Raw genomic sequence first — 144,179 nt, forward strand, 5'->3', positions numbered from 1 at the left:
TCTCCCGGGGCGCAAAGAGTTAGATTTACATCCACTGTATTTATCTGCACTTGTTGACTGAAGTGCTGATAAGTGACTCTCAGAGGCCAAAACAGTGTCTTTTATGTGTTATAGTGTCTCCTCAGATATTATTCAGTGTCTCTTGTGTACTGAGAGTAATGTCCATGTTTGTTATGGTCACTGTTCCGAAATGGGCCATTCTGGGATCACGTGCTCCTTTTTTTTTTACTGTCAGAAATAAGAACAAACTGGTGCTGCTGTGGTCGTTAATAGCAGCATAGGTAATAGGTTTACTGTGCATGCATGCAAAACAATACTTAGAAAGGAGAGCGGTGGAACAAGTATTGTTCAAATAGGGTTAATTCTTTAGGCAGAAGCAAGCAACGTCAAAAACATGACACGATGCCAGTCATCAAAATATCAAAATGTCATTTTTGTTATTAAAGCCACCAAAACATAAATTTGCTACAATTAAAATTAAGGTCAGAAACAATATCCAATTTGTTATTAATGAAAACAGTCAAAAATGATGATATTGTGCTTCAGCATGTTTCAGTTTTTTGATTCACATACAGTTAAACTGATTGGTGCACTCATCAGTATCTACACTTACAGACAATTGGTGCACAAACAGATCAAAGGCTACATTGGATCTACTTTTAGAGCTCAGTAGATTCAGGTTTTCTAAATACTGTCACGTCACTCCACTTAAATCTTTACCCTTTGTGGGCTTGTATATGTCCTTGTTATCTTAATGACCCTCAGGAGACAATTCATTAAACGTTCTTTAAAGTGGACTTTTCATACCACTAGAGTTTTGGTGAATGTCCACCTGAGGATGCTTTAAAGCAGCTGAGTCGTGCTAAATGGCCAATTTGAGCCGGGATCCCAGCAGTTGCCATGTACGTTAATCTGGTTGCCAGAATCTCGTCCTCTCACGCAACCTCCACCGACAGCTCGATGACAGAGGGAACAGAGAGACGAGAACAAAGCCGGCACAGCCGACAAGCAGGCAAACAAATGCTAACACTGCCGCTACTGCCAAAAAACGCCCATCCCCACAATTTATTGCCCTTTTCTAAGACTTATTCAGCGTTTTCATCATATACCGACCCGCCACACCCCCTGCCAAAAGACCCAGAATGTGTCTGCGTGATGAGGTGGGGGATTAAAAAACAACGAAGCAACAAGATCGGCCCTTTCTTTTTCCTAAGAAAGACTAGAAATGAAGCTTTGTGCACGTCCGCTGCTGTGGCATATTTGAAAGGTCTGGCCCGGCTGCTTTTGTGTCACCAGAATAAAGGGGATTGAGGGAAAACACAAACTGAACCACTGTGCCGTTGTGGCTCTGGCTATTAGTCAACGTGACGGCCTTTGCAGATGCTAATGGTGTATAGTGTGTCCCTGCCGGCCTCCCTCCTCCCAGAACGTGGCTATCTGATAGCACAAAGGCCTTCAGCTGGAGGTTGACTTTTCCCCCTTTCTTTTCACGGCTGCTACAAAGTCATTAGGCTTTTTTCACTCCTTTTCCCTTGTTTTTAAGAAAACAGGGGAATATAATAGCCAGACAGAAAACAGAAAGTTGACGTGAGGCAGTTATCTCCATGCGTAAAGCCTCAGGTGATGGTGTTGAGGATGAGGCTTGCCCCCCCCCCGCTACACCCATCCCTCCCCACTGTGCTGCCCTCTGAGCAATGTGGAGATGACGTTAACAACCAGGCTCTTGTGAAAGAAGAGAGGATGCCCAGGAGTGGAGGACCTCTGGACTCTGACTTATTAATCAGTCAGGCCCTCAGCTGCCTGCCTTCCTGCCTCTCCCTAGCTGCTGCCTCAGGCTGCAACATGTCTTCAGCCTGCTCTGGGTTGAGATAACAGCCTGCAGAGTTAAATACTCTGAGGGTTTGCTCAGACCTGGGGCAGAGGCCTCATCACATCAGCACACAGGTCACTGCATCCAGAAGCAACCAGCTGTAGGATAAGAGCAGCCATGTAATGGAAATACACGTATGTGCAACAACACCTCTCCAAGGATGAGTGCAACAATGCATCAAAGCTGATTACCTTCACCTGCTAGCTTTTTATTCAACTGAAATATTTCAATAACATCCATTTAGTAGTTGTTTTGGTCATGTCAATCTTTTCACATGAGCATCAGTAGACAGAGTCCAGCTCCCAAACGGACCCTTCTTCATATCATTTGAGTTTCTCATTTGCCAAAGGTTTAGGTAAATGCACATTGAGCTGCACACGTCATGAAAAAAGGTCATTTTTTATTTATGTCAATTTTATTTCCACTTTTTCTTTTAAACACAAATTTAATAAATAAAGCACATCTGATAGGGTACACCATGCAAACATTACTTTCTACAACATAAAACATTTTTTATGAACCAACTCACCGATTTTCTGTTACACTAGTGGCTCACTCTGCACACGTGCTGTACATGATGGTATCTCCACGACATCCCATTAACTTTACCTGTACAGAATGCACGGCATATTATAAATTTATACCCATACACATGAATGAATGGACAGGACTGACAGTGTCTCACCCCTCTTTCAGCCAAACACCTGGGAAGAGCAAGTGGATGTCTACATGGGTGGTGGAAAGCGTCGAATTGACGGAGGTGCAAACAGTGTGGATGTGAGATAAGTGGTTAAAGAGGACAACGAGGCAGAAGCACAGGATTGGAAGAAGTGTGGAAACATTCAGCCCTGGACAGACTTCTAGAAGAATCAGTGAATTGACGAAAGCATAAATCTTCTGTTTAAAATGACCTACCAGCATGTTTGATATTTTCCTTTTCTCTTAACTTTGAGGACAATTCCTGTTCGTTTACAAAAAGAGACATCTTTCTTTCTGTGTTCTCATCCCTGAACGCAGCAAGATCTTACCAACCATTCAAACGCAGGCAGGGAACGTGAACATGTACAAGTGCACCTGTGATGTGTACATGAACATTAACATAACTGATCTGCCAAATAGACAAAGGACAGTGCAGAGTGGAAAAACCCACCACTCATGTGTTACTGGAGCACCTGGTCCAGCTGGGAGCTACACTGGGAAAGACTAAAACCCAGGTTCACAATGGAGACGTGACAGATAGCGTCATAGCTTTTCAAAAGCAAATGAAATGTCCCTCTAAATTAGTTTATAATGTATTTCTAAACCGTTGTTATGACAACCATTTCTAACTGATGATGTAATGTGGCTATTGAGCAACGATGGATTCACGTTATCACATAATCAGTTAAAAAGCTGCAGGACTTATCTTGTGTATAAATGATCTAGAACGACCTGAATTATGTTCAGTTACATTTTCAATCTACTCTTCTTTTGGATGTCGTATTATTGTCTGTCAGTAGCAACACGGGGAGAGTACAGATGAAATGTTAATGTGCAACGATGGAAGTGCAAACATCGCACACACACTGACAAAAAGGACAGAAACAAAAGGTAAGTTGTGTACATTTGGCAGAAATATAAACATAGAATTGTTGTAAAATAAAGCCCATTAGATCAAAATAATATGAAAAAACTCTAAATGATATTGTTTCCAGCACCTTCAGAGCTGACTGTATCCTGTTGGTGAGTGGTGTTGATGGGAGGGAAGCTGCATTTTCAACCAGGTCGTTACTTCTATTCTTATAGATTTAAGGTGAGAATACATTTCAATTATGGGTACAGGTTGAGTAAATGTAGAGTACAGCTGCGGCTGGAGAGAAAACTTAACTGCTTCGGATCCTAAGTGCAACAAAAAGGAACTTTTCATCTATCAGGTAGGTATCATGGCGTATTTTAGGGGCACAAGGTGAGATGAAGGTTTGATATTCTATTTCACCCATTAGGAACAGTGCCAAGGGTGTTTCTTGGTACAGTGATCAGTGGAGACACACACTCTTATAATCACATATACACAGACACTATCAGCAGGAAAAACAAAACAAAACTGGGGAGATGAACATGTACCATCCTCATTTATTGAAAATGAGTGGTCAGATGTCTGACAACACTGTGCAAGCTTCTCATTTTCCTCCTGATCTGATGGTGTTTGGGCTCCGCAGCAGAAGTCCCAGGACAGTTTGCAAGAAAAAAAAAGAGGAACCTGGAAGAGAAAGCTTGAAAACTGTTCCTCCATCTTATCCTGTTAAGGTCAGTCTTTCCATCAGCATCAAAGGGGGACAGGAAGCCAAGCGGTGTGTATTAAAATCAGATGAGTGGTGGAGCAGGGCCAGGGTGATGACGGTCATTTACAGATTTAGTTGTCTTTGTTCAGTGCATTTCTCTGCTGTGATCCATAAATTTACTTTCAATAGTTCTGTAAAGAAAAGGGAAGAAGGAACAGCAGATCAGATATACTGATATATGCTGATTTAGGATCTTGTTAGGACATTTTTCATATTCATGATTATTTAACGATTGCTCAGTTCATAATCCAACAATATCTGCAGGTGAATGTGTCAGTGTTTCTATACAGTCCAAAGAGAAATACCTGTTTCTCTTATTTTTCCTTGTGGAGAGCTTCTATGAAGGCTTCAAGTTTCTCCTGGATCTCACGAACTTTCTCTGCAGAAAGCACAAAGTCGGTCTGTTAGACAAACCCTGGATAAATACACATAATACTGACACGAGGCAAACACAAAAATACTGAAAACAATGTCAATTAATTGACAAGTCGACACACAGGAAATTGGCAACAATTTTGATAATTAATTAAATGTTAAAGTCATTTAGAAAAAAAAGATTTCAGCTTTTATAAAGTAAGATTTGCTGCTTTTCTCCAATGACCGTTAGCTGTAGAGCTGAAACAATTAAGTGATCGACTGAATACTAATCAGCAATTACTTTAGTAATTGAGTCATTGTTTAAGTCATTTATCCAAATAGAAAAGCCAAACATGTTCTGGTTCCAGATTCTCAAATATGAGGATTTGTTGCTTTTCTGTGTTTTAAATCACAGGGAAGGTGAACATCATTGGGTTTTGGGCTGCTGGTGAAACAAAGCACGATATCTGAAGACAACAAATTGGGCTGATGAAAACACTCTTCTCACACGATGGAGAGCAAAAGATTCATCGAACATCAGGAAAATAACTGTCAGGTTCATGTAGCTGTCATATACAGTAACTGTTAGCTGTAGCTGTAAACATTTCCAATGATTTTTAAGCATGAATGTTTTTTGTTTGCTGCTTTTCTGGTTGAGCAAGTTGCTAAAACATAATAAGTGCTAAATAAAGCAACAGCAGGATGGATAGCAGGTCATAAATCTGCTCTTTAAGCAGAGAAACAATTAAACAATATTCCCATCTCTACCGTATATTTGTGCAGGTGGAAATTCCCTCACATTTTTCACCAAAACACCAGATGGTCCCCTCTGACAGTGACAGCCAAACCTCAAGGCAGACCTCCTTCACACATCTGATGGTGGAGGCTTGTGTACCCTTTCCCAGTTAGCACAGACCACATCAAAGCCCTCACCCGCCCCTTTTCATGGGGTGTACCTCACGGGCACATTGCTAATGGACAGAAGGAGATACCATAACAACATTTCACATGAAAGGGGGGAATCTACTGGAAAAACAGTCAGTCACCTCTTTTCATGATTGCACTCCTATTGTCCAGAGACTGCATAAAACGAGCAATCCTTCCACCCAACATGTACTGTCACACGAGATGAGCGAGCCATCTAAAGCAGTCTTAATCGCTGATTAAACAGTGGCTGAAGGAAGTCTGTGGGCCAACACAGAGAAAAGGAAGCTGTGGCTCCCAATGCCAGCTGCACCTCCAGGCCTGGCGGGCTCTGCAGCTTCCCTGTCACCCTCACTAATCTGTCTGGATCTCCCCCAAGCACAAACTCAAACACCGGCTCTGGTGGACAAACTAGCACTGCTCCATCTTGATCAATCAGCCACACGAGATCCATAGGCGACCTATTGTCGATTGTTTTCCTACGAGGGGGCCCAATGAAAACACAGTTTTAAAAAGACTTGTACGTTTTCAGGGATATAAATCATTGTGGTTTTGGACCACAGAGCATTGGTGTCCCAAGTGTCCATTTCAGGTCGGCACAAAGGTGATAACTGTGTGCGTGCTTTGGAGTGAAACTAAATATCGTACTCAGGGGCTTGTGTGCAGCCCCCTTTTGATGGGAGCACGGCTGCTGAGGTATCCTTTTCCTCAAGGATGAAAAGCACACAGTCAGGAGAGGTGCAGGCACACCCCAACACACGTCTTGAAACACTAGCAAAGCTGAGACGTGCTGGATGACACACACACACACACACACACACACACACACACACACACACACACACACACACACACACACACACACACACACACACACAGACATAGACACTGACACACACACACAGAACTGAGAAAATTAAGTGACAGCCAGAAAAGCTTTGCCCTGAACGACACACAGACCCAACCACCTTAATGTCTTGAAAACCAGCAAGAGCTGTACAGTCATGCCACCTCCACCTCTTTTCACCTTCCTACACACTCACTGCTGGCAGGTGGGGAGAAAAAAAAAAGGCCTTTGATACTCTGTTAACACACTCAAAATGCCAGGGCGTTAGGTGGAGATTACAACACCTAATGGAGGCATTAAGGGGGCCTGTCGAGGGGCATGCTGACAAGTCACTGCAGCAGGTGTGGGGCTGAATGAAACATAACCCTGCGGTACGCCACTCCGACACACAGCCCACCGCAGGGCAACTGACAGAGTTCAGCCGCGTGGGCTGTGTACCCTGACCACAGGACAACATTACTCAATCCAAGCCAATCAGAGCAGGATTACCGACATCTGTCTGACCTGAAGAAAAAAAGATGTGAGGTACGAGGGGGTGGAGGTTTGGTTGGCGTGAGGAAAGGAGGACACTGACTGTCAGATCATCAAAACATGGGAAATCCCCTGGCTCACGCTTCAAAGCTTCTAACTGGGTTTAGATGTGGCTGATGATAAGGTGCCTCTGTGTTTCAGATCCAGACCGGGTCAACCATTAAGGATCCTGCCAACTGTCGGGCAGAAACAACAGGCTCTGCTAAATCACTAGGGGCTGCGGCGGTCTAGCGGTTAGATTAGAGGGCGTGTGATAAGAAAAGACACAAGTTTGATTCCACAGATTGGAGGGCAAAGCTTATAGTTGGAGGCTGAAAATCACTTCTCTTTAACACCTGCTGCTGAGGCAACTGAAACTCATCATTGATCCAGAGCTTCAGTGGAAGACGGTAAAGAAAATAAATGTGGTCGTACTGAGCTCTTGCAAGTCAAGTAGAAATTATTCTACAGCCCAAAATCACACACACACACACACACACACACAAAGTCACACATATGCCACACAACATCACACTCTCTTCATCCGTGGGCCACATTCAGGCTGACTTCAGCACTGCATGAAAAAACACTTCTCTCTTCATCTGAATGAGGCCAGTCCGACGGCCACATGGAGGGCTCCTCTTTGCTCGTCAAGAAAAACAGACACAAATACAAAAAGTCACCTGGCAAGATCAAATATGAGTCAACGCACATTTCTGGTAGATTACTTTGTAATGTGAATGCCATATTTCCACTGTTTACCTGGGAAATGTCACATTGAAAAATAAACTTTTCAGAGTTGAAAAAACTGAACAAATACTACAGTACTAAATACTGAACAGTGTTTTGCTGTCTGATAAGCCTTCAATCTTACAGACCTGTTACCGAGACTGGACTTCCTGGATCACATTTCATCATCTCAGAGACCTGGAGCGACAGGCCGCCAACAACACAACCCCTTGCATTTTTTCAACACAGGGCGACTCCATTGAAGTTAGAGAAAAGATTTAAGGAAAAAACCCTCAAGAAGAAAATGACAGTCAAGTGTAACATTACAGCATGTGTAATGAGTTTAAGAATGTGGGTCAAAGATGCCCAGCAATGCACAGGCACCGGCAGGTCGTGGACCACAAAACCTCATGTGTCCTCTGTCTGAACAGCCACCTATACATTTGACTTTTACCTGTGCATGGCCACCTACGTTCCACCATGAGCTCCACCATGACATTTTGGAGCGAAGATGGCAAACGCATCAACCGGTCTCTTACAGGGAGACGCTTAATGACTTATAAATGAGCCCTCGTCAGCTTTTCGGAGCCCAGGGGGCCACCAGTGAATGTGAATGGCGCCTTTCAGAAAAGCCAATATTCTGTGGATAAAAACTGTGAGAAACAGATATCTCTTTCCCCCAGCACAATCTGTTTGCCACCAAAAGACAGCAGTAAGAGGAAGAAAAGGCCACAACAAGCCTTTCTTTTCACTGTCCTGTGGAAATGCAACACAAAAAACAGTGGACAGAGTCACCATTGCCGGTTCCTCACGGAGCAGCAGTGGGAGTAGCGATCTAAAACTCCATTTAGGCCCCTGTTTACCTAAGAGATGAGCCCCAAAACACAGTCATTCAACCGCTCACCCCTTTATCTGGTCATGAATATTCCCATAATCCTCTGGCCTCTATCCCAGAGGCCCCTTCTTTAAAATGCTGGGTGTTGTGTGGGTTGGCGAGGGTGGAGGGACTCTCGCCCATTAAAAAACAGAGAGAGACAGAGAGGGAGGGAGGGAGGGCGAGAGGGGAGCCTTTTCCCCACCAATCCCCTCTTTCAAGGCCTTCTCTCGGCTGATCTCCACATGAAATGATATCTCATTCACTCTCACTCTGCAGAGTCCCCTAAGCCTGCTATGGCCGAAGCACTGGCAGAAGGAGGGCTGAGCCACAAAGCCTTTAATTGACCTGTAATTAGACTGTGAAACTGCGTGGCCCTGCTGGACAAGTAGCCAACACAGAAGAGAGGGAGAACGGAGAGGAGAAAAAGATGAGAGGGAAAGGACAGAGAGGACAGGGAGGCCTGCAAGTAATCCTCTTACTATAGGAGATGGCCTCTGTAAAGGAAGGGTGACTGTTATGAAAAAGTGGCAACAGAAAGATTTCAGCAGATGAGGTTTGGTGCCAAGGCTGAGGCTACTTTAGCATGCAGTTCTTAAAACGTTCTACTGACAGCAGTTCACTAGAGAGAGTGGGGTGGAGGGTTTGGTTCCTGTCCCAACCTGTCATCATTCATGAGGAAACTTTTTATATCTCCTGACTGCCAGGGTCACAGAGTAGGTGGGGACACTGCGCGTTTAAAGGCTCTGCTGTTTCCGTCTTTGAAAGCCGATCTCTTAATGTAACAAACAGAAAAGCAGTTTCCCTCAGCATGCGGCTTGATTTGTCGCTAAATCTGGATTGTCACGCTATAAAAACTGGACCATGGGAGACATGGGCTGAGGGAGAGCGGGGATGTCAGCGGCCCAAACGCCATGTCTGTGACAGCGCAATGAATCAGCCCTCAGCTCACAGCTCTTATCTAGAAAACAGATGCCTGGGGAGAGCAGTCCAACCTGAGGAAAGACACACGTAGGTCTGAACAGGTCAATGCTCGGGGTCAGCCAGAGGGCAGACTCAAGAAAAACAGCAAAGGGCAGGGAAAAATCCTTTGAAAGAGCCAGGTGACCACTCTTGTTGGGTTATGTGGTGCAGCTTTTATTGACGAGCACTGCTTATGCCTTTGAAGGCGCAGACATTTCAGAGGATTTTAGTGCGGGGGGTTATAAAGATGAGGATTGGATGTGGACTTTGTGGATCTCGGCCTGAGGGGTTTAACTGAGGGAAGCGCCATGACTGTAATTGTAAATGATGCTGAGTACATAGTAGTAAACAGTCACCTCCCATATTCATTCTTAAAAATGAACAGGTTCTGGGACACGAAGTCTACTTATGACATGGTGTAAATCACAGAAAGTCAGGGGTTTGAACTTTTCCAAAACTCACCTTTTGCAGGCACATGGAGGCTGTGCTGAGGCTAAGTGGCAATCAATCTTGAGTAGCCACATGGGCCTGGGGATGTAAGGCTGACAAGTCTGGTTTAAACTATGTTCCTGTCATAATCCCTCAGAGAAACTCCCCTCTGCTGAATCAGCTGCAGGTGTGTGGACCGAGTTAACACATTTGAGTTTGAAAATCCACGCATTCATTCAGCCCTGTTGATACCTGGTCCTAAACGGAAAGGATCGTTTTTTAATCACCTTCTCTCAGTCCATTCTTGACACGCCACTGACCTCAAACCAGCCGCTCAAACAAGACGACAGAGAGAGATAAAAAAGGCCAGCTCTCCTCTTCCCTCTACTGCCCTCAGGTAAATACATGTTTCCAGCTGCTCTGGACCCCACACACCATCACGTCCATGTAGCACGAAAGAGAAGGCAAACACACCTGGAATTCCTTTGAATTCCTCGAGGAACAGCCCACAGGCTGGAGTCACTGGACAGCAGGTGTTTACTTGCAAAGGCGGACAAAGTAAAAAAAAAAAAAAAAAAAACAGAGTGCCAAAGTATGTGATTAAGGTAACATTACTACATAGAGATTTCAAGAACCAGTTTGTCGTTTTCTCAACAGTCAAGAATGGCAAACATAAATTAAATTCACGCACTACATTAACCAGCATCATCTTTTCAAAGAGATTTTGGGCACTTGACAATTTGATATGTGCTTGTTTAGTTTGGACAATTTTGATAGAAGAATTCTTCTATTGACTAGACAACAATAAATCAACAAGAGGGTTACACTAACGTCCAAGGGCTGTATGGTCATGACATGAGAAAATTTCAAACTAAAGTTCACATTTTTTTTTTACCTTTAAGAGAGAGGGAGTATATGGTTTTCCTATTACCTCATCCTAACCAGCATCTCATGTCAGGTCTTTGTGTGTGTGTGCATGTGTGTGAGTGACAGGAGGATCAGTGGGAATGGGTCCCTGGTGGCCACACTGTGCTGGAAACATGTGAACAGAAGCCTCACTCAAGTTCCCCTCCCATCACACACCTCCTTCTCTTTCCCATTTTCCCACACTTTCTCTCGCTCGCTCCCAGAGGAGAATGAAACATGGCTTCACAATCTCTTTCATAGTTTTATTTCTTTATCACCACTTCCATTATTGCCTCTTGATCGGTTGTCGTCACAAACACACAGTTTTTTTTCCTTGTTTCCTTAGTCCACTGGATTTATTTCCAGAGTTTGTATTAAGGGAGGATATTCAGAAGCAGCCACATCACCTGCAGACGGTTCATCATCCAACTAAACCTTAGTGCTACAGCAACACTGCTAACATCCAGCAATGAGAAGTGTCAAAATGTTATCCACAGCTTTAAGGTTAGCCATTTGGTAGATGTTTAAACGCTGAGTACAAACACTGTGCACCAGACTTTAGTTTAAGCACTGTACCAAGCTTTTTTAAAATAGCTACTAAACAAAGATACTTCAGTGCTTTATATGAGCCTGTTTCAACAAGTGGTCACGCTAGCCAGTCATCAACAGCTGTGTTATCAAGAGCTTGTCAATCTGAGGCTGGAAAGCCGCGTACAATACGTGTCTGCGCCAAACGTCTTAGAGAGACATTCCTGGTTGAAGACATGAGAGGAAGGATGGATGTACGGGAATGAAGGGGAGGACGCAAAAAAAGAGAGACGGGGAGGGAATAAGGTGGAAGAGATGGATGATGGGAAAGTGGAAAGCAGGAAAGCAGGTTGTGACTTTGGTAAATGGGGGCAGGTGGCTGGTTGGAGCTTTGATGTAGCGAAGTGAAGGAGGAAGAGGAAGCAGAGGTGAAAGAGACTCCTCGTGTTTTACAGCTGTTTAAAAAATATTGACAGCGTCTCGCAGAGTATAACAGACAGAAGACAGACGTAAAGAGGAAGTGAATGCAGAAGAGGAACAACCAGAGAGAGGTACCACATGCTTAACATCAGTCTTGCTTCTTAAGATCTGTCTTGTGAGGAGAAAGGGATAAAGTTAGACAAGAGATAGTGAGGCACAAGTAAGAGAGAGAAACAAGCAGACAACTAGAGCAATACAGGGCTGGTTAATCGGTGTAGATTTAATGTAGGACCACTTCAAACCTATATTAATAAAGAAAACATGAAATTTCTGGAACTATGTATGTGTAGTTTCAAAACACGGCAAGACGAAAGAATATGTAAAATACTGGACAGAGTGCAAAGAAATCTGTCATAAGATGAGGAAAAAGACGCAAGGTTTTAGGGTGCCTTGTATTAACTCCAGAAGTGGCTTCCACACAGCATTAACAGGACAAGATTAGATAAAATGCAGGAGGTGCAGCTTCATCTGTGCCAGTGTTATGACAACTGTGGATCTACTGTTTGTGTACTTGATGCTCCCGGGGAGAAAATGGATCATTTGGCAGCAACTCTGCAGCCTGAGGTTTCCTCCACCGTGGGAAAAAAAAATCTATCACCGCTAAGCCTCCTTAGTTTACAGAGCAACACTGCTGACTAACTGGAGCCTCTTCTATTCAGAGACAAAACAAGTTTGGGGCAGCAGGAGTGGAAACGAGAACAAGGCAGGTGGAGAAAAAGAGGGGGCAAAAGAAAAAGAAAGGAGGCAAGAAAAGAAAGACAAAGCGGTAAGGCAGTGCGTTAGAGGGAGTGATGTGGGGAAAAGCAACAACAGAAAGACTCGTTGATGGAGAAACAAATCAACAGAGGAAGCAATTCAAATTCATAAAGGTCATATTGAAGTAAGAGTGCATGTAAGGGCAATAGTCCCCAACGTGCCAAAGAGCAGACAGTCTGCCCACTATCTCACTGCATAAAACCACCCCCGCATGCCAAAATGCAGATCAGTTGACTCAGGCAGTGTCTACAATGATGTGGATAAATGTGAATGTCTTTTTTTTCTCGTTTTGGCTTTTCATCCATGATAAGGTTGGATTTTCAACCCCTTAAAAAGAGACTTTTCGAAAGACATTGTCCTCAGTGAAAGGTGATTATGAGGACACTGGACTGTGGTGTAGTGGATGGTGAAAACTCAACCTTCAGACACACAAACACGATCGGGTTTGAACATCTAGAAGCATCTAGCAAACTTCCTGTATTTACTTCCTGTATGTCAATACAGCCACAACCCTGACATGTACTACAGCTTCATTGGTAACAGGTGATAGCATCATGGTTGGGTATGAAAGAGAGACCCTGTGCGACACAAGAAGAGCGTTTAACATTTTTTGCCAAAAACAACCCCCAGAGGTGCTCAGGCCTACTTCTAGCTTTATGGTAACTGAATACAGGAGAACACATTTTTAACATCTGGGTTCAAAACGCGTGAACGCATTGGTTGTATTTCCTGTGCGAGGTGTTTCACAGCTTACAGTTAATAAACGGTTGTCAAAAACATCAAAATAATCTAGCAGCAGAAGCATTAATACCTAGGAATGCAACTTATCCTTTTAAAGTCACACAGAAGACATGAATCAGCTGTACGGTTTGTGTAAGAGCAACAACACAGTGCTCTTCCCCCAAGAGCTGGAACATGTGCACACAACACCTAAGGATGATACGTCACTCCTTACAGAAGAGCACTTCTCACTGAGCCCTCACTAATCACTCTGGAGGAAGCTTCTCAAAGGACGGGGGGGATATGAAAGGAAACGAAGTGAGCGTGAGGCTGAGAGGGCATTCCGGTGTGCAAGCCCAGACAACCAGAGCTTTATTGTATTCTGCTTCCACGTAAGAAAGGAAAAGGAGAAAGTGACTGCATGTGCAAACATGCAAACACTTCACACATTATCACTGTTCTTGAGAGCACCTTCTGTTGACACCTTTAATTCCTTAACCCTCAAACAGCCTTGACACAAAAGCTGAAATCCATAATTTTCTGCACATTGTCGGTATTCATCTGCGGCAACAAGCCTACAGCGAAGAGGGTGAGCAAATCCCCCCCCCCCGGGATAAATTAAGTTTTATCTTATCTTATCGTACTGTAAAAGGCTGCGTGGTGGCCAGATTGAATCAGCCCTTCCAAAAACGTGCCAGCAATCAGCAAAGTGTGATACTAATTGACTTGATTTTGGTGTCTGTAATGTGTAATCGAGGCACTGTACTGTCCAGGATGTTTCTCTGCCAACAAAAATAAAACAGAAAACTCATTAACTCACCACTTATCATCAACCCGCACTCTAAATATATATTCACGTCTTTAAGAGGACGAAAGAATTCATGTTTGTGATTCTGTTCAATTAGTCATATAGATACACTTCCCTGAAAGATATAGATAACAGTAACACAACAATCACAATCTCCACCGAGACCAAATTTATTACTGGAGGGATCCCAGAGTATAATTACCTTGGCATCTGGTTCTGTATAAAAAAAAGTCATTGAATTATTATTATTATATTTACTACTAGCTCAAGAGTTAATGGAATAATCTGAAAACACCAAAATAATTTACCAAGGCTTTTTTGACCTCGTTCTGCCACACTGGCACCGCTCTGCAAAAATGTCCTGTTGTGGAAGTTGTTGTGTTAGAATCTTTATATGCTTTCATGCAGTGTAATGCCTTGAAATATAATCTAAGAGTGATTGTTGGGTAACATAGGTGATTAACATTCAAGGTTATTAGTTATGTTTCTTCTGTGCCTGTGAAGTAACACCACATGACTACTGTCACCAGGATAAAGAGGCTGGAGGAGGAGTGTGAGCAGACATCATCCATGAGGACTATGCTTAAGACAAAGACAACAACTGTATTTAATATATCATATGGTATAAGACATACAAAGCAGAGCTTGTTCCTCTTTCAGACAAGTGGGGAATTGATAGGGAGGAGGAGAAACCTGTGATTTATTTGTGACTTCTTCTGTCCGGTATAATTATAATGTAAAGTGACTGTTTAGTTAGTAGAGAAAAAGTTAGCAGAGACAAAAGAAATATGGGGTGTTTAAGTATTTCACTACCATCATCTCACCACCACTAGACAGCATCAGGTTTTCTGACGACCGTCCTCACTTGCATGGTCGAAAGAAATGTGCTATTATATATCCATATAGACTCACATACATGTGCACACCCATAAATACTGTGTATACTCCATCATGGTCTCTCGCATAACCTCTTTCCCATGACTACGGTTTTGAAGTCAACAACTGACCTCAAATGTCCAATGAAGAAAAGAGCAGATGTAATAATGGATCAATAATAGTCAATTAATAGTGTGTGTGTGTGTGTGTGGTGCCCATGCCAGTGCACTGTGCACAGGCTCTTCCTTAATCTGACAAGGCACATAAAAAGTCACCAAGAGGGGAGCGACAGCTGGGAACCACCTCTTGCACTGCATGGATGGCCTACTCATGTGACAGAGGAGTTGGAGCAGACGAACGGAAAAGAACTACTGTTTTACTACAACTTAAAGAGCAATTTGCCAACACTCTAAGCAAAGTGAAAAGGTCGCTGGTGGACAGAGAAATGAATGAAGAGTATGCATACACAGCCAAGGTAATAAGGACTTAACTCAAACTGATACTGGAGGAATACAAAAATGGTTAAAATATACCATAAGCCTTCAAGTTAACCATTAAAAAGGGGATCCATCCGTTATAAATAACAAATGTCACATATGACCATAATTTGCTGATAAACCTTTAGTGAAATGGTGCAGTCATGATTTATGTTAATAATTGTAAAGTGTCTTGAAGTCCACAATATTAAATATGATATCCAACACATCATAAGAGAGTAGTACGTCTGGAAACGCTACAGAAGGAGCCAAGTGACATCCCAGTGGTCTCCTGAGAGGCCTGAGCTTGAACATTAGGCCTGGGCTTTGCTCCAGAGACGGCACTGTGCCATCCAGCTGGTCTGGCACAGGCAGACAAACACACACACCTCTTTGCAATGTACATTGTGCCACTCATTAACAGTGCTTTCATGCTTTCACTCACTGACGCACACACCTGACCTGTATTTGTAACCTGAGCAATTCTGCGAGTAGAGGCAAATAGAGCTTAAAAACAGGCTGCCCCTGGGAGCACATTTCTGCCTTTTTTGAGTGTGTTTTCCTTTTCCTATAGTAGAGGTTATCAGGTAAAGGTGGGGTCTCTCTCTCTTTCTTTCTCTTTTTTTACTTCCCATCTGTCAATGAGGAGTAAAGGGAGAAAGGGACAGGGTCAGGTGGACGGAATTCGACAGAGGCAGCGAAACAGTGACAGAGATCCAGCGAGAGGTGGAAAAGAAAGCTAGCTGGATCAAGTAGCCTGTGGTATTAGCTGGATGACCCGTGGGGTCAGGCCATAGTTTGGGCCTGAGGCGATCTGAGCTGCTGTCTTTTAAAAGGCTGAAAAAGGAACAGCAACAGCTCTGAGGAAAGATGATTGCATAATGCATCAAGTGAGGTTGCTTTAGAAACACACATAAACAAAATCCCCTTTCATTTGGAACTTTGCATGGCTGGACAGAGGTGTGTGCGGCTCCCACTAAATTTTGAATCACTACCCCAAATATTACACTAACAGACTGGTGTTGAAGTTGCAAAGACAGTCCTTTGACTGTCAAGCCACAGGTTCATTGCCTGCCAACAGCTGAAATATGTTTCAGTATAACACACTGACTGAGTGATGGATTTGTTCCTATATGTGACTTAATTTTTACTGAATCGAAGTTTCTGCGCACACAACTTTTTGGTATGAACTTTGTGGTTCAAAAGACTTTTGAACCCTCAGAAGCTCGCTCACTTTGTGCTTTGAGGCGTGTCAGCGAGTCAGCCCATCAGCCATGCAGTTCAGTCTAGACTGATGGACCCACATACCCACGCCCACACACACACAGGTCTAGGCTGCATTACACAGAAAGGCCTGTGCAAAGTGTCAGAAAGCTAATGACCCAGATCCTCCACTCACCCACTAACTCAAACTGACAGACTGACAAAGCGAAAACTCTGAAACATACATTTTCTGGGTAGGAGGAAAAGAAAAATCTGACATCACCATAAAATCAGGGCTAAGTGATTTAGGTATGCTGAAAGGTATATTTGAAGAATAATGCAATACTTCAGTTAAAAGTTACAAAAAACAAAAAGTGTTTTCTAAATATTTTTCAGGACATTTAGATAGACTGCAGAAAGGGACAGGAAATGAGGGCATAGAGAGACAGGGGTAATAAAAAGACACAAAGGTCCAAAGCCATAATGTGACAGTTCATGATCAGCGCCTTAAACCCATACGGCACCTGGGCACTCAGAGTGGCGCAAGGTTTATCACTGCTAATTAATCTACATCTTTTCTTTAGCTCTTGTCTTGTTGACTTATAATAACACTTTTACATTACACAACAATAACTACATTTCTAGACTTCAAAAACCTGGGCATTGTGTCTCTGTGGCATGAATAATGGAATGAGTAAAAACACAAACAAACACAGGACAGAACATCTGAGCTTCAGGGACCACTGCACCACCAACTGCACTACCTAGCAGTTAAGTGAAAATGACTGAATAACTGAGATTTACTAGAGATTAAAGTTGACATGTTCCAACGCTGGACCCCATTAGCCTGTGAGAGGATATAGTATGCATGTACAGGTGTGTTTCTACCCTATAGATCCCATGACATATTCCAACTACATTCCGACATCCATCTGCTTGAGCAGAGTCTTTGGCGCTGGAAGTGGGAATGTTATGCCTGTTTGGGAAAGTTTGGGATCGCCTTGCCTTATAGGACTTGTAAGGCCAGGCAGGTCTGGGCATTCCTGACAGTGTGTGGAATGGAGAGAGGACTGTGTGTGTGTGTGTGTTCCCTTCTCTCCCCTAGGCTGGTGTCACAGAAAACCTGACTCCACTGCAGAGAAAGTGAAAACAGTCCTCTGCAAAACAGACTGTGTGTGTCTTCTCTATGTGTCTCCATGTTTGCCTGAGCCTGGCATGCTTGCTGAAATTTGTATGTGGGCATGTATGACTGTGAATATATAGTACCATGTTTGTCTACCTACTTGTACTATATATGTATACTATCTGGGTAAATGTGTGTATTTACACTGCTAGTAAGAGAGGGGAAAAAGTCATTGAAGGAGTGTGTATGTTTGTGTGTGCGTGTGTGTGTGTGTGTGTCTGTGTTTTCTCAGGGCAGTAGCTGAGTCTTGGTCAATCAAACCAAACACACACACAGATAGAACAACAACTCAAAGTACTGCATCAGACGTTTGTCAGACCTTACAATATGAGTCCCCTATCTGCAGTCAGGAAGCCCACATAAAGAGGGGAAACAATGGGGGTTGTGCACACTTGTTAGAGTTTAAATAAATGTAGAACACTCCTGCAGGGTTAATGTTTGAATGTCTGAGCCCCCAGCAACACCCATCAGTTAGATTCTGTATATAAAAGCCAAGAATATCTGGCAGCAGGAAGTATACAGCAGGATGAGATTTCTCAGGGCCAGAGGGCAAAACACTGCCAATTGAATCCTGTCACTACATGGCCAAAGTCTGAAATATATGTAATGTATGCATCATAAGGTCAAGGGATCTGTCAGTTAGGTCAGGTCTGTCAGTTGCAAAAACACTTTTTAAGATCCTTAAATTTCATGCTGCATTGGATTTTGGATAAATTCAAAAATCAAGTGACAATTACTGATTGAGAATAACAAATACAAACTTTTATGTACAAGTACATAATATAGTATATTTTTAATATAAAGAAAACATTCCGTCTTGAATGAGGTCAATCAGTATAGTATTTCTACAAAGATCATAATAAACTGCCAACTGTAGCTAATTCCAATACAGACAGACTTGTGTGAAGAGTTTCCTCGAATCAATGCCTTATATGACAGCACAGAGTTGCATTTTTTGTCTTGTTTGATGAAAATTATACTCATTGATGTAAAATTATTTAAAACAAAGAAACAATGGAACACTTTCTTCTTAAAATAAGTCTTGTAGATGCAGTTGAGACTGATTTGTTAAAGTTAATGTTTTTTGTAGGCAAAGAATATTTTTTTAAAAAAGGCACATGAATCATGTTTTTAATGACCTCAGTGTACTGAAGGCAATTTGATGTTCTTTAATCCCTAAAATTGAAATCATGGAAGCATTTGCAGGAGCTGTAAGGATTTGTTGGTGTATATGAGAGAATAGTGTTGTGCGCAACTTAAAACTTTGAGGTAGGTGTGTGTAAACTATGGTTGCCAGTATGTGTGCCTTTATGATGACAGGAACTATGATTATGTGTATGTGTGTGTGTGTCATACAGAGAGTTCTAAAATGGCAGCAAGCTGTGAATACAGACTTTGCCTAACAGATTTTTGCTGAGTAAGGCCAAAGCTGGAGACGACTTAGCCCTCATTGTACTAGCTGTTAATAGGAGCCTTCAGCAAGCAGACAGGTAAAAATTAGCGTGTGCATGGGGCCCGCCCCCAATGAAAGTCTTTCAAAACTTACTGACAGTGTAGATACAGTACATGTGCACAGTGTCATTGCACAAACACTACACACATCCAATATAAATGGGGCAAACAGCTGAGCATTTACTGATTCTGAATCTATTAGGCAAATTTTAACATGGACAATAGCACAAGTACACACTAATTTCCCGCAGATCATGGTTGGGGGAAAGGATGAGATTGGTAACCTGCCATAATAGTGTCTCCAGCAGGGAAAAATTAGGCAAGAAATTCTCACGTATAACACTCCCAACTACTGCTGTCACAGGGCGCCAACCAGCAGTCTTTGCATCTCAATCTACTCCTAGTATATAAATCACAATTTAGATATCCATGGAAACACCAGACAATATGTACAGGTCTGGTCATGCCACTGGTGGCACAGTCCAAGAAATGAATAATAGGCTGCAACTAGAGGGGTAGTCTATGGTGTGTGTGTGTGTGCCAGAAACAAAGAAATCTTCTCCATCCTTCTCTGGTTACCATTAACACTGGGCTCAAACTAAGACCAGAGCCATACTGGTGGTCTGACTCATAGAAGCCTCATCCCACCCATACACACAACAAATGTGCACGCCAGGCATATGTGATATTGTGTGCTTGGTCTGGTTCATGACCTTTGAAAACACAGGGATTTTCCAAACTATGATTCATTTATTTCAAACAAGTGTGCACTGATATTTTCCTAAAAAGTCTGAAAAATAAACAAATAATTCCACAAGTCTTTTTGAAAGTAGGTGTTGATCATTCTAAGTGGTGGATATTTGATTTTGGAACCAGATATTTTCACAAGTTAGCAGTAACACCTTCAGGCTTATAGCGCATTTTAGATGCCGTATTCCAATTTGAAGAAACTAAAAACATTTTAACAAGTTCAGAAACATGCCATTTGGTAAATGCCAATGGCAGTGGGTGTCATTCTAATGTATGCATTGTCACTGAATAAGTAACTCTGATGCTCGGATGTGTGTGTGTGTAAGTGTTTGTGATGGATGGATGGATGGATAGATCGATAGAGAGAGAGAGCAAGTCTGGGCTTGTCTTTTAGGCATGTGGGCACTCTGCAAATAGCACTGTGTTCAATCCATTGTCTCAAACAAAAAAAAGACTCCAAATATATAGTAAAAGCGCTTATTTGCATATATGAGGGATGTCATCAGGAACAGCTCTATCAAGTAGACACAGTGTGTAGTGATTATTCTCATGGGGTCAGCCATACATACAAAGTATACACACATGGGGAATAGTTTAGGCTTGTATGCAGGGGGGCCATATGACGACAAATGTCAAATTTTTAAACGTCGATCCAGCACCTTGTGAGACTAGTGCAAACCAGTGCATATCCCATTTACAATGTGGCAGCATTACTGATTATTGTATGAAGACTTGCTACCAAGTGTCTGAGAGAAAAGCGATTATGAATCCGCCTCAGAAAGAAACTTAAAAGGCAATCTGCCAGTTGACATCCAGGTTATTTAATCAGTTTGATGGTTTAACTGAATAAATGCTGCTATATCAGACTGGTCAATACCATTTCCTTTAGCACTACTGCCACCTACTGACAACTTCCAACACCTCCCATGAAAGAACCATTTCCTAAATACAACATACCATAAGTTGAGGTGTTGAAGCCATAAAAATCACAACCAATGGGACAAGCTAATAACTGCCTCCTTTCTCATTTTCACGTTTCAGGTGTACGCTTCTGTTTTTATTATTTACTTATTAATAGTCAGATTTTTCTGTGAAAAGTTTGTAGGTCTTACTGAGATCCTCGGCCAGCTGGACTCGACGACCAGTGATGAGCTGGGTCTTCTTTTCCATGTCTTCTCCGAAGTCATCCAGCACCTCCTTCACATTTTTCTCCAACCGGCGCACTTAGAAGACAAATGCAGGAAGAAACACACACACAAAGCAAAACAATCAATATTCAAGCCAACAACAATGCATCTAATTTTTCTCTTGATGTTTCCATTGAATGACATGATCATTCATCATTGCCCCAGCTATCCCGGTCAAACAGACGTGGACCACTTTGAACTATATGATTTAATCTGGTTGCTCGTCACTTTTTGGAAAAGCTGTCCATTTAACTCAGTGTCCAATCTTCCTCCTAAATGTCAGAAAGTACTGATACAGATATATAATACAGAAAAAGCAAAATGCATGACGTAAAAATGTCATTGATGACATGTCAGTATTACAGAACAGCTCACAAGTACCCAAATGAAGCAGTAAAACACAACTAAATGACAATTAGACAATTTATCAAAACTTAAGAAACAATGCAGGGCCTACTTAATAGGGGTGCGTAGGTAAAAATCAAAATGTGATTTTCAAAAGAGTACATATTCGCCGTTTTTCTTTAAATTAAGGATACCTTATTTTGGAATTCAGTCTTCCAAGTCCTCAATCCTTACCCTCAGTGTTGGTGAGCTGCTGTCGAAGAGTGTTGGCTGTGATGACCAGCATCCTCTGGATCCTCCAGAACAGTACCACATCATTGCACTCCAACTGGAGAAAACATGTAGGTACACAGTTTAGCTTTTCACAAACTGACCTTAAATATAGCTGAGAATAGGGTGGAAATGAAGAACAATGCAGGACTACTCATCCTCTCTCTTTACCTCAGAGTCAACAAAGTGTCTCTGGTAGTAGTAGAAACCTCTCTTGCAGAGGTTACAGTGGGACAGCGCGTTCTGCAAGAAGTGTCGGCGATACAGCTGGTGCCACGTGTCCTTGATCTGACCAGATAAGGAAGTCAGTAATTAAGCAGTTAATGGATGGTAAGTCATAATGAAAAAGGGCACGCACACACTGAATGTATGATACAGCTGTTATGATTTTTACTGAAATATATGACGCTTGTGTTTAAAATGAGCAAAGATGTTGCAAAACTTGCAAACTAAACAAGACAGAAAATTGACTGTCAGTGCAACATTAACATATTTGCCCAATCTCTTGTTTAAAAGCTCAACAGGTGCTTTGGTCTCACCAGCACAGGGTCGACTTCAACCCCTCGTCCCTCCAGATTCTTCCTGACTGTGGTGACCTCGTCATTGGCCAAGTAGGCCGTGTGGTCATCGTGTAGCTTCAGCAAACGTTCCAGCTCATTTTTCGTTTCATTACGAATGTGCTAAAAGGTCAAAGAAAATGAGGTGAGCACTATTCTCATGGTGGAAAATGCGTGTTTACATGTAGATGATTATTTAATGCACTGTGTGCTCAGCAAGTTCTCAGACTTAAGTTACTGTGCATGGGGATGTGCACAAATGTAGTGTGCACTAATGTGGTACAAAGCGTATCACCGAAATGTAACTGCCTTATAAACCTTCCACTTTTAAGTCTCTGTGGTGCCTCAAAAAAACAGCACAGTTGTATCCAAACCTGATCTGGTGTGCGATTCTTCCAGTGCAGCCACCTCTGCTTCCAGTCTGGACCCACCATATCGCTGATTACTGACTCAGCTATAAGAGAGAAGAGAAAAAGACACAAAAGACAATAAAATATGTAGTATGTTGTAAGTATGTCAGTTACGGTAGTAGCCGCTTCTATCCACAGTGTTTCACACATGAGATCATACGTCATGAGCATCTGTGGTGGAGAAAATGGGGGGAAAAAATGCCAGAGAGAACACACAAATGCTGGTGGAAAAGGCGCCAAACACTGATGCCAACCATTCTGCCCATGTGCAATCTTTGTTTTTAACATCTTAACATGACAATAAATTACCTTGAGCTGTGTTATCTACAGATCTACAGCAGGCTTAAAAGCATTTAAAAAAAGTACATTATCACATGGTTAGTTAGCTAAGTGACACTGCATGTGCCCATCATAGCTAACGTACTGTCTTTGAGGCGAGACTGCAGGGTTTCTTCCATGAACTGTATGGCTGCATCCCACTGGGGCTTGTCTGTGATGGAACGGTCTTCTAGGGCATTGTGCTGGATCACCCTCTGAGACACACATAAAGGGGGAAAGAATAAAATCACATCACTGAAATCGCGTAAAGTTTTTTCTATATAATGCTGTCTTAGTTGAAATTCTATTCAACACTAAAGGTTCAGCAGGTTTCTGTACCAGATGTGCCAGCTGTTAGAATCAATGGGTACTTGCCTCAATGTGAGCAAGACCAGTTTCTTTATATTCATCGCACATGATCATGAAATTGTGTCTGCTTCGGGAAGTGTCAAATCAAATAGTGTGTACGCTCCCTGCATCCCTCCAGGGTGAGTGGATTTACTGTGTGTTTACCAGGCTGTCCATGGCCCTCTCATTCCATTTGTGCCTCTTGATGCTCTCGTCCTTCACGGCCTCCTTCAGCTTGTCAAAAATGTCGTCCTGGTCTTTGCCTTTGTATTCAGCCATGAAGCGGGCAAACTCTTCTTGCAGTGTCTCCCAGGCAACCTAAAGGGAGACAAAGTATAGTGGGGAAAGAGAAGACCAAGTAATAAAAAACAATGTGCACATTATAATGCGAAATTATGGAATTTGAATGTTGGTAAAATATCATTACCAAAAAGTCATTCAGTTATTACTCATTTTTGGAATATCATGATCTCTTACTGAAAGAAATACAACCACAGTCATAAACAGATTTATACTTAGATATGTCCTCATGTCAGCAGCAGTGCAGTGGATCTTATTTAAATTTGAGGTGATGTCATGTAATAGTGAACCTCACTCTTTAAACAAGCTGAATTACATAATAATAAGTTGCATAAAGGCAGACAATCTGCATTACCTCCAGTGCTTTGTGTGGAAGCTGCTTGTCGGTCCACTGCTTGAGCTTGATGTCCACAGTGGTGTTAAAGGTACCGGAGTCCATTGTTTGGGCAGCAGGCAGGTAGATGTTCTCAATCACGTGGGTGGAAACACGTTCCCACAGCTTCTTCTGCAAAATGGACTCCCTGGGAGAGTAAAAGGTGAGTCCAATAACTGGAGTGAAGAAGATAACTTTTCATTTTGCCTGTAGATATTGTGAGTTTGGTTCACTGTGTTCTGACTTTAGTACTGTAACATATATATGTGTGTGTGTGTGTGTATATATATATATATAGTTAGTTGTGGGTGTGTAGGTGTGTGATATTTTTTAATTTTTAGGTTTAGAATGCAATCACTGTTTGTAACACTATTGCTTTCAAATGTTCATCTTAGTGACCTGGTCGAGTAAGAAAACAATGAGTGAAGAGGGATCGTTCTTTGCTGGGCTGCTTCCACTTGTATGGTCAATTGTGCAATTGCACTTGACTGTAGATTCCAATACAGCTCGAGTCTGACCCTGTTAGCAGCCTCTACACTCTCACTCCATCGCTCCACGACTGTGTGGCAACAGAACAAAACCCTCCCCAAGTCCCGTTAGACCAGACCAGTGTTGTGCCTCTCTCATTTATCATAAACACACGCTCATATTTCATTAGGCTCCCCTTTTGTTCAGGCTAGCACTCCTCACTGTCAATAAGTGCTATCTCCAATAGTGCTGGCTGGCCGTTGGCTGGCTAACAGGGCCACCCCTGTTCCCGTCCATGGGCCATTCATCAGATTATTGATCTGGGAGAACTGATGGCACGCACACTGGGGACGGTCACAACACCATGCATACACAGGGTTCCCATTCGTATCTAGAGATTATTTTCCAAGACTTTTTCAGTGATGATCTAGCTGGTATGACAGACAGGGTGTGTGCCATACACTAATATATACCTCTTCCAAGCTGAGTTTTAATATTGTTATTACATGCATTTTTTTATAGCATTTCGTCATTTATTTTGTTTCTTTTGAAAAGCTGTTTGCGTTCTATGCTTGTGAAGTGCTATGTAAATAAAGCTGATCATTGCCATCATTATTAATGTATAACCTGATACCCTTTTTTCTTATGAATTACATTACATTAAAGATCCCCCCAGACATGTTTACAAAGTTAAATGTTCCTGTTAAAATTCTTAAAATTACATTTTCTTCTCCCTCACGAAAAAATCCTGAATCTATGATGCGCAAATATGTGTCATTTCAAAAGTTTAACTACTTCATCTGGAATGTCACCTACTTTAATGAAAAGTCCATCCTCAGAGTTTGGAGGCCCACACTTGTGTAAGTATACTGGACCAGGATTGGCTTCCAAACTATTTGTAATGTCACAAATTACCCTTGTAAGCCAGCCTCTTAAAACTGGATTTTCAATGAGCACTGATAAACTTGTTGAGCTCAGTTAGGTCCAACAACAGGAGGAATCGTGTCGCCACTCACAAAAACAAACAAAAACATCTTGCACTTGCATTCCTAATAAGTAAAGAAAAGGGTTAAAGTACAGTTTACAATGATTGTGATGTTAATGGTATTCAAATACATGTATATATTCCATATAAACAATATTGGACCTACATTTCTATATTATTAAAGATACTGCTACCTGTATTTTGTGTATTCAAAATTAACACTGATAACAGCTTTGATGTTTTTATGACAGCAACTAAAAACAGTGAGCCCTAAATATTAGCTCATTATTAACTTACCAGTGTTGTGGGGTCACTTGGCTCAAACTGATGACTTCATCCAAGATTTCATTTTTGGCCTTTTCAAAGAGTTCATTCTGAGACAAAGACAAAATGACATCTGTAACAATTCTTGTGGTGTTTTTCTATAAATAACATTTATGACAACAGAGCCCCCAATGAGGTACCAACTTATTTTTCACTTTATACTTTGGTTTTTGTATAGCCTCAAATAAAGAGCAATGTAAAAGTTTGTGTTTCTCACCCTGTCCAGTTCTCTCAGACGAGGGTAGTTGTTCTTCCACTCTGTCTCCAGGTTGAAGCGAGATGCTGGGGTGAGGAGGGATAGTGAAAATGAATATCTGATTTCAACAAACCTGTGCAGCATCAATATGAACAATTTCTAACTCTACATTTTACATAAGTCAAATCATAACTGAATATCAAAGGATACGTATTGAAGCCTTGAACCTATTCTCTTTAAATTTCTAAATAAATCTAATTTGATATGTCATTTGGCAAGGGCTCATTCTAATGCTTGAACAAAAATAATCTCCTGCATGTGTCCATTGCTTTTACACCTTTGATGTTACGCTCCATCCAATAGTAATTCTCTACAATCAACAGGCATTGACCATACATGGACATTGCCGGCTTTGTTTTAACTTGGTATGATATAAAGGCAGCTTTCAGACTGCTAATGGTGCATATCCTTTAATAAAAGTTGGTGAGGACACACTCGCTGTCTTAACTGGTCCCTCAGGAGGAGACGGGAAGGGGCCAAACACACTCTCTTTATCAAAAGTCAGAGTTTTAGCTCTCATATATGCACACACAAACACACACATGCACACATAACAAGCCTGCTGTCCCTTTGCACAGATCCCTATCCACAGAGGAGATTAGGCTAATTGCTGGTTTGTGGGGCCACGGTGGCGCCAAGCACGGAGGATGGAGGCCGGCTGTGTGTGATTTGATGGGATATGGATCGATACACCAGACAATAGGCCTGTGGGAACTGCAGTCTCACAGCCATAAATCTCCTGTGCTGTTAGCAATAGGCTTGTGATTGTCTAGACTAATTGCAGTTGGAAGGCAGGACTGTGGAAAGGTGTAGCAGGGTGGGCTGTGTAAATACAGGGAGGTGGGAGAAGAAGAGGAGTAGCACCTGTTCCCTGTACAGTCAATGGATAAAATCCTGTCCATTCACACTACTACAACATGCCGGGGACTGTGAAAGGAGTTGCATATAAACAGTGTATAGTCATACCTTTGAAGACATCAGCCTGCTGCTCAACAGACTCCCTAACCATCTTCCAGAAGCAGTCAGAGACGGCTAAACTCAAGTTCTTTGTGGTCACCTGGTGGGCCTTCAGCATGCCGTCCCTTGTTGCATACAGTACATACATTCACTGTTAACTTTAAATCTATTAATTTGATGAAGCATTAATGTTTGGGGAATAAGGTGTAACGTGCCTCAGTAATCTGGAGTTCTGGAAGAAGTCTTCCTCGTAGTCTTTAATGGAATCTATGCTTTCACCGCTGCTCCCTGCACATAAGACAACAGAGCAAGGTGTGAGTCCATGACAATTCACTTACTGCCTGATTTACAATAAGTTGGAAAAACCAAGAAGAATCTCCAAATAGATCCCTGGTTACCACAAGACGTGTCATGAATGGATGAATAAAGACATGATCACAACCTGAAAGTCCTCATTACCATAACCACGCGCAATTTTTGTTTCAATCCCTGTGCAATCTTTCAATATTTCTCAAGTACTTTCCATTGGAAATATATTTTCTCTAGTCTTTGTATAATATGTACATATATAAAGCTTCCTATATAACTTCCTACTTCCTATTTTGTATGATTTATTTTCCATTGCCTTTACTATTTTGCTATTTTTATTGATGCTGTCTGTAACACCAAATTTCCCCAGCTGGGGATTAATAAAGTTGATCTTGTCTTATCTTATTAGAAAACTTGAAAGTTACATGTAGTGAAAAAGATGGCTTAGCAGTACTTGTTACCTTTTCCTGTGACTACAGCAAAGTAACCCAGAGCCTTCATGGGAAACAGCTTGCCCTCCACTATTTGTTGGATCTGAAAGAGAAAATGAAAAAACAAAAGGACTTAGATTCTCATGCCACTACACTTTGTAGTACAAGCTTCCTAAACACTGGCTCATTGAAAAAAACATCAAGTTAAAATGCAAGTCCTGAGCTCCCTCTTGTGGAGCAGCTGCATATAGCTTCACTCAGAGACTCTAACACTTCAACCACAGGTTCGAAAAAATCTGCAAATGCAGCTGTTTTACTAGTTATATCCCACAATAAGCTAAGCCTTTTTGATGATCATCAAGAGGCACATCTATGCTTTCATCACAATACCTGATGAAATAAGTGACAAGGCATGAACATTCAGTCTAAAGTCAGCATAATTGTTTACATAAAAAAGCAACATCTTTGTTGTACTGGATTTTTGGGGACAGTAAAGCTGTCTTACTCTGCTCGGGCTGGCCAGGTTCTTTTCAGCCAAGTCCACCTTTGTCAGGACAAAGATGGTCCTCTTACCCTGGGGGTCCATCTGGCTAACCAAATCTGTTACAATGCTCCGCTCTGCATCCACACTGCCATCTGGAGGGAGACAAGGAAGGTCACAGGATGTATGATAATGGTGTACGTACTGTATCATCACAGTGAGGATGGTAAGGAGTACAAAAATACTGAGATTTGGTGTTTTGCTTAAGAACACAACAGGAAGTGAGAGATCTCCCCCACTCACTGACAAATGCTGCCTTTATATGGGATTGTTATAACTGCTAATAGCAAACTCACAGCTCACCCTGAATACAAAGAATGATTGCATTGGGGTTCTGCATGTAGGCCTTGCTGATGCTGAAGATGGTTTCCTTAGTATCTGATGCCATGCCTGCGGTCACCGTCTTAAAGAGACATAACAAAAAAGTTTGGTCTACTGGCTTTTATATGAGAGAAAACTCAAAATGAAATCAGGATAATAAATCACACAAACATCCACCTTGTGTTATTAACTCTACACGTGGAGCCATTAACTCAAACAGTAGAAGAAAAATGATCTAAAACAGACGTTCTGTTAGGAATATAAAACTCAAAGCAATGATGAAAGAGCAAAATAAAACAGCATTTGCTTATAAAGTATAGAAAGTATCCAGTATACAGTCAAAAACATTCCCATCCTTGGTTAAATAAAGAATGCATACTCACACTTATGACCCCTGGTAAGTCAACAAGTACCATCCTCTGGATGCCGGGGCCTTTCACACTCAGGGATATTGTCTGACATGCAAAAAATACACCATTATTCTATGAAGCATTACAGAAGTAAATCAGAAATTTGAATGGAAACACCATGTCCAACCTCAGAGCTGACTGTTTGTCCCTCCTTCACACTCTTCCTCATCCTCAGCTCAATCTCGTGCCTCAAGGCAGCAAGCTGCGGGACAGAAGCAGAGATGCCAGATATAATGGCGTATACAGTAAAAACGTTACTGCTAAAATTCATATTAGGAGGACTGAGTGAATGACTTTGTAACTTACATCCTCCTCCTTGGTAAGGTCAAACTCTCGGCCACTGTCCTTAAACATGGCAACATGGTGGGGGCCTTCGCTTAGCGTTACCTGCAGAAAAAGATGAGTATTGTCAAGGGCTCAAATACAGAAATCCATCAAAGCTGGGTTCCTGCAAATTTTCCACTCCCAAAATACCTTAATTATTTTCAATTATGGCTGGCAATGATTGTAATTGCTATGTTGTACGAATAAATATGTATGTCCTTTTAAGTGAAAGATTACAAAAGCATCAGCCAGTCTGGTCCATCATACCTTAACAGGAGAGCGGGTCATCATCTCTCCTGAGCCCCTGGGGAAGATCCTGGCCTGGGCTATCATCTCCAGCACACTGGTCTTCCCAGCACTCTGATCCCCAACAACAACCACCTGAAACAGAAGAGGAGGAAATGTATGAGGGGTTGGACAAAAGACAGATGAATGTACAGAGGAAGAGAAAAGGAGGACAGCTAAAGTCAGTGGTGTAAGGACAAAGTGGAGAAGGAAACAGGACGTAAGACAGTGTCTTAGCATCTAGATTTTGGTGTTGAGGTGATTCATTTGAATTAAGATACCAATTCTACCACAAAAAGTAAACAACAATTGGATATTAGCAATTTACTCTCGCCCCATCTGTATCAGAAACAAAAAAACATTTAACAAAATAAATCCTTCTAACACAGTGTGAACAGAGAGCCAAAAGACAAATAAAGAAATCCATTTCCCATGAACAGCAGAACTACAGTTGATTGCGCCTTACCCTGGGTAAGTGGTCCTGTGTGTTGTAGTTGGCATCGTAGTCAGACAAGATGTCCAGAACTTCGGAATACAAGTCAATAAGGGATTTCTACAGGAGAGGACACAAAAGCAAAAATATTAGTGATATCTATCTTCACATTGCAATTAGTTTGCCACTCTTACCCACAGTCACAATGGCAGCAAGTAGTAACTAAGAGGACACATCTGTAAAATGATCATGTTTGATAAAGCAATCTCAAGCTGGGCAAAACCCAAGCCCTGAGGGAAAACCGTTAAATGACATTTCAGTGTGTACATATATGCAACCCACCTTCACTTTCCTTTGGTGAATGCCCTTATCATCTTTTTGCAGCACCACTTTCCTTAACTCTTTATTCTCCTTCTCCAGTCTCTCCAGCATGCGCTGATATTTTAGCTAAAGGATGAACAGCAGAATTCCATCAGTGATCAGCATCAGCACCAATTCACATGTTAAAGAACGTTTTTGCTGAAAACTGTTGCCGATATCTGATCTAGTGATGCAAAGATCTTAATCGACTTTTAGGCCATTTTCATGACCTCTAAGGGCAATTTCATTTCACTGTGAAACACAACTTACAGTGTTGTAAAACACTGGACAAGAAAATAAAAAATCTGGATAACTTGCATGACATAACAGTTCTCTGCTGAGAGAAATTCAGTTTAGATTTTATGAATGGTACCACACAAGCTACTGTACTGTACCTGCGTACGGAGCAGCTCCTCTTGAAGCTGGTCTACCTTTTCTTTGTCTGATGACTAGAGGTTGAAGTGAAACAACAGAAAAAGAAAACAGCAACATACTGAGTTAATGCCTCCTTTCAGTTTTGAAGGGCTTCCCGTTACTCTCACTGTGCAACTTCACAAGCATGAATTCCCACCAGCACAACGAAGACTTACATGCACACTGTATTATAGAGAAAACCATTGTTGAGAGTCAAGTTATTGCATACAGAGAGGAACAGAAATCAGATTTCAAGCAGACACTGCTCATTCTGGTATTACTCAGTTTCGATTACCAACCTATTGATTCACAAACAGGCACAAATCACAGAGCGAGCCCCGAAAAATACGGCTGAATACAATCACAAAATCATTTAGTCATTATAGCTTGATTTTTTTCACAATTGGGCAAAACTCATTTGACTGTATCTCTTATGCACTTGCAACATGATTGTCAGGATGAGAGACAGGACAGAAAGCAGGACACACAGCATACATGAACAAATGGGACTGGCAGGAGAAGAAAGGGAATTTGACAGACAAACACACCAAATTACGTTATTAAAAACTATTTCTGCACTACACAACACAACAGGGACAAAAAGTGTGCAGTAAATTACCTTCTAGCAATATGTGCCAACATTGTATTACATATTTTGAAATTCCTTAATAAAGAGACTTCTCTAGGCCTTACAAAACTGCTCAGAAACTTGAGGCTTCTATCTTGCTGCTGACAACACGGTTGACTCTCAAATGTCTATATAGCTGGGTACATTCATGGTAGTAATTCAAAGTGCAGCTCACACCATGCAGCGGGTTGCCACTCCACTCCATGCAGTGTCTCTGTACATGAATGGAGTGCTGCCGATGATTATCCATCCATTTGCATGAGAGAGTGAGACTGAGCTACAGTACGTCACTGTGCTTCTGGGACCAGGCAGTGAAGGTCCATGCATGCCTTCTCCCCGCAGCTGACCGGTAAAGCACATCTTAACAAAGCCTGACAGACTATGGGGTGATACATGGAGGCTACTGTCAGGTAGTGTTGGGGACAGACTGAAGTTTGGAAGGCCAACACATCTGCACTACAAATATAAAATGAGGTCAAATCATTTAACAACACTAAGGCCATGACTTCAAGTAGAGGCCTAGACACAAACACCTGTAAAATGAAATGCAGTCCACTCCTCAGCAATGCAGAGAGGAGTTTAATTCATCTGTGCTGCATTGCATTCTATTTTAAGATGTTGCTGTCTATGTGGTGGGCAAAATAAACATTCAATTTTAAGAGAAATGGAACATTGCCGGCATAACAAACATTACATTCATTGTATGGCCACAGCACCTGGGATGTGTCACATTGTTAATGAGTAATTTTGCAGCTGTTCATGTTGTTGTGTGGTCCGTCCACTGTATATTAAGGAGTAACAGACTGCCACTAACATTTGGATCATCAATTCTTGTATAAAATACTTGAGTATTGAAATTGCCAGCGTTATAATTACAAATTAAGTTAGTTAAAAAAGGAACTTAACATCAGCTGAAAATCCAGTGGTTTAACTTCTCAACATGCTGCAGTTGTAGTGTTGAAGTTTGTCAGTCCACTGCAACACAACTGTTGGGCGTGCTTACAGGTGTGACAGGGCACATCCAATCACACCCATCACTGACGCCGGGTGTGCTCACAGGTGCAGCAGACTTGAAACTTTTTATCAGCGAGGGAAGTGAAACACTGCTTTTCAGCCTGGTGTTAAATTACTCTGTCATTTTGTCAGGCAGACAATCCGATTGTCCTAGAATATATATTCTGTTTGCTTTCTGCAGCTGTGATCTTTTAGGAGACGTTGGTAGGACAGGGCGGAGCTAAGTGGGTTGGGACCTTCACCTTGCGTTTCTGTTGAGGGGGGCTGGGGTTCGGAGGCGGACTGGGAGCAGGCTCTGGCGGTGGGGGACGCGCATTATGGGCTGCTGCGGCCCGCCGGACCTCCTCCTCGTGCCGCTGGATCTGCTGCTGAATAAGAATGAGCTCGCCAAGCAGACCCTGCTGGGGTACGTCATAGTGAGAGACAGGTAGGAGCAGCAAGACAGACAACAACCAGCCACTGCGCTGGTCAGCCATACAGGCAAATGCTGCACCCAAACACAGAAGGGAAACCTGGTCTGTGTCTCAGTCACTTGCATTGCTGCTGGAGAATCAGGATACAGTCAAAGCTAAAGTTAAACAGAATCAAGGTCTTTGGATTTGATAATCTTGCCACCGTCATCAGTGAGACCCAACAAAGTCAGTCTCTCTCAGACACAAAGGGGAGATGCCAAACTTTGCCAGACTGAAGGCAGAGGAGATGACTAATACCACAACCAGCACCTCTCAGCAAGTGGCAACAACAGTGACTCTGTTCCCTTTCCTCACCATCATGCACCACTGTGGATTAATGACTGCACGTTCACCATGATTCAGATGACACTATAAGTGATTTTCATACTTAAACTTAGCAGAGTAGCATACAGTAAGAGAGTGGAAATTCTAGTTTTACTGTAATGGTAAAATAATAACCAAGTTCAGACCAAACATTTGGCCTGATGAAGCTGAAGATGATGATTAAATAAGCGGAGCCAGCAATGGGAGATTTCTCCACTAGGGGTGAAGCACAAAGCATACTGTGTAGCAGGTGATATTTGCTTCAGTTCAGGGGTCCCCAACATGAGACCATCATTTAACTTTGTGCTATTTTTTGTTTCTTTCTGCTCTGTGAAATGCACATAAATATAGCTGCTAAATTGATTTTGAGGTAAAACATTAACTTATAAGAGTTGTGTTGTGTTCTATTGTATGTGCTCATGTTGGAGACCATGACTGCAGACTAAAAAGCAGGGCACAGAAGAGGAAAGATGTCATCTGTTTTTCTTTCTTATTAAAATTACTGGTCAAACCATAACACCATATTTTCAGTCTTTGAACTTGAACTCTTAAAAACACACAAAAACCAAAAAATAGCACAGAGGGACACTGAAACTGGTCACTTTGTGGAAAAGAGCAAAACACAAAATGAACAAAGCAGAGAGGACAACAGAAATGAAACACATGTGCATACAAAATGTTCTGCCAGAGACTTGTGTCTAATATAATGTTAGAAAAAGGATGACAGTTTGATTAAAAAAAAACAGTTGAGAAGAAGGATAAGTAGTAGAGGCTGTTTAGAAGCGATGATCAGCGTGCATAAAGTCAGGTTACACTCAGTCAGAATGAGTGCCATACAGTTTGCACATGCTGATGGTCAAATGTTATAAATGTAGGTAATACCAAACTGAAGAACTAGCTGCTCTGAAGTGAGACTTGCACTTAAATGTGGACAACTAACCATATTTTTAGTCATATTGTCACTATATGAAGGTCAAATGTGATGTGAACCATTTTTTTTTACTATAACACTGCCACATGGCCTCAAAAGCTTATCCTGATTATACTGTAGGCTGGCAGCCAGTCTGAAACTCACAAATCATATTCAGTAGAGCTGGCTGATTCAAAACACACAATAAGACATTAAATTTCTGAATATTACAAAACACACGCCATTTAGTGCTTTGTGAGTGCATATTTTATATAATTAGGACCTTTTTAAGCACAACTTATGTGAGGCAACATGAGGTGCCGTCCTTGCTTTTGTGCCTTTAACCAAACACACTCGGATCTATGTTTCTTGAGTAGATTTTCATTCAATCCACTGCAGTTCTCGCCACTGATGTGAAAGGTAGCCAGGCTGCAGACAGGAGCTGAGTGAGACTGGTGGTGGTGTCAGAAGTGTCAGCAGGTTTTATTAACTTGCCTTTTTGTACTGCTTGTCGCTGCCATCTTGCGTGGCTGCAGCAGAGGAATCTGTGGCTTTTAGTGGCGGATCGCCTGAGGTTTCTACCAGAGGAGACACAACAACACAGAATGGGGTTACTTATGAAAACGCATCTTTGACTAATGAGTGCTGAATATAAAGAAGCTTAGGGAAACAATAATACCCATAGCAAAAAGATAGCCATCATTGAAAGCATGCCTAGGTATGATTGGAAAAATAAAGACCAGAATGATTAAATTTCAAATGTTTGGAAAATCCTGCACTGATATAAGTTGTACACATATATACATACGCATATATAAAATATACTGTGTAAAGTAAATCTGACAGTTTTTAATTTTACATCTACCTTAATTGACCAACATTTTAAAACTACCAAACTCAACTTTCTTTTTGACAGTAAGAATAAAGCAGTCCAATCAAGGTTTTGGTTTTGTGATTATTGAATTATCGACCGAGGTAACTGACTTATTTGCAGTGACTCGATGCCACTAATGCCTGGTCCTTTAAAATAGTGCAGGCCAAAGCAAAAAATAAGATTGTTTAAAGAATGCATTGCCAGTTCTTATGGTATTCTTCCAGTAAGAGTGGAAAAGTATCTTAAAAAACATTTTAAAGGTTCCATTTAAACAAACTGTTGGACACTGAAACTGTGATTGGTGGCATCGTGGCCATAAAAGCAGTTACAGCAGGATGAAATAAAACAACCCTGACAATGAAATGAAGCACAAAGAAAACTATCACTCAATGCTCAAAAATACTTCAATTAAAAAGTCTTTTAAGTAATTTAAAAGACGCTACTGAATTCAACGATCCAACTTGCCAAAAGGGACCACGTTGTAATGCCGTCTGCTCTGGCAAATGTAACATCTAAGCATTAGCAAAAGTTCAGTTGAAAAGTATTTTCCTGAAGTTATGAAAGGGTTTGAAGTTGAACAGAGAAGAATTAGGAACACTCCTTTGCTTATTTTATGACTCACAGCAGAGGTGTGGTCCTGTCAGGGATGGCAAGTGACTTTGGAAGATGAGGTCTTTCCTTATATCACTATACATGATCTCAATGCATCTTAGGACTAAATGGTTATTGAAAGTATTAATATTGTTATTTTATGTATTACTTTACCACTGTTTAACATTATTTAAATAAACAAACATTTAGCAGCTTGATATATTGTTGTATGTTGTGCATATCTTCCAAACATTTGAGAGGAAATAACTAAAGGCAGAATGAGATCGCCCCAAAGATTAGTGAAAGTTAGCGTGATTAAAGAAAACAGCCCGTACAGGCCAGGGGAGAGAGAGGGTGGAAGTCAAAGGAGGCAAAAACCACACAGATAGGACAAAGTACAGCCAAGGACAGCCAGGTTAAAGAAAGTCAAAAGGGAAGAGGGGACATACTAAAGGTGAACACGCTGGATCTGTATTTAAAGCTTTTCAGTCAAGGAATACTAAAAATCAAAACTCAACATAATTCAGAAAGAGGGAGAGAAACTTTAAGAGTGAGGCTTTTAATTATTCCAGTAAACATATGTCAGCCACAGGGTAAAACTGGAAGTCTGCATCAATAAACATACTCCTCTGAATACCCCGAGTCCAAGATGAGACCTTTTCACCATCCTAGTGACAGGTCATACATTTCACTGAATACAGAACCAGCGTTAACCATGAACACTGCCATCGACAGCAGCACTGGTCTGCAACCTGGAAACCAACGTCCTGGGAAGATGCACTGCTACCACCTTCAGAACCGAACCATGGCAAGCAGGGACCCACAACCATACCAATATCGTGGCAAGATGGTGGACAAACAGCGGCAGAGAGAAAAGAGGGGAGTGGGCAGCGCTACTGAGTGCGGGGTTTACACACCTAACAACAGATGCAGACCAGAAGCTCCTTTGACTTCACTACCCAAACTCACACCTGTGAAGAATGTTGAGGAGGACAGGAGGGCAGGGGAGGGGGAGAAAGGAAGAACAGCACAAGGTAAAAAATCATAAAAGACAGAAGCAGAGGGATGGTGGTCAAAGCAGGGACACAACTATGTAAATGACGTGTATTAACACAAAGCCATTGCTGTGCCAGAGCTTCGAATCAAGTAGCCACTTCATAAGAAACTGTTAAAAGAGACAAGCACACTCCAAAGTGGGTCTGATCCTCAAGGAGCCCAAAATTTAAAATTGTGTCAATACCAGCCAATCGAGAGGTTGCTCTACTTTACTGGCTAGAGACATGCAGGCAGAATTCTTTGTTTATGTTTCATTATAACATAAAATATTATCTCTTCTTTTACCTCATGACTTGTATAATAAATCATGATATAGGGCAATTTCATGGTTTGACGTCTTTTTTTTTTAACTCTTAACAACCAGACTGCTGAGCTGGAAAAGTAGAAACAGAAACCTGTTGCTGTTTGCTGAATAATCTCAAGGAATTTCAGATGGCATAATAGTGAGTGGATAACATTATTCTAGGGTGAGATGTCCCTTTTGTCAAACAGGCTTCCATACAGATGTAATATGTGCACCATGGTGTGCCATTAGCAAATGAAATCAAAACCCTTGATGCAGGAATGATATGAGTGGTTTGAGGACGTTTGAGTTTCACCTTAATTGTTGCTAACCCCATATACTTTACTATCAGGGATTTGTGCTATTATACTATACAAAACATCTTCAGCATTTAACACACTGATTTTCAAAAGATGGTGTGTGGGGAGCATTTCAAGTATCGAGAGCTTTAATCTTACTAGACAACCAAATGTAGCAAAATGAGGTTTTAAAGCAATACAAAGGAGTTTTTTGTGTGTTGTTAGGTATAGTTTTTAAAGCAACTACAAGGAACAAGCATTTGTTTTTTTAAGCAAGTGAAAGAAAGATGAAGTAATGTATATTTGTGGCTAAATAAGATTAATAACTGTAATATGACGGTGGTGAAACTTTGTTTTAGTGCCGTTCATGCACCTAGATAAGAGGCCTAAAACAGATTTGGGTGCTCTGTAATAATCATTTTGATGAGAGAGCTAAATTTACGAACATTCCTTAGTAATGTTACATAAGATTATATTATATAATTTAGGATTGGTTTTGAATCCTTTCAAATCTCACAACTGTCTCCATCTGTTGAATTACTGACCAAGGTTGACTCATGTTTTTGCCCATGCTCGATCACTGTCCCTTCACACTTTTTTTGTTCTTCTGTAATTTTTCTGTTTCTCCTTGCAGATCCTGCCCTAGTATCATAACCACGTATCATCACATCAAAAAGAAAGTTCTTGTATGTAAAGATCTCATCCTGCTTCCTTTTAATGGGCTAATGTACTACTTACAGATACTTTGCCTGGGAAAATGTAAACGTAGGCTCTTCCCATCTGCATGCTGTAAAATGTTTCATCCTATTTTGCAGGGAATCGGATCCGGTGAGAGTAATAAATATATTGCAGTGAACAAAGAAATTAACAGCCAACCCAGGGACCAGGTGCCCGCCAATGTGCACCTGGTCCCATTTAAATAAATGGGTGTACGCAACATCATAGTCCAAGACATGTATATTAGCATTGCCTACAATACTACTGACCCAGAATACATTGGTTATTGGTTATATGATGTAAAAGAGAGCTCATTTGGCAATCACAAATATAAAAAGGGGTGTTGCAGAAAAAGCAGTTATTTAGAGCATGAAGCAGGCCATTTCCTCACATTATTTCATAACTCTGCATTGTTATCTTGTTCTGCAAAGGTTACTCTGACGTAGGATAAACCACAGATAACATACTTTAAGCATGATATAGGGCACCCATGTGGATTGTTAGATATTACCTATAAAAGCAGAGACTAACGCAGGCTTGCTTGGGCACAATTACAGTTACTGTTATGAAACCTGGATATTGGACTAGACACTGTGATGCCTGTAAATATTTTGATAATGATGATAGTTGTATTTTTGTTACGATGCAGTAAATTTATTGAGACATAGTTGAGGTTCTGTTCACTCACCAGAGGACAAGAGGCTTTTGAGGAAAGTGAAGTTTTCGCCTATCTTGTCCAGGTCAGGTAGTAGTTTGGCTATCTCCTCCATCTCTGGCAGGGCTTTGGCCAGTTTATCTGTTGGTACAGTAGATGTCAAGTGGAGAAGATGGAAAGTTTGGCAGTCTTGTCTCATGATTCTTAATTATAACACAAAGAACAACTGTCTCTGTTTAAATGAAATCAGGAATTCTTTAGTAAGGCCAGGTATAAGCACATTCAGTGAATAATCACCTTAAAAATGAAAACACTTACCAAGATCAATTTGTTCACTCAGTTCCCAGACAAAATCAGGAATGACCCAGTTGTATTCACTAAAATCAGGCAGCATGTCCTTCCATTCTTCATAGGTCTGAGATAAAATGGCTTATGTTAGCTTCACATGAATGAATGTTTTCCCTTTACTGTTTTCAATAATATGACACGTCAGAAAGAAAAGGCAGGGGACAGCTCTTTAAAGCACCCAGGGAAAGATCTTGTAAATTCTGAAATTGTTTCGTTAATCGAACAGCTTTGGCTTACAACTCTCTAACTCTGCGCTGGTGTGATAACCGAACAATAAAAAAATGGTTCATAAGCGAGAAAAGGTAGAGAATAGTTAAGAAATCATGATTTGGAAACACTAAGTATTGACCTTTTTGGCGGTGTATCCTCCTCCCACCGCCGAGCCTAGCAGAATGTATCGGAGCCTCAGCAACCGGGCAGCGAGGCGGGCAACCCAGAAGTTGCGGTGCTGCTGGTAGCTACGGCCCCCTAATCCTGGGGGAGGCTTGGGAGGCCGCATGGGCAACCGTGACATGGAGGTGTAATAGCGGGCTGCCGTGCGATGAGGGGCTCGCTGAGGGTTGGTGTTCCCCGAGTAGCGGTGATGGATGGCACGGGACAGTGGGTGCAGCTTCTGCAGCGGTACCCGAAATCTCACCCCCATGTTAGTGGAAACCAGGTTCCTGCAGGCCATGCTGAGATGACAAGGAAATTTGACACTAAACTATACAAGCTCACCTTCCTCCTGTGCCTATAAACACCATAATTGCTGAATATACGTAATCTCAGTGGAAGCTTCTACCGAACCCCTCAACGCTGCCCCTAATGATGCAAGTACTGACCAATGAACAACATAAATCAATGCAACATGTACAAAATCCATAAAGTTTGCTGTCTATTATTATATAATTAGCTAAGCAAACAGCATTGGAGAAAAAACGTATGTAAACTCAAGTCACAATAGCCTGAAAATAATTTGTTGGCAAATAACGTGAACTCAGACTGTTAGCTAAACCATTCCCTGGTAAACGTTAGCTAGCTAACTTAGCTGGCTAGAGTAACGTCAAAATACACAACAGATGCACAAGCCGGTTTGCAATCTACCAAATGCCAGTGACTGTGTGGAGAGTGGTTCTGCATCTATTTAGCTCTGAAATATTTTTTAATACGAGTCCCTTTACTTGGACGACTGATATTTACATGAAGCAGGTAGCTAGCTTCGCTGTCCTCAGCTGTCAAAATGACCAGCTGTATGTGCTTTCCTCATACCACAGCTAACACAACTAGCTTCTGTTACCGTTACCTTTATTAAATGGTAACTTACCATGTAGCTTTAACGTTACTCCCGACACGCAACATGGTGCTGTAATCAACAGCAGGTAAACGCAAATTTCTTTCTAATTCACTCTTTAGGCACGGTTCAATCCATCTTTCCAAATGGTACACATTTGCTTGCCTGTTATGGCAGCTAACTAGCTCGTTAGCTAACAAGGACACAGTCAGAATGACAGTCCATTTCCGGTAAAAGGGACTACCTTCAAATCAGCCCTGACGGAAAATGCACCAGTGAATTACTTCCCATGCATCCAAAACAGAGTGCACTCAATAACTGAACCCTCGGTCCTCATCTTAAATGTGTAGGGGCTCTGAATTCTGTTTATATGGGACAGCACTTGGGTAAATAAATTACCTTGGCCGATTTGTAATGTCATCAAATGATAATAAAGTAATCATGCTGACATTTTCATACAACAAAGACACACTGGACATTGTGCTTGCTACAATGTACACATAAAGTCAAAATGACTTTCCCTGTCTAAAGTTTCTATCATACTACATGGGGGTTAAAAGCAGACACCATCCTGAGTGCCACCTGTCAGCTGGGACATTTATTACATTTGATAACATGATGATAAAGAGGTCATTTGAATAAACAGGTGCATCTCAGACTACAGTTTAGAACAAAGTATGATTGAGATCAAATTGATGACTAACAGACAGTTTCCCAGCTACATTACAAAAACAAGTTAAAGAAGTGTCTGCAGTTAGTTGAGTGATCTTACCTGAAGGCTTTCCATGCAGATGGAATTATCTGTTGCACAGGAAAGATTTTTGCATATCACACAGGAGGCACCAGAAGTTAGCTCATTAGGTTAGCAGGTGCCAAACTGTCTCTCTAGTGTTTACTTTTTAGAAGAATTACAGGGGACCCAATGTTTGTAAATGTTCATCTGCTTCCTGATATATACAGGATCTTATGAAAGATAAAGCTACATACAGAGGAGGAGCAGCATAAGACTGAAGCTGCACTGTATACATCCCAACTCAGGACCTGAATCCTCCAAAATGAATTTGGACGGCACTGCAAACTTTTCTGTTGGTAAACTCCATAAACACTGCATTAATCATCTTTGGATATATTGGCAACTTGAGGTCTGCTCTACATATAACTACATACTTTCTTAAAGCTTCTGCAGCATTATGATAATTCATGCCCAATGCATACAAATTACTCAGAGACAAGCAGCTGAGTGTTTTGAGAACATTTATTGAAAAGAAAGAAATCAAGATAAATCTGAAATACAATCCTCAGGGAAAAAGAAATGAAAATAAATAAAAAATAAATTATAAAGTACAAAAATTTCCAAAAAATGTACATCTCTGCCAATAAAAACAATGCATATACCCCAGATGAGCCTCTTGCTGAGGTGTGGGACCTGCAAATAAAAAGCACACCTGAAGGAGCTGACATACAGATGGACTGTAATAAAATGTTTTACCAACAGTATATTTTCATTCAGTTTGGGTATCAACTTTTATTATTTTCTCTATTGATTACAAATAGACACATTTCCCTGAGGAAACAACATCCACATGAGGGTTCATGTACTCAGTGGCTGACTCAATCTAAATGCCATTCGATGGTTTGCTTAAAATACATGATGTGAACAAGAGGCCAGTGCTAACTGTCAGTCGGCATATGTTGTACCTGTATAAGAGCATAGAGGTTTCAGCATAAAATCCATTGCTTTGACATAGCAGTGTCAGAATAAAAGGCAAAACTGTAGCGCAGAAGAAAAGCAATTGTAGTATTTACACTCTGCACGTCATGAAATGGATGAATTTTCTGTATCAAGGTACACAGCTACGACACAGGTGAGACTGAATCGTTTTGCCCCTAGCAGCAATATAATCACCTCTACAACAGACCGCTGATATCGAGCAGCAATACACATTCTTTTGCCAATTACATTTTAATTTTACATGGATGCAAAATCTTTTTAAAAAGTTCTAGACATAAGTAAAATATGCACATTTAATGATCAGACAGAAAAGTAAAAAGATTGTCAGATGTTGCTCAAATTCTGAATTCGCTAACAGGAGGCGCCAAATACACTAAATCAGTCAAATTCCCTTCTTGTGTCAGATCCTTGGTTTCATACAAAGCATTGAGACAAACGAGAAGCAAAAGAAAAGCTGAGAAGTAAAACCTGCAGAGACAAATCTTTCCCCTCCGAATAGTTTAAATTCAACTTTCTTGAAACTTTACAGTAGACATGTGCTGCATTATGTTTACCCAAGACAGAACAAATATTGATCCAAGTGCCCGATCATACTTCACAATGACGGATTCAAATTGTGAAATAAATGCCCACGATTCATGCCCTAATAAGGAAGATCCAATCTAATGCAACTCCATAACAAAAAGTACAAAATAAATCCAAGACAGTACAAATCAAAAGTAGACAACTGATTGTAACACAGTACCAAAATAGTAGAAAAAGACACACCAGCCCTTTGATAATCCAAAAACCATACATTTTTATAACTAAATCTTTTGACTTTTATGCACACACTAGAAATGTACATCTCATATATACAGACAGAATCCATCTTCTAATATTATCATCCACTTCTGCTGAGTCAAATCAGATTTGCCAGAACTGAACACAGGTTACAATCAAACTTTTCTTCTTTTTTTTCAAATAACCAATTCAAACATGATGAAAAGTCTTTGGAAATAGAATCAATAGCCATAGTATTGCATTCAATTTTGTTCTTTACACAACATTCAATCTTAGCCTCAGTAGGTATCTAGGACAGAGAAATTAAACCCTGACAGCAAATATAAAAAAGAAAAAAAAAAACACTGAATTTTCAGAGGCATAGAAACTCGTGTGGCCCATGTTTGGGCACATCAATCAATGAAATCAAAAATCAGTAATTTTGACTTTTTTTGTTGGTCTTTTTTACAACATGAGAATCTTCCTGAAAATTGGCACAAGAATGTCAATTTTAGCCATGTTATAAATTTCAAACCAGTTTCATGTACTATATATATATATATCCTTCTCACACTGAAAATGTACCCACAAAGTACTACAATAAAATACTATGAACTTTCCTCATCAATTAAATAATGTATCCATTACTATGGTCACATACCACATTTGCGCTTGTCATAAAAACAGTATGGATCCCAAGTTTCATATGCATCTGTAATATTATTACAAGTATCTCAATAGACAATGGCTTTTAGGAACTGAGCATCTTCAGACTCTTCAGATATTAACAAAATGTGTTGTGATTTTGTTTCTACGTGAACAAAATTATTAATAATCAATGGACAAGCTACAAGTGGTGTCATGTGTTCTACACAATAACGTGTCAGATAACACAGTGCTGTTACCAGATGTCTCAGATATAACTTGCTTCATTTGGATGCGTAACATTACATTTAGTTTGACATTCTTTTGACATGGTGTCTCCTAACGGCTGATCAGCAGTCTGAAAATACTTTGAGACACACACTGCTTGAAATCATTAATATTGAACCACGCTATTCATTAAAGGCTGCTATGCAGAGTACACTTATACTGACAGTGTGTTGGTGTCTTTGCTTTAAAGTGACACTCCACACTAATTCTGCCTTTTGGTCATCAAACGCTAAGGTTGCTTTAAAGGTGGCTGTAAATAAGATTTCTGTTTTCTCTTGACAGCGACTGTGGCCAGGCTGAAATAAATCTGTTATAATATTTTCCAGTGGTACCAATTTTCATGGCAGCTTACACTAGTGCAGTGTAATAGCTTCTCCGCCATCCATCTGTTAGTATGCCATTATTTGAATCGATCTCGGCAGACTGAATTTAACAGTCAAGTTTTTATCAAGAAAGAAGCTACAAAGGTTTATAGCCACCTTCAAAGTTCACAGGGAGCGAGTGAGTATCTGACACTGTGAGACCAGACTCTGGGGAGTATCACTCTAAACGTCAAAGAAAGAGCATTGAACATTAAATATAGCCCTTAACTCTCTATGCAGGTAGCCTATGTGTAAGACATGAATACAAGTGTATATGGTAACCAGCATCCATCTTCTGTAGTGTGTTGTTGTTGCATGGGTGTTCTGAATGTGCCAAGAACAGTGAGCTGATGGGATGCACAATGCCTTGCCTTGATTTACGATTACATCAGTCTTCCATAGGAAGAAATTTTGTTTATTAAAAAAAAAAAAAAAAAGACAAGTTGTACTACTGGCTTTCTGGAGCCAACCCCTGACATGAGTTTGTAAATGTAAAACCCTTTGATTTATATGGTCTCATGCATGTGATTAAGTGTCCGCGATAACCAGCCAGATTCATGCTGTTTCTTGTGCAGATTGTTTTTTTGTTGTTTTTTTTTTTTTCAAAACACAGAGATGTGAATGGAAATGTTTCTTAATTCTACATTTATGCTGTATTCATAGTAATATTTCTAGTATTGCAACCATCAGAACATGACGATAGGGAGCTGGCTTCATGCAAGTCTTGCTATGCTTTCAGTCTCCTGTCTGATGCCATTAGATGCTGACAGGACATGGCTCATAGATGCAAAAACATAAGACCAAAGGTTTAGAGCCACACTGGCAGCCAATGAGAGGGTAATGCTCATTGCACATAAGCAAGCAAAATTTTTTGACTGATGAAGAGCAGAGACAAGATTGCTGTTGGTGCAACTTTACCACTAGTGGGGCAAAAAGTTTGGCCTGAGGGGAGTGCCAGAGGAAAGGCCATGTTGTTCCCTGTCATACTTGTTAGCATGGTATGTTAACACTTATCATGCGAGTGTGACATGTTAACATTTAGTGTGCTAGCATTAATATGCAAGTACGGCAGGAGTTGATGAGATTTCAGAGATTAGTTTTAGAGGTATCCTGTTAAGAACTGAAGAGTTGTTGGTGTCATGTTAACATATTTTCATCAGGACCAAAATACTAACAAATGCACTGCATTAGCACGCCTAAAAAGTTGAGATGAAATTAGACTTTTTGTTTTTGCTAGTCTTCTTTTACGCAACAACATCTTTGTTTAAAAAACCCTACACTTAAACTCTGACAAACACAACAGAGATCCTGCCACAGGTCCCAGCCTGTGGTTGTGAGAGGACAAGCACATGTCTGCTTCACTGTTCTCTTAAAGGTCTTTTACTTTTATACATGTCATAATGTTTTGAATGTGCATGAATGTTGTGGCCAAATTATGAGAAAGACGCAACCACATATACAGTTTTGTGGTTTCAATCATCAATCTGTGATCTCTAATGTACTGTGTTTTCTGCCTGGGGTGTGCAATTGAGCAAGCTGATTGCAGCCATTTCAAGATTCCCAATCTTTAAAACTCAGTGTGCTTGATTTGAATACTGGTCTCAAAAGAGCAATTTCTTTCATCCCTGGGGGTCTGTGGTAAGCTTTAAACCATTTCCTTTTGGTTATGATTCTATGCTTGCCATGTAGTGATGCGAGCTCATTAAAATGACCCTCTCTCTCTCTCTTTCTTTCTCTCTCTCTCTATATATATGTGTGCATTATCTGTTTAACACCACTACATAGTAGCAATCAGAGCCTGCACCGCTCACAACAGATTAGACTTGTGAAACAAGTGACTCACTGTGTGAACGTCCTAAAAGTGAGGTGGTGGCTGCCCAACACTACAAACATGGAGTGGATTTGCAGCTGATTTTAAAAACTATGATCAGACCATACACAGTTGCTCAGTACAACCACCGACTGCTATCTGTCCTTTACGCCACGCACATTTAAACCTACATATCTCCATCTTAAAGTGAAAGCTCTTTCTCCCACCCTGTTCTTCAAACTCTTTCAGACTCTCTTTATCAAGCAATGCTCTCACCTGTCCTTTCAGTCAGAGTGGGTTGCAATATTCTAGGGCCAAAGCACAACCCTTCTTCTAGGCTAGCATCTGCATCATGCTATCCTGTACTTTTCCAGTGATAGTTCTGAAAGGCTCAGACATGAAAGTAGGCCATTTTACTCTTTACTACTGTACTGTAGTAGCTCATGAAATCTGAAGACCTTTATCTTAACAATGGTATAAAAGCAATTATTTTCAAAAACATTACTGACAGCACATGTATGTCAGAAGCTAGCACTGAAGTGGAGTGGGACTTGGGCTCTTTTTCTACCCCTTTCATACAGGCAAACTGAAGTCAATTTGAAGAGGTCAACTTGCAAATTCGACCTAGTTAATCCATCCTCCTCCACGCCTGGGTTTGAATGCTGCTCAGCAGAACGGGAATTACATTTAATGTTACTGATGTTTAAATGACATTTAGAGACAAGCAAGAGATACCTGAGAGCGCGCGAGCGGGTGAGCCAGAGAGATGGTACTGAAAAACTGAAACTTTATTTGGTACTTATGTTAGATGCAAGTCTCTGAATGGTGACAGCAGTTATCCTGTGACACTTCTGCCTGAATAGGTTGAATGTGTGTTCACTGAACACGTGTCAAATGCATGTCTGCTGTATGAAAGGGGTACATTAGCTGTGGGGTGCTAGGAGTTGATCATGAATTGATAGGTGGAACCGTTTTCTGGGCGGGGCTTGGCTTCAGTGGTGGTGGCTGGCTTTGGAGGCCAGTCAGGGTCCACGCTGAGCTCCTGGGCCAGATGCATGTATCGAGCCTTGGGTGTCATCTTGCGTGGGCAGCACGGCCAGGACAGACACTTGAACACCCGCCGGTCAATGCCCTCCTGAAAATACCACAGCCCCAGCAATAAACGAATCAACAAGTGAAAGAAAAATAACAGAGAACGGAGGAAATGGGAGGAATGAATGGCTCCATGGATTTGTGTCATATTTTGTTCTGGTTTTCTAAAACGCTTTCACTAAATGCATATCAGCACAGCGGCATGCTAATAAAACTTATACATGCAAAATATAAAACTGGAGAGGAGCCATTTGCATGATCGATAGGCACACTTTACACTGTATATTTTCACTGTATAAGTCTGCATGCATGCAAGTCATTCAAAACAAAACTTAGCATGGTAATAGTTTGAAGGAGCTGGCAGTAGATACCTTAAAGAGTGAGACCCACTCCTTAAAAACAAGCTCATGGAGTCAAAGATCAAACAAACAAAAGGACTTCACAGCAGATCTTTACAGAGTCAAAAAAAATAAATGAATTAAAATTTCTCATTAACCTTAAAAAAAAAAAAGAAAAGGCCAGCCTGTTTTTATTCTAAATATACTGTACTTGTTAGGAACCACTGACAGTGTTGACTGACATAGCTATCTAAGACAAAGGGAAACTAAGAGATAAGTGCAGCAAGTAGAGCTTAGCAGAAACTGAAACTGGAGGTGCAGTAAGCGGAGGGAGAGGAGATGGCAATCATCACTTCTACATAAAAAGCAATGGGAGGTATCCAAGGCTTGGAAACTGTTTGAGCAATGATAATAATTATGCCATGTTTATATATAAATATGTGCTTTAAAATAATTGTGGTTGATGTTTTCCACAACGTGTCTGGCACATATCACTCTGCTCTACTATGCTTTTCAGTCATCATATTGCATTGTAATGTATGTCACCACCTTAAGAGCCCATTTCACAGATTGAAGGTTGAAGCTGCTTTAAATACTATCATGTCTCATAAATTTAACATACTGACAGCTGAGCGTGGTTATGTGGTGGTTTCAAAAGGAGATGAGGGCATTACTTATTCAGTTGATCATTAAGCTTCAAATGAAAGCAATTACTTCCCAGTCATAAACTCACTTATCTCAAAGTAAATGTGTTTAACAGTGACCACCAGTAGCTCTCAATCCAAACATACAGCAGCTTTCATCTTCAGCAATACTGTTATTAAAAAAAATACTTGCTCGTAAGAGCAGTTATGAAGCTAAAATGGAGCCGCAGAACAGAGTAAAACTGTTAAACCCCTGAACAAAAGGCCCATCGGGGAATACCAGAGGAAGAGGACAGATCAGAATGAGACTCACGTCTCGCACATGCATGTCTTGGTTAGAGGTTAGAATAGAAAGGTGCGGTCTGTAGCATTAGAGGAAGAAGTGGGAAAAGAGAGAGGGAACACCACACAAGAGGAAAATGAAAGGGCTTAAGAAGAAGGTGTCAGATATTCCCAACCTGTGGTGTCGGGGCGGCAGGAGTGACGCCAAAGTTGCCCTGTTTGTCTCGGCTGAACACAAGCTTCCATAAGACGATGTCAAGGATGAAGGTCTATGGAATAGCGCAGTGGGCAGGGGAAAGAATTACAGAGAGGCTAATTTGATTTCACATAGCGTCTGCTATTGTTTCTTGCAGAGCCACAGTGTGTCAAAGCTTCAAGTTTGCTTCCATTAAGCTGTGTGTTAATACATGTGAGGTTAAAATTTAACTAAACAAATTAGTAAGAAAAGAGCACATGGATACTATTGTCTCATAAATACTGGAAACTCTGCTGGAATTCTGGATTATGTGCACAATCATCTTGGTTGATTTTATTTTTTTTTATTCACTTAAAAGGTGACGGGGATTTGGACCGGTAGTTTAGGAAACAGCATCATCTAGGGTGTCTGCTAAGCAGTGCATGTATACAAGGGCAGCAATCTAAAAAGGAAGGCAGAGGCATAGTGATACTGCTCCACCAAATGTGGCAGGCCAGCATAAACTATCCATTGTAGCTGTACTGTACATAGTACATTATTTTCTGAAAGAGCAGCCGTCTGTCCAAAAATTAGACAAGACAAACGTATGCTGCTTTGAGCCCCACAAATGCATACATTTCACCAAAGACAGTCACATACTTAAAGTGCTGACTATTGCAGTTTGTCTCATTAAAAGACGAGGACATTTTCACTTTACAACATAGTTTCTTCTCACAACACAAGACTGATCCTGCTGTCCAGCTAAATGAGACAAAGATGAGCACACTGCATGAACAAACAAAAACTGAACATGAGAAAAACGTCTACTGCTACCATGTGTTGAAGTGTGCGTCTTACCTCCACCAAAACAGACACAGCCGCATTAATGACGATGATGAGGAAGAGTTTTAACCTCCACTCAAATGGGATACAAACAATCTGTTCAGACAGAGGGAGAGAGAGAGACTCCATAGCTGATCACCTGTGATTCTTTCCTCAACAGCCTCATTTTAAGGCTTTACTAACTCTTCAGTTATCAGTTAATAAAATGACAGACTGGGCTTTTATATCATATCAAAATATTAAAAGTATAAAGCTTGGCAAGCTAAGGTCCTCAGAGCTGAGTAAAACGTGTAGAATTCTTGAGTGTGATGTCTTACCTCCAGAAACTTGTCAATGCTTTCGACAGGGTGGAACATGATGAACAGCAGGAAAACATACAAACTGAAGGCAGACAGCACAAACGGCCCTGGGGAGAGGACATGCAAGCACAATGCACACAAATATGTAACATATACAAAACTATTTTAGGTAAAATTTATTCATATTAAGAAGCAAGTTTCTTACAATTCTTGTGGCTAGGCTGCCTGAAAGGTTTGCCCTTTGAGAAAACTATGGCAACAATGAGATACTGGAAGCAGGAGACATAGAAGACGCTGGTATTCTCGAAGTTTTGGATGTTATGATCGTCCACCTCTGTGTCATTGTGGTCAGACACGTTAATGTGTGATGACCGGTTGCAGACACTGAGTGAGAAGAGAGTTTGATTCAAGAACAATCAAGAAACATTTTCAGTCTGGGGTCAAAATACACAAATATGAGTGTGCACACAACATAATTCAAAACATATATTATGAAATGATTCAAAAATCCTCTCACTGCAATGTTATTTTTGTTTGGTTGAGGGACATCTGCAATGATCACAAGTACTCACTCTGTAAGTGGTGTCCAAACTGTGTACCAGGGCTGCTGTCGGACCCACAGGAATGTAACGGTCTGGAAGCCCAAGCAGATGAGGATCTGGGTCAGCACAGAGAACAGCAGGGGCCCTGAGATCAGACCTGATGGGGGACGACGTGACACCAGTTCTTTCCACGCAGGGTTCAGACTCACTGAAGAGGAGCAGGGGAAATTATAAGGAAGAAAAATATGGCAAAACGTGGTTAAAAAAACCCCCAAAACATTACCTTATCATTGTTACATTTCTTATACTTACTGGTAAAGACAATAAGGAGGATGATGGCAATGTCAATGAAGAGGAACTGGAAGTCTCCGAGGTTACTGAGGATCTAAAAAACAAAAACAACAGACAGCACAGATCAGAGACTTCCTCATTCATTCCTCAGCTACTATTGATTGAGGGACCAGCATTACGTACAGAGTAGAGGAGAGTGACACTGATGTACTGGATGATGCTGTAGAGGGCCATGAACTTGAACACACAGAAGGAAGTAATGAGAGCAGCACGCCCCTCCCTGTAGAAGCAAGGGAGACTGTTATCTCACTATCCTCACAAGCAAGATTAAGTAGCTATAAAAAACACAGCTTGACAGAAAAAGCCTTTTATGACACTATGAATTCAAACTAAAATGGGCAAATTGTAAAGGCATGGGGTGGTTTTGTTGATTTAAATGTGTGAGAATTTAATCCATTTGCACCATTCATATTTTCTCTATTATTTATTTGTCTATTACGTGACACACAAACAAGAAAACACAAACCTGATGAGACTGGGGACACAGGAGATGTTGGGGGTCCTGGAGGTGAAGGGAGAGGCTACCGAGGCCTCGAGCTCCGACAAAGAGATGCCTCCATGAGCCCTCTTGAGAGCCTGGGTGAGGAATTTAAGAATTATAAGGTATGTGTGTCCAGACTGCTATCAAGTCATGCTCATTTAAACCATTTTAAAGTGGCTGTACATACCCCACAGTCGTTTGCTCCGTCTCCGCACATCCCCACAAAGTAGCTGCGAGCAAACGGCAAAGAGCAGTGACTCTGTGCTCACTGTTACCACAAGAACCTTGACAAATTCCATAAAATCAACTTTTTATTTACAATTCTGACTGACTGACTGATTCTACTGCTGCTCGCAAGCAACATATTTAGTGGATGTAATACGAAGTAACTTCGAACAACTTATCAAAATAACTTTTTACAGCTACAATGTGTGTTTTAACTAAAATACTCACTCTACGCCCTGCAATGCCTCAATGAGCTGAGTTTTCTGGTCTGGGGCCATTCTGGCAAACACTGTCCCATGCAGCACCAACTACGAGGCAGAACACAGCATCATAACAGAAATATTAAGTAACATGGCGATAACTATATGCCAGGAACAGCAAGCAGTTACTGAAAAGGTTGGAGCGATGTCCACTCTCATTCAAGAGACCTCATACCTTTTGAAGCATGTCAGGGAAATGCTCCTCGATGACAGCAAACGATTTTCCATTCATAGCAAAGTGGTACAGTTCTTGTGTTTTGTGCTCATCTACATGACACACATCCTCCAGACTGATGCTCACTTCCTGCGTAAGTAAAGAAAGAATGGATTAGAGCCAACACATTTTATGATGCCAGTTTAAGTTAGCCTCAATAATTACTGTGGAACTGAACCATCTTCTTGGACTTTAACAACAACAATTAAGAATTTGTGTTGAGCAAAGTTTTATTATTCAGCTTTTGTAATAGATTGTATGTTCAATTTTGCTCAGCTCTTACTTTAAGGGGCAATAGCAGGGGAACGGTGTCCTCTCTGACTAATAAGGTGGCGTCAGACACTTGAGAGCAGTCAACTCACTTAAAAAAATGTACTTTTCGGTTTCGGAGACAGTTTTAAGGCCTGGACACGGTGCCAGAAATAACTTTTCATTCTAGACATTGGCTCAAATTTGTCTTTCCATCACGTAGTGTAGTGTGTACGCCTGCATGCAGCCTTTTACTGTGTGTGTGTCTGATTATGCAAGCTTTTTCATCAGTTCCCCCTTTTCTAAATGTGTGCTTCGTGCTTGAGCAAGTAACCATGTTAGCATTAGTCCCATCGCATCACCTCCAGGCGAGATGTCTTGCTCGGCTTGTCAGCGTATCTCCAGGTGATTTTGGCGGCTTGTCCATTATGGGGAGGGAGGGCATCAGCAATGATGACTGTGTCTTGGGGCGGGATCATTCCACAGTCCCGGGCCACAGAGATGGCTGTCAGCATGTTGTCACCTGGAATGAAAATACAGCAGACATGTCTCATTTAGATTTTTTCCTTATGCAGATTTTCCCAAGTTGTCTTAATATGAAAACCACAAACAACGCAGTAAAAAGCTAAAATCTAAAACCTCTAAAATACCTAAAAGAAGCAATCCTGTTATAGATTAGCAGGGATGTGTAACAGTGTCTAGCTGAGACACAAATTTATTTTCTTACTCCGAATTGTTTTATGTCACTCTCAAATACACATGCAGTACGACCATGATTTTCTCTGGTCCAGTCCTTGACAACCCGTATTGATATTTAAATCAGTATGGGGCAGAGGGTGGGACTGATGGGGACATATGCAGTCAGAGGAGGATGTTTGGTTCTAAAATGGTGCCGAATACTGTATATGTGGATCATAAATGACTTATGAGTTACTAAATACATTTTCAGCCTCAAAGTGAGACATTGTCTGACAGACTGTCTTCCCTTTTAAGGTCTGTGTAGTAACCTTCAGAAGACAGATGACAAGGTTAAAGCCAAGCAAGGAGGTAAAATCCTCTGGTGGATATTGGAGTTAGTGTGTGCCAGTTACACTGAGCAGCCTGGAGAATGTTATTAGTTGAGACAACAGGCACAGGCTGAGTAAATACAGAAGGATTAAATCGTTTGAGTGCCAATACACAGATTACTAAACTCATTATGCTGCCTGTGTCACAGCAATGCAAGAACTACAGGCAGACAGAAACACAAAAGGAAGACTGTGTGTTATGTACACTGTATATTTTTATTTATATATCTGTGTGTGTTTGCTCTCTTCTGTGACTACATTGATGCCATTGCTGGCTCAGTTAAGACCTGTGTGAATTTGTGTGTGTTTGTCTGTGTACGCGTGTACAAGGTCTTACCAGTAACCATAACAGTACGGATGTGTGCTCTGTGGAGGTCCTGCAACACAGCTGGGGTTTCTGCCTTCAGCTTGTTCTGCATGATGATTAGACCCAGGAACTCCATGTTTGCCTCTATGTGTTCCCTAATTCAAAGGAAGACGTATACAGCTGCATTTGTGTGCCAAGAACAAAATACCTAAAATAACGTGGGGGACATTTGCTCCCACTCACAGACTTGAGGAGTGCAGGCGTGACAGTGCAACGTCAGCAGCGTGAAGTAATATAGTGGAAAAGCAGCAGCAATCAGTAGCAACAATAAGCAGTACACTACCTGTTAACGTTCTGGACTTTGTGCCAGGTGAGTTTGGATTCAAGTCGACGATGAGCTAGAGCTATGACCCTGAAACCCTGTTTGGTGTAGCCCTCTAAAACCTCAGCGAAGCTTTCCGGCACTGCAAAAACACACAGACATTAAAGAAAAGAGTAAAGTTAGGTGGGGGGGGGGTAGATTACATTACATCCAAATATATTGTGTAACAGGGTTAGATTCAATTTTTTTTAACAAATGCTAGGTTCTGAGATATAACCAAAACTTTCTGGTACTCTGAATTACTTTGGTGTGCTTAACTCCTACAGATTTGGCAGGTCAGTGGGTTGTGGCTGATACCGATAAAATAACTAATATTTATCTTACAAAGTGAAAAAATGTGAAGAGGATTGATATATTATTTTTCTAATAAGCAGACTAATTGAGAGAGCAGGCCTCATCTCCTTATTGACAAGCATTTAGTGTACTGGGTATAAAAAACATTTAAATAACTTACTGTAATTAATGGTCATCTAAATCTCTAAACACCACTGTTTAGAAGGCTGCAAGCCTTTTAAAATAAACTGGCAATCAGCCATGTGGCATCATTCATCCTCTGCTGCTGATGTGAGGAGACTCACTGCTGACAAGTACTGCTGGGTAGATGGAGGAGGGGCTGTTAAGGCTCGGCCTCAGTCTACAAGGATTCAATTATTTTCACATGTATAGCTAACAAGTCTAAACCATTTCCTGCAATTAGCGTTCGGTTTTAGCTCGTTCATAACAAATCGCTATTCATGACAGCTTGTCTGTAATGTCTCCTGTTTTTGCACTTATGGATAATGAGCATTGTTGTCATTGTCTCCAATAAAAACATATCCTGTAGACCATTTCATTCACTCCACTGTGGGCTCTGCTCTAAAGTTACACTGTGTGTGAAGGAGCTCACCTCATCTACAGCCATGCTCTGTATTTATCAATTATCAGTTGATAATTGATATAAGATATAACAAGAACAAGATATCTATCATCCTAGTGCATGTCAAGTAATATTTCCAGTGCTGTTCATCACCATAGCAGTTACAGACACCTTTGACATCTCACCTGTCTCTTTCTTGCAGAGACTGGCCACCACCTCTGGCGCCCCCTTCATGTAAGCATCCATACGTTTCTCCCCCAGCCGACGAGCCACCACACTCATCCTCTGGAGCGCTGAGGAAAAAGGAAACTGGCGCACGATACCTATCTCATACGCTGACTACACACGCACACCCACACAGACACAAGCAAAAACAAATAACAGTCTCTATCATTTATGTCAAGGAGAAGATGAAAATGAAACATGGTTAATGCTAATAATTACAATGCTACTACTAACTTAAATAATCGGTTGACAAAATCATGACACCTATCTTCAGTAGGTCTGTGTATTAGATCCTTATATTTTTTTCTACTGAATAACAAATTAATTTACAATTTTATACATTTCAATGAACTTTTGAAGAAACTGTCAAAAAGCCTGACCATAAAATTAAATGTACATTATCAATTATTTCTATTTCCACTTAATTATACAGCTCTTTAAAATCTGAACTGTCCATTCGAAGGGAAAAAGGGGAAAAAGATGAGTACATTTTCACAAAGGAACCAGGCTACTTACCGAGAGCTCATAAAGTTCCTAGAATGAGAAAAAGAGTCCATGAGAAAGCAGTCATTCAGTGTTATGCGTTGTTGTTGTTATGCTGTGATGGCAGTATCTATTGATGTTATACTGAAGCTGGTTGTAATTGCAGCCAATATTCTATGAATTTAGGTAACTTAGCCAACTTCTTATTATTATTAGGCTGACTATAAAAAAAAATTACGGAAAGAACAATGCAATGCCCAAGATCACACCCCAGCTCTCATGTTTCATTAATACTGTTCGATTGATAGATCTGTTTATTCTGTATTTCAGTTTGAGTGTTTGTATTGACATGATATATGTACATGTTGTTGTTCATACCATGTCCTGCTCTGGTGAAGCTGCAGGCTCTGGGGGCAACAGCTGTTTTGGGGGTCGAACCACAGTGGGCATGATACGGTTGTGAAGAGATGTTTCTTCCTCAGTGGCCTCCTCCAGGATCTGTGCAGACAAAGATTTGGAGAAAAACAGGGATCAGGAAAAATGTTGATGCAACAACAGCAAGCGATATCAACATATCTGACATAATAAATATCTTATAGATTCCCTCTTACTGTCACACACTGGTGGCCTGCACATACCGTACAGTAAAATGGATTCCATGAGGCTTCTCCATGCACCTATTTAAAGGTGGCCTGACCAATCACATTCCCACTGTTCCCACTGTGCTCTCGTGAACAAAATTATGCTTTTGTATTGATACAGAACGACTCACCCAGCCTGTAGCCTCAAACATTTTGAGGTCCAGTGGGTCTCCGGACAGCTGGCCCTCTATTTTGGTCAGAGAGTGGCAGGTGGCCATACAAGCCACAAACTGGGACTTGACAAGATTTTCCTTGTAGGCATTTTCCTCTGACAGGTGGAAACTGGAGAGGCAGGAGAAATGGGATGAGGACAAGGAAAGAAGACACACTTTACTCATGATGTCATTAAAATGCATCCAGAAGCAATGCATTTTACTGACAAATCAATGCAATGAGAAACTAGTATAGTAACAGTGCATGATTGCTAAATTTAGGGAAATCATATCACTTAGTATTCCAGCACATAACAATATCTGTAAACTAGGGTTGTATATCTCCACCACTGAGGCCGATTCGATATGCATCTCGATGCGCTGACACCGATACGATACAGTTACGATACACTGAAGCTCCCGTCGATACAATGCGATACGATTCACTCCTGCTCACGATACGATGCGATTCAAAAATGATTTGATAACGATATGACTTAACTATAAAAGGATGTTTCGATATGATGTGATCATTCAATACAGTTAGTTGCAGTATGAGAGAGTAATAGTAACATCAGGTTTTTTACCTCAATAGCACAATTCTGCTTTATCTCTGTATCGATTTGAGGGATGTATTTAATATTTGTTTTTTTATGGAGTAACCAATAAATCATATTTTAAAAAAGACATATTTCAGTAGACAGAGCATTCAATTGTATTTATAATTAGCACTCCTAACTCCCAATTATGTTCTCTGTCTCTATAATTATACAAAATGTATAAAACTTCACAGTTAAACTGTTTCAGAAAGCACAGTATGAACAATGTGAATAGTGCAAATAACATGACCAGCAACACATACTACTGTCTGCCAGAATGATGTGCTTGTTTCAGTAAGTTGACTGATTTCTTAAAAAGAATGAAAATCAAATAACAATGTTTTACAGAATCAAGTGTAAAAAAATAAAACTATAACTGGCAGCCAGTAACAGCTGCTGTAAACAATACTCTCACCAAGGGGCTCAAATAGAGGTATTTCTTTCCAAAGTGCAATGTCCATAGTGCTCCTGTGTATTAGGAGGAAAACGTATTGGTGTAATTTCTATAAGAAATTGAACATGTAAATAAATAACAAGTCTTTCTTAACTGCTCACAATGTAAGCAAAAACATCAACTACTGGCAATCAAACAATGCCATTTACTGCAAACACCTCACTGATTTACCTCATATGGCTTAGTTTCAGGTTTTTCTTTAGAAATATTAACTGGTCTACATGTTCTGGGAATAGCGCTGAGCAGTCACTATGTTTTTTTTTTATTCTGCTTGTATTTATCTTGTGTTATTTATGTTTTACCCGCAATGTAAAGTGTCCTTGAGTGTTCTGAAAGGCGCTCCAAATAAAATGTATTATTATTATTATTATTATTATTACTACTATGTCACCAGCGGTACTGAACACTCGTTCAGAGGGAACGCTTGTTGCGTCGTGCTGCCGACGTACTTGATAGCCGCACGGCATTGTTTGCAAATTGCGTGCGTCTTGTCTCGCTGACCCCCTCGCTTAAAAAAACCCAAAGTATTGACACACGTTTGATTAATGTGTCTTTTTTGGTGCATTAAATATCTCGTCGCGGCTATCGTCTTTCTCGTTTGCCTCGTTTGTCTGTTGTGTACAACACCTGCTTGCGTCACTGCCTGGGGACGCGATGGTGCATTCAGGTTGCCTTGAAAATACTAGAACATAGATAGAAATAGTCGATTTAACAATGGGATTTGCCGGTATAGACAGGCTAGAAGAGATGCACCGCGAATTCACCCGTAAATTATATCCGATGCACGTTCATTCTACCGGTGCAGTCGCATCGCAAACGTTTATATCGGACCACCGATACGAATCGGTGAATCTCCACATCCCTACTGTAAACAACTGTAATAATTACTGGGCAACCCGACAGAATAACACATTTTCTGTGTGGATACTGGTTGGCTAATTTTGTTGATATCTTCTGGTACCTAAACAGCTTCCTTTGAGCTGTTTAAGCACAGGGATTTGAGCACTTACTGAGATTTGAAATTAAGCAAATTAGACCTTCAGAAAAAGATATTCCTGTATATTTCAAATCCTTTACTCCAGAAAGCAGTCAGCAAAAGCAAATACCAGGTCAGCAATGGCTAAACTATGACAATGCCTTGAGATCAAAGACATCTTTTGGATGCAATCACAATGCATTATAACAGATGTAGTTTCATGTTCAATAAATTAAGAGTACAGACCATCTTACCTGCCATTCTCAACCCTCTGCACTCCCCATAGGTCTAATCCATCTTCTGTCAGAGTGCCAGTCTGTACATAAACAGAAAGCAGAGTTTGATTGAATCAAATCAAACTGAATAAAATACATCTTTACTGCCACAACACTAGAGGCAGTCATGCAAAGACAAGTACGCACCTTGTCAAAGCAGACCAGATTTATTTGTCCACAGATATTGATCCTCTGTGGGCTTATGCAGAAAATGCCAATGTGTTTGAGGCGTCGCTGGGCGTACACAATGCCGGCTGTCATGGCGGCTGGCAACGCTGGTGGCACAGTGATGGTGATGATGTCCAGGGACTCAATAATGATGGTCTTAGCTGGCACCTGAGGCAGGTAGAAAGAAAAAAAGAAACTTTTGCATTTTTTGATGATCTCTTGTCTTTGATTAGCACCTCTCCAGCTATTAATCAGCATTCCTAAAACTGGTAGGTATTCACAGTTCACCCACGCGCAATTGTTAAAGGGGCTGCTAAAATCCAGGTTTATGAGTTAAATATGCAGCATTTCAGTGGTACAGCAAAGCTCCAGGCTTTCTCATTTGATTATTCATGTTAATAACAAATTCAAAGCAAGGATCCAAAATGGCTGATCCTCTAAGTCTGATGCTAATCCCACAAGAAGCCTATAATCACACAAGCGTTACAGAAACAGAAAAACTAAATTTCATATTCTGCAGCACACAGTGATTTAAAATGTATCAACATGATGTGTGTTGTTGGAACACTGTTTGCACAATGTTGCACCAAGGGAATGGCTAAAATGGCTAAAACAGGACTCATTTGGGTCATAAATAAGTCAAGTCATAAAAAAGACATTGATAACCTGATGGGGCATCTGTTACTGAGCATTAGTTTTGGAGTCATTCTGCCACCTAGTGGACAAAAATCACTTAAATTGCATTTCAAGCTTCAGCCACTGAGAGCTAGTCAACAGTCGCAAGAAAACTGCAGTTGTACTGGGCAGCTCTTGGGTGTAACTAAAAAATGTTTGCATTGCCATCTGTGCAGTCCTTGCACATATTATGCATTTTTTTATGATTGTAAACTAACAGAAAGACAGAGCGAGTGAATGCTCAAAAATTGGATTTTCTTCCAGTTCCAGTTGCACACTCATTGTCATGCCCTTCTGCATGCACTTCTGAAACTCCGAACCCATGTAACTCAAAATCAGAGTTTAATCTGCTTGTCACCTCCTAGATTACCTTGTTGATGATGCTGAGGACAATGGAGTAGACAAAGCCAATTCCAGCCACAGCCACCAGACACAACAGGAAGAGGTAGGCATCGCGGTACAGCTTGAAGTCGGTGGGTTTTGGGTAAAGGATGGAGCGCACCAGCTGGCCTTTGGCTGTGCTGAAACCTGGACCAAGAAATTGTTGTGACAAGTTTTGGGTGAGAAGGTTTTCAATATTTGATGAAACACTCACATCTGAGACTTAAATTCACATTGGACGGCTCCAATGTGAATTTAATATTTAGTGGAGTACATAATGTGGTGGCTTCCTGAATGAAAGGGATATTTTTGACCTCTGAACTGCTGCAATTCTCATAAACTGAGTGGTGTCTCAGCAAAAAATAAATATATATAATCATATTTGAATCTCTCACTGTTTCAGCACCAAAGTTTCTTCACAAAGCAAGTCAAGTATTAAGTTTTCCCCGACACACACACATACCTGTGCGTACCACCACAGCCTTGACCAGCTCGCCGGAGTAGAAGCGGGTTTGGATGACGTGGGTGCCACAGAAGAGTGTGTGTCTTTTATGCTCCTCTGTGTTGTAGGCACTGTCAGTCTCCTCCTCTCGCTCCCCTGGCACTGGGTTTGGGAGGTTGGTCTTTGTAACGGGAACGCTCTCACCTGATGGCAGGGTAGACTGATATTATTAATGGAGATTTACAGGAAGAGTATTATGCTGTCTGGAGTCTCCTGCAGTCAGTTGTTGAGATTACAGATATCAAATATTCCAACAGTCTCTCTCCCTTGTTAGAGTTATCACACTTCGGCTCTAACCTGTGAGCATGCTTTCATTGACGATGCAGGTGCCGCTGACCAGCACGGCGTCACATGGCATGATGGTCCCATTGCTGGGGATGACCATCACATCACCGGGCACCAGATCAGTAGACAAAATCTCTTCGATTTCTGCCAGGAAGGGGGGGTGCAATGGAGGAGTGAAGATGGTAAATGTGTGCATTAATTACAGACAGGTGGAGAGCAGTGGTGGTAACAAAACAAAAAAAAAATCAAAAGTGGGGATAGGTGAAAGGTGAAAAGTGTGTAAATGAGCCAACGGTAGCAGATGGTGGAGAGGGCGGGGGTGAGAAAGGAGATATTTTGTGTGTCAGAGCCCCAGAGTCTTGCTCAGCACATCTCTCATTACTCACGCCTCTCTAGCTAGCAGGAAAAAAAAAGCTGAGGCATCACAAGTAGGGGCCAGTGCAGTAGATGAATGCATAAACAAAAATATAAGAGGTGCGCCATCTTCCACAACAATGCTTCTAACTGATTCTGAACAGGAGTTTCATTTTGTCCTTTGTTGCTAATTCAATTGGCTACAGCTAATAACACACCTGATGAGACTGTCAATGCTGTTGCATCACCTCTTCTGACACAATCACCCACTTAAAAAGTGTGTAAACATAAAAAAAAGAATGTGCCGAAGCAATAAAGAGTGCATTTAAATGTATATACACATGTTACACCCACTGTCTACCATACACACACACACTCTCTCTGAAAGTCTGCATTGTCCCACCCTAGCAGCCATCTGGAGGACAGCCAAAGCAGGGTGACTGTGTAATTGTGTCTGGCCCAGCACAGAAGCAGAAAAATGTCTACCACCACATTGGGTTAGGAAACCACTATTGAGAAAAGCAGGAAACAGAATAGAACAACACATGCAGTGTACAACTATCAAAGTGACTTTACTGAGGCCATCAGCAAAAATAAATAAAAAAGAACGACACAAGAAAAAAAAAATTGACAAACCATTGTTGGCTCGGCATACAGACACACGGACAATACTGTGAGCTGCCACCATATCGTGAAGCATGACGTATTGCTGGAAAAAAGGAACAAAGAAAACAGATGGAAAAACTTCAGAGAGCTTCTCGATTCCTATGTGCACCTGTGTGACTGTGAGGGTGATTTTGTCAGAGTTCGTTAATTTTGAAGTCAGGGGCAGCAGACCGTGGTCAGATGAGCCTTTATGCTATCCTGAAAACCCTGGATTAGACATGAGCGGGGTGGTGACTGTGTGCTGTTTCAAAAAATGTTCCTGCGATTCTTTTTTGTACTGTTTAGTACATGTTGTACAGTTTCATATGGCAGAATCACACGTTTGTCAAAACCGATCTGAGATTAAAAACAACACAATAACATATGTGAGACATATATGACATATAAGATGTATAAATGATCTGTTAAGATAAGCCCATTTCGCTCTGAGTGGTGACCCCCGGCTAATTTTAGAACCAGGACAAATTTCTGCCAGATCGGTTGTCGTCTGTCTTGCAGTGTGAGCAGTTCCTTGGTTCGATTTCCTACATGGCTGCTATCAAAAGAGCTGTTATAAACTGTAGTGAGCTTGTCGGACTATTACTGGAATAATAATTAACTTGTTGTGGTTAGTTATGGTCTTGACTGAGACTGCTGTGATATAACACTGAACTTCACTGCAGAAAAACAGATGGACCAGGTTGTCTGCAACTTCCAGTCATCTGCAGCTCCTTATTTTTCTCCATCCATAGAAGAATTACACCATGTAATACTGCCTTAAATTACAGCTACATTAAACATAACCCAGTCACAAAGTGTAAGATATGAGGGACTAATTGCTGTCTGTGTGTGAACATGTGGCTGGATAACTGGCTGATAAAGACCATTTTGTGGAGCTCACCTTTTTGATGGTGTACAGAGAGGTAGCTATGGATATGACCGACATGAAAACAATGGCCACAGCATAGTAGTAATACTCATCGGCACTCCACAGGATCACACTGAAGAGCTGGAAGATGTAGAAAGGGTTGAGGACCTGCAGGAGGAGGCACAAAAAGTAGTGTGGCATATGCATGAGAGCATGAACTACAATAATTTAAAAACAGACATCTACTTGAGGACAAAACCAAGATTTTACCAGTTACCAATTTTCTTAACATAAATGATCAAGTTCCTGTATGTCAGCATAATTCCTATTTATATGACGTATACTTATTTATGTATCTTGAGATATACTGTTGTTAACGTTTGTACAGGTGCTTTAGCGTTGTTTAAGGTGTACTGGAAAGAGATATTACATGTGATTAAGTGTTAAGTGAAATTCTAAAATGAAGCAGGATGGGATTGGATACACATGCCAATTGGGTAATGTCACCAAAATTGTTTGAATGTGATTTGTGACTAACATTACTATGTTGGTCTGCAGGGGGCATTACCCTCTAACAGCACTCGTCTTGTAGAAATATAGTAAGAAGATGTACACATGTATGCACACAAATGAAAAGGTCTCGATCTATGAGCTGAGAAAAAGTCAAAATTAGGATGACATTTATCAAATAAATATGGGTCTGTCTGGAAGCATTTCTACAGGACATGCAGCATTCGTTTGAGATGTCTGCTTTTGCAGGAACTGAATAACTTTACAAGTATGTACATATCTCGACACAGGCACCCTGTTTCTTGGAAAGAGGGCTGCAACTTACATTTTCAATGTGTTTTAATGTAAACATTTTCTCTAAAATATCATAAAACTGTGAAAATCTTATTTGAGAAGCTCAAACCTAAACTAGGAGGTAGTGTTTTTTTTGGCTTTGTTATTTAAAAACGAAAAACAATTGTTTGATTATCAAGATTATTGCAGATACTTTTGCTCGACTAACTGAGTAATTAACTAATTATTTCAGTGCTACTTCTGTGAAACATAAAATTAGCAACCACTTTCTGGAAAGTCAGTTAAATAATTAAACAAAGGCAAAGTACAGTTATATTATATCCTTCACAAAAAATCAATATTTCTCCCAAGGCTACTGCAAATTAATAGCATACGGTCAGAGATCTTCTAATTATTAACAGTTGAACAGTTCTGTCACAAACTGAATCCAGGCTTTAGATTAATGTTCTCATAATATAACCATTAATATCTGGCACAGGAAACTGCTAATTGTGCAAATATCCCTGCAAAACAGTTGACAAGGTGTCTTTTATTAAACAAAAATTCAGATTCTGAGTTAAAGAAAATGCTGTGTGTGTTAATGCAAACTGGGCCCTACCTCTTTGATAAGCAGCTTGAAAACAGAAGGCACTTTCACTGCAATTTCATTCACTCCGAAGAACAGTCTCCTGACAAAAGGTGAAAGGGACTTTTATGAGTGTTGTGAATATCTAAACACACACACACACAAACACATGCACACAGTATATAGCAGAGATACACAACAATGTACCCTTAAAAGGTCAACAGGAAGATGGTTTTAAATTATCTGTGCTCTGTAGATTACAGACTATCATTTTCAAATGTCCACAGTGACTTCCTCTGGCCACTTCACAGAAATCCCTGCAGACACTTGACCTGACAAAACCAAAGACGATGGATAAATCTTGTCAGGGCAATGTGCTTAAAGGCCTGCAGCTACTGTAACTCACACAGCAGAATAATCTGGCTAACCGGCCTGAGTGCCATCCTCCTGTCTGGCTGTCTAGACTTGTAGGTTGTGCGACCTATCCCTCAGACAGGTAAGATGTTACCTGTACTCCTGCTGGTTCCTGGTCAGGCCTGCACTGTGCTCCGTGTGGAGGGCGGAGCAGCTGACCCGCAGATCCTCCACGCCGCTGTGGGGGTAAAATAGGTCAAACCACAAAGCAGGGGACAAAGTCGACACTTTAATGAGCAATGTGAGTCAAATATTTACTAAAGCTGTAAATGCAAAGGCTCATTTTGCTCATTTTACTTTATACCTCTTTATGAGTCCAAAAACAAGGGAAAGAACAAACTGATTTAAAAATAGCCCAGAAAATATCTGTAGATAATCAAAGAATGCTTACGTTAAAACTTCAAAGTTCTGCAACTCGTCGTTCCAATAATACTTTGTGCTATGGAAGGTAAAATAACGAATCTAAAGGAAATAGAATGCAGAGGGGCACAGGGAAGAAGCAAAGTTGGTTAAGATTTTTGACACATCACAAATCATGTATTGAATGTGGTCACTGGAGAATAGTCACAAGGAGATCAAGGCGAGTGAGTCCATGTGTCTGAGGCAGAGAAAGAGACGGGCTGGGAAGGGTGGATTTTTAGCAGTTTGTGATGTATCAGGATCATAAATATGGAGTATAATTACGCTTGATTAAAACATGGCAGCCGTTCCATCAAATGCACTGACAGGTGGTTGCCATTCTCGCAGCCGGTTTATGGTTTCCATCACTGGTGTGTCCAGAGTGTGCAAGTACAGTGTACTGGGCAGACGTGCACCTACCTGTGTGGGCTGGTAGTCGGCAAATCTTCTGATGAGCTCCTGAGCGGGGCTGCCATCGGAGGGGTGGGGGGTATGTCCGTTGGCCAGAGGGGGGGAGGCAGGGGAGGAGAAAGGGCAGGAGGGAGGTGGGGAGGAGGAGGAGGGGGGGGAGGTGGTCTGGGTGTCCAGGCTGTGGAAGGGGTTGCTCCCCGGGGCCAGCATCACTCGCACCCTGGCCAGGAACCAGCGCCGGAACTCATCCTGGTTAAACAAATACACACGAAGTTGTAGTGCTGGACTGCTACAACTAGGGATGCACGATAACTGTTTTTTAAAACCGATACCGATAACCGATAATTTTCAGCTCCTAAAGGCCGATACCGATAACACACACATATACCTAACATCATGACATCAATACCACGAACAAAACCAAAAACAGTTTTGACTCTTTAAATGAAAAGATATTTATTTTTCCAATGAAAAACTATTGGTAAGCCTCTCAAACACGTTCTTAAAGCTATCAAACAAACCTATTTGATATCTCACATCAATTTAAATAAGGTGCATTACTTACTGATATAAAAAATAAAGGCCCCTTGAAATGATGCAAATACATGCATCAGGATTACAAACTGAAAAAGTGCATTCCAGAAGTTTACAAAAAATAAATATACATAGAAAATTAATGCACTGGCACAAGTTAGATTCAAACATTTCTATTTAAACAAACTGAAAAAGTGCATTCCTCAATGACAACAAAAATAATGCACAGTGCATATTTTACTGACAGAAGTTAGAAAACGGCACTCTTAAATACTCAATTCTGATTGGTCAATCGCGAAAATTCAGCGGTGTTCCTAACAGTCAGACTAAAGGGGCAATCCCTTAATGTACCAAGCTCAATTACAAATCGCCAGCTGATATGAGAGGCAAAATATGGAGCATTTTCCGTGCATTATTTTTAATTTGTTTGGAGAGGACCAAACACTTGGCTGGAGAATGATGTCCCCAGCAAAAAAGATGAGAAAAGTAAAGAACAACGCAGGAGGAGCGATATTAAGACACAAAAGACTTGAGGACGCAGCGATTGACTAGACTGAAGCCGACAAACACGAAAAAAACACCAAGAGAAACACAGCATGGACGACTGCTGAGTGGAGACAAAACTGGAGACAGATTTTTTTAATGTCTGACGCTGAAAGCAGAAATCAGCTGATGCAGGACTTTTATCCATCAGTCCGAAAAAATAGCGGTAAACCAAACTCTGTCTCCAGCTACGTCTCTCTCAGGTCTGGGATATCCCATCACTTCTCCACATTTGACATGATTTCACTGAATATCTGTAAAGAAATAAGTTTTCCTGCTTGCCGGCCTGCGCACAGTGAGAGGCGGTTGCTACGCAACGTACGTGTTTACTTTCAGAGCCGCTGCGCAGTGAGAGCGGTGACAGGCGAGAGTAGGCTCATTTTAAATCAATAAAATATGTTTTAATCACTATTTTGTGTCACACTGTTGAATGCTTTAGTAGTAAGCCGTGTTCTAAGCGGGATAATGTACAGTGAGCAGTTTCCTACGGAGAAGTGTCGCGTCGGGCTTCTATGTCATCCTGAAGGAAGATACATGATCCCTTACTTAGACTTATCTAGGTAAACAAACTGAAGAAGGGCAGTCCATAGTAAGTCAAGCACCATCATGTCCATGGATAAATCTTCAATAACCTTAGCCTGACATCACACTGAAAGCCTCGCCGTCGCGTAAGTCCCGGTGGCTTCTTTGCGGCTGCCTTGCTAACGTTAGCGTCTTTAGCAGGCCGGCCGTCCTCATACGCTTTCCAAACTCCGTCAAAGCGGTGGTTATGTTTCAGGTGACTGATCAGGTATTAAAGCTCGTGCAATTTCTCGCTCCTAGTGGAACTCGCTTAGATCATTTGTTACGAATAACCAGCGAACAATCTTCTTCGGAAACTTTGAAGAAGTCTGAACTCTGATTTCATAAGCACGCTGTGCCGCATGCTGCATTCAAGGTGTAACGTACATTCCCCCGTTCCCTTGTTTGCCAGTCGTTCTTTTGGCCTATTTAAGTTCATGTTTCTATGTTTTGTGTGTAACATGTGAAAAAATACTGCGAATATTAATTCAAGTCAGCAACTAGCAAAATTATGACCGAGTTAACGAGTTGTTTTCTGGCATGAGGGGGTATTCTTGATTTTTCCCAGTGAGAAAGAGTCTTTCTGATTATGCCAACGTCACTTGAACGCAGCATTCACTGCAGACCATTCGGGTCTCATAGTGGGAGCGAGGCACTGCCGTGCTGACAAAACAGTTATGTTATCGGGGCTATTCGTGATGATATCGGACTTATCGGAATGACGTCATAATTTCTTGTTATCGGCCCGATAATTATCATGCATCCCCACAAAAGATGATTTTAATATCTCAGAATGATATAATTAGAAATGACCATCACACATGTCACACACATGTCACTGTGATGTCACACTGTGTGACGTCACAGTGACATCAGAGATAACACAGTGACATCTCACAGTGACATCACACTGACATCACCATATGTCAGTGACATCACATGGTGATGTCAGTGATGTCACACTGTGACATGACACGCTGTGACATGACACACTGACATCACACGCTGACATCACACGCTGACATCACATCACACGGTGACATCACACGGTGACATCACACACACGTCACACACACTGACATCACACACTGACATCTCACACTGACATCATACTGTGACAGCTGGCCAAAACAACAACAAACGGCTGCGCGTCCACGAGTAAACGGCAACTGATGGTGTTCTTGTGGACAATGTTCATCGATGACAACAGAGGAGGGATGCCTTTGTTGCTCAGAGTGGAACTTGCGGCCAGGAGATACGCGTTTGTTGTTGTTTGGCCAGCTGTTCCTCTCTCTGCCTCCGCATCCTCCTTTCAACGAGCTCCTCGTCCGTGTACTCCGGCTCAAAACGGTAAGGACGTCCATCGTAAACAAAGTCATCGTCCACCACCTCAGAGTCGGAAAAATATTCATCCATTTTGTGAAAAATAACAGTCGCGAACTACAGCTAAACTAGCCGACCACCGCAGAGTTACGTGTTTACTTTCAGAGCCGCTGCGCAGCGAGAGCGGTGACAGGCAAGATTAGACTTATTTTAAATCAATAAAATATGTTTTAATCACTATTTTGTGTCACACTATTGAATGTTTTAGTAATAAGCCGTGTTCTAAGCGGGATAATGTATAGTGAGCAGTTTCTCTTCTTCGGAAACTTTGAAGAAGTCTGAACTCTGTTTTCAGAAGCACGCTGTGCCGCATGCTGCATTCAAGGTGTAACGTACATTCCCCCGTTCCCTCGTTTGCCAGTCGTTCTTTCGGCCTATTTAAGTTCATGTTTCTATTTTTTGTGTGTAACATGTGAAAAAATACTGCGAATGTATCAGCCCGATAACTATCGGCCCAATAATTATCGCGCATCCCTAGCTACAACCGCTGTTCATTACTAACTATGTGTGTGTGTGTGTGTGTGTGTGTGTATATATGTATATCATGTGCCCTCATGTATCCACCTTTTCTGAACAAGCCTCTTTAAGAAGGGAGCAGACGCAAATTCTCTGCATGTGAAGGTTGTTCCTAATACTGAAACTCTCATGACAGCATTTAAATTCAACTGACACCCACAATCACACATTTGGATTCATACGCAGGGATGTATGCAAACACTTGCACACAAGCCTGAGACCAACACAGAGACTAAGGAATGTATATGAACACACACGTGCGCACGCGTGACTGTTATGGACACACTGTTGGACACACGGTAAATTATCTCTCGCTGTAGGAATTAGTCAGCCTCAATGTATTTACTGTGCTCCTACAATACATCTGTTGTATTCACACACAGCTTTAAAAAGCACATGAGCTTAAGGTCTATATCTTCTTCCCTTACCCATATGCAAAGCATTTAGACTTAACTCTCCTGTGTTTAACTGGTTTGGGAAAAAAAAAAAAAAAAAGAACCCTGGAAGTGCTCTATCAGTTATGCTTGCTACATGCCTAAAACCATAATTGTTAGATTACTGAAACAGGCCCACAAATTAAGTTATATAAAATAATTGCAACTTAAACTGGTTAACCTTTTGGTCTTTTCAACTGCGCGCAATGGATGGTTAATCTCCTTAATTCATCACCTGTGTTCGCTACTTTACCAACTTTTCAAACTACAACCCTGAGTTCAAAAAAGTTGGGACTATGTAAAAGATAAATAAAAACATCTAATCTATATTAATCTAACAATTATTTATTTGATGAATTGTTTAGTCTACAAAATGTTTAAAACCATTTACAATTTCTTCAAGCCCATGGTGATGTTTTCAATTTACCAAGCAACACTCCAAAACCTTAAGATATTCAATTTACTGTAATGTAACATTGCAGCTCTACTTGCAACCTACCGTGGAGCGCAGCAATACCACTTCGGCATCACGGGCTGTGGTACGAGTGCAGGTGGATTTGACGCACCACTCTGGCATCCAGTAGAGCAGCAGGAGGAGGAAGCCCCCTGTACACAGCACCCCGAGGCCCACTAGGGCCAGACGCCAACGACACAGACGGTAGCCCTGCAGCTCCTAAAGGGTGGAAGGAGAAAAGTGGGCATAGTCTGATAAGCCGGAAAGCATGAATTGTCACTGATGTAAAATGAAAATAGGCATACCATCTCCTCCTCTTCCCCTTTGTTGAGGACTTTCAGGTCTTCCTTCTCCATGCTGCAGAACAGTTTGCCAATCCCCTCCCTTAGACACTGCAAACAGACAAAATGTCAGGGTGAACAAGGTGGAAAAACATGTCTTCACTTGTCCTTTTCTGTCCCTTTTCTTTGTCTGCCAACAAGTGAAACCATGATTTTCTTTCACTGAAGGGCACGGCACTTTAACTGTGTACACCGTGCATGCCATGCATGTACTCCAGCCTTTGCCACCTTTGTCTTCAAATAAATCCAGGGAAAACCCTGATAGACTACATAACTTCATAGTCGGGGTTTAGAAACTGAAATGATTGGGAACCATTACTGTGCAGCCAATTACTATATATAGTAATATCGGATAATCGGATTAGCTAGCCTTGCTCCTACTCCAAATGCACCACTGATTATTTAACTCAGACAAACACACTGAAATTATCTAAAATGCAAGACTGCATTATTTCAAGTAACAAAAGCAACTTGACAGAAGTGGAAAGTGCTCAGACTGCCTTCCCCCTGCAAGAGGAGGGGGAGTGCAATTACATTGTGTATCTCAGTTGTCCTTCTAGATTTACTATAGGCTACTTGTTGCATTGCTCCTTGGGAGTTCCTTGCACTGCTCTGTTGATTTCACAGACTAAAAGCATGACAGAACAAAACTTGATATTGTACAATCTGGGGCTGTCAAAATTGGCCAGAATATTTTCACATCTAACTTTGACTTTACATCAGACATTATACATGGATATAGATTTAAAAATGTCGGACTTAAACAGATTTTCCCGGTTGAAAAATGATATTTACTCGATAACAGAAACTCTGCTGCTTTTTTCACAATCAAATCGAACGTCTGGATTTTTTTTTGCAATTCAATTACATATGACAATTGTGAATATTCGTTGACAGCACTCGTACAGTCACAAAGCATTTTCAGCCTAGGTTATTCTGCCACCTGGTGGAGAGCCCAATACACTACGAAGTTGTTAAACTGACCTCTAGTGCTATAGAAGCGCTATAGCAAAAAAAAAATTTAAAAAGATTGGTATTAGCCGATATGGCTCACAGTCGATTTGCAATCGGTATCGGCACACAAAAACGTGATCGGGGTGTCCCTAGCACACAGTATATATCACAAATCACAGGCAAGGTTTTATAGTACAGTGACAACGAGATGTGGCACTCAACATCCAGAGTGATGCATTGCTTAACTGAATTTTGTCTAGTGATACGAGAGTATCCTGTTTAAAAGACCAAGTTTCAGTGAGGAACAGGATGAGCAGGGCTCAAAATGTTTGTCTTAAAAACCTATTTAACCCAATGTGAAGTCTCTCACTGTCAATACCAAACAAGCTGTAACGAAATAACACAAGACTATAACAGAGTTAGTAGCTCATTGGAGGGCATGGGACATGCTTCAACTACAAGAATGCATAGCACTTCCCAGACAGCTGCTTGACCTCTCCACACCTGAGACTGTGTCTTAACAGTGTCACACACCCACAAACAGATCAGCTGAGTCATCAGATATGTGTGTTACCCAATATCAAGCTCATCCCCATTTCCTCCTCTCATTTGGACTAGCCACCTGCCAAAGAAAGGCACGCTGTCACTTTGTGTGAGTGTGTGTGTGAATTCTGCATTGATACTGACAGAGAGGGGCATCTAGGCCAAAAGATGATGAGGCCCTTGAAAACCCCAGTTAGGTTGCAGACAATCTATCTATGTGGCTAAAAGCACAAGCAAGCTCCCGCAGATTACCTTACTATTTTGTTGCCAATGTATTGTATTACAGAGAAACAGTGAAGCTGAATGTGTACAGAGTCAAACTGACTAAGTAGTACGACACAAGGCTACTGGCTTCAAAGTCAGAACTGGTAATCAGCTAATCACTCAGGTACACCCAAGATTTCACTGCGGCCTCTGGTGGAACTGGTAACCGACATGCCTTCGGCAGAGCATGACTTACATCAAATGGGACACAAATCAGAAACAGCACACACACAAACAGAAAAAAACATAAAAACCACATGAAGTGACACAATCGCAGGGACAGTAAGAACACTCTGACCCTAAGTATAACTGAGGGGCGCTTGCATGATGTGTCAGGGTGCCCATATGGTCATCCTGCTTCTGCCCCCACCACCTTCAAATGCTCACTGGTCCTGTATCTGCTCCCCACACGCAGATTTTATCTGCCAGCTGCACCCGGGTGGACTTTTTCTCTGGCATACAGCGGGATATTATGCTTTGGACCAAGCCCTTCCTAGTATTTTACAATAGCAGCCCCCTGGCCGCCGCTAGGCAGTGGGTGCAGTGGAACAAGAACATTCCCTCCTAAATCTGTGCTATGACTAGAAATGCCGACACCAGTGCATCATGGATACACTCTTTAACAAGACTGCTGTCCTCTCATGCTGACTCAGATAACACAACAATGAAAGCAGCGCCCAAAAAGGATTTGAAAAGTATCAAGCTCATGCGGTTTCTGTAACCGAAGATTGTTACGTAGTCTGTCATGTTGGAATCATCTGTTCAGATACCAGAGGGTTATAACCTCAGAAAACATACAGGGCTCCATAATTATAGGATCCGAACAGACAACAGGCCAAAGTTAAAACGTGGTGGTTGGGAAGCCAGAAACGTTAACCCTGTTTATGGCTGAAGTATCAATACATTACATGTTAACTCAGGCTGGAGACAGATTAGGTTATACTTTCATTGAGGTGAACTTGCAAGAGCAGAGATGGGCAACTATCGCAAAAATCAAGGCATATTATTTTTATACAGAGGTAAACACTGTGAACATAGTGTATATCAGAGGCAGAATAAATGGCAACAAACTGATCACAAAATAATACACAGTAAGCCCCGACCCTTGTTTTGCTAATAGCTTCTAGTTGCTGCCAAAGTTACTTTGCATAGTTAGTCAATATATTTGGATTTCAATCAGCTCCAGGGTATTGCCAACATGTCTGGCCTTTGAAGGTAGATGGTGTGGCTCAAGATGGTGATCTGGCTATGTACGACTACAAAAAGTGGCAGATCACTGCAATGTCCACGAACATATTTGACGGGAAAAAAATTAATTAGCGCAAGCTCAGTTTCTAGTTGATTGGTATGCTCCTACCTTGAGAGCCAGGGACAAGTTGCCCCAGGCGGTCCTCCTCCCCGCAATTAGCTTGCTCTCTCACCACACCAACCTGGAACCCTGGGTGGAAATTTTTTTTTTTTTTTAAAGTCATAAAAAAAGCAGATTACAAACACATCTTTCCAGAACTTCAGGTCTTTCCACTAAATTGACTTATACTTACAAAATAATGTAAACGTGCTTTAGACAAGACCAATGACTACAAACTGTTGGAAAATTAGTTCAATTTAATCTAGATAGCCCCTGGCAACCAAATTTGGGACCACTGACGATCATTTAATTTGGTCAGGTTGTCCCTCCTGGCAACAACTTCTTGAACTATCTAAAAAGTTGAGACATTAAATGGAAATGGGTGACCTGTCTGAAGTTCAGTTTGAAGTAAGCAAGTCCAACAGTAAAGTGTCAGCATCACGGACTACCATGGACCATGTCTACACTAATGCAGATTTTAGGACAACATATCTTGGACAAAATATCTTGGACATTGTACGGTGAGTAAAATGTTTTCCCGTCATCTCAAGTTCAGATTTACATCTTCCTATTCCCACCAGCTCCTGTGGTCTTCTACTAATCGCAGCTATTCATGTCACATGCCAACCCTGTTCATTTTCCGCTTCATTTCCAGTAATTATTTCTCACAGTGACTAAAGAACCTGGGTGCTGTAGGTGTCAACATCATAAGTGATGCCTTGAGCAATTAATCATGACCTCATGCCAAAATGACTGCAGTATATGAAAGACCAGTGACTCCTCCTGACCCGGCTTGGTGTACCAGTCCCATCCCCATGCCAATGACAATGCCACAATATAATAACGCTGCAATCCGTTTTTCCCACAAGAAACCGTAGCAAAAAAAGACAACAACAGAGTTATGTCTTCTTTTTGCTGTGAATACGAGGATGACAGGAGAAATCAGTGTTTTTACTGAAGAATAGAGGACCCTGGTAGGGCCTCCAAGAGTCAGCGTGACTTCAGAGTTATTTATAGACTCTTACAGCCCAGCCTAAAGTCACATTGTTGTCTCTCATTTGATTAGTCTGCTATTGTACTAATAAGAAACGCTTTCTTGGGAAAGAAACAAATGAGGCAGCTGTTGATCCTTTTTCATAATTAAATATGACAATTTTGCCTGAAAAGTTACAAATGATTAACAGATTATTATATAGTCACGGATTCATTTTCTGTTGATCGATAAAACAACTTTTATTGTTCTCTATGTGTAATTACATTCAGATTGTCATGTTATGGCTTTAGTATGTCAACAGTAGTATAACCCACAGTCAGGCTTCAAGTCCAAGAGATGCATGTGCATGCATACATTTGCTAATGACCATTTGTGCAGATCACTTTGGAGTGGGGCTGACCCTTTGGAAGCAGCTCAGACACTTATATATCTTAGCAGAACATGAACACAAGCAATGCAAAAGCATACAAATAAATAACTCCAGGATAGCTAAGACTAGACATGCTCCAGACAGAGTCTCCTTTCCCTTTCTGTCCTGTTCTTCAACACACAGACAAAAAGGGAAAAAGTGAACAATAAGCCATGACCTAATGACAGAAGTTCATAATTCATGGAAGCATTTAGAGGAAAAAGTGTTTTGTTGCCATCATGCTCTGCGCTCAATGTGCTTTCTTTATCACTTCCCCTCCTACTCATGGGGTATTATAGCCAAACTTTGTTCCCCATCATGGGCCAATCAAGCTGTATCACTGTGGCCACTGGCCTTAGCACTAAATAACTATGACCAGCTGCCTATCCTCTGCTGTCTGAACAGCTAAAAACTCCTCCTCTGCCAGTTTTACGAGCCCACCAAAACAGATAACACATTTACCCATTTTATAGCATTTCATATTATAATCATGCATACAGAGCGGTTGTAGCAAAGAAACAAGCACAGGAAAAGCTAACAGGGCAGATGCTCAAATGTAAGTTGTTACTTAAATAAACTAAGTTTGCTTCTCAAACTTTTTTATTTAAATGTGAATTTCCCAGTCAAACTCATCTATCAATACAGCAAATAGCCACACCTTTAATACAGAGAATTGGCCACAAAATACATTATAACCAAGTTAAGAATTGATGATACTACAGGCTACTATGGCTGATGCAGAGGGAAAGGGGAGTCAACATGGATGACATCAGGGAGTGGAGGAGGATAAAATAAAGATCTACAAGGACTGTATGTGAGTCTGTCTAAGCTCCAATCCTGTGAAAAATCTATGACAAGAAAAATGGAGAGAAAAGGCTGGGAAAAAACAGTAATCCTACAGATCAAAAGTGTGCTGAGGTTTAAGTCAGACCACATGCTCTTGGATTAACAGTGCCATTGCTTGACAGTCTGTGAAAAACTGCCACTCTGCAAGAGATCAAGACACATTTTTACTTCACTGAGCAGATTATTGGTACATAATGACCCTGGGTGAGAAATAATATTTCTATATGGATGCATCAGATTATTGAATTATTCAATGTTTCCTTTCTTGAGCTAAATTAAATTGTAAATGTCATCTCTGTATTAGGGCAAACCAAGATGAAAGACGTAAAGCAGTTGAAATTCATTATATGCATGTATATGAGAAATAGGGAGATAAGCATAATTCAAAGTATGTCCTCTCAACCAAACATGCCCCTGAGATAGTTTATGTTCCCATAATGCCCCACAGAGTTGAGATGCAGTCAGACAGGGATTACAGTATCTTTGGACTGCTAATGCCTGGTGAATGGTAGGATACTAAGATATGATGCTAGATGGTAGCCTTCTGAGTTATTTTCAGCAAAAGCATGCTTCTGATTATTTTTCTATTCATCAGTTTCATATTTAGAGAGAATAACTCTAAACTCAGCAGTTTCAGCAGTTGCTTCTTGCTACACAGCATCTCTCAATGGCAAAACGAGCCCCTGTAGGTCACTGCAACAAGTGTGTGGCTGCATAACTGCTGTAATGCCAGATGGATTAGTGGTGTCAACAGCAACTATGGTATTGTCATCTGTTTTGCATTTTTACCAGGTGTGTAAGAGGGATGAATGGCTGCATTAAAACCATCTAATCTCTTGAGCTACTCCATCATCATCATCATGAGTAGCATTTTAAGGAGGGGACCTATCCAGAGCGCTATCCACAGCTTTCTGTCACAGACTGCAATTTAAGATGCTGAATCATCCAAATAGCTGCTGATAAGAGCAAGTTAGAGCCAACAGCGTGGGTCGCGCCACAAAAACTACAAGTTATGTCCTTAGAGATGCAGACAAGACATGTTTGCAGGACTTGAGATAAACGGTGTCCTGACGTCCCACAGACAACAGAAAATATGTTTGGGACAAAAATCTTTGTTGGGACAAAGGGGATAATGTATGTATGTACAGAGCTATGATGTGGTTTAATATAACAGTAAATACAGTACTGAAGTGTTTCAGCTGAGTACAATTTGGAGGTAATTTGAATGCCAATACTTCTAATTAACAGCTACAGACAATAACAACAATGTCAAGAAACAACATTTTGACCATGGTGAAAAAAGTAAGTATGAAGCCCTGCATTCCTGCACTAGGACTGCAGACTGTATGCAGATTTGTAAGGTTAGGCAGGGCAAATTGTAATTTATGTAACACAATTCATTCATGTGAAAAAGCATAGAAAAGAAATAGAAATAATACAGTTAAAAGAACAGGTGAAAATAAAAGACTAAAATAGGAAGAGTGCAATCTTAAAATAATAAAATAAATCAGAACTCAGTCCATCTGTGATGTATTCATCTAATTGTACAACTCCGGCCTCAGGTTTGCATTACTGTGTAAAATTTCACAGTTGTTTCAATTTTCATTTGAAGTGTTTAATTTCACTTCGACTGATGTGGGCCGCTGGTTTGTCCTAGTCTTGTTGGAGGCAAACCGCTAGCCCGGCACTAGAAAGATCTGTTTCTCTATCACACTGCTCTGGGGCTCCCACACCAAACAGTGCTGGGCTGCTGGGAGAACTTTTAACATGTAAGGATATTTCTCATCTCCACTCTGAATCAACACTGGCAGGCCTTCCATCACAGGCTGCTGTCTTAAAGCTCACCTGTGAAAAGTCTTGAGGCACTGGCCCAAAAGCCAGTGGAATATTGGCGCCTTACTTCTTAAACTGGGACTAAACTGCTTCCAAATCCAGTTTGGACAAGACCACAAGATCTCTCACAGAGAGGAAGAAAGTTCAAAGTTGAAAAGGGCAGGTTCAATTCATTGACTTCAGGAAACCAGATGATTATGGATATGTAACATGGGCCACGCAAGTTAAACTTGCCCCTCCCAGTTGCCCACCAAAAATCAAGATTTCTGACCTAGTCCATAAACAAGTATAATGCAAAACGCAAACATAAATACAGACAGCATGTCCATGGTAGCTGGTCCTGGGACAGACCTTACTGAACAAAGTAACTGTGATAAAAAGCACATGGACAGATCTTAAAGCAGTCCAGCTTATCTCTTATTAGTAGACTTAATTCCAAGAGACGAAGGAGCCACTCAAACTAAGTGGTACAGCTGCAATGATTAGCCGATTATTCTATTAGTTAACAGACAAAAAAAAATAATCAGCAACTATTTTGGTAATTGTTTATGCAGAAGTACCAAATACTGTCTTGTTCCAGCTCCTCATTTGTGAGGAATTTTTTTTTTTTTTAAATCATTCTGAATTCAATATTCCAAGATCGTACCTTAGACTCTGTGAAACTTGGATTGATCACTCTTATCTGACATTTAAGATTAAACTATTCTTTGAGAAATAACTGCAAGATTAATCGATGATGAAAGTAAACATTAGTTTTAGCCCTACTAAGCAGCATATTTATCTCCCTACTTATGTACTGCTCTACAATCGAGGCAGTCTAACCATTGCAACAGAAAGCAGTTAATTTAAAAAAAAAAAAAAACTGACTACATTATTAACTATATCATGTCCTTTTTCTAGAAACGTGTCAATTGTCTCAGACCGAGTAGAGATCACAAACTCTACATGTTTTTCATTTGCATGCCTAATGAGACCCAATCCCAAACGGCACACATTCAAATGACATGAAATATCCTAATTCAAAGTCCTAAATGACTCTTGTTTTTTCTCCAAATCGCCAATGAATCCTGTGTGGTCAAAGGCTACACAGGTTTATGCATGCGAGTAGAAAACTTATAATGCAGCCAAACACTGTGTGTTTTGGCTGCATTATAGGCCTCTAAACTCGAATGTCACACATTAAACCACACAGACTAATTATATGCTGAGCCTCTCTGTAGTAGACACAGTCAGCCAAATGTCTCGTTTAATGTATAAACAGAAAAGTGAAAATACATTTGTCCTGAGCTGCTCTGTATGACTTGCATTTGTGCTACACAGATAAACTTGAAATTGATTAGGACATTTTGAAATTGATCTGTGATGGCTAAATAAAGCCCTGTCCCTTTCTGATCCTTTGTTTACTGAAGCCTTTTGTGGCCCAGGTATGCTAGCCATGGCGTGGCACAAAAAACGGTAAATAAATAGCAGTCTAAATTAATTACATCCACACTGACAGCATGCAGCCAAAAGCAATGCAGGCACAGCTACTCCACATGACGAAGACAAAACAAGATATCATTCCAAACAATTTGCTGACAAGGTAACTGTACGATACCAACTAACAGAAGAAAACAAAAAAAGGCAATGAATGTGCAATGAAGTACACAAAGACCAATGACAACCAAATGGAAAACGGCACAACGACCCTCAAAAATTCTGTGTCGGTGTAAGAAGGCCACCAAGAGGCCTAGGGCACCTCTGAAGGAGGGAAGGAGCTACTGTGAAGGATCAGAGACACTTTTTCCCTGGTGTTTCACCAGTTGCAGCTTTAGGGTATATTGTCAAAGATAAGCTCAAAATAGCTCACATGATATCTTGGCTACTGTTTGCCAGAAGGCCTGTGGGAGATTCTGAAATAAAGTGTAGTGGGAAAGTCAGTCCAGATCTCAATCAAACTGAGAATTTATGGCAGGACTCGAAATTTACTGCTTTCTCACAGTCCCCATGCAATCTGACATTGATGTGTTTGAGAGCAGATGAGCAAAACTAGGACCTGTACACAAGTCAAAAGTTGGCTCTACTAAATACTGAACCATTCAATCAGTTAGTTTAAATTTGTGTTAACTATATTTAGACAATATATATGTGTATATATATGTGAAGGTTTGTTTTCAAAATAAAATTTGTGCTATCAATTATTAACTACAAATTACAAAATTTGGTTCCCTAAAATTACTATTTCTTATCCTCAGTTAATGTAGTTAATTACAGCAAATCAATGCATTTAATTCTTTAATTAAATAAATTACTTCATTTAATTACTTTATTGTGACAAGACCTGTCAGTCAGGCGCAACCTGACTGAATTAGCCACAACAACACTCTCTTACAGTACAGTTTTGATGCTACACATTGTTTCACCAATTCTTACTTTAGTATCTTTACTCTTTGCTGGCTGGGTTTGACTTCTACATACATTCATGCAGCCGCGTAAATGCAGCACATAATAAAGAGCGAAAGTCATGCACAATCTAAATAGATCGCTTGGATTTCATACAGTTTTACTTCAATTATGGAGCGAGCCTCATCATAATACTTGGGGGTTTGGCTATTTTCTCTTTAAAGTCCCTTTAAAGTATGCCACAGGATAACAATAAAGTACAGTGTTTCAATCAGTAGACAGTAAAAACAGCTAATGACCACTGTGATTTAATGCAGTAAAATAAACAAGGGCATAGCATTCATTCCTAAAGGAGCTTTTTGTTTTGTGTGATGATAAAATGATAAAATTCATACTTTGTCAGGCTAATGGTGATTCCTTTATGTCTGGCTAGCTTGACTTGTGCAACTTGACTTGAGACCCGACCTGCGAGACAGGTGCTGAAGAGGAATGAAGCCAAGCAAAAAGAAAGGAGGTGTGTTCGCCAAAACGGTTTACAGTTTCACTTGTGGTCTCATTGTAATGAAATTATAGCATACAATAACTTAAAAGTAACTCAAATAATAGATAGCAACCACATAAAAATAAAGAAAGCTAGTCAAGTCTAAAGCCAATTAAAAAAACACCCATATCACATTGAGTATTTGTCATGTGTGATCGCCCTAAGTCTACATAGTAACATGATACAGGTTTTCGTTGGTTTAAGCTACATATATCTTTCACTGGTTGGTGGTTAACAACATCCCTAATGACATTCGCTAGAGATAAATGCCTAATTACTGACCATGAATCATGGCTACATGTCTCTGGCAGGCAGGGAAGCGCTTTATCGGGAAGACGAGAGGACGTCGCTGGATGTTGGCTAGCCGGCTAATGTTAGCAAAGCTTCATTGTTGGACAGCTAATTGGTGGGTAGCTCAGTAACAACGTCCATGTGTCTCCCGCTGGTGATCTTGATTTCGTTTTCGGGCACTGTTCAGGACAAACGGCTTTTCAGTCGCAACCCTGACCAGTTTTCCGCACACGCATCTGCTAGCTAACGTTAGCATTAGCCCCGCTAGGTAGCAACTGACACATGGGTGATGATGACAGCGATACAGGCAAACCGCAAACATATTTAAGAATAACACACTCACCCAGAACCACCTGGACACTCTGACGATCACCTTCGAGTCATTGTGAGACGAGAGTAGCTGTTATCTGAAGGAAAACGTCGTTGAAGGGATAAATGGACTAAGTTTAATAGAAAAATGTTGCCGCAACAGACGGGCAGAGTGGCTGGTTGCTGTATGTTGACAGCTCCGTGGGACTGACTGAGTACTACAGCAGTAGTGAACTGGCCTGAACTGGCTGTCTGACGGCAGGAAGTGACATGCCGTGACATCACGGGAGGACTACGCAAGGTGAACTGCGCGCCCCTCACCCTTCAGTAAATATTATTACAGCTATAAAAGGCTCATTCACTCTCATGTGTCGCAGCGTTGAATGGCCACAGCATGGCACATGATGGTGCGGTAATAATTAAGTAACGACTGATTATTTGTAATAGCTCAGTGCCATGCAGGGACAAATATAGTTCATAAAGAGCAAGTACCGTTTTTGTTGGTTCATTACAAATTTGCACCTGATTCAGACCTATGCCTCCTATTGTGTTTTTTCCTTGTTTGTTCCTGGCCAAATTTGGCCACTCTGTTTAAACTGTTCATAAATCAAACATAAAGCATGAATTGCCACCACCTGGCCTGCTGAGGGATCCACAGATTGGTATCTGTTTAGCCAGGATACTGTTACCATACAGGTGCCATAGTCCCATTTGCTGCCTGCCACAATCAACGTCTGTTTCACAAACTTGACCTTGCCTTTGTGATTTTATTTAGAAGATTTTATTCAGGACAGCTTCTTTCTGAATTAACATTTATCCAATAAAAAAACAGAGTTGCAACATAAAAACAGATCGCGCAGAGCTGGCATTTCTTGATTTTACCCCCTCTTTACTTAACTAACGTTGTATTGTTTTGTCTGGAAGTTGCTGTTCCCCTGGCATGATGAGGCGGGAGGGGCTGCTCAAGACTGAAAGGAGGTCAAGTCTGGGTCAGAATTACAGCTAAAGCTTTGCAGGTGTGTTTGTGTGTGAGAACAAAGGCAAAAGGCAAAATCTGAATAAAACCACTAAAAATCAATGAACAGTCATTGCTGCTTTTATATGTTCAGATGCCTTGTGTAGAGGAATACATGAAGCCTTTGGCCAGTCAGATGAACTGTACCATATTTATAACAGAGGAAAGTTGTAATCATCATTAGTATGGCTGGATTACCAAGTAGGCAAAGCAGGCAGCAGCTCTGGGCTCCCAGACTTCTAGTAGCCCCAAAAGCCCAGGTTCACTCATTAGTTTTTGGTAATTCTTTTAACTGACAATTTTTCACATATTCGCATCACTAAAGCACAATATTAACTTCTCCTGCATTGGTGATTATGTGGTCCTGTCTTGTACAGGGACCCTGTGGTGCCCTGGTATCTTACCTGGTGCAAAGTGTAGCATGCATCAAAGCTGAGGTTGAGGTGGGGGGCCTTTTGCTGCATGTCATCCCCTCTCAATTACAAGACAGCATACAACCGTTTTCTCATACAGTTGCTACCTGTGATAAATCAGTGTCAAATCAGTGTAACCCGCCTTTCACAAAGATCTCAAGCAACTCACTATTATATAATCTTTTATTCAGTAACAACTAGGTATTCATTCTTCAGCATTCAGTTTCTGATTCATTTCTCACTCATTTATTGCAGCTATTCAAGATTTTACATAACTCCTGAACAATTTAACTTCTCCCTCTTCCCCTTCTGGCCGGTATATGAGGTGAACAAAATGTCCTGCAGGCTCAAATCATCAAGCGTCTTCCATGTCCTCTGCAGTGGAGCGATCACTGACGTATGGGCCAAGAAAAACAGAAAGGCCCGTTCCCCACTGCTGCTTCAGATGTACTAATCCGTGCTCTTTATCACCTCTGCAAACAGAATTCCACCTTTTTATATGGGACACACAGTTTGTTTTCCTTTGGCCCAGTCTCAGAAGGGACAGAGATGAGGCCCAGAGATGGAGCAATGCTAGCTCAGCATTCATCATGACATCAGAGGGCATTAATGGAGTAAACACATCTTTTTTCCTTGTGTTAAACAAATAGTTTCATCAACCACAAGACGGTTCACAGCTGAAGTTCTCAGCTGGTTTACAACGACCAGACAGATAAACCTATTACAATAACAAAGTCCCCTATAAAGGTGAAGACATATTTTGCAATATGAGCTCCTGCGACTGTGTGTGATGTTTGATCTTATTCAGCATCTCAGATTTCAAGCCTCTTTACCAAGTCACACACATGGGATACATTCCTATCCATCAACAACATTAGATTGGCTTAAGCAGCAGGACACACTGAATGGCTTTTCATCTTGGGTTTATTAGTCCCATCTCAAAAGACAAAACAGTTGAAGAAATAAATATGTATGAAGGATTGACTCAGTTAAAGATGTAAAAAGTATTTCCACCACCAGTAGGACTGAACAATATTATCTCTAAATAGAGATGATCACAATATTAATAATGATTTTATGACATGCCAAATAATGCAAAATTGCACATAAAATAACACTGAAAGCAATTAATTTCTTTAGTGTTATGGAGACATGGGACCCAATTCTTCATTAGTGTGAAAAAAGAAAATTTCAGCTTGCACAATATTGTTCATTTAATCATTAATCATTACAGAAATAGGCAGAACAATAACATAAAGTCATCTTTTTACGATGTTGGTGATATTCCATAAACAATATTAAATCATCTTGTTTACAGGCTGAACAAGATGTTAAGTTTATTAATTTCTACTGCTGATACCAGAAATTGCTTAGTTCCACTTCATTAGTTGTTTCCCAGTGATTTGTCTCAGACAGACATCTCATTTGAGGAAATGTAACAGGGAGGAGCAAAATGTGCTTCATAATTTTTCCCTAATCTGTGTATTGTTCCGTTATCAGGTTCTAGGAAGTCCCTTCAGTTAAAAATGCCCTGGTGTGTTGCCCCAGCATAATCGTCTAAACCACGGAGCAAGCAGATGGACAGAGGTCAGAGGGATGATGGAGAGGACGGTGGAGCCCTGGCCTTCTAGTTTGGGGCTTATCTTCTCCACCGGGCTTTTTCCCAGTCCAGCCCTGATAACCCAGGTCGACTAACAAAATACAGGATATGACCCAATAACCTTGCAAGGCAGCAGGGGCGCAATATTGTTTTATTAGGGGAGGTCTTTTCTGTAAACCTTGGCTTGATGAATGCGGTCAGGAGTTTTAACAGTACCTGTAGTTGTTCTGTGCACTGACAAACAGCCATGTTACAGACAAACGGACTGCACCATCCAACATTACCCTCCAAAAGCTGCAGTTTTCACCATTTTACCAACACTGGTCAATTGGGGTGAAAAGGGAGAGATGCAGTATTATTAGACACATTATCTAAACTGTAAAACAGTGCAGTAAAACAACACAGATGCCAGGTCAGTGTTAACACATTTTTTATTCCCCCTCAAATGAACGCACCAGATGTGTATCACAACATTTCTTTTTCATTTTGCTGAGCTCGCTGAAGAGACACTCTCACCCTCTTCTGTACCAGACCGAGTATTCTGGGAGAGTCCAGACGTGGCATAGGTGCAGATGTTAAAGGGTTTGGGGTTTGTTGGCCACTCTTGTGGTGGAAACTGTTGTTTTGCTGTTGGTTCACTCCACTGGGCATTTGCCTCTTCAAAATCCCACTGAAAAATATCGAAGGTCAAGATATTATAATGGAGAATTACAGGAGGAATATAATATGTAATAGTCTATATTTCTGGAGCAAAGGAATGTTTGTTATTACTTTTCCCAAGACCCTGATCCTCATGTCGTTTAAGACTGGCTATTTGAAATGTTATCCTGAGAGGTTTAGACTTGTTCAGTCCTGGCCAGCAGTCATCACACAAGAGGCCATAAACATCTCCCAAAATAGCAGAGGGTAACACTGGCCCCCTATAGACAAGGCAACCCCTTTTGCACTACTTCCTAGGCAGACAGACCCAACCCTGTTCTGGTCTTTAATCAAAGATCCTTTACAGCAGAACAATTGGGCCACAAGGCAAATCTCAAACAATTCCACCCCTCACTGTACCCCTCACCTCCCCCCACCCCTCACCTCCACCTCAGTCTCACCCCAGCAGAGAACCGGCACTCAGCAGAAATGCGCAAGCAGCACACAGCACAATAGACGATTCAAGCTGCTGGCTGCAGTGAACTCTCACTGCTCAGTTTACACAGGCAGCACACTCCAAAATATTATGTGGTTTTATCATGATCAGCGATTATGGTTATGTCATGTAAAGCAGGCAAAATTCATGTATAAATATATCTAAAATTGTTCACCAGCACTATGATCTTTTCTTTTCTGTGTTCAGCTTGCTTTGAAACGTTTTACAGTTGGGTGACCTCTGGGTTTGATGTACTGGAAGAGTTTTGCAACCAAATACAAAGTGGCAGTTTTAAATGAGCAGTCTTAAAGTGATCTGGAGTTCTGTGTACTGGAGATTAAACATTAGACACCGTGGCAACTTGTATGGAAAGCATCCTTCCATTAAATCACCAAGTAAACAGCTTCTGTTAATTCTAACTAGCAAGTGGAAAAAGTGCCAGAGATGGAGGAATTTGTCTACCTGCTGTTGTCTTTGTTTGGAAGGGCTGCCGAATGGAGATTTGTCGAGCACTGAGCAGCAAAGATTAGCTGTTATTATCAGGAGTTTAGAGATTTGGTTTTACAGAATCGCAGACTAATCTGAGCTGCCCCCAAAACACTGAACATTTGGAAGCTTGTGTAGTGTTCGGGGCTCCACCGGCCAGTGAGAGTCGAGACTGAATGATTTGAAGAGGGGGAGTTTTCACACGACCAAATAAAGTTGTATGCTTAACCACATGCAGCATGAACACACAGCACATGTTTAATACTTTGTTAAAGCCTTCTGACTCCTCCAACACACACCGACTGTGCTCAGGGTGTTCACGTCATTTGCTTTTTCCTGTTTGGTGAGCAGTATCAAGCTGCAATTGTTTGTGCGCACACCATTTGCCTTTGTTTGTGATTAAATGACATCCTCCACAGCTTGGCGTTCTACGGCAGCACAGTAAGGGAGTTTTCCTTGTGGCTGTGAGCGTCAGGGCCTGAAAAGGAAAAAGCTTGTAATTTCATTCTCCCTGCAAAGTCAAACTGTTATTTTAAACGTGAAATGTCCTCTAAAACGAGAGTAGTCTTTGCTCTGTAGCCAATATTTAATTGTAGGCACAATTGTACGCTGCTGAGTGAAGCCACATTCCACTTCTACTTATAATTAAACCCTGCTTCTCACACTTCCATATACGTTTACCCACAACCCTGCATGAACACACAGGGGTCTCAGTCCTTCCAGAACATGCTGACTGTTTTCTTCTCACAAGATCCTCTGACAGCTGTCTGACTTACTTCCCTCAGAATCACATGTGAAAAGCACAAAACTATGTTTATAGTAACTCACTGTCCTTAGTGCTACTTCTTCTTATGGGTTACTCTGAGCACACTTAATCTCATCTAACCTTAGAGGCAGCCATACATGCAATACAGAGGTACAAGGCAAATTCCAAAACAGACAGGATAATCCTTTTTTGGCATGCACTCAACTGAAAACCATTCAAAATCAATATATTTAATGTTTTACCTCATCAGCTTCATTGATTTTTGTAAATATCTGCTTATTCTGAATTTGATGCAGCAACATGTTTCAAACAAGTTGGGACGGGAGCGACAAAAGACTGGGAAAGTTGTGGAACGCTTCAAAAACACCTGTTTGGAACATTCCACAGGTAAACAGGTTGACTGGTAGCAGGTGATAGTATCATGATTGGGTATGAATCATCCTCAAAAGGCCCAGCGTCACAAGTGAGGATGGAACGAGTTTCACTGCTTTGTGAACACATGATTGTATAAAGGATGGGCTAAGGAACGCTTTGTAAAACTGTTGTTGGAAAACACAGAGCATTGCTTCTGTTCTTATGTATGTTTTATACAGTGCCCCAACTTTTTAGGAATTTGGGTTGGATATATTTCTAGAGATACTTGTGGTAGGTTTGGCTCAAAGATGGACAGAAGAACAAATAGTCCTGTTTCAGCCATTTAAGTAGGGATGGTGATTCATTCAAACTAAAACTACATTGTAACTTAAACTAAAGTCTGTGGACATGTCCAAAACAATGATTTCAACTAAACTTAGTTAACCATTAAGGTACATAATCACATCTGGCTCTGTGAGACTGCAGGGTAACTCAGGCCAGCCCACACTCAGGGAAACACAGTAATATACTAAAAGCAACAAATCCCATCAGTTAGTCAAACATTCATCAGACACTATCCGCCTCGACTTTAACCCCTTCATGAACTTCAGTGCTGTGTTGTGTATGGGACAACCAGTTGCAAAGGCCAAAGGCAAAAAGGCAAGGACGAGCTGATGCAACACAGGTTAACAGCATTTCAACACATATTCATTCACTGCAGTGCTCTGCCTGCAGACCCATTGTGTCAACATGCCATCACCACCTAGTGGCACATTATGAGAAGTACACTTCACAGCTCACATTGAGTCTGATCAAAAACCTTTTCTTTCTCTGCAAAAAGGCAAAGCTATTATTGACAATATAGTAAAAGTTGTAGAATAAATGCCTTTGTAACAGTGTAAAGATTACTGAAATGATTTAACTGAAGTGGTCCAACCCACCTCCAGATCTGAACTCATGAGTGAAGAGTCATAGGATGTATCTGAGGAACAGAAACTGCCGACTCTGATCACTCGCACCTTCCCGTTAAGTAGCTGTGCCTCCACTTCCTCCCCGAACATCACCTCCTGATGGCATGTCTGAGAAAAATATAAATAAATAAAAGCCATACATATTCCACAGCAAGACGTCCACCGATTGATTTCAGATCAAGAGTGCACCGCTGTTGTTCGAACAGATTCCTCACTTACTTTTCTTACAGGTTGGACACTGACATCCATATAACGGCCCACCTCAGTCATCTTCTGGGCATTTTTTGTCTTCAAAGAAAAGGTGGAATAGCATAATGTTCAAACGAAGACATCAGTGAAAAAAAGCGTTATTTGCATTCATTTTATAGAAACCACTGAAATCTTGCAGAGGAAAATTACTTAATAAGAAGTTGCACGGTGACTAAAATTTCTACATTGTCAGTGTTAAACAAAGCAGTTAGTACTTTATATACTGAAGGAGACTCACTGAGATCTCGATCTCATTAACACGAAGAAATGCAAGCAGATAGATATAGCAAAAAATATGATTCCTTGAGTTTAAACATAGAGCAAGAGAACTTGCTTTTGTTTGTGCTGATGACTGAACTTGTTGTTTTCTCTGGCTCTTCGCGACAGCTTCATCCTCAGTGCAACCCAGAAGGTTCTCTGTGTCAGGAGAACATCTGGTAAGCTGCTGTCTGGTTCCTCTCTTACACCAATGGGTGACGAGAATCTGACGATGTTGGACTAAAGATCAACACCTGAATTAAAGTCTGTTCAATCCCCATGCGTTCAACGCATCATTTAAGTCTAAGTGTACTGCACGCTATTTCCCAGAAAACAAACATCTCGGTCAGAATTGAAATCTGTTTTTTTTTTTTAATTGTTGTTCTCTTTTTCTGTTCATTTGTGGGATCTATGGCCGGTGCTGCTTCTAGTTTGTTATCAATGGTATTTAATTCTACCATATTAGTGTTATTAAAAAATATTTTATAGTTTATATCAAGTTTCATGTCTGTCAGGACATAATTTGTCAAATTTCAACAAGGCATTTGTTGGTTACATGTTCGAAAAAAAAAGCTTCATTCCACAAAAATAATAATAATAAGAGTGTTGTATCAAACAATGTGATACTGTGAAACTAGTCTACTTGAAACGCTTGTCACAACATGAAAACTGTTGCAACCTTACTCCAGAGAATGTTTTTCAGGAAAAAGCTACCAGAGAAGAGTTTAAATCATGAAGAAGCTTTCATAGGTGGAATCAATACAGTGTTACAGATGCTACCAGGCACCATCTCCAGTTCTGCAGACAATGCCCTGGTGAAGGGCTTAAAGTCCTCAGCCTGAAGGAGTGAGTAAGATGTGGTCACACTGCACTATATAAGGATACAAGGAGGTCCAGGGTGACACAGCATATTGCTGACAGCAGCCACGGCATGACTCTTAGAAGGAACCCAAACTGAGTGTCGTAGAGGAGCATGGCAGCTGAATAGAGGACACCAGCCAGTGAGCACAGCAGTCCAGACAACATGCAGGCCCGGGTCAACATCTGTCCCCTGTACTGAAGGACAAAATTAAAAGCTATAAGAAGCCATTATGACACCCAAACACTCACGTACTGTTTGTCACTTACTGCTCCGCGGAGTGCAGGGAACCTGGAGGTAAAGGCCATGACAAACGACAGTAGGCCGAGTATGTAACCCAGGATTTCAGTGTTGTCCTGTTAAAAGTTCACAGTTTTAAGCCTGTTATAGTCAGATACAGTCAAGTCAGATACAATACAAAGTAAGAACATTCAGTATAAACAGATGGGACCGAAAAACTTGAATATCAACCCACTCTGCAGGTATTGATTTAAATATATAAAGAGCACAGGTCAATATTGTTCAGTATGAGCAAAGTATTGATGATTCAAATTGAACACACTGGCAGATTATTTCAGTAAACCTATCAATACCCACAAAATATAAATGTATTGATCTATGGACCCCACTCAGTTGTATCATTACAACTACAACTCCAAAAGCAGATTGGGAGCCAAAACTACAACTAGCCACAGCAGTGGTGTGTGCTTACACGGAGGGTGACGTGCAGCAGTCTCCTCCCGCTGAGAGGCCTGTCTGCTGGGTGGCGGGTGACCCTGGAATTCAGAAAACCTCCCGCGACCACCATCAGTACACACACTGCAAGGAAGTGCTGCCTCCTTCGCCTCCTCATCATCCTCCCCCTCCTCTCTGAGGAACACACACACACACACACACACACACACACACACACACACATACAGATTTTTGCATTTGGAAGCAGTTGGAACACATCCCCTGCTCATTTGTGTGGTTATCTGAGGAGTGTCCCTGATACGCCTCCTAACTGTTTTGCCTGTTGAGTGCCATCACTAAAACACCTGTGCTTACCTTTACCTTGTCTGAGAATGATGTGCTTTGCATTATTAAGATACGGCATCTTTCTAAACTTACCTGCCTTTGAGTTCCAGCACAGGAGCACAGGGAAGCAGGAAGATATGAAATGAACAGCATCCACAGCAGCAGCAACAGCACCCATGAAAATCTGCAGAGGAGGGCGCAGAAATAAGTTACTGCTGGCTGCTGAAAAGATGAAAAGCTCCATGATTGAAGTGAATCACCTGAATATGTAGCTGTCTGGACAGAACGGCTCCAACGGTGCTGCACATGTTACCGAGGAGGCTGTACAACAAAGTCAGGGCTTCTCCCGGATTCTCTCTCAGACATCCGCACCTCTGACCCACGAGCCTTGAACAGTTAACAAGGGTTTAGCGCCAGAACCTTTTCAGTAAATCACTGGATCAAATGCTGGGATCCAAAACCACTTACAGAAAGCATGAGATCAGTAAAAGCAGCGCGGAGAGAGTGCTGAGACCGATGGAGGCGCAAAGTTTGCCTGCGTCGCGGGAGGAACAGGTAGAAACTGAATCCACGCAAAATTCCACCAGACTGGAGAGAAAAGAGTTGGGATTTTCTCTCCCCGCCATATTAACCGCACATGTGTCTGCATTTACAGACGAGAAACGAACCCTTGCAGCCGACGCGCGAACCCACGCGTCAAACGCTCAGCAGTGCTCTGCAAGGGCGTGCACACTTCAGGGAGGAGCTCACCTGTGATGGGCTACACCTGAGGAAATGCTGCATGCTGTGGGAAATAATAAATGGAAGTAACAAATGCACGGACTATTTTTTCTGCATCGTTTGAGACAGGAAGTGCCTGATTTTTGCAACGTTACATTGGTTAAAAAAAAAAAGGAAGTCCTTCACATTTGTTTTATGTAGGAGTTAACGGACATATCCTGAACAAAGATAACTCCCAGATTCTTTACAATGGTGCTGGAGGCAAGTGCAATGCCATCCATAGTTGGGATAACTTCAGATCAGTTTTCGAAGGTGCCTATGGCCAAATACTATAACTTCAGTTTTGTCCAAATTTAGAAGCAAAAAGTTGCAGGTCATCCAGGTCTTTATGTCCTCAAGACACACTTGGAGTTTAGTTAACTGATTGGTTTCTTCTGGCTTCATTGGTAAATATAGCTGGGTATCATCTGCACAGCAATGAAAATTTATGGAATGTTTCCTGATAATGTTTCCTAAAGGAAGAACATATTGGGTGACTAGAAGCACAAGCACAGAACCCTGCAGAACTCCGTGACTGGCTTTAGCGTGCATAGAGGAATCATCATTAACTCGTACAAATTGAAATCAATCTGAAAAGTAGGATTTAAACCAATGCAAATGAACTGTTCCAGTCTCTGTAATAGGATACCATCTTCAACAATGTTGAATGCAGCACTAAGATCTAACAAGACTATCAGAGAGACAAGTGCTTTGTCTGATGCATTTAGAATGTCATTTGGGACTTTAACCATTGCTGTCTCTGTGCTATGATGCACTCTAGATCCTGACTGGAAATCCTCAAATAAACTATTATTATGTAGAACGTCACACAACTGATTAGCAACTGCTTTCTCAAAGATTTTACAGAGAAATGGGAGGTTAGATACAGGCCAATAGTTGGCTAGAACGCATGGATAAAGAATAGGCTTTTTAAGAAGAGCTTTATTACAGCCACTTTAAAGGACTATGGTATATAGCTTGTTTATTAAGACAGACTGATCATATCTAATAAAGAAGAGCCAGTTAAGGGTAAAAGTGAAGGTTGACAGGATAAAACTGCACTAAACTATTACAGGTTTCATAGCTATTTCTGTGGTTTCAGTGTCAATAAATCAGTACCTACTGAGGGCAGGAGGTCATGAATTTTGTCTCTAAAAGTAAAAATGGTATCATTAAAGAAGCTCATGTAGTCATTACTACTGAGAGCTAAAGGAAAAGATGGTTAATTGCAGTTATGGCTGTTTGTCAGCCTGTTTGCTGATGCTGATAGGAGCTACACAACGATGGGCGCCTGGCTAACGACACCGGATGAGTTCCATGGTGCGTGGCCGTGTGTCGAATTCACTAAGCCTCACCTCCATTGCAAAGAAACTACACTGTACTACACACTACACAGATATAGACTTATGAGAACTTGAGCAGAACTAATAATAATAGTGGGAAACAACTGCTGTAACAAAAGACAGAGCAATTTTAAGTTGGACAAGCAAGAGCAGCAGAAGCCCACCGCTATGAAAGCAACAACCGGAAACAGGAAATCTGCTTCAGACGTTGTCGTCTGTCCAGTCCAGTCGTCCTTAGAAAAGCAAAATAGCAAAATATCAATTTCCTCCCTTTCACATTGTCCCCGCAGTCTAATATATATTATTAACGTTGTCCTCCACCCACCCTATTTTCCAAAACTGTGTCATTATTCCTTGTCGGTCAGGTATACATTTTCTGCATGATATAAGTATATGCTCAACTGTCTCCGCCTCATGACCCTGATCGCAAAGGCCTGTTGAGACGATTTGCTTCCCTCAGCACGTCAATAAAAAAATGTAATTGCCATCTGTATCTGTACTCAACATTGTGCTGAATCTAATGTTGTCACATATCAGATTTTCTGAGGATGTTTCCCTGATACATATCAGTCATGATATCTGTCATGCGCTTTTCTGTGTGCACTGTTGTAGAACTTGAAGGTGACCTGGTACACACACACACACACGTTGGTTAAATATGGGCCTGATCCATGCTCACCCACCACGTTCATCTGAAAGAACAATGAAATCTGGCAGGAATAAACTTGTGGAGATTTAATATTATGCTTTAATAAACAGGGAAATCTGATAAAATCAACAGTTATGATCAAAATGAAATAGAATACATTTTGATTGCCTCTGTCAGGCCATACTGAGTCATACTGAAATGTATGACAAGATCTCAATTTAATATCGTTTAAAAAGACACAACATGTCCATTTTACAGTTGACAAAACTCTCGTTTCCTTGATGTGTTTTCACGTTTGATTATGTTGTACTATCAAGAACACGGAAAAAATTATATCAGATTTCCTGTCACCACTGTTGCTGTTCTAGTTGCAATTGCGCGCCCTAGCTACAAGCTTTATCAAGAAGGAAATTTTAAGCCTACTCTTAAATGTAGAGAGGGTGTCTGCCTCCCGGACAAAGACTAGAAGATGGTTCCACAGCTTGATAGCTAAAGGCTTTTGCTCCCATTCTGCTTTTGGAGACTTTAAGATCCAGATGTAAGCCTCCATTCTGGGAACGCAGTGTTCTAGTGGGGTAATAGGCTACTATGAGCTCTTTAAGATAAGATGCTGTCTGATCAATTTAGGGCTTTGTATGTAAGAGGGATTTGAAATTCTATTCTGGATTTTACAGGGAGCCAGTGCAGAGCGGCTAATATCTGAGAATTATGATCTCTTTTCCTGGTTTTTATCACAACACATGCTGCAGCCTTCTGGATCAGCTGGAGAGTATTTCGCAATGAATACATACATCAATTCTTGCACAGTTAAAACAAAGGTCCTGTTTTAACATCTGTTTAGAGATCAATCTGTCACACTTGCATCCAATGTTCAGACGCGCGGCGCAGCACACCTACGATGAGCTGTGTCTAACTTCAGGTGCTGAAGCCTCGAAGGGATGAGGCCTTCAGGGGTGGTGCTGATGATGGAGGGATGCTCTGTTGTAGTGTTCACATGTCGTGGATGAGAGAGAGAGAGAGAGACTCCTTGCTCTCGGGTCTTTAGAGGGGAGCTTGCAGTTAGTGGTTACTTACGTCGGTGGGGGTGGGTTCTATGGACATCCACTGATTTATTGTGGCCTTTTAAATACTTGACCCCAGTTCTTTCTTTTGACAGGAAGCTGTGGTGAAGTGTCAGCTACTTCATTAAATGCTGAGGTTAAAATACTGATTAATGTATGTTTTTATACTCCTAGAACTCTGCAGCAAATCGAACTTTTAAAGAAATGAACCCCTACATGAATGCATATCTCCTCGTAGATTCATAATTATTTGATGTGATTTAAATTTTCGAAACGTTTGCAAATACACAAACATAGAAATCTGCCATTGCACTGTGGATAATAAACCAATGGAGATGGAGTAAAAAAGTGAAATATCAACATGAAAACAATCAATTTATTTCATAATCTTAGTTACAATAATCACAGCTGTATATGGATACAAGCAGTATCCAACATTCAGCCATGTATTTGGTAAAGATAGTCCTTTGTGTTTTTTGAAACAGCTTCAAAATAGAAATTGAAAATGTCCTTTTAAATGTCTTATAAAATTCATACCCTCTGGACGTCGAGTCCGTTTCCGATCACTGTGGTGAGACCTGGTGTACAACTGGTGATCCAGTTGATGGAATGCATTACACCATTATGGTCTAAACAGAGCAGTGCAGGACAGATTATGCACCTCATTTGTTAATATGAAGACAGCCTGATGGCTCCACACTCAAGGGGATTAAGGGGCCTGAATCTACCTACAGATACTGCTCAGCATTAAATCCTTTGGAATCACATGTGAACCGTACGTCAGGGTTTTTTCATTTCTGCTGAAATGATCTGTGATTAAAAGTGCTTTGATTTTCAATCATCCTCAGGCATCCAGATGTTTGTTAAGACGCCGCACTTTCTCCTTCTTGTTCCTGTTGCCGTGTTTTTTCCAGGGTTTTCCCTCCACCACCTCTGATCCAGCTTTTCCCGGGCCGACGGGTCCACTGCCTGGTTTGTAGCCCATGACGGACTGAACCCCCTTGGAGAATGCCCGCACATTTTCCTGAAGACAGAGAGCCCATCAACACTCACATTATTTCACAATAAACCACCACATTTTGGATTTTCTGACAACTATTCAGCCATTTGCTACTACAGTTGGGACTGGTTGGGACTGGCTTTACAAAGTGTTCCTGAGTCCATGTAGTAATATCCTTTATACAACCATGTTTCACAAAGTGGTGAACCTCGCTCCATCCTCGCTTGTGAATGACTGAGTCTTTTCAGGATACTATCACTTGTTACCAATCAACCTGTTAACCTGTGGAATGATCCAAACAGGTGTTTTTGGAGCGTTCCACAACTTTCTCAGACTTTTGTTGCTCCGGTCCCATCTTGTTTGAAACATGTTGCTGGCATCACATTCAGAATAAGCAGATATTTACAGAAATCAATGAAGCTGGCAGGTAAAACAATAAGTATATTGTCTTTATACTGTTTTCCACTGAGTATATGTCAAAAAAGTTTAGCACACAGCGTCTCAACCTTTTTGGAAACGTGGCTGTTATAAGAACAGTGTAGGTGTATCATACCTGGTGGAAGAAGTTCTTGTCGACCACATTTTCAATTCTCTTGATTTTCTGTTTGTTTGTTGCTGCAGAGAGGTCACAGCAGTCTGAGTCTCTATTCAGGAACTTTTTGTGCTGCGGCTGGAAGTCTTCAGCATTAATATGTGGAGGAGGATGGCAGTACAGAAGCTTGCCCTGTAAGGAGCCAACATCATTAGTGTGTGGTGAGTGTGTTAGGGAGAGGATGTTCTCTTTAGGATGCATTTAATTTAAGTTAACATATGGATGGTATAGCAACAACTGGCCAAATAAATACTTGGTCAACGATTGTTTAATACAAAACAATTGGCCAAAGGTCCCAACTGTCCTTTTCAATATAAAACCGAAGAACAGCAGATTAACAATTATTGTAGTTAATGCTGCAGGTGAATTTATACGCACAGTATATATAATTTCTGCCACTAGGGGTCTCTCAGTCAAAACAATAAGTTGTGAGGTAGCATGGGATCATGAGAGTTGTTGTCTTCATTGGTAAACAACCCCCATTACAAAGGAAAATGTATAATTGTGCTCCATCACAAGTGAGCAACACAAACATTTGTAAACAGTGACTTTCTTCCTCCCTCAGACACTGATGCATTATCTGGTGTTTCCAGTGTTTCCCCAGAAGTTATAACACTTACTGGGGGGAAAGGGCATATGACATAATTGACAGGCAAACAAAAGACAGGTTACCTTGAAAAAAAATCATGGATTACTCTTGGTTTGAACATTGTTAGGACACAACTTGACAAAATATGCAACATATGTGTAGTTGTTTTTAGACATTTTGAGGCAGAAATGTTACATATTACACCTTGAACAGACTTGTGGCAACTAGTAGATTAAAATAACTTATTTTGTTTGCACTCACGTTGACATAATCCTTCAGGATGTACCGAGCTGATCTGGATTGATCAGGCTGGCCATGAGACGTCATAAAGCCTCTCATGTCTAAAACAAAGGGAGACACAATAATAAACACTGTACGGCTCCCATCTAAATGCACAGGCACAATACACAGTTCTTTAAAACGCAACTATTCTTTGTAGAAACACTCTTATTGTCAGGTAGTCTCACATCCATAAGCCATCAGCATCTCCTCAGAGGTGGGGTGCCTGTCTGGGTCTTCGTCTTCTCGGGGTCGGATGATGTTGATGCCGTAGGTGCCTTCTAACACATGCCGAGGGATCGTCTGACATATGTAAAGAATCTGTTAAGGACTGAACTAAAATCAGGATCGAGGAAAAGTCTTAAAGCTGGAGGTGCTGTCAGCCTCATGATGCTCAAATTCAAGATTCTCGGGAATGTATTTTTTGTCAGAAGAACATTACTTGTGTGTAATTTAATGTGTACTTTTAAGGATTAGGTCCACATTTCCCATAAACCCCCTTGGTTCCAGCTATGGAAGATTTCTGGTTCTGCAACTCCTGTTGAAGAAGATACTGCTAATGTCTTTTCCACAGGCCTTTAACTTCCTACATCCCACTGTAAGAAATTCTACTTTCACCTTCTCAAAAAACATGTCATCATGACTTTGTAATGTCACACCCCTTCACATAGCACCTTAAGCTGCTGCTGGATTCTGCATGTGCTGTGACAAAAAGCAAACAAAGGATATCAGGGAGACTGCAGGTACGTGATCTCTCATCTGATCTATGGGCAGAATCCCAGAGCAGATCATCTCAGCTTTGGTGGAAACAAAGGAGGGCATGACCAGACCCGGACAGTCACAGAGGCACATGCCTGGCTCCACATACAGAGTCTGTGATGCATGTGAAGAAAAGACAACAAAAAGCATCACATCCTTAGGGTTTCTGCTGATGGTACAAATGACTTCATATTGAAAGGTTAAAAGAGTAACGCTGTACCTGAAAGTGCTTAGTGTGTCCAGGAGTGGCTGAAACAGACACCTTCTTGTTCCTCAGAATAGTGTTGATGGTGGAACTCTTTCCCACATTAGGATACCCAACCTGTTGAGTTTACAGGCGATAAAAAATGGAATTGCTTTACAATCAACCAAAACACTTGATAGCCCCACTTAAGTCATGTGTTTTCTAGCATTGTAACTTTCAAGACATTTGAAAATAGGAAGCAGAGTTCATTTTCATGCAAAATTCAAATGCAAAAAAACTCCCTGGACAAGCATGCAATGAATTACAATGTTCTTACTCTGCACAGTGTATGCCAAATGCATCTGAGCAAGTAAATCACAAAATTCTTTTTTGTGATAGATTACATAGTGGTAACTTTCAACCCACCAGTCCCACTGTCAGCTGCCCATCTTTACACCTGGGCCCGTTGTGAACAGCCTTGAACATGTCCAGCAGCTCATCCTTGTGTAGTAGACGGCTAGAGTTGTGGAAGGAGGAATCACTGGATGAACCAGCAATCCCTTCCTCTTCTTCGCCCTCATCTTCTGAGCAAGAGTACCATTCTTCCTCTTCTACATGTATCTTTTTCTGATGGTCTTCCTCTGCACCGCTCTCCTCATCCTCCTCCCCTTCTGCTTTCACCTCCTCCTCTCCCTCTGCCCCCTTTTGGGCCAAGACTTCATTGTCTGGCTGCCCTTCCTCTTCTGGGTCACTCTCGTCACACTCTGGATCGTCCACTTCCATGCCCTGTGTGAAGAAAGGTGTTACACTTCGATGCTTCGTTTAAAGGCAGCAGCGAGTCTAAATATAGTGAAGACTGTTCACAAGCATTTCACCAAAATAATCATAAATTACAAACTGATAATACCCAAATACCCACCATGGGGCAATCTGGATCTAGGTGGTTCCCAGGAAATGTTAATAATGTACTAACACATCCAATATATTAAAGTTCACAGGTGACATTCAGAGTACAAGTCCTCAAAGTGCCACCTCCTCACCTTATCCTCTGCATCCAGTCTGTTGCTCTCGGCCAGGGCAGACCAGAAAACTGCCCTGAGCCCTTCTTTCTGGAAGTGCCTGGCCCAGGCTCGCCGCTGCTCCCGGGTCAGCAGGTCTGCCTTATTCACCAACAGCATGTTCACCTTATGCTCTGACACTTCCTTTACGTACGACTCCTGGCAGCACACAAGAGAAAAATCGCACAGAATTATCTATACAATACAGTATCTCTCCTGGTTTTAGACAGTTTCATTAATTTTTTTTTTTAAGTTTGATTATTTTACTTTAAAATTAGCTAAAGTAAGTACAAATGTTAGAGAAAAGGAAACAAAATCATAACTCTGCCTATGTACTTACCAAGTCAGGACACCTGAACAGCAAAGGATTTCTGGCATCAACAATTTGAACGATGACATCACTACGGAAAAACATGAAAACAGTTTTGCCTTAAGCATTACATAAGGAGGACATGGTATGAGCTGACAGCTTTGTACAGCTTCGGTTTTTACCTCCTCTCGATCACTCTCCACAGTTGTCTCCAGAACTCCAGGTTCCTCTCAAATGGGGTGAGAATCAACTTCTGTTCTTCCTCTAGCCTTTAGAGGTAATGCTTGCAGTTAGATTGGCAACATCGATAAACCTACACTGATTTAACCACATATTACAAATGCTGTTCTTGATTTTGCACAATGCACGTGCCACAATGACACAAACGTGACTGAGTTTACAGAATATAACATACTGTGCAAGGTCTCGTCTCCACACCAAGAAACTGTCTTTCTCTGCTTGCTGAAGTGCATCTGGACTGGTGCTTTCATCCCAGTGGGGGCTTAAAATTGAGAGAGAAGTCACAAAAATTAAAACTGTAAACACAAAGTACAGCAAATTCATAAAACTAACTAGATCTGTTCTACTTACCGTCGAGGAATTCTGAGGAAATGCTTGTTGTCTTCATGCAGCTTCACCAGCCTGGTTCTCTCTTCAGCCGTTATTAAGCCTGCTCTAGCTTCCGCTGGCACAAACCTGATGTTGAGTTTCTCTAAGACAACAAAGCATGAAACAGTCAGAGAGAGCAGTGTAATCAAATCTCAAGTAAAAAACATTGACAATTTATGGCCACAACATGCATGTAAAACATGAAATTCAAGCAGTAAACACAAGTTAAGTGAGGTATTACTTACCTGCAACAAACTCTGTTCCTGCCAATTCAGCAGTGGCCAGAAAATCATCCATGGAACTCTGTTCTGTCACTGACTGAAGGTTCAGCCGTCCCCAGTCATAGCCATCATTCAGCTCACTGGTGTGGAGCTGAAAATATAAAACATGACTCAAACAAGGCCTATATCAATAATAGACTATACAGAAAAAATGTGCATCTAAAATACAAACTGACTGCCATGAGGACATACAATAACTCTGATGGTAGTTAGTTTTCCCATAATTGTCTGAGATGAAAATATACCGTGGGTAATAGTAGCAGGGCTCATGAACCAGTCCTAATAATCTTGAGACTGCACGGCAAAAGCAATGCTCCTGTATAATTTACCTCGATGCCGAATTTTCCACAGTGATCTCTTTATTGGGAACAGTTATTAATTTATTTACGTCGCGTTTCCGATACGCAAAGAAGCGATAAAATCACATTTTCTTAACGGAGTTTGGCGCAAGCAACAAATCATACTCAGAACTACTGACAGTGTGTAATACTGACATCTGTGTAGCGAGGGAGTTGAGAAGAAGATCGAACAGGGCCAAGAGTGACCTTGAACTTGATAATATATCAGGAACAGTCAGTTAAATATCTTATATTCTAAGTATAAGGATGTTTAATATAAGCTACTTGTTAGCTATGTCTTACCCATGAGTCGCCCCTCTTGTTTCCTCGGCCTGCCTGGAGTCTCTCTTTTATCAGAGCTCTGCCCAGTCCGCCTCCTCCGCCTGCCTTCTTCTTACCCATACTAAGTTCTGATGTTGTCACTTCACACAAACCACTGTAATATAATATATCGAAAAGGTTTTAAAAACGATAAATGTCACTAGGTGTTGTGACCCATGTGCACTACGTTGTTGCCGTAAGAACCGGAAGTGGGACAAACCAATGGAGTTTCATATCCTGATGAATCGATCTAAAATATTTGGAGATATTCAATAATATATTTGATTTAAATAGTTACGATACAATATCATATTGGAATAGTTAATTACATTACAAAACTCGAGTTAATGCTTACTTTATTGTAAGAAGTGAGAACAGTTTATAGTGACACAGTTATGGTATGGTCGACTTTTCTGTCCAGCTATCAAAAATGATCTGAAGAAAATGGAACAGTACCAACATTAGTTCCTCGTGCCAGCATATAGTCCGCTTGACTAGCAAATAAATATGAATCGAGTCTTCATACATATAGTTCTAAAATATACAAAAAATCACCAATCAAAACTTAGAATGTAATGAATGAATCTAGAATGACATGAACAACAACAAGTAACTCTTTGTCAACCGACACATAAACACAACAAACGCACTTCTGATGTGAACCAAAAGATGGCAGCACAAAGCAACGGTATTTTATATCAGGATGGCTCTCCTATCTTACATCCACATATTCAAACATGACTAAGGGACAGTAAATATTTACCTACTTTATATTGAATTTCTAGATTTCTCAATTTCATGTAAGGCAAGTCTGCTTCCTTCCAACCAATTTATGTTTTTATTATTAAAATTGCAAGTGCGATGCAAATCATTATAATGATTATATGATGATTGTGTTGGTTTCAACTCAGAAGTAGAAACACACTTCAAATTCCAGGTTCATTTTTCAAATAAATAAATCAAATGTAAAATAACTTATTTAAGTATAACTTGGAAAAAAAACGTAAGAGACAATGGCAACACATTACAAACAAACCTTCTTGAATCTTGAATCTTGAAACAAACCTTAATTTTGGTGGAGTGGAAATGTGGTAGCCTAATCATGGGGATACTAAAGACATTAGAATTACACGGACTACTACAAATTATATACATATCATGAATATGATATCACAATATACATAAAATATGCATATAAATAGAACAAGGTTATGCTGCTAAATGTTATAGTGTAATTGTTGCATTCAACTAATAAATGAATATTATCATTTACATATTATTAGTTATGCCATACTTTCAAATTATTGATATTAACTCTATACAAAATTATGCTGCAGCCATTTGGCAATGGCAGGCAAACGTGAGAGTTTGTATCAATGAACAGTCGACACAAACCACTACAGATCTCTTCTTATTTGGTTCAGTCCCCCCTACAGTCACACTCAAATGGTTTCTCCCTGCATATAAACAGTGACGCTCGTCTCGTTACAGTAGACCTTATTCTGCCCTACATTCGGAAGAGACCGGGGACACCACAATGGACCAGAGGACTTTAGGGGATGAACAGATGAAGTACGTTATCTTTGCGTTCAGTTCTCATAGAGTAGCTCATAAATGACCTGCCAGGGCAATAAACACTTCTAGTACTTAGTAGTAATACAACGTTTATTTTTTTCTTTCTCTCTCAGTAGACTTTGTTGCTGTTGACTGGAAACAGCAAGAAAATGCTGCCTTGGAAGAAGAATAAGTTCGACCTGATAGAGGAAGACAAGCAGTCCAAGCAGAAGGGCTATGCGGTGAGCCTCAACTACTCTGCGCTCACCTCCTTCGCCAAGTCCTGCCCAGAGAGCGCACTCAACAGGGTGGGCAGCATGTTCAAGTCCAAGAGGAAAAAGGTGAAGATCACCAGCGAGGACCCCACATACACGGTGCTCTACCTGGGAAATGCCACCACCATCCAGTCCAAAGGGGACGGCTGCACGGACGTGGCGGTGAGCAAGATCTGGGGCAAAAGCGAAATGGGCAAGAACGGCACCAAGATGAGGCTGACCATCAGCTCGCAGGGCATCCGGATGGTCCATGTGGACGACAAGGCCAGGAGGCCGGGACACTTGTACCTGCTGCACCGGATAACCTACTGCGTCGCGGACCCGAGGCTACCCAAGATTTTCGCCTGGATTTACAGGCACGAAATGAAGCACAAGGCCGTGATGCTGCGCTGTCACGCAGTGCTGGTGTCCAAGCCGGAGAAGGCAAAGGCCATGGCGCTGCTGCTGTACCAGACCTCGGCCACGGCCTTGGCTGAGTTCAAAAGACTGAAGCGGAGGGACGATGCCAGGCACCAGCAGCAGCAGCTCATAGGGGAACAAACCATACCGTTGGTCCCCCTCAGGAAGCTTCTGAACGGACAGTGTTACTACAAACCCCCGGTGGAGCGCAGCCGGAGCGCGCCCAAGCTGGGCTCAATCACAGAGGACTTGGTCGGGGAGGAGGAGGAGGAGAAAGCGATGCACTTTGAGTGTGAGGACATTTTGGACACGGACGATGATTGTGTTGCCAACGGTAAACCGGAGTTGACTCAGATTATTAATGACTTGGGAGAGATGAGCATAGGAAACGACGTGCAGACACTGAAAGCTGATCTCAGGGTCACCAGACTCCTCTCAGGGGAGAGCACGGGGAGTGAGTCCTCCATAGAGAGCAACCAGGACCCCCCTCCGCTCACTAATGGCTTTGAGGAGGTAAAGGTGCAGGAAATTGCCTGAATAATTTTAGGTATTTCTGGGCACCTCTGACGCATTGTTTTGTTGTCTCCACAAGAAACATTTCCTCTGTCGTCAACCTTGTTGTTGGAGATTGTTTGTCTAACCTGTGCCTCCACGACTGATTGAGATGATCCAGAGTGGATCCTCTGAAGTTCTGGGACGGTTGCCGCACATGAACGCAAAATTAGGCTCCTGAATGATATTTTACGATCGCATAAACACAGAAAGCGCATAGGAAAAACAAGTGCATGCCCATTTGATAGGCGACTGGTTGAACCGACGAAATCCCAGTGCGCCTTAGGACGCACGGCATTAATTCCATCTCTTTTATTTAAGAGGATTTTGTTGTAGCCTCTGGCTTGTTTACCTTAAGTTTCTGTCCTCTCTCGAAAGTGGCATTTTTCTGTTGAAAATCAAGATCCAAAAAAAGCATTGCGTTTTTAAAGCACGTTATTTTCCCCTGTAAGTGGTTCAGTCGGTGTAAACAGGCACCCTTAATTTTCCTGTCAGGGCGCTTTTGTAACAGCCTGTTCATTTATTTTATTTTGCACTGTTGTACTCAAGTATTATGTTGACTACATGTACATAATGTTTGTCGGTATGTTGTCTGAAACATAAATGTCATATCTTTGCTGTGCAAAAGAAAAAAAAACACTGTTATGTATTAAGATGTAAAGTAAGATGTTTTAAGTATAAATCTGGTATTTTTTAAAGAATAAAAAATGTGGTTTGTTATGTGAACCTCATAGAATTATCAATAAAAAAAGAAAATGATATAAAGTTGTTGAAGTTTATGTGTGTGTTTGTGCTGGAAAACAAGGCTGTGCTTTCCTTTAGTGCTCTTTAATATGAGCGAGGATTTACCTTGAGAGTCCTAAATTTAGGTCAGATTTGCAGCACAGCCTTACAGTCACACAGAGACGGGAAACACAGAAAGACATGTCTCACCTCATATAGTCCACCAGAGTATCTGTATGGCCTTTTCTGGATCGTTCTTCTTTTTGGTGGGATTGCTTTCAGGGAACAGGCTGTCGAGGTTATTGAGCTTAGGTACTGAGGGCCCATTCATTCTGACTGGCCTCAGGGAAGCTAGGCCACACAGGAGGACAACACCACAAGCACATGCAGTTAGAACATCACATGGGTCCTATAATGACAAGGCAGCAGAAGCACCCAAAGCCTTTTAACACCAGGGCTGTTCTTTATTTGCTATTAAGTCTGTCCGCCTTTGCTGAGACACTTCAAACTGTAATATTGTGTGTTCCATGTGTCAACAGATACATTTCATTCACATTTGCAATCACTGAAATCAGAATAGTTGCATTAATAGTGTTATGCAGTCCAAAATATCAGTTAATAAACAGAAATGACGCAGCTGCAAGACTAGATTACTTCCCTCTCTTAAATGCCAGTGCATTTGCACAGTAATATCTGACACCCAGAGACAGAATCACCTCCAATGACAGCACATGTGACCTGCGGCCAGAGATGGATGTGACTTAGCAGCAGTGACACCACTTCTCTTGCTGCTCTAAATGTGGAAGGCCTGTCACTGTCACTTCCTTTCCATGCGCAGCAACAGGCCCACGCACATGCCGCACAGTTCTCGCCAGTCATTTGGGTGAGACAGATGTAACATTATCGACTGGAACGCACACGTACTGATGTATTGATGTACGTAAGCCATTAGTGCTGTGCGTCTGTCTGCCGGGGCCGCACCCCGGAGCCCACACAGCGTGCAGGGATGCTGCTCCAGAGCCAGGCGTATTCTCACTAACACCAGCAGCACAGATGCTGCACACTAACACGGCTGAATAAGACATGCAGGAGGGAGAAAACAGGTCTGCTGCTGACCAGAGGAGGTGGATGTGGGGATTGTTATCTGGATAGGCAGTGTCTCACCAGCTGGCACAATCCCATTGGCCATGCTGCGGTATTCAATGAAAACAAAAGCACTCCCACCATGGATTTAAACATCCAGAGACACAGGGTTAATGTATTTCAGCCAGTGGTTGGTGACTCCTATTTATAGCTTCACAGTGGCACATTATGAATTGATGTGCTTTCAGGAGGCACACACACACACACACACGCACACACATACACACGCACACGCTCTAAATCGAGACTGTTGCTGTATTTGTGGCTTGTCAAATTGCAACCATGCATGTGAGTTGAAATAGACAGAAAAATATAAATTCAGCTTTTTACAGCTGCATTTACAGTCAGATATTTCTTCCTGACCTACATTTTCCTACGGCCTTTTCTTGTGTCCCGCCTCTGCAAAAGCAACCACGGTCTCGCAATTTCCCAAGGTTAACTGGATATCAGCCGCACGTGCAGCAAGTCCCCCCACACAATAAAGGTTTCAAAGTGTTTGCTGACAACAAGTGGCTGGAGAACACGTTTCAAGCTGCCAAGCGAGAGAGCGGAGTTCCTCTCTGATAAGAGAGAACAAGAAAAAGATGCTTTTTGATATTCACGTCATGTTCACGTCTGCTTTGAACAAATGCTCAGGTGTTTGCTTTACCGTCTGGCATGTGTGAGTCACGCAGAAAAAGGCTGCACATTGAACACAGAAATCGTCTGTCAGTCACAGCGGCAAAGTGTGATGCAGTTGGTTTTAATGCTTCCTCTTCTTTCGCGTGTTGTTAAATGTGCTATCCAGAAGAGGAATTCGTATTTTTCAGCGACAGGTGATTACGCAATATTTGCATAATCACAAAAAGATTTTGTGTCTTTTAAGAGTTTCAAGCCTTTAAAGGTAATCTAATATGATAGCCATCTGAATTAACTTTTTGAAAACTATATCTATCTATATATATTCTTCTTTATATAAAACTACAAATTATTATTTTCATATTGAGGAATCTGCTGATTCTTCTTCTCATTAATTGGTCTATAAAATAATAGAATATAGTAAAAAATGGTGACCACAATTTCCTAAAGCCTAAGTGATGTCTTTAATTTGCTTGTTTTGTCTTAACAACAGCCTCAAAGATCTTCAGTTATTCAGTTAGTAAAACCCTTGTGACAATGTGGACACTATGCAACTATTTCACAAACTGTTTGGAAGCTTAATCTATAAAAATATATCACATTTTCAGATCATCATTTGTTTTATATGTAAAATTTAACTTGCAACTGTAGCCGTAAACAACATGTGAGTAAGTAAAAAATATTTTCTTTGAACTGTGGAGAAGTAGTAAGTAGCATAAACTCGGAAAAACTCAAGTAACTTAAAAGTGTACCATACTTGAGTATGCACTTGAGTAAATGTGCTTCCTGCCGCTGTATAAACAAAAGTATCCTGCAGGGTTCAATGAGCATGAACTAGTCTCTGGGTACTTGCCACTTGCTGCTCTCTGCAATGATGCCCTGAAAAGTCCTCAAAATTAATCACACTATTATTCATGAGAGAATTGCTCTGATTACAAATTGAAGTGCACTTAGTCATCCACAAACAAACATTAAATGACTGTGGCGGTCACTGCCTGGTCTGACACAGAAGCAGGAGAGTTTCCTAATTATCTGCCAGTGGAACGCCGCCGTGGGCCATCGCTGTACCAGATCATCTCCAGCGCCGGGCAGACACACAGCTTCACTTTGAAAATGTGCTTGTCGATAATGCATGAGGATGGCTGGGAAAGCACCCGCGCTGTTAGTTACTGCGCCTGGATCTGATTACACCGGCAGCTCTAAGAGGGGTTGAATCAGAGCTCAGAAGGCTGGTGACCTTCTCTCTCTCTGTGGCAACATATAAGCGACTCACCTAGGAATAGTAGCAGAGAACAACATGTCCCAGCATGCCCTAACATCATAATTAGATGCTTTACAGAGACAGTACTTCAGGACTTTGGGCAGGTGAGGAGGAGGTGGCTGCGACACTGCTATTTGTAGCACGAAGGTGTGTAATTAACATACTCTTCCACAAAAGAAACCACTGTTGAGGGTCATTTCATTCGCAACATGGAATTAGAGGTGCAGCAGACCTTATAGGCAAAGTTGTGGTGAACTTTGTTGGCCTTTTTTTCTTTGGAAAGGAAGATGTATTTTGACCCTTCACAGGCAGACAGTGTCAGACAGTGTCAGTCCACCTTTGACTTTACCGGGATGCCGTGAATGTGAGAGAGAGACAGACGGACAGCGAGAGACAAAAAAAGAGAAAAAAAATCCATTCTGGCAGCAGCCTCAACTCTCATTAGTTTGAATCTGACAGCTGTCCTTCAGGAGTTCTGTATATTTGTGTGTCTATGCATGCAAGTGCACTATGTGGGTAGGTACAGGTCATTTTCATGCTCAGCTATTCTATGAAGCATTTCATGTGCTGCGTCCTCAGGTGCAGCTCCAGCTGAAGTGGAGGACAGATACCTCAATGGCGAAGACACACGTGTTTTAATTAACTATTAAGAAGGTGCGTCCATTAAAAGCAGCCGAGTCTGTGAAAAATTCAGATAGATGTCAGTGTTTTAATGCTAAATGCTAGTATCAGCATGCTCATATGCTCACAGAGACAGTGCTAACATGTTGATGTTAAGCAGGCAAACCATGTTAACCAACTTGGTTTAGTGTGGTTGCATGCTAATATTTGCAAGTACAGCGGAGGCTGATGGGGATGTCTTAATGGGGATGAACTTAATGGGAATCTGTGCGATAGTCGTTAAGATATTTCACTGAAAAACACATGTGAAGCTTGTGGCGGGACTAGAGGAAAAATCAGGGGATCAGTTCAAGAATTCATCCTCTAGATGTGCCAAATTTTGTGCCAACTCATTTAGTAGTTGTTGAGATATTTTACAGGATAAGTGAAAACTTTGATCTCCTAGTGGCAATAAATAGAAAGTCAGGTGATCACCAACGCCATTAGGATACATCCTCTGGACACTGCACAGAATTTAACGGCAATCCATCCAAAAGTTGTTGCGATAGTTTAGCCTGGACCAAAGTGCAGGACCGAGCGACCTTGTCCTCCATAGAGCCACACAGCGAGCGTGGCTAAAAATCCGGCAGGAAGCAACAATGAAAACAGCGTGGCTTCAGTGTTCGCTTCCTTCAGCTTGGATCATAACCTCTCCTCCCTCAGTTCACCACATACACAGTTGCGGGTACTTACAGAATATTTCATCACTGTGCACTCAGCCATCATTCAGCTTCAGACAAGAGTCCAGCCTACAATTTTCCCCGTGAATCATACATGCTGAGCGTCTCACACGACACTTTTCAGCTGGTCTCCGTACAGTCTGCTCATGTAATGAGCCGTGTCTGTGTCTATGGGCAGAGCCCCGTGAGGCCGTGAAACTCTAGATCTCGCAGTGTCCCATTCAGCCACTGCTGCTCTTGTTTTCCACTTGTTCCAACACAAAAGCTTTGCCCCTGGAGAGCCATAGATTTCAGCAGGGTTATTTCGGTCTTTCCGTTCACGGGGAGGAAATGGAATAATAACAGAGGGGAGAGAGAAAATCACGGCGTGACCCTCGGACAGACTTGCCATCTGAGCAGAATGCAGAATCCAAAATGGGATTTGTGAAGCCTTTTAGTGTTTTTAACGAGATACCTGTCAGCACATTGTGCAGGGCGAGACTTGAGATACGTGTCCCCAAAACACTCACTTCTCTTTGCTTTTATTGTTCAGTGGCAGGAGAAAAGTGAGAGCGGGTTCTGAGCACCTTTGTATATGAGATACTGTGGCCTACTTTTTCAGATTTGTCCAAATATGAGGAAACCATGGCGAAATCCACATGTGTAATTTTCCTGTTTCAAATACAGGCAGGAAACAGATGCAATGCCCAACACCTCAGGTCTCAGGCTTGTCCCATAGGATGCACATATTTCTTTGTGTGTGTGTGGGTGGGTGAGTGAGTGTTTGTAGGTGCTTTTAGCTGATGACAGGAAAGTTTGGGACACCAGTATATATATCCCGATTCTCAGAAAACCTTAAGCCAAAAATGGTAAAGGATGAAGCTACTATAAAATTCCTTAGTTGTATTTATCTGCTTTGCATTTAGCTGTGGTTTAATGAATGTCTGCTCCCTACAGATGACATTTTATTACCAAAGCTATGCAGGCTGCACTTTGTGGTATGGCTTTGAGACTAATATAGATTATTCTTAAATGTCATTACCTTACACATCAGTGAAGGTCCTCCAGTTTTAAGCACAGTGACTTAATCACTGAGAGACTCCGAGAGCTCAGGGGCGCTGATTAGATGAATCAACTTTCGATTTTCCATTGGCGGCATGACCTGTAACAGACAAACCCAGTCTGATAGACACGTCCCGACCACTGTATGTAGATCAATTCTGTGCGGGGCCTTTGTGTACAAGCATGCTGCCGCCTGGTATCGACGGGCTGTTGGAAGGGTTGTCAAAGGGATCAGGGTCTCCGCTGTTGTAGCTTTGTAATAGCAGGTCAGTTAAGAGTGAATAGGTGTCCTGTTGACAGCCCGGCTGAAAGGTAACCAACAGGTGGCACAGTCAGCTGGGTGCAGTCTAGTTTGAACTCACAGAAAATATAGTTTTTCCAACTATTTACACATGTTAGCGCTTTGGTCTCATGAAATGTTTAGAGTGGACTGGATGACAAGATAATGTGTCATAAAAGGAATGACACGGTGTTATTTCAGTGCTGCCGTGATTCATAATCAACATACTTTCATGTATATATAAAACACTGAACAGTATGGTGGTCCATGTTAGGTGAAATCTCAGAGTGTCAACATTTCAAGCACCTTAGAGTGTAAGCACCAGATCATGTAATCTTTCCCTAAAAACACAAAAAACAAAAAAGGCTGACCCCATGCAGCTCAGTACTGACCCATAATGGGTCAGAGGTAGAAGGACAATTTCTATATTTCTATATTCAGTGTCTCCACTGAATATAGAAAATTAAGGGACTTAATGTGTGCACTAATGACTCAAAGGATGCACAAAAGCTTGGACTGGCAGCTGCTCTGGATTTCCATGTGTGTAAAGCTTGTTGCTCTTCCTTAGACACTATTAAACCAAGATATGTCCTGCGCTGAGCTCGCTTAGCACAAATATGATTTTACAATTACCTGCACAGAACACCAAAATGAGTGGTATTTACCACTTCAGGACTTTTCACTGTCTCGGGTAGGCAAGTTGTTGTTGTTATTTATTATATATGTCCTGCAATAAATCATGGAGATAATAATGTCTGCTTTTAGTTGAAACTGTTTTAATTCAGCTTTAAGGTCATTGTGGAGGCTGTAGTTTGCACTGCTGTATTGCTTTATACTGAGAGGTGTTTTTATTATTTTGTCCACCTCAATTTACATCAATGACGTTTGGCAAAATATTTGAAAAACCTCCACTCATTTGGCATCATGTAGGATACATTGATCCACAAAATACATTTTAGGTCTGGTTCTGTGTAGGTGAATCACTCCTTGTGTATGAGACCGTTTTTTTTTACATTTTCCTCCAAAAACCTAAAATTATTCAAACTATGTTATTCTGACAGTTTGAGAGAAGCTTTGCTCTTTGTTTGCAGCACTCTGTCAAGTCGTTTTAGCATCTTACCAACGCTCAACTTCCAGTGGTCAACAGTGCTTCTCTACTGGTGCTTTGCTCATGGGCACTTTCCAGATGGCTGCCGTTTCCCACGCAGTTTGATGTCAGCTGCAGAACCGAACACCAGAAGAAACGGCGCGACGAGAGCAAAGCAGCATCCAGTGCTGAGCATCTCTGCTGCAGTCAGACAATCCAAACCATGCGTTTCTCTGTGAGGGAAATGTAAACAAAACAGAGTCTTTTGTTCACAGAAATCCCAGCAATGTTTATCAGTTGTTACTTTGTCTGAGAGCCACTCCTTAGAATCACACCGAGAAGAACGTGTAAAAACTCGCTGTAGATGCATGAATCTAAGCTGATGCTGTTTACACTGTACTTTACTGTATTGTAGCCTCTGATGTTGGTGTTAAAGACTGACGTCGGACTGTCCCATCCCTGCTCTGACTTAAAAAGATATCAATGAACCTCAGTGTGTCAAAGGAGGAGGTGAATAGTGGTACTGTACATAAATATATACACATTCAAAACACACAAGGGCTGCATTTTTCACAGCTGACACAGATTAAAGAGCTGCGGGAAGATGAAAAAGGGTGTTTGTGAACTGTGTCGGCCGTTGACAGACCTGAGCAGACTGGTAGAGTGAAGGCTACGTGCCAGTTTGTTCCTTCCCCGCAGGTTCTTGACACAGATGTGGTGTGTGAAACTGTAAACACCCACAATCAAAACCAAATCACTGCCAAGGCACATTAAACCGATGATGCAGCATTTCCAGTGAACTGCTCCTGCTTATTATTTTCTCATGTCCAATAATTGATATGTACTAATCTATGAAGGAAAGAAAAGTGAAAACTCTTACATTGGATAACAAATTTAGAATTTCAGATTATTGCTGTTGCTTGAATTGTGATTGGCAGATAGTGGGGCTGCACAGCAACATCAGTCAGACATAAATAATACTCTAGTGGTGATGAGACTGAAGTTATTTCCTTAATCAGGATCCCTCGCTGTAAGTTATTTTATACCTTACAGTATAAATAAAAACTATTTGGAATGTGCAAGTGTAAATCAAACAAAAAGAAGCTATTCGAGAAAAGTAACATTTTATTTGCAAATCAGACATATTTAAGGTTACAATCTTTCTTGCAGCATCCTTGGTTTCTCAGGTAAGAGAAGCAGCCCCGGTGCTGCATCATCACACCACATCAGCGTTGTCAACATTTTCTCAAACATGTGTGCCTGGCTCGTCGGGATTTAGCCAGATGGCAGTTCATCTCTTCAAGCCTCTTAAAGCCTCTTAAGACACAGGCCATGAGCTTCAGGAAACTACAGAGCAACCTTGCTGGACTTCCACTGCCAGACAGTAATCCCTCGCACACCCTCCGTCCAGCCCAACACACACACACACACACACACACACACACACACACACACACACACACACAATGCTGTCTCCATGGAATTAGCATGCTATCAGGTCTCATGAGCCACACACACCGTCTAGGAAATGCTCAGTGCCCTTGGCTGTTGCTATGCCCACTTGGTCGCCTGGCTCACTATGAGATCAACCTTAAAGTGGCAGTGTCCGAGTGTGATCTTTGATTTGTGTTGATATGTCTTTTTTTCTTTGCTGCAGATTGTGTGTCTCTTGACTGAAGTTTGAGTTCGGCCTGGTTTGTTGTTGCACGTCATGCCAGCTACAAAGTTTTTCTTCATTTTATCCCCCTGTTGCAGCTGCCAAGAACATAAAACACATCACTTCCTGTTCATCAGGGGATTTTTCCTGTCAGCTACCTTAGACTGTGTGCTTACACCAGCAGGTTTTCATGAAAAGGGCGGACTTTGTGTTATATTAACTGGCAGATTTCTCTTTATAAAAACATTACTGATTAAGACACTTATGTTGGTATATGAAAAAGCAAACTCAGCAATTATCATTGGGAATCTCTCTCTCATAGTGTACCACTTTCTGTGTGCGGGCTCAATCACAATGCCTTCAGTTGCCTTTAGTGAATCCGTCTTGGCTTCTTATTTGGTGCCAAATATTCAAGTGTCACTAAATGTACTGCTGTTATGCCACAGAATGTACCTGATTTGTGTCACACCCAGGTGATTAAAAGCATACTTATGTGATGACTCAAGGGCACTGAAAAGCAAAGATGCACACAGTACAAGCAAGTGTACACAGAGCAAACATGACAACAACCACAGACATGAACACACACACACGCACACACAGTCGTGTCTCCACCACTTTTTGGGACATTACATAGACTTGCATTCATTTCCTGGAGACTTACCTTTACCATGACAATAACCATTACTTGCCTAACCCCCAACCCTAACCCTAACCTTTACCCAAGCCTTCACCCTAAAGTTTTATTATTTACATTATGGGGACTTGTTTTTTGTCCCCATAAGGCAGGCGAGTCCCTACAATTTGACTGTTTTAACACATTTATGTGCCCACAACATCTGTAATTATTCTTGTACTTCTGTGCTTGTGAGGATCCTCATTGACATAATGCACCCCTGGCCCCGCAACCTAACCTTAACCACCACAACTGCATGCCTAACCTTAACCCTGACCCAAACCTAATTCCAACCTCACCCTTCAAACCTTCAAATAACCCTGCGAAGTTGTGCAGACTGGCCAAAATGTCTTCTTCTTCCAAAAAGATCCCCATTCTGTCAGTTAAAAACTTGTCACTACATAGCAAGTACAAGTACACACACACGTACTTCCCCCCAAACCCACTTCCGAACTAAAACACCTCTGTGTCAAATATGAGATGCTCATAAAAACATGGGGGGGGCATTGTTTTTCTCCATTAGAGGAATGAAGAAAACTCATTCTGGAGGCTTTTGTTCACAGAACAAACTAAATCAAAACAACATTGTTGGACTGAAAGATGAGATTGTTCCAAAAAAACACAAATTTTCTCGGAACATCAAAAGTGTGTGTGTGTGTGTGTGTGTCCACTCACACATACACTGCACATTTGTGTGAAAATATGTGATAACAAACATGCCAATGACATTCTTGCAATGACCTTTGACCTTCCTTTGACGGCCCTCTCTTGTTTTTGTGTCGGCCTCTGCTGATGAATCATGTTAGCCCCTGAGCACCTGAATGTTGAGGTCGAACAGAAAGATGCTCAGATCAGTGTAGCTTCTTTCTGTGATTTTACATTTTACTTTATAGTGCTGTTGATCTGGCTGGGTAAAACAAACAGTAGGAAATGTCTCCCAGGTCCTGTTTGAGCCGGGCCTGTCGTGTTGTGGCGGCGACAGAGCTGTTTGTGACGCCACCCGACTCTTGCTGCCCTGTGGGTTATCAGAGTGGAAGAACTGGCTTCCTACCCTGCCTCTCTCTCAAGCTGATGTGCATAAATGCTTTATTTGGCCACTGCTCAGCCGACAAATGTGCAATAATCAGTTCAAAGTCTCTCTCAAGAGCTTAATTTCACAAAGAGATGACGGGCATTTGAAAAATGGGATGCTGACTTTGACAAAACGAGCACTGAGTGAAAGGAAAGTTGCTGAAGTTATCAGCTGTTTGAGAATTCTGATTAGTATAAGTCTTGTGGATTCAAAGTAAGACTGGTTGGTATATATAAAATATTTTGTCCCTTCTTTGTCTTTTTCATTCTATCTTTCCTTGTTTCTCTATGACTTTTATCTTCCTTGTCTCTCTGTCCTCTTTCTCTCGCTCTATTCTCCAAGTTCAGTGTTTTCCATCCTGTGTCTCAGATCCTGTGTACCAGAGTTTTCATCACAGTCACAACAACAACAGGTTATGTGTGTGTGTGTGTGTGTGTGTGCGTGTGTGTGTGTGTGTCCGTGTCCAAGTTTCCACACAGACGACAAAGGGAGAGTGGCAGTTTTGAGAGAGCAAGCGTTCGTCATTTCCTTCCCGTTTCCTTCACTCCATTCTCTGGTCCACTGTTGCAGACTGCCCCCTCTTTCCTCCACCTGGAAACACACACACACACACACACACACACACACACACACATACACACAAAGAATCTGAGACATCGAACAAACAAGCTGACAAAATCCTTTCATGCACATACTTTTGGACAAAAGCGAGCAAATACCATGCAGGTGCATCTACAGGATTTTCACAAAAACAAAGCAACAGTATTCCAGCCCTGCAGCAAACATCCTCTCATAAACACAGCTTACACCTATTCATATGCATGAATATATTTCCACATGCAAATACTGCACATGTCTGGCTGGCGCGTGTGCTGGAATGGATGCATGGATCAAGTATTCAGTGAGTTTGTGTACACTTGTGTCCATGTTTGTATATATGTAAGCACTTTTACAGCGCATATACAACTGCTACACGTTGTGCTCATTTGTGTGTTATCAATCATTTCTCAGGTGCAATCATTGGGTTTATTACACTTAATTAGCATATAGTTTGGAATTTCACAGCAATGTAGACTTTCAGGTGCAGCAGGTTATCAAACTGGGAGTCGGCAGGTCTGAACAGAGACCCCTCCGTAATACTATAGCAATAACATCTGAGAGGGTGCTCTTTAACATGAATAATAGCACCATGGTGACATGGTGACATACAGTTGATTGGGGTGTGTATAGTTGATCATAGGTAGTCATAATGTGTTATAAGTCCCATCAGTCAACCTCTAGTTTCTAACTAGTCAAGAGCAACCATAAGTCACTTGAAACTGTAATTCATTATAAGTCGGATCTATAATGTTCTATGACTTTTGATATAGTGCATCAGAAAGCATTATGTGTGTATTATTAATGTTGTCGTAAAATAATATGAATGCATTATGATTTACTATGAACGCCACCACATAGGTATGGTCTTCACAGTTGCCAAACCCTCCTCTGTGGTTTTACTCGAACGTCATATGCATATCATCGTGCGATATGAGTAGGGAAAGAGTTTACAAAGCAGCCAATAAAACGTGTCCAGCTCTGCTTGTTGGGAAAGATCCGCAGGGCTTGAATCCATCTGATTCATCGTCAGTTTGCCAAACTCACTTACAACATGGTGCCTATCGGACGTGGGAAAGCAGAGGAATTGCAGTGCGCTGGACTGGATACAGAGGATAAGCACATCGCTCTGTAATCTTTCAGCTTATGAAAATGAAATTGACAGATACCATTGTTTGCTCTAATAAGCAAATTGTACCAACTCTGTGCGACAGGAATGCTCCCAGTCAGGATTCTTGTGATTAAATGGGATTGTACTTTGTGTGCTGTGTGTGTGCATACTTCACAACCCAAGGGTGAAAGGGATTTTGTGTGTGTGTGTGTGTGTGTGTGTGTGTGTGTGTGTGTTTCTGATCTTGCTTTGTCAAAATAACCTAGCAAAAAAACAAAAAACAAACATTGCTGTTGCAGGAGAGTTCTGATTTTTGAGAGATTTTACTTTTTTTCCTACAAATTCGAAAGCTCAAATCCTCAAAAACAAAACAACCTAAAACATGGAGATTTATCATATGTGTCAACCCAGTCTCCCTGAAAATGATGTTTATGTGCAGTTATTTTGTAGCTGCAGATGAAGTAAATAAATAAATAAATAAATTCCCTAATTTCCCCAGCAGGGGATTCATTAAGTTAACTTATCTTATCTTATCTTAAATGTAACACCCTTATTTTTTCGGTTGGCGTAACTGCGAAAAGTTTGTATTGAACGTATGTGCAAAGTGTGTTAACATATTTCAAAAGTTACCATGTTTTCACTGTGATGTTAAGATACCTCAAAGCACTTGGTTAAGGTTAGAGAAGTACTGTCGATTTGGTAAAACATTTTTTAAAATAACACTCACTAACTAAACAACACTGGACATGTCTCTCACCATTTTTCTCTTCTAATATTTCAAAGTGATGTGTTGTCAAAAACGCACAGGCTTAGGGGTCAAGATGACAACCATGAACCACAATGTCACAAAAGTGAGTGCGGCGGACTTATAACACATTTTTCTATCTCTCATTTCTTGTCATCTTTCTAATCTGCATTATAAAGGCTTAAAAGGCCCTGCAGTGGAAATGCTCAGGACATCGCAACACGGCTAAATTGGGCTGCGACCAGGTACTAAGGGAGCATAAAAAACTGAGAGCATGAGAGAGCAGTGAGATGAGGTGAGGCTCGGGGTGGAGGGAATGGGGTCGGAGGTGGATTCCTCTCGGTCTTGTTCCCATCTGTCACCAGAAGAATCACGTGCCTCTGTCCACCTTTCCAACTAGACACGGCGGAGCAGACAGGAATGCGATGCCGCTCATATCTGGCCTCTGAAGACTTTGGCATTCCTCCAATAGCTTGAGAGAAAAGGAGATGAAAGAAGAAAAAAATGAGAAAAAAGCTCAAAGAGAGGGAGCAGAGAGGGAGCACGATAGAGACTGGAGGAGGCTGACGCAGAGAAATGCAAGTTTAAAGATCAGACAACCTCGTCTTTTCTCTAGTGTGTGTCTGTTTAGTTACTTTTCTCATTCTGTTGTACAGTAAATTCCCCAAATTTCGCTTCATCGGCTTATATTACAGAAATCCATACAGATAGTTTCCTAGAGGGAGCTATGAAACACTGCTTACAGATCCTTTCATCCATACACTCATCAGGCTGCAGTGTTGGTGAGTGACAGAAGGTGCACCCTTCATCATTCCCAGGGTTCAAACAGCTAAAGCTGACAGGTCACAAATGGAAATCCTTCAAAATGAACAGACAAGAGCAAGAGCCACAGAATCATGTAGAACATCTAAATCAATGCATATTGCATATAACATACTGGTGAAGTTCATACAGCGTATAGTTTATGAAGACTAAAGTGCAATATATTTGCAAAGCTGTGAGGTTAAAGCTGCAACATCCTGCATGTTGTCACCCTGCCAGCAGTGGCAGGTCGAAAGCAAACACTGAGAAAAGTTGTGTAAAATGCAGAATATATGAATTCACCGTTGGCAAACTTGGGCGTGCAGCAGCTCACAAAGTGTGATGGTAGTGGGCTTTGTGCTTGATTTCAACACGTTACAAAGATAAACGTAACGTGAAATGTGCCACTTTCTCTGACCTGCCTTTGTATGAACTGGTTTTGTCGGCATGGAAGCATGTGACCCAAAAAAGCTATGGACAATACCGCCACCCACACACAGTACGTCTACATATACACACAGTATGTATAATCTTGGCCAGTAACGCACCTTCTGATAAATCCCTGTTCGTTGTATCCTGCCAGCCTGACGCTCCCGCTTTGCTGTGACCTCTGACCTTTCTGTGGAGCAGAGCAGGAGAAAAGTGAAATATCCCTTCAGTTATAGTGGGACTCTCTCAGCGTGGAACACGTGAGGCTGTCGAACGTGCCGTGGTTGCAAGTTGCAGTCAGACAGTCGTTGCCTTTGTTACGCACACACCAGATAGATGGTGGACAAGAGGCTTTAAATCAAACTGATCAAATGAATGAAATGGGTTTGTATAATCCTCTGCCTATGTAATCTGTACGTTGCAGAGCAAAGAGGATTCCATGGGAAATCATTATTGTCCTTTCTTCTTGAGCCATTTCCAGTGATGTGGCTGATAATTATAATTAACGGGCAAATTGGGAGGAAAAAAAAAGATGCACCAGCATGTGAGCTGGGAAGTAAAGTTTGAAGACATTCTGCATGACAAACTACATTAGCAGCAGTGGCATTTAGTTGAAAAGGCCTGTGGTGCATCAAACAATGGAAGCAGATTGTAGTGTGGATATTCCCCATGGAATCCCCACCGCCATGGTGCTGTGCTGTTGTGACTTTTTCAAATGAGAACATTTCCAGTGGTTTGGCAAATTAGATCACAAGCTATCAGGAGACAGCGTGACTTTGATGAAGTTTTCAAGGAATGTCCTTAATCATTAGTCACGGTTTTAGTCGCTTTGCCAAATTCCTCACATTGTGCTGTCGCCGCTCGTCTCCCACAAGCTAACGTGAAAGAGAGAGAGAGGCAGACGAAGGAGAGTCAGAGATGAATGAAATGAGAAAATACCGAAGGTGAAAGTAGGTCAGAAAACTCTTCCCGTGTCAAGTATTGCATATGCATTAAGACAATTACAAACAGCTGCGGCAACAATAACAACAACAACCCGGTGGTGGGATGGCGCTCAGCTCAGCTACGAGGGCGTCCTCCCCTGAGAACGAAAGTTGTCGCTGCTGTCGCTGGTTTGGTGTCACTTATGGCACCTTTCATCAACACTTTTGGGCCTGAGGAGTGAAGCGGCAAAGAGACGGCGTGCTCGTGTGCAAGCATGAGTGTGTGTGTTTTCCTGTACGTGTGTGTTATTCACACTTGTGTGCTAGCCTATACTTTGATTACACTCACGTAATGGGTTCCTAAACTGTTTGTTTGTGTTGTTGAACAAATCCAGTAATTATTATCATTAAAGAAGGTTGTGTACGAGTAAAATTGAGATGATTTTCCACCCTGATGTCCTTGGTCAAGGTCTTTTTTCCGCATGGTCGAATATAAACATACTTGATATCAGCAGCTTTGGTCTAAAAATAATAACTGAAGCCTTGCATGCACATTGCTAGGAGTGTTCATTTGTTTATGTGTGTGTGTGTGTGAGTAGGAGAGAACAACAGATGTACACATGCACACACACACACGTTTAGAGAGAGAGAGAGAGAAAGAATGTGTGTGAGAATGTGTGTGTTTGCTTTGCATGTGTCTGAACTGTGTGTGTCTTCAGCCGGGCCTCATTGTTGTTGTGCAGAGGCTGCCTGTCTGCCCAAACAACACAAGCTCTCTTATCTCTGCGGGCTGCATGGGAAACACGGGTTTACAGCATTTGTGTTGCGAAAGCCGGAGCTCAGCGCTAAGAAACACGCGAAGCCGACTCTGCCCGATACACAAGCGTGCGGTTAAAAATAGATACCCAGCACAGGATATCTGAAGCGGGCTGTCGCTGAGCTTCTGCCTTTTCGGCTGTGTGGGAAAAGAAAGTGGGGGTGGGGGTTGCGGTTGGAGGAGCTTAATACAGATTGCGTGGGTGTGAGGGTGATCCCCTTGGTGTTTTCTCACTGTCTCCACTTTCTCTCCAAAACACCAACACGGGGGAAACATTGACCCAGGTCTTTCACTGCTTAACCGCAAGAGCATAATATACAAATATATACCGCTAAGAAGAACAGTCAACAGTTGCAAACATATAGCTGAGATGGAGAGCCATGGGAGCCACTGACAACTGAGAACAACTTGAGGTTCGGCGTCTTGCTCAAGGGCAGGGATTCCAACCGCCAGCAATCGATAGAGAACTCATTCTGCCTCCTGAGCAACAGCCCCAAGAGGTTGCTGCAATGTTTACAAAAGGGATTTGCAAGGGCAGACAGCTGTAGGGTGAAGTAGAGTGCAAGTCTATAGAATGACTTTTCTTTCTTTGATGACATTATGATGTAGAAAGAACCACCTGCAAATATTCACATGTATTTTAGATTGAAATGCTAGGATGTATGGTTGAGAGGGCTACAACAGTATAAGGCTGCAGCAATCCCATAATAACTCTTTAGTAAATATGTCGTAATCCAGTTTTCAGTGTATAGAAATGCATAATCTCCCTTTCATAGCAACACTGAGCTCCTGTGGTTTGAGGAATGAGCTTTAACACTCTGACCCTCAATGTCAGCATTCACATGAACATGAATCTGGTTAATTCTGCACCTGGAAAGTTTATATATTTATTTATTTTGGATAAAAATGTTGCTTTTATTGGGCTGTTAAATGTTAATACAGACAGGGAGTGAGCAAAGGGTCATATATGTAATAATAATAAGAAGCCAAAAATGCAAATTGTTGCAAAGCAGCTGGCTGATTCTGGTTCACTATGCTGTGCAAAGATGCTCTGTCCATTGTATATTGTATAATATCTGGATGAAACAAGACTACGTGTTCTGTGAAAGCTGGATGGAGCTGAGAGATCTGTCACTCAAAATTATGCTGAGGTTGCGTACCACCTGGACTCTTGCAAACCTGAATCACTTTAATGGAAGTTGCGTGTGTTTTGTGACAGATTCAGAATCAGCATCAGACTGCAACAGAGAAGAATAAAAAACTGTAACAGGAAATGCTCATGTTAGCTATTGTATGTGTGTTTATCTTTATGAATCTAGTGTAAACATATATTTGATACTAAAGGTAAAAGCAGCTCAAATATCAGAGTATAAGGAAACACAACAATCATACAGTGTGTACAATGTGTACAGTGATGCATTTATATATATGCATGCCTGGTTTTGTATTCAGCTGGTAGCTGGTAGCAGGTTATGGGGTTTGTTCTTTAAATGTACAACTGTGACTTAATGTGACTTAATGTGACTGTGTGTGTGTGTGTGTGTGTGTGTGTACAAGTGTGTGTGCTTGTGTTTCTCATCCCTGCGTGTTTGTCCTCTCTGTTCTTCTCTTTATGCAAGAGAAATGTTCGCACACTGCAGCCTCCCAGGTCTGAACTGACACTTTCACAAAGCTGTGATTTATCATTTGGAATGGATGTGTGTGTGCTGTGTGTGTGCGTGCGCTGTGTGTGTGTGTGTGTGTGTGTGTGTGTGTGTGTGTGTGTGTGTGTGCGACAAACAGGGACATGAATACAGATGCAGAAGAGGAGACAGACACAGAAAAATGTGCTCACAAACACATAAAGATTTAGATGAAAATGGTCAAACATGCACAAACACACTGACAAACGCACGCACGCACACATACGGACACAGCATACACATACAGGAAGTGTGATAGATTAACAGGCGTCATGGCGGAAGGCAGTGGGGCCAGAACAGACTGTTGCACTGAAATGTTTTGCTTGATTCAGTGACCTGCGCTCTTCATACCTCCCACATCACCTTTGACCCACCTCCAAATATAGTCTGAGGACGTTTTCCTTTCTTCTGTCTCAAGATCTGTCGCAAAAAAAAAGGAGGGGAAAAACTGTTAGCCAAATCCCTGCATGAAGGCTCCGTAGCTTTTCCATTCTTTAAAATGTCCTCAGTTGTTGCAGTGGAGTAGAGCATTAGCATCAGATATAACCTGTAAGACAGAACCAGCTAATATTGTTTTTTTACTGCGCTGTGGGTGCTGCAATTGTACAAAATAATTCCGTGAGGAATCATGTAATTTGGTTGTAATTTTAGAGAAAATGGAGGCCATATGAGACAGTGAGTGTTCATATGAATTTTTAGAATTGTATACATTGTTGTGTTCAGGTTGTATAGAAATTGGTTGCTGAAGTCCCTGAAGTAACTGCTAAAGTCTAGGAAAAATAACAGGGATCCGTTTAAAGGATTTTTTTCATAATTCTGGGACATATTATTGACTTTCTTGGCACATGAGAAGATCGATACCACTTTCATATCTGTATGATACATATGAAGCTAAAGCTAGCAGTTGGCTAGCTTAGCTTAGCACAAAGACTGGAAAGAGGAGTAGCAACGAGCCTAGCAGCCCTAAGACAGAGCAGAGACCTTGGACGGAGCCAGGCTAGCTCTTTCCTCCTGATTCCAGTCTTTATGCTAAGCTAGGCTAAGATACATGGGTGCTGGCTGTAGGTTCGTATTTGCCAGACAGACATGACAGTGTTATCAATCTACTCATCTCTCTTATGCAAGAAGGCAAATACGTGTATTTTCCAAAATGATGAACGAGTCCCAAGCAAATTGTTTATTGTTGGAAAGTTTTCTCCATATCGGTTGAATGGGAGAAAAAAAATATATTTTTGCATGTTAAACTGTTTTGCTGAGTTCCTTTGCTTGAAATTATTAGGAAACTGCGAGAACCATCAAATGTAAAAGTGTTACCATTATTGTTCAAAACAAACTGTTTGAGATGAATAAACTGCAATGATAGGACAGAGGGGACGAATTTGAGGACACAGACTGTCTTTAGCTGACAAACAGGAAATGGATGAGAAATGACTGTTTGTTTCTGAAGTGTGTTGTCAGTCTAAATGGCAGCTCTCTTCACTTCACTATCCCGGGCTCTATTGTTAAAGCTGAAGGCCTCACTTCTACAGCTAGAGGACAAAAATAGCTATCACAATGCTGTAAACAGGAAACAAGACATGTTGCCTATGTGTGGTTTTCAGCGCGTGTGTGTGTTTAACTTCCTTTGCCCTGTCATCTGCCACCTCTGTCTTTCTTTGTCACTTTCAGTCAGGCTCAGTTCATTTCATCATGTCTCACACACTCGCTGCACTCACTCAGTGTCCACAAAGAATCCCCATCGGACTGTGTCTGAGACAGTGTGTATGAGTGTGTGTGTTTGACCTCCCGTTCTCATCTTGATCAGCTGACCTCACGCACACTCAGGACTGCAGCGTCAGCTGGATGTGGTGCCGTACTCTTCGGAAATTTAAAAAGTGAGCTTCCGCTCACACATTGTGCATGGTACAGTCAACAAGACGAGACAATGGCTCTGGGGAGATAATTAACTGATTTTCAGGAATATTACAAGGAACACCTCTGAAAATATTTACTCAAATGCAAAAATAGAGTTGAGAATTCCGGAGAGCAGCCAGTAGGGAAACGTGAGGGAGAGCGAAGGATTCCCCTGTTTACTTTAAATCACTTAGCTGACAGTCTTATCCACAGTGAGTGCTGCAGTGGAGAACACTCCAGTTCTGTTATCATATCTGACGTGCAGACAAACAAATGCACGGATGATGCAGCGCGACCTACGAGCTAGCTTGGGCTAATCGGTGGAAGGCTGAAATGCCACAATCCATCAAATTTAGCCCAAATCTGAGTGTTCTCTGAGACGTGAACTAAAAGGAACAAAGTGAGGAACCCTGAGCAGCAAAAAAGGCCCTACATTCCCTCAAACCTCATAGACTTTTTATCTGAAAGGTGCCCTGTGGAGTTTTCTTGTAAACAAACAAAAGTTTAATTTACATTCAGTGTTACTCACCAACTGTGTGTATCTAACTAGCATGTGAAACTGATTTCCTTTGTAATAAAACATCTGCACGAAATATATTAATTGCACCCCTGTGCCTGTGCTGGCACATTGCTGTGCTTCTTGGGGCATCACTTCCACCTGAACATCAGTGAAAGGAATGTGTGGAGCGTCACCGGCGTGCACATGCATGTGCCTCTTTATGCAGGAGCCAAATAAAACAGGCACCCACTCATAGCACTCTCTTATTGTGAGTCTTTCGCAATCTGCTAAAAATGGTCCTGAGATTAAAAATCTGTTGCTTTTGTGTCTGTGTGAAATTATTCACCGTCAACCTTTGTTCTATGTTGCTATGAGTGCTTATGTTTACAACGAGCCTTGAAAAGCAGATGTGTGTTTGGATTAGACCATTGACTTGCAAGAAATTCATCAATATGAACAAATCTCTCCTGACATCAGACACCAGAGAACCAAGACAAAAGCGCGTGATGACTCGGGGAAGTGTTGATTGAGGTGTCACAGAACCTGATGTTGTTGCGAGTATTTCAGCTCGGCCAAAACTACACTTCAAAATACAGAGCACACGGCTCCGTCATCTGGCGAAAGGAGACCTACAATTAGTTTCACATTTAAAAGGAGTTACCAGTAATGAGCTCTGCACTATAACTGGCTGTAGATACGTGATGTGTTCGTGTGTTCAAAAGCTTTTGGATGAATTTAGCCAGTGGCTGCAGGTGTTAAAATAGGAAGTGAAACTTAAGTGAACTTCAATAAAATAATCTCTCGCTCCCCTTTCTTCCACAATCTGTTTGATTGCTTTGCTTAAGGAAATGTTTGTGAATACGTATGGGTGGGGAAACACGCAGTCACGTCTAATGTGAACACGTATTTGAATTAATGAGCATCAGAGCAGAAGTACATGTAGGTGTTAGTAATTTTTGTGGGTTTCTATGAGGTTGAGATGAGTGACTGAGCCTGAGTCAGTTTATTCTGGCTCCAATGTGCTGTGATTACTTTCAGTGTGAGTGCAGCCTGGATTTAAGTGGACAGATATTAAGGTGGCTTTTTCTGCAGCGACTAAGGCAGTGGTGAAAGAAGTATTTTGGTCCTTAAGTTGAGTAAAAGTACCAATGTAAAAATACTCTGTAATAAGTAAAAGCCCTGCATTAAATATCTGCTAAAGTAAAAGTACTATTATCAGTTAATTGCACAGAAAAAAAAGAACCCTGCAAAAGTTCTGCTACAAACAGTTGTAATCCATTTTTTCTTTTTTCTAATCTGTGCTGTTTTTGTGAAATATGGGATAATTTGTGTGTCGGACAATTATTTAAATGAAATCATGTGAGAAGTTTAGAGGGGCAGTCACTCTTTGGTTGAACTACAAACAACTCATACACATTTGAAACATGTGACAAGAGGCGCCAGCTAGACACTGCTTTTTTGTACTGAGTCACAAACCAAAAGGGTTGGGAATCATTGGTTTAACCTTTAAAAATACACTGCATTTTATTATATGGTTTTCAGCAAAGTAACAGCTGTGAAATAAATGTACTGCAGTGAAAAGCACATTTCCATATGAAATGGAGTAAGATTATAAGTAGCAGAGCATGGCAATACTCAGTAAAAGTACAAGTACCTCAAAACTGTACTTGACTACAGTAGTTGAGAAAATGTAAATTACTTTCCACCAGTGGATTAAGGTGAAAGTCGAGAGAATCGAAGCTGAAATGTGCCACTCCCTCGTCTCCAGTGTACATGTGTTACTCATGCACATTTGCCTGCAGGTAAGCATGCATGCACACCCAGATATGCACCCACGTTCTTACACACACACACAGACACACAGACACACACACACGCACACACTCCTGACGCCTGCCCCACCCAGCAGAGCCTGATCTGCGTCTGGCTCGTGTCCTGCATCTTCCTCTGTCTCTGCTGATTAGCGGCATGGCCGAGGAAGTCTTACAGGAGACGACACCAGCAGCACTCTGCTCCGACTTGGCCTGCATGCCGGGGCTATTTCCAGCCACCGCCTGGCCTCAGGATGCAGCCCAGAGCAAGAAGAAAGAAAGCAGAGGGCCCCGACTCCCATCTACTCCTGGCTCTGGCTCGTGTCCTCAGTGACTCCGGAAAAGGCCCTCCAGAGGTGTTTAGATCAGTGCGGCCTCTGAAGACAACAACCTGGTCGTGAACCCCAGAGCTTTGTCTGAACTGGGACAAATAAGGGATCGCTCTTTTTGATCAGATTCAACACAAAGGGCCATTGATGTTTCAGGATACTGGGCATTGTGACGCTGCTCGCAGCACAGCTGGCTCAGCATCTTTTATGCTGGATTTATATGAAAAGTTTGCAGCTGTGATGAGATCTGTTTAACCTCTTGTTACCTGTATTTTGCCATTTTATTTGAATGTGTGCTTACCTTGAATTAATATCTTTTGTAAATCTGCTCTGTTTAGCACTCACACACTTAGTCACTGTCACACAGGGTCACAAAGACAATTCAGCAAGTGTTGTCCTGAGAGAGGAGCATTTCATCCTGACCATGCCCACCCATATATTCTCTAAAGAACCAAACCGGCAACCTCTCATTCACCCTCGATTACATCATGTCTGTGTCATTCAGACATCTTTCTGCTGCTGTCATTAGTGGTGCCATTCACAGTAACTAACATGTTTACCAGAACCTGCTCTTATGCCAAGGAAATGTGTGCCTGTGGTGAGTGAGGGGTGTGTCTCTAAGTAGCGTGTATGGCGTTTGCACATGGTATTTTTACCAGCAGCCAGGTTTAAGTAGAGGACTAAGAGTGAAAGATAATCACAGGGGTCCTGACTTTACTTATTCTAAACCACAGATCCAGGAATAAACCTTTAGAGATGTTAGAAGCAGTCAAGCCCCGGAAGACAGTGACCTGATTTAAACCTCGGTGCAGTCCCTGCATTTTCAAAAAAACAGCCTGGATGTTTTCTGATGCTTTGAAACATGACATCTGTCAGACTGAAACTGCCACCTAAAAAAGAGATCATCTCTATTCTACTTCACTATTTTACTAACATAGTTCAGGGACTGATGCTGTTATCAGCCAAACCACGGGTGAGCGAGCAGGTGGGCGTTGGCTGGCTGTTTCCGGGGTAAAACCTGAACATAGTGTCTCACTGGTCACCCCTCTACTCACTAAGGATATAAGATGGGTGGAGATAAGAGCCTATCTACCTCTTGCATAACACTGTGTCACTTAATGGCTGACTTGACAGAACTTTTCATGTGAATTTATACTCACAGTATTCAAGTTTTTGTGAGTGAAGCTCTGTTCTTTGTCTGCCCCTGTTCATGCAAACTTACCATCTATTTAAGAAACATGAAAAACAGAAAATTGTTTGCACCTGGGAGAGAAGTACAGCACCAGACACAGTGTTATTGTCTGAGATGAGCAAATTCAACACTTTCCTCAACTGCGTGCAGGCTGCATCAGTATTGCGTTACATAAATATATATTTCATAACTTAAAAATGTTTTTTTACCTTTTATTCTTAGTCTTCTGAGGTGTGAAACAGTTTAAAATGTGTAGTTAACAGCGCAGCAAAAAACAAATGAATACAGTACAATGTATACATATATTCACATGCAGTACTGTATACAGTATATACAGTACAATGGTGCTGTGAAATTCATTTGTGCTCTTGTGTGCCTGCTGTCACATGTACATACTGTGCTGAATGCAGAGAATGCAGAATGAATGACTCTGTAAATATCACCTATAGAGCCTGTTGTTTGTGTTAACATGGCTGGATTAACCTTCTTGGTTGCCCCTGGGTGGAAAGAATAAGCCTCTGTGTCCCTGTTAACCCCCCCTGGGCAATGCAGTTTTTAACAGACACTACTCAAGCAGAAACACTAGTGAGTATTTACAGCTGCAGGACAGTTGATGTTGGAGTGATTCAAAATAAACTACAGTGTTCATGTTCATAATGAGTGCAGCAGGGCGGCTCATTGATTGTTTTTAACAGGTTTTTGTACAACAGTGGTGGTCTATGGCACAGAGGAATAGATTATGTGAGGTTTCGGTGACAGAGCACCTTGTTAGCATTGTTTTTTTAGTCTTTTCATGGGGTTTATCAACCATAAACAAAATATCAAATATCAGCCTCAGATCGTTATTACCAAATTCCAGCTCATGTGGCAGCTTGCTGAGTGAAAAATACTAACACTATGCTCTCCCTGCTGCTGTGAGAGCTCCACGAATAAGAATTTCTGGCACAAATGAATAAATGTGTTAGTTTTCAGTGTTCGCCTCCCGCTGGGAACCAGGATGTTGTGCTGACTGTAAGAAAACCTGTGGAATCTGTAATCAGTGCGACCAGCTTGATAGTGTGCCAGCTGACTCGCGGGGTGCCGCGTGTTTGCTGCCCAGCACCCCACTGGTGGCAGCACAATGACGGCGGAAGCTGCACGCATTCCTCGCAACGCACGCTCATCCCTAGTTTTTGAGCGCGTGGCCCCAGTGAAATGGATTACACATAGACTGACACACACACTGTACAAGAGAAGTGAGTGAGTGTGTGTTTGTGTGTGTCCCACTGATTTCTCAGATTGATAGTGACATCTTTTTTTTTTTCTCAGTTCTGTGTAAATCCATGAGTCACTGTCTTGTGATAGTAGGCAGATCCACTCTGCAAATTCCTCTGTACTAGAAAACATGCTGTGATATTCAGCTGAAATTAATGTGCAATGTCTGCTGGGCTGCAAGTCTGGACATGGTGTCTGAACGATGTACTGTAACCCAGTATGGTAAGACAACAAGTGAATACAGGAGCAGGACTTCAATCTACATGTTTTTTGCCCTGCACTCATGATGATCTCACTCCCACAGGCAGAGTACTGCTCCCTGACTCTATAGATTCAGCTGTTAGCCTGTAGACCAAGGTGTAGTCAAGCCTTTAGGACTTTGCTCTCTGTAACCTTGAAACAGCTTAACCTTTAACTCCATGTCCCCCTTGCATCAGTGCCCCTCCCCTAACATCGACTGTAGTCTTTGGTTGACTTCTTGTTGGGTTTATGATGAAGACATGGCCTCTTTGTTTCTCTCTGTTAACTTCAGTCCCCCCGAATGTTCTGTCCTGCAAGTCTTGAAGAAGTGATAAAGAAGTCTTGACGTATATTCTACAGGGTGAGCATCATGTGCAATCTACTCTAATTCTGCTTCACTTTTGATGATTCAGTAACTGTTCAACGGGCACTGGTGACTGAAATTTCATTACGCAGGATTCCTGTCATGAAAGACACAGCGAATTTATCCTGATCTGATATTCTTGGTAAATCACATTTGACCATAACTGGTGGTGCATTGTGAACAATTTATCAATATACCTCTTAAGAGATATTTGTACTTGAAAATGTTAATTATGTTGGAATATTTAATCATTTGTATTCTCACTTTAGCATTTGTGCCTCATTTTTGATCTAACAGCCTGAATCTGACTTCAAAGAGAAGAAAATAAGAGGACACATTGTAAAAGTTGTCAGCACATATAAGGATCTCATTAAGTTATTACATGACTAGATAAGCATTTGCACAGAAGATAAAAAGTTTTCACCACATACAGTATTGATATCCGAACAATGTGACTGTCGGAAGCAGCCATGATTCTGCTATTCCGTGACATGTTTTAAGTCCTCAGGCATACGACTGTCTTTTAAAATCACATGTTCACATAAACAGGTTTGAAATCTTTAATCAAAACCATGCTCTATGAATCAGTGTACAAATAATTCAGAATAACTGAGTTCATCATGGCTCACATTTCCAACCAGCTAAGTGAATCAGTCACAGCAGTGAGGGAATTATATACAATGTGACAATTTGAAAATGTATGCAGCAAAGACACAAACAGGAAGTGACCCATATTTTCACAACAGTTTCTCCTCACGTCACATGGTCAGAGGGTAGACGCCCTTGTGCTCTGCTGTGATTTGCTTAGGTCACTGAATTGCTGCTTGCATTTATCATTAATCAATATTTTTAGAGTAGGTTGTGAAATCCTTACTTTTGTTGCCTCCTGAGACAGTCCACCTGTGAAACGGTATCTTGGTCTATGAACAAAAATCTTCTTTTGTCCAAATCGGATGCAGAAATCAGCAAAGCAAGGCATTGTGTGGCCTCCCTGCCAGCGTCCATTCAGTGCTGGATCTGTTTAGTATGATTGTGTAACAGCAGGTGAAAACAAGTCTCTTTCATTGGACTTTTACAGAAGGGCCATGTAACAATTGTTTGAGGAGAGATTTAATGATGCTTATCCTGCATCCATACTTAGGCCTTACGAAGAACTGGTGTCACTTACAGGTTAAAGATGAGGCATATAATGAGGACTGCACAACAGGAGATGGTGTCACCTCTGTGTGGAAGTAGATCTTTCAATGACTGATTTGTTTGTGATTTGTTGGATGTGTGTGTTTGTAATGAGCATTAACCAACAGAAATAGAAAATTGACCAAATAATTCCTTATTGGGCCTAATTTTAAAAGAAAGATAATTATTGTGGAACTATAACACTAGTGGCTGCGACTATATCATTTACTCCTCTGGCATGTTAACATGACAATTTTCTATTTGATCGCTCTAACTGAAGTTGAATACAATGGGTTATTGTAGGACTTTTGTGACCAAAACACATTAATCCATGTAGCACTGAGGCTAATCTGCAACAAAGTGCATATTAATGCAAAATGCACTGTATTCCACCAATATGCACACCGCAACCTCGAGAGATTATATACAGAGCAGGAGAAGATCTTTTGATGATTTTTTTTTTTTTTTTGCCATGAACGAGGGTCACTCCATTGTAACTGAAACCTTAGGGGCATAGCAAAGAAGCAGAGAAGCAAGCTGCCCCTTTCAAGTCTACAGAGGAGTGAGTGATGGTCAGAGGAAGGGGCTGCATGCAACACTGTGTTCAACAGGAGAGCAGGAGCCTGAAAACACATTGCATTTGATTTGGTTTGGAGTATAATGTGACCCTGATCTTTCCACGCCGTGAGAGAGGGGTCATATTATAAAGGCTACTCACACTAATGACTGCTCTGCTGCTCTGTCCACTGAGCCCTTCAGAGGAAAGCTCATATTCCAGGTAAGCATGGTGTTGACCAGGCAGCTACGATAACAAGGCTTCGTTAATCTCTGTCCGGGCCAGTTTTATCACCCATATGAGTCTGACAGGCAGAGGCCCACCTACAGCCAGAGCTCAACCTATTTCCCTGGTGTGATGGACAGCCAGCAGATGTCTTTCTGTTGTGCTTCCCATGGGAGGCAGACGTTGGCTCCAGGTTTAGATGAAATAAACACAACATGAGTAGATTGTGAGGGTTATCAAGGCGGGTAATAAAGAACTAGTAAGATGGAGCAGGAAGTGGCAGATAGAGGTTTCATTTTTGTTTGAGCTCTATCTTACCACCAGCTCATATATCATATCCTGTATATACTGTATATATATAACACCCATTTTATAGCCTAGGCAATAACACACACACACACACACACACACACACACACACACTGTTTACTGTCAAACACCTTAAAAAGAAATGGAGAGAGGCATATGACATTTGCTCTCTCTCTCTCTCTCTCTCTCTCTCTCTCACACACACACACACACACACACACAAATACACAAACCAAGGGCACTGTTTTAACCTTACAACCACCAGTGGCAATAAGCATTTATCCAAGCATGCTTGTTATTTTCATTTTTTGTCCATTACTGTGTTCCTAAGAAATGATGAAGCCACGTAGATCAGCTCACACCTTTTAAAGAGCCGTTGAACGAAACTGCCTCGCCCAGTGGAGAGGACAACACAGACCAGATTCTCAAAGCCTGGGTGTAAATCTACATCTCTCACACATCACAAAGATATGTGCACAAAGAGTGAATATTGAATGGGTTTTTTTTAGTTTGATTAAAGAGCAGCAGGTATATAAGAAATGCATTTAAGTTAGTCTAAACAAACCAATCTAACCCCGAGCTATATAAAAAGACTGACTGACTCAAGTTTTGCAATGTTGCAAGAATGATCAGTGAAAATAAAAAATAAACATAAAGTTTGGGGAGGATCAAATACGAAAAATAATGGGCAGAGAGCAGAGCCTTGTGGTACACTTTAGTTCACAATACTTAATGTCACACACACACAAACTTACTTAGGTCGCGCTCGGAGAAAGTACATAGACTTTCATTCATTTCCTGGAGACATGACATAAACCCGAACCACTAATCCCAATATCAGCTGTTTTCCCACTGGGTCATGGCTTTTTTCAAGTCTGAAATGTGTCACTGAAAGTAGCCCAATGCACACACACACACACACTCACACACACACACACACACAAGCACACAGTTTGTGGCCCCGATGGCTGCATATGATGATAATTCAGTAAAATCTGCACACATTATTCAGCCCCTCTCTGTTTATAGTCTATAATGGTATATAAAAGCAACTATACTTTCATGCACCCTGTGCTACTTAACTAAAACTGATTATCAAATTAAATCTGAAACACCCCCATCCATTTAGCAGAATGTCTCATACTATTATACTGTGTCTCTGCAGCAGACCTGGAGGACCCACCGGGGCTGTATCTGCCATCCACACAACACTCTGCACATACAAATCCACTCTCCCTCACACACCGGCTTGTCTGATGCAATCTGCTGAAATCAGCCCACTTCACATTTCACCTGAGGATCCCCAGCAGGTCAGGATGCAGGAACAAAAAGGTGGAACAGCTGCATTTTGGAGGAAGTGGGCACAGTGTTAGTGAAATATTTATTTGGAGTATCAGAGTAATAATTGAGTTGTTCTGCTTTGCTGAGAGACATAAAAGTTTCAAAATTTGTAGTTTGGAGGCTCTGCATCTCCACTCCTGAACTATTCAGGGTGCTTTTTGTTGCAGAAAAAACAAACAAAATTCAAGATGTGAAAGAAAAAGAAGAAAAACTATTAAACTACTTATATGTGTTTTCCAATTTCAAAGTTAGCAGGGATTTTTAAACTCCTGCAATGGGAGTCCTTCCTAACACAGAGATCAAATAGCCACAGTTCACTGGGAAGCAACAAAGCACAATTTTAACTTTCAGTACAATAGTAAATGTCACAACCTGCATCTCTGTGGGGATACTGTGTTACAAGCTGAGCTCAGATCAAGATCTCCCATGAAAACATCTGCTGAGCGCTTTAACTACACTCAAATCCCCTGGTGGCGTTTATGTGTCCAGCTATTACGAGCGTGGTCACCTCTCTGCTCTGGGTTCAGCAGTTTGGTGGCCTTACATCCAAACATGCAGCTGTATGAAATCGAACCCAGAGATAAACAATGGAAACAGACAGAGAGGAAAAACAGCTAGGATTCTGCAGGAAGTCTTACGGCTTGCCAGAACTCTAATGGGCCACAGCTCAGCAAAACACAAAGGTTAGGAATTGTCCCTGTGTCTTCTTGTGTATCAAACCAGATTATTGTAAATGAGCAGACCTTTAATTTGGATCCAAACCAGACATCATGGATAAATGGCAGATGTCTCAGATCGCTGAACCACTAGGATGCTTTGCTTTTCCAGGATACAGGCTCCCTGAGGCGGCTTAAGTAGAAATCTTTCCATGATTGAGACAAAACACAACACAAATTGAGATGTTTAGATCTTTTTTTTTTATATATATATCTTACATCATCACTTCTACTCAGCTCCACTTGCTGTGGATGCCTTGCTCATAGGCAGAATCAGAACATGTAGATGAAGAAAAGAGTATGAAGAACAAAACAATACAAAACACAACTTTACCTAAAATAACATAAACCAATTTTGGAATGATATGCTTACAGTGTATACCTCCAACAAAGCCAAAAAAATCCAGCAAATGTGTTTTTCACATTTTTATTATCTGCATCTGAATTTAGATCTCCATTACAATATGCATATAGTGGTGGATGATAATACTGACATTAAATGATACATAAATAATTTCTGGGACTTTTGCAGCTTTGTATTAAATCGGACAAAATTTCAAAGGTGTCACACTGATGACCAAAGACTAATGTTACTGTTGCTACAGTAAAATGCCATCAGATTTGGAAAGTGTTGGTTCTTGTATTTGCTATCTTCACTTGGTTGCAGTTGCACAATGTGTTCATGAATTATGGCAACCAATCAAGAACATCTGAACAGTATGAACATCTGAAACAAAATGCATTCACTTCATTCAGAAATTGAATAGCAATTAAATAAGGCAATTAGATGTTTCTGGCTTAACTCGTTAATTAATTGATGTTATCAGAGCAGTCATTTTGACTTGTTATAGTATAAAAACACAGGTGTTACTAGTAACATTAACAATAGCTCTGTTCTATTTAAGTGGCCCAGCATGAACAATACCAGGACCCTGAAAATGAGACTGCTAAATCAGCCATCATTCATTTTATTATTTACACCTTTGCTTTTCCTACTGTGACATGTCAAAATGTCCTCCATGAGAAGGTTAATTTCAGTTATTTCTGCCTATATGGTTTCTATCTATCTTTGTGGGGCAGAATAGGTATTGAAAGAGTTGTAGAGAGATGTAGAGAGAAGAGAGACTATAAATCATTCATTTTCCAGTTTTTCACAGTTGGCTGAGGAACTTAAATTGTAAACAAGCCACTTCTCTAAACTTTCAGTTACTTCCGCCCTCTGGGGTGCAGGTTAGGTCGAGGTTGATGGAAGTGTCGCTGCATGAACATGTCTCTGTCTAATGCAAACTGTCACAGCTGTGCACTGGGAGGGCTCAGAGAGCAGCACGTTGTGCTGGTTACTCTCAGCGTGTCTTCAGCTGGGGGGTTGCAATAATGTGGCCTGAAGCCATGTTCAGCTAAATACCGTCGTTACATAACGCGTGCGCGCACACACACACACACACACACACACACACACACACACACATTTTTGGAAACATTAGTAGATTTCCATTCAGACTTACCATAACTATAACCACTATTTGCCTAATCCTAACCCTAACCCACCCTAAAATGCAATGATTTACATTATGGGGAGTCGCCACAATGTGACTGTGTAATCAGATTTATGTCCCCACAATGTGAGTAATACATACCAACACACACACGTGCACACACACTCACACACACACACACACAGAGAGAGAGAGAGAGAGAGAGAGATGCTCGGTCAAAAGCCTTATACAGAGTGTTTATCCTATCACAAATCTGAGATTATACATACAGAAACATATTGCCTGGCATGAGCCCTCCATCATATATTTGCATGTGTGTGCACAGAGATAAAAGCAGCCACATGTTTTTTAATGCTCATACATGGAGTCATATGTTTGTGCACACACTACATCGACCTGTATACATTATACCTCTGTCATCCTACCGTCCTTTATCCGTGGTAGATAAAACTTGTAAAATTTATTTAAAAATTTTTACTCCCACAATTTTTTAAATGCCATTATTTACTATAAGTTCTTATTATATTAGCCCAATGTTTCTGTGGCTAACATTAGCATACTTAGCTACATGACTTGCAGGGGGCTCATTATTACCTCTCGGTTTCTTTATTTATTTAACTAAATACATGGTCTAATTATGATGTATTGATTTCTGCAGGTGGCAGATTTTTCAATGCCATTTTTTTCCCTGTTTATTCTAAACAGCAACCTCAAAGGCTAAATACTGACTGCATTGGAGTGCCTTTGACTGTAGGTCCTGTAAATGCTTGCTCGGTCAAAAGAAATATTTCTTGATATCTGACGAGAGTCCTTGTCTATTGGTGTATTAAAAACATATCCTTTTATTGAGGACATACTAAGGTTGCTGACAGGTGTCTCACCTTAGCTTCAGATTTGCAGGTTATGGGCATTTCACACAATTTCAAATAAATCATAAGACTCGAAAAAGGATACCAAATATAGTTCAGAGTAGTTTGTCTCCCACTGTTTAAACATCTATAACATTACACAAAATTGCTGCTGAAAATCTGCTTAAGCTGCAGTTTAAAAAAGAAAAGAAAGACAGGAAAATAAAAAGTAAAAAGTTTGTGCTGAAGCCTGTTTGACGATCTGGTTTCTGTCTGCTTTGGCACACAACATTAGAGAAACAGTGACACGATCTATGAAGTTTTCACCACTTTCATCTCCCACTGCCTCAAGCTGAAGCTGTTATTTTAAACAGAAACAAACATCACACACACACACACACACACACACACACACACACACACACAGAGAGACGGACACACAGGCTGACAGTTACTGCAAGCAGAAATGACTGAATCTCCTGTGTCTCATCACATCTCACAGTAACAGCCAGCATTGATATTTTTAACCATGACTTTTCCTTAGTCCTAACCAAGTGCATTTGCCTTTACGTTTTATGAATATCCAAGTCGAAAACACTGCACATTTTGTTAATGTGTTCTACTAATTGATTTTCTGTCTGATTTGTTGATCCCCAGCAGAATTGTGCTTCCCCAAAATATATTTTACCAATGTGAAATGCTGCATAATTTATAGGAGCATGAACAAGGTCTAATCCAGGATGTAATCACTTTTAGGGCTTTTCCAGGAATGTTTCATTTTGTAGAGGTGTGTTGGTGCACATGTGACACAGCCTAGAATTCTTGTGATGAGATTTTATTGATCTGTTCACTTCCTGCCGTGTCCAAAAACACGTCCAATGAAACCCTGCTGTGCCCACCTCTAGCACTTCCTAGAAGAGGGTCAAAAACAAAGCACATAAAGCAAAGACCAAAAACACCCCAAATACCTTCTGATGTTAATTATCTCTCACAATAAAGCTATTTGAATCTGGATTTTAGAGACTCAAAGTACAAAAGTCAACCTCAGTCTGTTATACTGTGCCAATCAAGCGATGATAATCAATGCACCAGGAGTTACTTGGTGAAGTTGCATACAGCAATAATGAAAGAGTTTTTCCAAGTTGAGAAAAGCAAGACTTGCACCAAATGTATTGTGTCTGAATTGCTTTTGCTTTTTAAACTACGCCCAGTGAAGACTCTCATTACCTCTCTGCCTTCTGATAGGTTACTCATCCCATGGATGGTGAATAGTGCAAAATGTGTGGGTTCAAAAGTAAATACTGGACTTCTGAACCCGCGGTTCAATCATTCGATGTCAGTGCTATTGGGTTATGCTGCAGAAAACATTCTTTTATGTGGAAGATGAAGCAGAATCTGCTTGTTCGGAGAAAGCTGGCTTCTGTCCTCCTATTTGAAACGTGAAGCTAAAAACTACTTGTCTATTTCAGATGAGAGTGTCTTAGCGAATCAAATGCCAGTTTTTTCTGTAATTGATGTGAAACAGAAAAGCTATTTCAAAACCAAGGAAATGGAGACTGGAGAATATCCCCGAGTCTCCACTTATAAATTGCAGACTTTCAACAGCGGTGGAATCACTTAGTGTGTCCCCATTTCTATTCTGGATGTAAGTCAGAGCATCTCGTTAGTCAAACGCAGTCAGGGTACGGTAGCTTCAGACATACATGCTTCCATGCTGTGAGGGCTGCATGGGAAAACCACTTATAAGTGCTATAAATACCACGATCCAGTATTTTTTACCTCCACAGAGGCAGGCGTGGGTTTGTGGTTTTAATTCATATCCTTATTACTACAGCCCAGTTTGTCACAAGACCACCTTCCCTGCGTGTGCTCCATGCACGTGATATTTAAGTATTAGAGAAAGGTGAGGCAAGAAAAGGGCAGCATGTCCTCTCTCTCTATGGGAACACACACTCACACACACATTCATATACTGTACATGTGCGCCCAGGCACACGCATCACGTGACAGGTGCCTCCAATTCTGTCCCCGGTGGGAAGAAGATGATGACAAGGAGATGAAGGGAGGAAGCTCAGGCATATTCTGCATATTACAAATGTTCCCATTCACGAAAGCCATTGCTCAATAATAATTAACTCTGCTATGATTCATTATACAGTGCCTGATGCATTAAAATATGTTTCTTTTTACACTAAACAGTGCAAAATTTGTCGGTTTCCTGTCTCAAAATACCTCTATTACATTGTACTGCTTCCACCCAGCAGAAGCAGAATAGGACTGTAACCAGCCAAAAAGCTGATTTGGTTTATCTGCTTTGGCAGGTGAACAGCCTTCTGTTTCTAAAATGTGACTTCCTGCATGGCAAAACAGTAAAAGTGCCTCTTAAATTTCAGGAAACCACCAGCCAGGGTTGGGACAGTAACTTCCTGTACCAGTTTGATGAAAATAGCTACAGATTTGGGAAACACTTAAATACACTTTCTTAGTCTGAACCACCTGTGTTCCTTTTTTTTTTTTTTTTTTTTTAAATAAAAAATGCTGTTTATGAAGATCACTAATGTGCTAGCTGGCCACAAGCTGAATGGGAGACACCCCAGGGTGCTGAGGGAGAACAACAACAACAACAGAGAGAGGAAACATCTGCGGAGAGGGTCAGCAGCACATCATGGAATTTCCGTCCATGGAGGATGACTCATTAAATCAGTTATTTCCCAATCTTAAAGAGTTGAAATCCAATAGAGTGAATCCTTAAAATATGATATTAATATTGTTTTAACTGCCCTTCAGTACTCTTTTTTTTCCACAACTGCCAAAAACCTTTAGAACAACAACAACAGACCCTGAACAACTGTCTAAAAATAGTGATAGTACACTGTGTACATAGTGAATGTCCCAACACTTGATCTCACAATACTGACCAAACTTTATTCATTCATTAAAAAAAAGATGTATTTTATTTATATATTCTATTTTAATCTTTTTTTTTTTTTTTTTTTTGCATTTGTCTCTGAACAGTCTGACCCATCTTTGTCTGTCAAAGATGAAACAACAAACATATAAGTGATTACAAAATTGAGGCAATTCACAGATGAAGACAAAAACGGTCTTTTTACATTGTTGTTTATGATTTCAAATTAGCTGCCAACATGCTAATCTGCCATATTTTCTCTGTTATAAGCATATATTACATTAATATAAAAGTTAAAGTTTGTGCATAAGCTGATTATAAAGCAGAAGTGAGCTTTACAAAGCAGCAGGATAACACTTAAGCTGTTTCAGTTCTACACTGAACCAACATTTATTTTTCCTAAAAAAGGAGAGGAATTTCCCTCTAAATGCCAAATTAAAAATAAATACATCTGAATCCTGAAAGGCCATGCCAATAAATGGGTCAGATTTGTAAGCTGCTATCTTCATGTAATGTCTAAATACAGCCTGCTTGGTGTCTGGTATGTTTTTTTTTCTATAGGTGAAGAATAACAACACATTCTTCATTGTTTTGTTCTCTGCTCCATGTGTTCAAGTGGCATCTACCCAGCAGGCATAAATAAATCCCATTAATCAATCTTTTTTTCAAGTACTGCCATCAGATGAATCAAATGTGTTATTGTTTCACTTGCCTATACAACATAGGATATAACATTCATAAAAGTTGCAGCAAAGCAGCTGTTCATGTTTGAAGTGGCAATGCTGAGGTCTATAGCTACTAAACATTATGAGCCTTATACTTTTTTTTTTTTTTGACTGTGTGACTGTTAAAGTGGCCACATGTCCCCGGTGTGAGCCAGCAGACAGACGTCAACAGACAGGTCAACCTTTGGTCAGCTACTACGTCTGTTGTATTAAGGTCTGCTTGCCCCTGCTGCCGGTGCTGTGTTTTTAAAAAATGTCAGCGCTACAGGTTAAATGTTATTAAATTTATGGCACATAGAGAACCAATCGAATCATTGAGGGTTTAGATCAGGTGAGCATCCCAGTCTCAATACAAAGAGCTGAAGGTGCTGGGAAATACTAGCAGAGTCACATTTAACATTAAAGCTATATTTTGGTCCACGGCCTTTTTGCACTACAACATGTTAGCCTTTGTTAGAAGTGGTAATCTTTTCTGCGTAGATGAACATTTACTGTAAGAATAACCCCACTGTTACCTTTTGCAGGTCAACAAAGAAGAGGAAGTATGTTACAAGGGTTATCAAGTGGGCACCTGCCATCACAGACGTTCAGGTGATTTAGGAAGATAAATGATAATGGTGACACATAATTGGGCCAGACATTTCATTAGTCATTTTTCCATCAGGTTGATGAATGTCATGAGAGTCAGAGCAGATGTAGGTCAGTGTTGAGAACTGAAGTATTGTTTGCTTTCTACAGTATCTGTCCAGAAATCTGATTTATGGTGCACCCTACACAAATCCAATTATCCTACACATTGCAATGTACAGGCCAAATGCTTTAAGGAAAGTGGTATCCTGTCCTTGGCATCTGTGCCAATCACTGTTTATTATAAACATCATTAATTCATAAACTTATGAATGTAAACATAGATTTACAGATTAACTCCAACAAAGCTAGAATGCATATTTACCTTATTACAAAATTTAAACAGGTGTTGCCACACAGTTGCTCATGCATCACCTGCGCCTGCAACATTTGGTGATGGGTTGCACTTGTTTATCATTAGCAAAGTCTGAACACCTTCAGGGCTGTAATTTACACATTAATGATAATTGAATCACTTCTTGTACGTTCACCTTCAGGGTTGTAATCTACACTTTAATTATACTTGAATTACTTTTTATAGGTTTGTAGGACACATAAACACACCAAAACATCTAACTGAAGAGGAACAGAGAAAAATCATTACTTTCTTTAATTTGAACATCTATTTGTGTGTGTGTTGTTCACAACAGTAACAATGGAAGCTCATAGAAGTGTGAGTCGCACTTTCAAGGCCTCGTCCCATCTATTCATCCACAATTCACATCCCTCACCCCTCCCTCCTGTGGCCTACATACCTTCCCCATTCAGAGAATGAGAATTACACGTGAGATGGGCACCATCTCACACCTACGTCATCTGTCTCCTCTGTATGCAGTCACCGTGAGGAAAAACACAATACAGTTTGCATATGAAAAGCTGTTTGCCCTTCACCTGTGGATTGGTTTTCATTTTTACCATCAACACTTCTACACATCAGCACATACTGGTAAAATGAGAAAAATGATGACAGTGGAGGCATTAATGGAATGGAAGGCTTCATTTCAAATCAATGACAGAGTAACAAATCAGTAACAAGCAATGAAAAGAGACAATCGGAAGATACAGTGAGGACATATCACCATTACCATGTGCAATTTGTGTAAAGTCTGTGAACTTCTACAGAATTTTTGGCAGTATATTTTTATGGCAATTTTCTTATAGTTCTTTGTGGCAGTATATATTTTATATATATGTATAATTAAAAAAAATATATTTTTTTCTCTTTTATAGTCCTTTGTATAATATGTACATATTCAGTCAGCTTTCATTTTGTACTCTGTATTTTGTATTTCTCTATTTCTGTTGCTATATATTTTTTTTTCCAACTGCTATTACCTGCTGCCTGTAATACCCAAATTTCCCCGGCTGGGGATTAATAAGTCTATTTTATCTTATTTTATCTTCTCTTATCTGATCATACAATGACTCTTCTCCTTGAAAAAGGACATCTGTTTTTATTAATTTAAAGGTATTTTACCACTATTCACTATTGACCTACTTACACTATGCGCTGCCTCCTGTGACCAACAGTCACTTTTGGTGAAGTGTAGTTTAAATAATCTGTGTTGTCAGGTTATAGATTGATTGAAAATTAGAATATAAAATGATTCATGAGTCAGAATAGATTTATTGCTACTGATTAAATATTACTGAAAAATGGCATCCAGCTCAAAAGACCCAATTTTGTGCTTTAAACTCATAATTTCTGTTGACAGTTAAATTCTTTACAGTATCATTGTTGCTAGTGACCTGTCGTTCAGGCAGTGCACATGAATCGCTCTATTCTGCTGGTAGAGATATCAAACGCACCCTTAGCGAGATGCGGGTTTGCACTTTGCAGTGGGCCTACTCTTCAGGTTCGCTTCTTTGCTAACTGTACTGTAAAAGCTCTACTAAACGCTTAATGCAGTGGTATTTATGAATGTTATCAGGATTCAAATTCAACTTCACGGACCGAAAGTCAGATAGTAGCGTTACAAAAGCTTTGTGGAGGAATATTTTACTTTGTCTTGACTCCGTGCGGCTTTTGCTGCTAGCTGTCAGTTCCTAACAGTCGTTTTTTCAACAGTCGTCCTGAAACGTCTTCACACTGACGACGGTGTTTTCCTGTCGATGGGGGGCGACATTTTCAAGGCTTCTTCTCCACCGAGATACTGGTGACTACTGCTTCACTTCACATAGGTGAGAACATTATTTTCTGCTTGTGCTAACACACCCGTGGATGTCTTGGTGCTGTTATATTGTCTCTGTGAATTTGAAATGTGGCTGTGAATTGTGCTGGTGGCTAACTTGGCCTCTGTTGGCTGCTAGTTTTGCTAGTTGTTATGTAGCTAGCTAGCTAAGTTAAACATGCTTTTTGTACTAGTTTTTTTTTTTTTTCTTGTAATGCCTGAGCTTATTTTACTTTTGGCTGTTGTTTGGCAGGTGCCTTGTTATTGCCTCATTCTGTTGATTCATATCGCAGTGAAATTTACATTTTATGTATGAGTTTATAAATGGTATGGGATTAAATATATGTATCTAGTAGATGGATGTAAAAGCTCATTCACATAGTATTTTTTCAGTTGCACTGGCTTTGCAAGAAACTCAACCAACCATGCCAACACAGCTAACATTAACAATAACTCTGGGAAACATTTGAACTCAAAAGCAACAACTTCTTTTATTGTTATAACTGCATCTAAACTGGTGACATGATGACCTGTTCTCAGGATTATTTTGTGTTTTACACTGCTAATTTCACTCAACCTCATGATTAAGACTACTTACTGAGGTCATCTGTTGCTTATCGCCACATTTGATGAAAGCGATTGCACCAAGCTGTGATTTTGGTGATTTTAATAGTGTGAATAATGGGTGAATAATCACCTGGTGCACAGCTGACAATGTCTAGATGTGTTATCGTTTGGATAGCTGGGTGTATTTTATCCTTCACAGCTGATTAGCTTGTGTTTTCCCTGCAGTTGTTGGAGGTGTTTTGTTTGGGGACGGCCTCAGAGCAGTTGGCCCTCGCTTGTGCTGTAGAGTCCATGTAACAGCTGGCGTCAGGCTCTGTATCTAATGTAGTTTTGTGAGTTGAATTTTATTATTGTCACTTCCAAAATCTCTGCTGTGCTGAGTGGGAAATGATGAGGTCAGATATTGTGTTGCCAAATATCAGCTTGGTACAGACTCAATATTCTTTTTCCATGTGAGCTGGTATGACTGAAATAGTCGTTGGGACTGATACCCTTTCTTCGTAGGAAATATCCCATGATGATCATTTCCTCCTGACCATCTCCTGGAGCGAAGTTGTGTGTCACTTTGATTCCAGGGAGTGATAATTCCCTGTCAGGTTATAAAGGTCACTGTGGCAGAACAGTAGATTTGAATTCTAACTGGCCTCCTGGTAATAAGCTCCATTGCTTTGACTTATAGGAATGTCTCTGTACCACTCAAGCGGAAATGTGTAGTCAATTAATCGACAAATCAATAAATTATCTATCTATCTATCTATCTATCTATCTATCTATCTATCTATCTATCTATCTATCTATATTATTCATGTTAAATTGTTAAATTGTGTATAACAGGCATTTTAAAGCCACTCTAAAACATCTACAAAAATGTAAATGTTTGTATTAAACAATGAACATAGGCAGTAAAACATAATATGTTAAAGAATAAATAAATTACTTCTTAATTAATACATGCGTTGATGAATTTACATCATATAACTGGAATTAAGTTATAATAAAACCAAGAAACTACTTAAAGTCATGATTTAAAGCAGAAGTGATTGATTTAAACCTGTGCTTTTTCAGTCTCTCTTGCCCTTCAAACAACATTTATTCACACAGTCCACTTTATCACATTCACAAAGGACTCCATCAGCCTTCACTGAAATTTGAAGATGTATTGAAATGAGGCTTCCATTCTGGATCAATACAGCAGCTCTCAGTAGGCTCACACTGACGAGACAGTGCGATCTGGATGGCAGTGGTTCTGATCAGCTCCTGCAGGATTTCAGACAAGGTCATCTTGCACATAAAAAAGAAAAACGGCCTTCACTAAAGAGGCCAGAGCCAGCTCCCTAACTCCACAACATCCATCCTCTCAGTGTTTGGCCTTCGGCAGATTTAGACCTCGTTCTTGTTCAAGGACTTCAAGACTGTCCGTAGTTATGAAATAGGACAAACAGTCACAGCTGGGTGTCCATGCTCACACACACAAATGCACGGAAATATAGCAATACAGAGAGCTGGTTGTTTATATGGTACACGTTGTGTGTTGTGCAGCTGTTAGAATGTGTACTATTGAGAAATCTATTCATCATCTTAATCACTGTTACCATATATGTACATACTAAAGAACACAAGGCAGAACGGGGCCAGGCTAACACGGTTTTTCATCATCTAATTACTCTCTGTTACAAGCTATGAATATTTTTCCCACAGTGAAGCTGTGCATCCATCTGTGTCATGTGATGTTTTTCATCAATGACTTTAGCACACTTTCTCCATCCACTCCTCTAATAAAGTGCCAGACGTAGGACATCAGATCTTTACCATGACAACTCCATCGCACATTATGTGCTGACATGTCATTCCATCACTGCAGGAAACGGCATTAGCAGACCTTTAGAGGCTGCACGTTGCCACAGAGCAATCTAGTTCAATGCAGCTGATGGCATTTTCACGTGGCAGGTAGTCTGCTAATGGTGATCCTGATATGGTGTGAGTAAATGAGACAGCTGTGAAGAAAATAGGTTGGAAGCAGATTAGACAGACAGCCGCCTCAGCATCATCCGCTTGGCGCCCTAGTCTGAAAACACCAAGCCAGGGTCAGAAAGATAAGGAAATAATCTGCAGCTATGATGTTTTTGATGCACTGAACTATATGATCTATAATGTTTAAAGCATTAAAAACTATTTATGGAAAAGAAATAATCCAAATGATGCGTTTTATCCTGCTTAATCATAGCAAACAAAATTATTTGCTGCCCTTACCACAGTCTTTGATTTTCTCTTCTATAAGCCCTGGCAGTTATAGTGTGTTAAATTTGGGCAAACCCCCTTCTGAAATGGTGCTTAAATGTGTCCACAGTTTTTCCCAAGTCTGTTTTTATGACGCACAGAGGAAAAAACTTCATCTTTCCAAGGTGAAACCATTAACCGATTAGGTGATTGACAGAAAAATAATGGACAGCAATTCTTATAATGGATTAATCAATTAAATAATGTTTTAAGCAACAATTCCAATTATAAACTGCTTCCAGCTTCTTAAATGTGCTGGTTTTCTGGGTCTTCTATGGTGCTGGATTGAATACCTTTGGGGTTTGGACTGTCGTTCAGACATAAGCAAATTTAATTTTGCCTT

At 41.1% G+C, this 144,179-nt stretch overlaps 5 protein-coding genes across 11 annotated transcripts; 1 reads left to right on the forward strand and 4 right to left on the reverse strand.

Moving 5' to 3' along the window:
* Positions 1 to 2,268: 2,268 nt before the first annotated feature.
* On the reverse strand, positions 2,269 to 40,502 carry opa1 (OPA1 mitochondrial dynamin like GTPase). Of its 4 annotated transcripts, XM_041934703.1 has the most exons (31): positions 40,343 to 40,502; positions 39,389 to 39,713; positions 39,010 to 39,106; positions 38,725 to 38,832; positions 36,599 to 36,652; positions 34,712 to 34,794; positions 32,773 to 32,928; positions 30,870 to 30,923; positions 30,457 to 30,561; positions 30,148 to 30,234; positions 29,664 to 29,777; positions 29,379 to 29,459; positions 29,200 to 29,274; positions 29,046 to 29,117; positions 28,645 to 28,744; positions 28,306 to 28,436; positions 27,831 to 27,903; positions 27,276 to 27,348; positions 27,070 to 27,185; positions 26,065 to 26,129; positions 25,821 to 25,897; positions 24,053 to 24,218; positions 23,563 to 23,715; positions 23,156 to 23,264; positions 22,696 to 22,775; positions 22,304 to 22,444; positions 21,936 to 22,052; positions 21,729 to 21,822; positions 21,075 to 21,185; positions 4,497 to 4,570; positions 2,269 to 4,322 (listed from the first exon to the last, which is right to left on the reverse strand). In XM_041934703.1, the coding sequence occupies exons 1-30, from the start codon at positions 40,375 to 40,377 to the stop codon at positions 4,506 to 4,508; spliced, it is 3,117 nt and encodes a 1,038-aa protein (XP_041790637.1). In that variant the 5' UTR covers positions 40,378 to 40,502; the 3' UTR covers positions 2,269 to 4,322; positions 4,497 to 4,505. The 4 variants fall into 4 exon arrangements, with proteins under 4 accessions (XP_041790637.1, XP_041790638.1, XP_041790639.1 ...); XM_041934704.1 differs by lacking the exon at positions 36,599 to 36,652; XM_041934705.1 differs by lacking the exon at positions 32,773 to 32,928.
* Positions 40,503 to 41,546: 1,044 nt separating this feature from the next.
* atp13a3 (ATPase 13A3) lies at positions 41,547 to 80,467 on the reverse strand. 2 transcript variants are annotated; one of them, XM_041934878.1, is made up of 34 exons: positions 80,306 to 80,467; positions 72,676 to 72,756; positions 69,522 to 69,608; positions 69,262 to 69,435; positions 64,801 to 65,040; positions 64,373 to 64,443; positions 64,076 to 64,159; positions 63,601 to 63,670; positions 62,232 to 62,366; positions 61,322 to 61,394; positions 60,344 to 60,475; positions 60,008 to 60,190; positions 59,534 to 59,691; positions 58,468 to 58,656; positions 58,300 to 58,361; positions 55,996 to 56,146; positions 55,602 to 55,721; positions 55,257 to 55,274; positions 54,701 to 54,854; positions 53,621 to 53,741; positions 53,308 to 53,432; positions 52,266 to 52,426; positions 51,616 to 51,744; positions 51,409 to 51,488; positions 51,143 to 51,185; positions 50,941 to 51,050; positions 50,598 to 50,694; positions 50,436 to 50,508; positions 50,154 to 50,331; positions 49,787 to 49,965; positions 49,600 to 49,688; positions 49,298 to 49,378; positions 48,441 to 48,533; positions 41,547 to 47,043 (listed from the first exon to the last, which is right to left on the reverse strand). In XM_041934878.1, exons 3-34 carry the CDS (start codon positions 69,570 to 69,572, stop codon positions 46,846 to 46,848), a joined length of 3,822 nt encoding a protein of 1,273 aa, XP_041790812.1. In that variant the 5' UTR covers positions 69,573 to 69,608; positions 72,676 to 72,756; positions 80,306 to 80,467; the 3' UTR covers positions 41,547 to 46,845. The 2 variants fall into 2 exon arrangements, with proteins under 2 accessions (XP_041790812.1, XP_041790811.1); XM_041934877.1 differs by lacking the exon at positions 72,676 to 72,756.
* A 3,255-nt stretch (positions 80,468 to 83,722) lies between these two features.
* On the reverse strand, positions 83,723 to 90,226 carry tmem44 (transmembrane protein 44). 2 transcript variants are annotated; one of them, XM_041935987.1, is made up of 10 exons: positions 90,148 to 90,226; positions 89,866 to 89,932; positions 89,491 to 89,784; positions 89,090 to 89,247; positions 88,647 to 88,733; positions 88,404 to 88,574; positions 87,595 to 87,744; positions 87,231 to 87,299; positions 86,982 to 87,119; positions 83,723 to 83,969 (listed from the first exon to the last, which is right to left on the reverse strand). In XM_041935987.1, exons 3-10 carry the CDS (start codon positions 89,639 to 89,641, stop codon positions 83,781 to 83,783), a joined length of 1,113 nt encoding a protein of 370 aa, XP_041791921.1. In that variant the 5' UTR covers positions 89,642 to 89,784; positions 89,866 to 89,932; positions 90,148 to 90,226; the 3' UTR covers positions 83,723 to 83,780. The 2 variants fall into 2 exon arrangements, with proteins under 2 accessions (XP_041791921.1, XP_041791920.1); XM_041935986.1 differs by lacking the exon at positions 90,148 to 90,226 and having other exon boundaries at positions 89,491 to 89,581; positions 89,658 to 89,784; positions 89,866 to 90,051.
* A 3,341-nt stretch (positions 90,227 to 93,567) lies between these two features.
* lsg1 (large 60S subunit nuclear export GTPase 1) lies at positions 93,568 to 99,724 on the reverse strand. Its single transcript, XM_041935600.1, has 14 exons — positions 99,512 to 99,724; positions 98,835 to 98,961; positions 98,572 to 98,692; positions 98,396 to 98,482; positions 98,163 to 98,249; positions 98,011 to 98,071; positions 97,653 to 97,829; positions 97,039 to 97,398; positions 96,649 to 96,750; positions 96,399 to 96,542; positions 95,858 to 95,981; positions 95,652 to 95,731; positions 94,763 to 94,933; positions 93,568 to 94,233 (listed from the first exon to the last, which is right to left on the reverse strand). Exons 1-14 carry the CDS (start codon positions 99,608 to 99,610, stop codon positions 94,054 to 94,056), a joined length of 1,920 nt encoding a protein of 639 aa, XP_041791534.1. The 5' UTR covers positions 99,611 to 99,724; the 3' UTR covers positions 93,568 to 94,053.
* Positions 99,725 to 101,030: 1,306 nt separating this feature from the next.
* Positions 101,031 to 103,069, forward strand: fam43a (family with sequence similarity 43 member A). 2 transcript variants are annotated; one of them, XM_041935744.1, is made up of 2 exons: positions 101,031 to 101,101; positions 101,218 to 103,069. In XM_041935744.1, exon 2 carries the CDS (start codon positions 101,254 to 101,256, stop codon positions 102,292 to 102,294), a length of 1,041 nt encoding a protein of 346 aa, XP_041791678.1. In that variant the 5' UTR covers positions 101,031 to 101,101; positions 101,218 to 101,253; the 3' UTR covers positions 102,295 to 103,069. The 2 variants fall into 2 exon arrangements, with proteins under 2 accessions (XP_041791678.1, XP_041791679.1); XM_041935745.1 differs by having other exon boundaries at positions 101,034 to 101,101; positions 101,221 to 103,069.
* The last annotated feature ends 41,110 nt before the right edge of the window (positions 103,070 to 144,179 follow it).

The sequence above is a fragment of the Chelmon rostratus genome, chromosome 4 (genome assembly GCF_017976325.1).
Source record: "Chelmon rostratus isolate fCheRos1 chromosome 4, fCheRos1.pri, whole genome shotgun sequence".
In the NCBI taxonomy this organism is placed as follows: domain Eukaryota; kingdom Metazoa; phylum Chordata; class Actinopteri; order Chaetodontiformes; family Chaetodontidae; genus Chelmon; species Chelmon rostratus.

Coding starts and splice junctions, on each gene's coding strand:
- lsg1 (XM_041935600.1), bottom strand. CDS start 99,610: ATGGGTAAGAAGAAGGCAGGCGGAGGAGGCGGACTGGGCAGAGCTCTG. Junction 98,962..99,511: donor ACAAGAGGGGCGACTCATGG/GTAAGACATAGC, acceptor TTATATTTTCAG/CTCCACACCAGTGAGCTGAA. Junction 94,234..94,762: donor ACAAGAACTTCTTCCACCAG/GTATGATACACC, acceptor CTCTGTCTTCAG/GAAAATGTGCGGGCATTCTC.
- fam43a (XM_041935744.1), top strand. CDS start 101,254: ATGCTGCCTTGGAAGAAGAATAAGTTCGACCTGATAGAGGAAGACAAG.
- atp13a3 (XM_041934877.1), bottom strand. CDS start 69,572: ATGGAGAAGGAAGACCTGAAAGTCCTCAACAAAGGGGAAGAGGAGGAG. Junction 61,395..62,231: donor CTCTGTACACCATCAAAAAG/GTGAGCTCCACA, acceptor CCTTTTTTCCAG/CAATACGTCATGCTTCACGA. Junction 55,722..55,995: donor TGTTTGAGGCTACAGGCTGG/GTGAGTCGTTCT, acceptor TTGTCTGCACAG/ATCCTGGAGGAGGCCACTGA.
- opa1 (XM_041934703.1), bottom strand. CDS start 40,377: ATGTTGCGTGTCGGGAGTAACGTTAAAGCTACATG. Junction 36,653..38,724: donor CAAAAGCCTCTTGTCCTCTG/GTGAGTGAACAG, acceptor CATTCTTCACAG/GTGTGAGTTTGGGTAGTGAA. Junction 22,776..23,155: donor GCAGTCTCGCCTCAAAGACA/GTACGTTAGCTA, acceptor TCTCTCTTATAG/CTGAGTCAGTAATCAGCGAT.
- tmem44 (XM_041935986.1), bottom strand. CDS start 90,023: ATGGCGGGGAGAGAAAATCCCAACTCTTTTCTCTCCAGTCTGGTGGAA. Junction 88,575..88,646: donor TCCCTGCACTCCGCGGAGCA/GTAAGTGACAAA, acceptor TTTGTCCTTCAG/TACAGGGGACAGATGTTGAC. Junction 87,300..87,594: donor AGTCATCAGCACAAACAAAA/GCAAGTTCTCTT, acceptor TTTTCTTTGAAG/ACAAAAAATGCCCAGAAGAT.